This window comes from Ambystoma mexicanum, chromosome 13 (assembly GCF_040938575.1).
Source record: "Ambystoma mexicanum isolate Mex_15411 chromosome 13, UKY_AmexF1_1, whole genome shotgun sequence".
In the NCBI taxonomy this organism is placed as follows: Eukaryota; Metazoa; Chordata; class Amphibia; order Caudata; family Ambystomatidae; genus Ambystoma; species Ambystoma mexicanum.
In genome coordinates, this window is record NC_090938.1 from 595,005,255 (window position 1) to 595,149,433 (window position 144,179).

Below are 144,179 nucleotides of genomic sequence, written 5' to 3' on the forward strand. Positions count from 1 at the left end.
TTTTCAACCCCAGAAACGTCAATGAAGGTTTTACAAATTGCACCTATTGTGGCAGTGTCATACTGGTGATACCATGACTCCACTACAATACTTACCGGACCTTTTACTCTGCTACTACTTTAATCAATAAGTATTATTTCAACGTTATTCTTTCCTTCTTTTCACAAATACTTCATATACCACAACAATCAATTGGGGCAAGCAACATCAATTGCCGCCCATTTCTCAAAAACAATTCTCCAAAAACCTTTCCAAACCTACACAATAATATTCTCTTTGCTTCTTTGTTACAGTTCTATCAATTCACACCATCCTGTTGTTTTATTATTTACAATCTAAGAATCTTATTTTACTGTATTTTTTCCCTCAACTGTTATCCTATGATTGGCGCCAATTTCTTGTTTTTAGGGTCTGATAAACAGTCAAATTATTACTATCATTCTGTAGTTCCAGTGTACAACCTAAATTATCACAACTAATAAAACACGTCACTTTTTAAAACAAATCAAATTCTTACACTAACATACTCATAATGCCAAACAAAATGTGCCCAACAATTTCTAAAATTGTCTTTTTTACTCTCTCTAGTAAAAGTTTGTCATCTCCATTTTACTCCATTTTGGAGTGTAAATCACATCCTTCATTGGCCTTGCCACAGGAATCTCATATCTTAATACTCTGTTCCGGAGTGTGATGTGTTTTCTTCTATCTCCTTGAGAATAGGTATTGAGGTGTCTCTTCTTGAATCAATCCCATTTAGTTTCTCCACTATATATTTATATATATATTTACACATGCAATAGAGTCCCTCCTCTTTTATTTGCCACTGTAGATGTTCTCCTTACGTCTGTTGCTCAGTTGGAGCCCTTCAGTATTGACTCTTCCCTAATCGACCACTTTGCCTTCAGTCCACGGGGTAACTGCGGGGACCGGACAGGAATTTCTTCAAAGAGGCACCTTCCGACCATCTCAGTTTACACGTGTGATTCTTCCACTCTCCACTGAGGGTGGAAGACGTAAAAATTGGAGACTCTGGATCTGAACCATCTGCATCAAAACCAAGATGTGCAATAGAACCTGGAGCGTTCCAAGTGCCGAATGGGATTACCACAATAGATGATCTCAGGGCCAAAATCCCAGACAGACTCAAGGAATATGGAACAATTCTTCTTTATTATCAGTTCAATAAGTTGGGAAACCTGGCAAACAAACAGATTGCAGTTCAGACACTCTCAATGCATTTCAGTTACACATAAGATTTTAGACCTCAGCATATGTCAGCTATGACATCATCCTAGGTAGCTAACAGTAAAAACCTTCTAGGTGGACGGATTGGTTACGGGACGTGAATACATATAGTTTCCATGCATGTTAGTATCACCATTGGATGCCCCTTATCTGCTAGGCACGTCTTGAACTACCTCTAACTATGTAAAACACATATAATAATGTAATAACAGCAGCAGATAGGCCTGTGCAACAATGTATGGTCCACCATTACATAGGCCCACATGATTGGTTGGCACTCTCTTTCCAATCTTGGACATTCGGCTCATTAGCAGCACGTAAACAACAAAACCCAGGTGCATGGAAACAATTTCAGACAACTGCCTTTCTCTGCTATTTAGCCTACTATCTCTCATCTGTTAGGCCCTAAGCCAAGACTTCTTCTTAGTAGTTTAACTTGCTTCATATTGTCTTCCACTGAACGTTAAAGGGAGTGAAGGTACATTGCTATCTTCATCTGGAACTTTATGAATCAGCCTTGTCTTCTGTTCCTGCAGCACGTGTGAAGAGACCAGTTTTTCTGTCCTTCTATTTAGTGCTATTTGATGCAATTATATTGGGTGCTATTACTCTTCTTGGCCTATGGAGACATGGTTGCTCCATCCTGCATTTGCTTTACGCATCTTTAATTGTACAATACTTTGCACTCACAATTATTCGCTCCTTTACTTAATCGAAGAGAAATATGTCCTATGTACATGGCTTATCCTCTTTGACTAATTTCGAGCCATATAGTCGCTCTTGCTGCAGCATCTTTTATTCTGAGTTAAACAACTATCCTTTGTTCTGCACACATTTGGATTTCAGCGCCTACTAGCACTGCAGCCTTGTTTTACCTTCTCAAGGCTTCTTGCTATTATAAAATGCTGATGTCCATTTTCTCAACATGGCTGCTTTACTCGCGTTATATTTTCTACTTTAGCAAGCTTCTATGTTGTCTTATCTATCTTGCGTTTCTGCATATGTACATTTATTACATCTCTTTTCACTTATCTTCTCAGTGTACATGGTTTCCTTTTCATTCTCATGTATGTTTACTTTGGTGCTTCAATTACATTCATTCTTTAGATATCCATACATCAGGTTTAGTGTGTCCATGTATCTTCTCTCTTTAGTGGCATCACTTTCATCTGTCGGATCTTACTTATAATTCTTCTATACCCAGTGGTATCTACAGGCTTATGTCTACCGCATCAGTTCAAGGGTACATACGATACGGTTGCCTTAATGCATAATGCCTCTCATATCTTCGATGTGCTATTGGGATGATACCAGGTGTCATGCAGTGTTCTCTTGTTGTTCTTCCAGTATGTCGGAGGAGAGTGGGTGCACTCTATAAATGATGAGTACATCTGCCTCTCTACAGATTGGTCTCAGTGATAGAACAGGATCCATTTTGGGAGCTAGGGATCTACACACCAACTCCAACCAGGTTGTGAATTTTGGTTTTCGAAGTTTCATCCTTTTCCTGTTAGGGTAACCTGCATGCTGTCCGGCATGACCTTCACCATGGTTGCAGGATTTGCTTTGCCCCGCCGGTCAACAAACACCTCCATTTCAACAGTTCTCATCTCACCCTTCTCTGTGGTAGGGCAGGGTTGTTGTTTGTGTATACGTTTCTCGAGTTTAGATTGCTTTTTCATGTTGGATGCAATCATTTACCAAGAGATGAATTGGTCTACTGAGTGTGGGAGAAGTGATCAGGAACCTATCCCACTATTTTCGGCAAGGCCGTGGCCACCATGCAGTTGCACCACAGATTAAAGTGGGTAAACGACATCAGACAGTTTGGAGGTAGAAAAAATGCATTGCTGCACATCAAGCCATCAGATATGTGGTGTACGCACCACATGTGCCTCCCTCGCTGCACAACTAAATAAATCAGTAGTGCAATTAGACTGTGTATTTTATTAGACTGTGCCCCCCAAGAATTACCTAATTTCACTGGTGAGGAACTCCCGAACAGCAGTTGCAGATTCACATAGGATGTGTGCACATCGGCGGACGCCAGAAATGTGCCAAACCTCTCTACACACAGTCGCCTACCGACTGGATCCCTGTATCAAGCGGACTTTGCAGAGGTGTCCAACAAGTGTATCACCTTGTCACTTCAATAGACAGTTCCTGGTGTGATCAGGGACTTGCCTGGTTCAAACACCATCACAGTGCTTAAATCACAGCCTGTGCAAGAATCCACCTCGAGGCCTAAGGGTCACGCCACTCCTTTTGATTAGAATGCAGGGTAGGCAGTGCCTGGGCCCTCCCTTAGGTTCAGTGGGCTGCTGATTACTTTATTATATGGTGCTTCCTAGGGTCTGGCATTAGATCTCTATGCCCCAATGGGAATGATGCAAGGAAGTATTCCCAGTGTCCTTCTATCCGTGTATCACGGTTCACACTATCATAGTCAGCAGCATCGCCACCTTGCTCCCCACACCAGGGCTCATATAGACAGCAACAGGAAACGCACAGTGCCAGACCCAAACCCCAGGAGCATATGGGTCACAGTAAAATTACTGCTGAAGGCAACGTTTAGAACACTGCTAGCTATTTGTAATAATCATGGATCTTGACATAGAGTCGGTGAAAGGCATGAGCAAGGATGTCCTGCGTGTCCTATGTCAAGAGTGGGGACTTCCCCACATCACCAGGGTTAATAAACCTGAGTTGCTGACCAGCCTCCAAGCTTGGGTAGAAGTGAGGGCAGCTGGGGAGAATAACCAAGGGGATGGGCTAGGCCCTGTGTACCCGAATGAAGAAGACCTTCCGGGAGGGGTAGTGGAAGATGACGAGGAAGACAGCATGAGCAGTGTTTCTCGCCAGCCATCCCTGCCGGTGGGCAAGCGTGGTTTGTCAACACTCTAGAGTGTCTGTGAGGTCAGGGACTAGTGTGCCACCCCGCAGGTCCCAGGCCTCGGCACAGCCTGTATTTGTTCTGTATGTTAACGAGGTAGCAGCTAGAAAGCTCCTGCTGAAAGAGAGGAAACTAGGGCTGGAGGAACAAAAAACATCTTGCAAAGGCTGCCAACAGGTTTGTGAGGACTCGAGTCCAGAAAAAGGCTTAGGCGACCACACCCAAACTGGAAGAGAAATCTTCAGACAAAAAAGTTAACACAAATGGGAAGGGCAAAGGTCCAACCCAATCCTCTTCGTAGTCAGGTCCCCAAAAGAATTAAGGGAAATCCCAAAACTTTAGTTCAGTCGAAAACCCCCGAAAAGAAGAGCGCAGGCACCCCTAACACTGGGACACCTGCGTTCTCACCACCCAAAGGTTGTTTTGTGTGTAAGGAGCTGAGCGATAGGAAAGGGGATCCTGCTTGCAAGGGCTTACCCAACCAAGCCATAGTGAATGTTGGACCCATAGAGGAGGCCGTCATTAGTATGGGCCTCCTAGAAGAGGACTTCCTATTAGGCGAGGGAGTGGCCGAATGTGGATTGATTACACTGAGTGGGAACGGTACCAAGTCTCCAGAAGAGATCCCAGTTTCCAATAATATTCAACTCTGTTTAGAGCATGTGTATATCAATGGACATTAAACTCCTGCGGTCCGAGACACCGCGGCTAGCCTCACTGCAGTGGGTACAGCCAGGCCAGTATATTGATGGCCCTGATTGTAGCAATAGTGGGTTTGACGAAAAGAGTAAGTGCCCCTTGGTGATTGTAGAGTTCAGCTGGTGAGGTGAAATGACCAGGAGCCGTGTAGCATTGAGAGACTCCATCCCTGTCCCATGTCTGTTAGTTAATGATCTTCCTGATCCTGAGATAGTCGCAGCGGCTACCCGATTGAGGGCCAAAAAGGTCGTCAGATTGAACACTCTCAGAGCCTTAGGGCCTGGAGTGCTTCCAGAGGGATTCTTAGAGGGACCAGCGTAGCCAGTAGCTCCTAGTCCAGTTCCACAGACTGCTGAGTTGCCTACTCCTGTGGGGGAGGGGCCAGTAGCAACTGAGGATCCTACTTTGATAGCAAGGGCCTCAGTGACTTTAGAGTTGCGTGGAGCAGGGCAGGAACCTGAGGTGGAGGACCAGGTGAGTTCAAATCTGAAGGGTCTGCCCAAGCTGGATGAGTTTGCATCAGCTTGGGCCCGGATCAGACTGACTTCTGTAAAGTCCAGAAAGAGTGTCCCACTCTGGCGTGTCTGCGGAAGCAGGTGGAGAAGCAGGCTAAGGGCAGGGCCCCTGGACTGTTCAAAGTGTACTGGGAGGATGGACTCCTGTACAATGAGCCAAAAGACTTTGAGGGTGAGGGCACCAGAAGGTTAGTGATTCCCCAATGCCACAGAAAGTTCCTTTTGAATTTTGCTTACCAAATTCCTTTAGCGGGTCACTTGGGAGTGACTAAGACATCAGACCAGTTGTCTGCACACTTTTAATGGCCGCAGTTCGGCATAAACGGATAGGAATTTGACTGGTCATGCCCGACTTATCAGGCTTCTGGCAAGTCAGGTGGTGCCACATGCCCCCTTAATTCCAGTTTACATGGTTGGGCGGCCTTTTGAGAGAATAGGCATTGCCATTGTGGGTTCTTTGAATCCCCAAACCGGCTCAGGGAACAGATACATCTTGGTGGTGGTGATAGACCACACCTCTAGGAACCCTAAGGCTGTCCATCTGAGGAGCATCAAAGTCCCTGTGGTTGTGAAGGCTCTGATTGGGATATTCTTCCATGTTGGTTTCAGCAAGGATGCCGTTTCTGACAGGGGAACAAACTTCATATCAGCGCATATGAAGGCTACGCGGTACTCCACAACCTTCCATCCACAAATGAACGTGCTCGTTGAGCGGTTCAACAAGACCCTGAAAGGCATGATAGGTGGTTTGGAAGAGCACCTGAGGAGAAAATTGTATATTCTCCTGCCATTCCTACTGTTTGCCTACACGGAGGTGCCACAGATGGGAGTAGGGTTTAGCCTCTTTGAGCTGCTGCTTGGAAACCCTGTATGAGGTCCCCTCAGTCTTGTGAGAGAGGGATGGGAGGGCAACCCCTCATCTCCAACACGAGATGTGGTGGACTGTGTACTTGGCCTTCAGTCTAGAATGAGAATGTGCATCGAACAGTCAACCAAAAATCTAAAGCCCAGCCAGTAGCTGATGAAGCACTGGCACGACAAGAAGGCCACTGCGACAGTCTACTATCCAGGCCAGTGGGGGGTGCATTGTGGTGCCTGTCAAACCCAGTGACCTTCAGGGCAAGTTGACTGTGCCTTATTATGTGCTAGAAAAAGTCAGTGAGGTAAATTATCTCATTGACGTGGAAGGGCCTAAATAGATGTGCTGAGTCTTGCACATCAACCGGCTAAAACCCCATTATAGCCAGGATAACTTGGTCATGGCGTTAGCGAGAAACTGAGGAGGAGACCAGTCCCATCCCTGACCTCCCGCACACTGAAGCCGCAGATGGGTCAGGTGTCAACCTAGCAACGGACCTGTCAGAACAATATCTAACAGACTGTCACTGTTTAATTGGACAGTTTGTCAGACTGTTTTCGCTGATTCCAGGTCACGCATATTGCTGCACCCATGATGTGGACACTGGAGACAGTAAATCGATGAAGAGCAGGATTCACCGGATGTCCGCTAAGGTCAGGGACACCATCAAGGAGGACATCTTTGAGATATTGCCCTGGAAGTGATAGCCCCATCCCTATAAAGACCAGTGGTGGAAAGACTGAAGTACACTTTTGTGTGGACTACAGGGGGATCAATTCTGTCACGAAGACAGATGCTCACTCCATTCCTCGGGCAGATGAGCTCATTCACAAGCTTGACAGTGCCAAGTACAAGAGTGCCTTTGACTTCACGGCAGGGTACTGGCAGGTCGGCTTGACAGATGGAAAGAGAGATAGGTCAGCATTCTCAAACCCAGAAGGACATTATCAGTTCACTGTGATGCACTTTGGAATGAAGAATGCCCCTGCCACTTTTCAGCTGATTGTTACCCAGGTTTTGTCTGAACTGGGAAACGTCAGTGTTACATATTTAGAGGACATTGCTGTGTTCAGTCACACCTGGGAGGATCACTTATCCCACCTGAAACAAGTGCTTCAGGTGCTGCAGAACCAGGTCTGACTATCAAGGCTACAAAGTGCCAGATAGCGCAGGGCACAGTGGAGGTAAGAAACAACCTCTCAAAGTGAAGGTACAGGCTGTGAAGGATTGCGACAACCCCACCACAAAGACATTGGTGAGAGCCTTTCTAGGTCTCACTGGGTACTACTGGTCATTCATCAAGGGGTATGGGACCATTGACATGCCCCTGAATGAAGCAACATCCAAGAAAATGCCAAAGAAATTAACTTGGACCCCTGCCTGTCAAACCTCCTTTCAGGATTTAAAGGACGGATTGTGTAGGGCCCTAGTTATGAATGTGCAAGACTATGGTGAGGAGTTAATTATCCAGAGAGACGTCCTTGATTTTTGGATTGGAGCAGTGTTAGCACAGCTGAACACTCAAGGGGTAGAGAAACCTGTCGCCTACATTAGCAGATGATTCACAAAAATAGAAAGGAACTGGGCCATCTTTGAAAAAAAGGCTTTCACAGTCGTGTGGGCAATAAAGAAGTTCAAAACCTACATCTTTGGGTCGCACTTTACTATCCAAACCAACCACTGACTTCTGCGATGGTTAATGGCCATGCAAGCGGAGAACCCTAAGGTTTTGCATTGGGCCATATCCCTACAGGGATTAGATATGTATATCCAGCACAAGCCAAGCTCCAAACATGGAAATGCAGATGACCTTAGCTGGTACTTTCGCCTAGATGACGAACCAGATCCTCAGTAGGGTGGTGGTTCACATGTTGAGGCTAGGGGGACATGTGAGGAATTCGACCATCCACACGTTGGGTGTGCGCTCACCTGGGTTTATTTGAAGTTTTTAATTAAATGGAAGGATGGTACACTAACCTCAGGAAAATGTGTGGGGCTAATCCACACACTTTTTCCTATGTTCGCATCATGACAAACGCATAGACTTGTGTACTCTGGGTGGACACAGCCTGCAGGCACAGTCTACCCAGTCATATTTAGTTGGGATATGACAGCCAGGAGTACACCATGTCATCTCCAGAAAGGAGGAGGACCAAGCTTCCCCCTGCTATGGCCAGCCTGATTAACTAACAAAGGCTGTATGGATCTGCCCTTCTCTTTTGTTGGGTCCTGCAGCTGGTGGCAGCGATTATCATACGTATAGAGTGTACTTCACAGACCCACCTGGGGCCTGGCTGCAGAGGTTAAAAAAGGAGACAGGAAACCCCAGCAACCATTCATATGTAACTGTGTCAACCTGAAACCAGCTCCCGCCCTCAGTATCATTGACAGTGAACTGTCATGTCTGGGACTGTGTGTTTACAGTAGTCCACCTCGCAGGGGAACCCCATTCATAAGGTTCGAGAATGTGGTTTGCAGGAGACAGAGTCTGGTCTCGCCGCAACTTCAAGGAAGACCTGACGCTTTAATGAGGAACCACAGAGAGATCCATTAACCAGAGAGACTCTTTGATCGACAACCGACAGAAGGATGGGTGGGGTTTAGTATTACAAGTTTTCACCACTTTACCTTCCTGGTGCAAAGTACTCTGGTTAGGACCTCATGCATACAGGAGATTGTTGGTGGGTACCCCAGGATTGGTTCATTAAGGTAGGCTTAGCCTACACCAATCACTGTGGCCCATTTGGCTTTAAAAGAGGTCTGAGCCCCTCTTTTGGCAGATGCTATGAAGACTTTGCAACTAGTAGCAAGAAGCACTCATCATTGGACCCTGGCTGAAGGTACAGTCTGCATTACATCTTCCGCCAATGACAGAAGGACAGGACCTCCAAAGAGGGAAGCAAGATCCCTCCCCTAAACAAATCCCAAGGAAAAAAGGGAGATAACCGAATCCAGAGGACCCTCTAGTCGCTTCAGAACCGGTACCCAGCCAGCACACAGCGTTCCCTGCTACGCTCTGCAGCAAGCGTCCTAGGTGGGAAGTGCCAGAAGGTCTCTAAACCCGAAACCAAGGGTAGGGCAGCTGCCTGCAACACACTCCGCAGCTTTGAGCCATGCCCCTTATAGGACGATACAAGCCCATTGAAGAAGCTGGGAGAAGTGCCTCGACAAGCATCTACCGATGTCTGCCTTAAAGGACATTTTTGAGCCAGTTGAGTTCCTCGAGCTGCAACCGACTGCAGCGCTGACCGTTGTCAAGCCACAGTCGCTTATAGACATCCGAGATGTCTCGACCAGTGCTTCAGAACCGCCGATAAGCGCTGAGAAGCCGATTCTTGACCCTGAGCCGCTATGTAGGCCAGCCTGTTCGTCCAGCTTTGCTCGCCGAACCGTCTTGCCGCCTCATATCTGCAGCTGACTCCCATCTTGAACTCTGTCAAAGAAGCCTGCAAAGCGCCTTGAAGCCATTTCGACCCTGTTGAGCACCAGGAAAACTTACAGCACTAGATACATTGTGGTCCTGTCCCCCAGGTCCCTCCCAGAAGGACCCTAGAGACATTTTAAGACCAATTGCTCCTTTGGTGCTGAAGCCAAGTAACATTAAATTGTTGTGGTTATTAACCATACTGACTACCCTCCTGTCAGTATCCAGAGTGCATCCCTTTTCCTTCTTTGAAACTGTCTGTCCTCTGCATTCCTTTACAGGGTGGGTTGTATTGTGTAGTGTTGCTAAAACTGTCTGTTGTGATATTAAAGAAGTAGATATTTTTGATACAACCTTGACTGGACAGTCCCTTTTATCATCGGGTAGTAATTATATTTACACTGTGTTGCAACTAACCAATGAACCATGACCTTTCGGAAATAAGTCTGCTGTTCTGTCCAAGTTATCAAAATTGGACAAGGAGGTTTATAATGTGCTAGTACTCCATTCTGTTCGGATCACTTCTGGTGTACTAGAGGTCTGGGGCTGATTGATGGTTTAGAAACCGATGTTCACCCTTGGACCAGGTCCCTACTAGCTACTCATATCGAGCTGGCAAGTGGATGGGTGCTTTGAAGTTGACCGTACTCTGAGAATGAACTATGAATGAAGTAGGCAGGGGTGTCTATGAGTTTTTAGATTAATATCTCCGGAGTTTCAAATGGTTGTATTGTAAATTAATAAGAGATCTATCTGTGTTTTATAATAAATGTAGTACTTCATTTGTTTTTTAAGGATTTGTCCATTGCTTTTGTGTTTTTATGGTAATGTTCTTATGTGCTGATGTTCTATAACTTTATGGTTACATCCCGAAATAAAGTAATATGAACGAGCTATGAGTTGGTTAAGCACAGTTTATTTAATGTATACCTAGGTATGTGTTATTCATACAATGGACTCTGCCTTGAGGGGGCAGCCTATGGAATGTTGGGATAATGGACATCAGTACCCGGCGAGGGGGGTGTGGTGGCCTCCCAGCCAATGAGGAGGCTCAGAACAGGGTCTTTACCACACAGGGGAAGACCCTGCTCCAAGCCTGGCAAGGGTGAAGCGCCACAAGACTCTGATAGCCCGAAGTGCACTTCAGCGGCGCTACCCTGCTGACGACCAAAGCCCTAGGCCTCCACAGCAGTGCAGCCTAGGTGAAGCCTAGTGCCAGGAGGCTTCATGAGGAGAACCCAGGGCTGACATTGAAGAGGAGGTGCACATCCACAGCAGCCGGGACAGAAAGCAGCCCATGGTTTCAGGGTGACTCCAGGCATCCGCAGCATTGTGGGAGGGGACAGGACTGTTTGCCTGGGCGCTGCACAGGTGCATTTTAATGCAGCGAGTAGGCTCCCTCCAGGAGCAAATGAAGTACGCAGCTAGGCCCTCCTTCGGGGAGGGCAGAGGAGGCAGGCCGCATGAGGATTGTGCACAACCACAGATGAAACTTTGACGTCATCAAACATAACCGCATTCATCAGCGGTGCTGGAACCTGACAGACCCTCTGACATCCATCCACGGTAGAGTTGGTGCAGGACTAATCCTTAAGAGTAACACTGATGATTACAGGAAGAAATATCAGCACTGTAACACATCTAAGTATTCAATGTATTTGTGTAGCACAATTTCTGTAATAAATGTAGACCATGATGGGCTAATAGTTGATTTGGTAGGGCTTTCAGGCTAAAATCTAAGACTAGGATCAACAGGTGCCCCAGCCGACGCAGGGGGTGCCAGAGGGGCAGCTGGCATAGCAGGCTGCCCCTCTGGCACCCTTGCATCAGGCTCATCTTCCCTCACCTGAGGGCGGTGGAAGGGGCGTGCCCTCCAGGGCGCGGCCCGAAACCGCCTGGCCCTGGGAGATGCATAAAGAGCCTGGGCTGAGAGAGCTAATCCTCTTTCCAGTTCGGGCACCAGCAGGATAGGAGCAGCAGTTCCAGAAGCAGTTTTGGCGCTTTCCAGCATTGCAGAGTGCAAGTTTGTCGCAGTAAGGATAAGGTAAGAGTGGTGTCGATGGGTGGGGCCCGCTGATGACGCCCACTCTTGCCAGAGAACCTCCTGGCTCTAAGGCATTTCACCCATGGGGCGGATTTCAGGTTTGGTGACCACCATGGTTGGGCTGGATAAACGTATTACGGGGGCAGTCATTATGGTGGCCTTACGGTCGCATTGTGCTGGGGATGGTGGATTAGAAACAGATGCAAAGTAGGAGCTAACAATGGTTGGGAAGAGCAGATTGGTGAGTTCACAAGCCTACACGCGCAAAAGGAGAGCACAGGAAATCAAGTTGTAAGTGCACATACTGGGATATGTGTGGATATTCTCATGCATGGGTGCTGTGATATCACGATGTTCCTTTGTACCCGCAGAGCGATCGCACCAGTGGATGGGGTCGCCGGTCAGTGTCCTACACACCGGGTGCAACAGGCTTATGTGCCGTGGCTTTGTATTGGGGCTTGGGGGCAGAGAACAGCACTATGGGTGAAAGTAGTGAAATGTGTGTTTTTATTCAAAGAAATGATGTGTGTGACGAAATTTGTGTTTTTGTTGAAAGAAACGATTTAGCCTACGTGTCTCGTGTTGTACGAAGCTCTGCAGCTAAATTTGTCCATATATTTACATGATACTTTCACGTTACGCATTTAGGATGGGTGGGTCGGGGGTCACTGTTCAGGTCAAGCGCGCATTCAGTTGTACATGCGTACTATGGGAAACAAAGAAAGGATTTGGCCTGCGTGTCCCGTGTTATAGTCAGGTCAGCACAGGGATTAGCTGAGTTGCGATGGCCACGCGTAAGTGTTTTAAGTTCCGCGTGCTGTCTTTCGTGCATTGAAGGCATTTTATGTGTTTTGCCACAAACAGCTTGTAAAAGCAAAAGGAAATATCAAGGCTGAGTACCACAAAAGGAAATACACCTAACATGGGTTTATAAAGATTCACAGATCTTTATTCTACTGCGCAGTTACAAAGAAACACAGATCTGATACAGATAGCTATCTGGCCCTCACTACATCACAATGAGTACCAGCCCTTCAGAGTGAGGAGTGAGAGGTACTGGACATCTGGACATTTGCACTTTTATAAAATTCAGTAATAATGTCCAGCCCCTCTGCAAGTTAATAATCTGTGGTCTAGAGTTCGTGCCAAGTTCACTTATGGCTCATACAATATGCACATGGATTACTTCGGTCTACATTTCAAACAAGTTACAATGGCAAAAGTGTATTCCAGGATTTAGCAGTAAGCCTTAGCACATATCCCTTCACAATGCAGTTCAGCCAGTGTCCACGCTCGACATTTGCATTACATTTTCCTCGATGTATATTCGTGGATGAGTCTTATTGGTGCAGACAATCCTAAAACCACAAGTCATGTATGGGACAAGGTCTCATTACCCAGTCTAAACATTCGACCCTCGGACAGTCTAACCATTAACTAGGGACAAAGGTCTGGAAGGCTCGGGTACAAGTTGGAAACACAGTCCACCATTTTAGAACACAGAATTACAGAGGAACAGAAATCAAAATGGTGGATGATCCTAAAATGGTGGCAAATTCGATATAAAATCGGAACTTTGTAACACAGTTTTCTTCGTAGAGCGACTGGGTTTAGGCCAATATACATTAGAAAGGAGGCACAATATGATTTCCCGTTTAACAAACCCTCCTTTTGGCCTAAGCCAAGTGCTAAACTATTTCTAGTCACTTTACGAATAACTCCACGTCTCAATTTCCATACACCCTGAATCACAGTCATCAGAGATACCGATCGCCATAAGGTCAGTAACAGAAACTTCTTTCAACACAAATTCATTTGTCATTCCTTCCGGGCGCGTACCTTTTGTACTAATGTTCCCATTGTCTGTGCACAACATCCTCCTAACACCGAACATAAGACAGGAAGACATTGTATACAGCAACAGCAGAACAACAGAATACCCAGAATAATCAATAAGACTGAGAGTAGCTTCCATCCCCAAGATCGTAAGAAGTCCCAGAACCAAGCGCTAAGATCCCAATTTCCCTCGGGAACATGCACTTCTGAACTAAGGACATGCAGATTTTGTATAGCCTTAAAGATGATTGGGGAGGAATCTGGCACAAAAACGCAACAAGCGGACCCCACTAATTTACATACTCCACCACGCTCAGCCAGGATGACGTCTAATGACATCCGGTTCTGTAGGGCCACTAACCTTATCGCTTTCTGTTCTAAAGTCATGTTATAGAGTATGTCAGTGGTCTGGTTGATGGTCCTCGCCAGTACTCTCGCTAGTCTTCTGATATCCTCAGTGTTCAATATTTGCCCCCAAAAAGGTACAAAGCATTTCGCTACGTCGCCCAGAACTTGCGATGAAGTATCGCCATTCTCATCCCGCCTTGGACGAGTTTTAGAGATTTCTATGGTGTTTGCTATGACTACCCGGGTAACAGAATTCCTAAATAACAGGTTCCCTGCCAATCCCTAGGTAGCCATGGGAAAGCTTCATTACCGCAAATGAAATAGACAGGTTCACCTACATACAAAGGTCTGTCCTCACTGGTCAAGTTCACAACGTTGGTGTAGCCCTTGAAATCACCCATTGACTGAGTACCATTCCTCTGTATGCAGAAAGAAACTGAATCGGGGCAGTGGTTAACAGTGTAGGAAGGTGGCGTGGCATCCCTATGGCCTATAGGAGCCATCTTGAAAGAGATCAGAGATTGAAAAGGACGAGACAGTCTATCAGAAGGCCTAATAGAAGCAACATTAAGCTTGCTCCTATTTGCGAAAAGTGAGCATCTCAGGGGTGTTAGAACTCGTTTCTCAAAATCATTCAAATTCGTTCCATCGAAGTTCCCTGAGAAGCTATCGTTCCATCGGCCAAAGAATAGTGCCCTTAAAGAAGCATAACATGCAGTAGTCAAAGGTAAAGGGTGAATATAGCAGCCCAACCCCTTATCTCCATGTTGCGCTAAATGAGAGCAGACCCAACAATTAGACCTATTAAAAATGGCATGTGTGACATTCATTATGAGTAGTAGTGTGTTATTGTGGTAACTCTGTCTGTGTGGAGAGTCTCTAGGAGATAGAGTGTGCAGGTGCCCGAAAGGTGTAGAAACAGTGGGTACATTTTCAGTAGGCAAAAGAGTTTCGAGCGGATGTACTTCTTTCAAATCCCAAAATCCCAAAGCAATTACTATTGTGAAGCCGGTTAACATAATTACAAGACAACTAAATGTTTTAAGAGACCATACATTCAATTGTCCATTGTTTCAGTTGGTCACACAGTCACTTATTTGTTCCGTACAAGTGAGAGCGATTGCAGGCATTGCTTCTTCAAACAAAATACTCCAGAGTTTATTTCCGGGCGATCTCCTGATTGCGCGTTTTCTTAGTCCTTCCCTATCCCTAGCTAACAGATTTCCTTATGTGCAAAAGACAGGGCCAAAAGACAAGCCCTATGATGCTTTTCCCATTGGCACAGCCGAACCGTGCAGTAAGTGTAGCTCCATGGACGCAGATCGTACCTTGTGACTCCTGGTAGATCGTGATCTGCGAACAACGTGTCGTTGCTTCCTGATGGAAGTGGTGGATTTGTAACAGAACCTAACAATGGTGAAAGAGGATCTGTAGGAGAGTGTGGAGAGAAAGCGGCTGTTTCCCCAGGCCGCACAGGCTCAGGGAGAGTCTCCGAAGCACTCTCGATGCTGCTCAATACTGAGTGATTGTTGGGAGCAGAACAGGTGAGGTTTTTCCGTATCTTCTGTATCATGTGGCAAAGGGAAGGGAATCCTCTTGACATGCGATGCGTGGATCCAGTGCTTTTGTCCGGTCACTCGTACAGCAGTCTGTGTGGCCATTAGGCCCTGATGTGGGCCCCTCCAACGCGGTGCAAGACAGGATGCTCTTTGAATGCTTTTATAAGCACCCAGCTACCAGGCCGAATGCTGTGACCTGGACCGTCGTATTTAACTGGGAGGGCTTCTCGCACCTGTTGATAAATCAAATACAGACTTTTATTTAACCGGTCACAGTAGTTGGAAAGAAGTACCTGTTCAATGTCCCTCAAGGCCTTTGGCTTGGGTAGATTCCAAATGTTAGCTGGCCTACCCATAACCACCTCAAAAGAGGAGAGCCCAGTCCTAATCTGTGGGGTTGTTCTCATTGATAGTAACATGATCAGTAAGGCGTCCGGCCATTTTAATTTGGTGCCGGCACACGTCTTAGTGAGCTTGTTCTTTATGTGTCCGTTGTGTCTCTCTACCAATCCAGCACTTTGAGCTTGTCTAGCCAAATGGAACCGTTTATCGATCTGTAATCCGCACATATCTGCAGAATTACAGCAGCGATAAAATGTGGACCATTGTTCGACCAGATGACCCTTGGCAAACCAAACCTAGGAAAAAATATTCCTTAAGCATGGTTTTCGCCGTTGTCATTGCATGTTGCATCTTTAAGAGGAAAGGCTTCAACACATTTACTAGAGGCGCAAATAACAACTAAGACATACTTGAGGTTATTGCAACGCTCCATTTCAATGAAATCAAAGTGAATGACCTCAAAGGGGACAGAAGGTGGATAAAAACTACCCCTAGGTGTCAATGTGCCCTTTTCCATATTATTCTGTAGACAGATCATACAACTCTGAACAAAACGTTCAGCTGTTTTCGAGATTTTATCATTTACCCAGACATTTTTGTAACATTTTGGAAACTTTCCGTACACAGATGTGGGTGGGCCCATGAGCCATTGCGACCATCATTGTAATGTACGCATCTGGCAGCAACCATTTTCCTTCTAACTTGTCCACCCAACACCCGTCATCATCCATCCTTGCAAAACCCTCAGCCCATTGCTTAGATTCCTCTAATGTGGCATCAGCTTCAATATTCTTTACAGATTCGATACCTTCATCTATAGTACAAACATTGGTGGCTTCCCTTGCAGTATACATTTCTGAATAGAGATCAGTGGCAGTTTGTTTGGCTATCTGGTCAGCTAAAGCGTTCCCTTTTCCTACATCATATATGATTTTCTGATGCGCTGCACATTTCATGATCGCTAACTGAGTGGCGAGTGCAAGCGCTGAAAGTAACCGTACTATCAAGGAGCCATATTGGATTTTTGTTCCATGTGAGGTCAAGAAACATTGTTCTGCCAAAGTCTACCGAAGTTGTGTACCATCCCAAAGGCATACTGACTATCAGTATATATGTTTACTCTAAGCCCTTCGGAAAGTTCACAAGCTCGAGTTAATGCAATAATTTCTGCGGCCTGTGCAGAATTATGCGTGATCCTCTTGGTTTCCACAATCGTGCTTAATGTGGTGATGGCATAAGCAGCCGTGGATGTACCATCCGGAGGTTTGAAACAGGAGCCATCATAAAACAGCTCCCTTGTGGGTTATTCAAAGGAGTATCTTTCAGGTCGATCCTGCCTTTAGTTTCTTGCTCTGTGGTGTAGAGGCAGTCATGTGACGCTTTGTCACTGCAAGCAGTATCTTGCGGGAAAGGTAAAAGTTCAGCCGGATTCAATACACAACACCTCTGAATTTTGATGTGCGGTGCAAACAAGATCAATTCGTATCTCGTTAATCGTGCAGAGGTGAAGTGTTTCGTTTTTGTCCTGTTTAATAGAACATCTACAGAGTGAGGTACCATCAGAGTTAAAGCATGGCCTAGGACCATACCCTCGCTGTGTTTTACAGACGCAGCAGCAGCGACAGCTCTCAAACATCTTGGCAAAGCGCATGCAACAGGATCAAGGGCGGAAGAAAAGTAGCCGCACGGCCTATTCTTCCCTCCATGTTCCTGCGTTAATACAGCCAAAGCACATCCTTCACGTTCATGCACATACAACACGAAGGCCTTTTCATAATTTGGTGTGCCCAAAACTGATGCTGAACACAGTGCAGTCTTGAGCAGATCAAACGCTTTCTGGTGTTCCAAGTTCCACGGCAATGGCAAAGAAATGCCCTTCTTTGTCAAAGCCAACATTGGTATAATCGTTAATGAGAAGTTTGGGATCCACTGACTACAGTAAGAAGCCATTCCTATCAAGGCTCTGACTTCCTTCTGTGTATTTGGGACAGACATGCTAGAAATTATTTTAATCTGTTCAGGCGTCGACCTTCTTCCCTCCTTTGGCAGGAGATAGCCTCAATAGGCGACCTCCTGTCGACAATATTGAAACTTTTTAAGTGAAGCCTTATGTCCATGTTTTGCTAGATGAATAAGCGACAACATGGTTAGTATTGTCGTCACATCACGCACAATAGGAAATTGTGGAGCAACAATCTTATTGATAGCACGTAAGTCGATGATAAAACAAAAAGGAATTGCATTATCGCCTTTCTTATACACAGGCAAAATCGGACTACTGCACAAACAACCTATTTCCTCAATTACCCCGCGATGTACAAAATCGGAAACTATGCACTTCAAAGCTTGCTCACCGTCAACTGAAATCTTATACTGAGAATTATGTGGCAACTTCACTCCATGTTTTAAAATGATCTTAACAGGCTCAATTTGTAGAACACCGACATCATTGTCATCAATTGCCCATAAACACTCCGGAACATCACTAAATTCCGGCGGCAAAGGTCTAGTCAAGAACTGAGAGACAGAAAGTTGCTGTGGTAAAATCGTCAAACGCACTCCATCCACAGAACAATGAATTACCGCATTAAATTCCTTCAACAGATTCAACCCCAACAAATTCTCTCCACAATTCATTGTTAAAAGAAACGGACAGTGGTCCGTGAATGGACCCAATGTAATCGGTACCAGCGAAGAAACTGTACAAACTACTGGTGTACCAGAAAACCCTCCAGAAACATTGGTTTGCCCTGACAGTGGAATGTTTGGAACCCGTGAATGGTCAATGGAACACTTCTGTGCTCCTGTATTTATCAAGAATAGATCTTTCCTATTTCCCACTATCATTTCAACGTAGGGACCTTTCTAATTAACGGGAATAGGCGTGGGTTCCAAACCTTGCTTCGGGCAATCCTAGCGAAACAAAATGTCATCAAAGGTAGGTCTTCAGAGAGATATGCAGTAGAAGGATGATCAAAAATGTTTATATTTACTCGTAGACTGATCATCCTATGAAAAAGGTTGGGAATTTTGAGAAATCTGACTTCTACCAGGACCCCAAGCCCCAGGGCGGCCTCTGGATCGTCTACCCATGTTACCAAATGTGTTACTCGACCTCTGCTGGAGGATCGGGCATTGTGCTCGCCAATGACCCTCTTGTCTGCAATAAGCACATTGGTTCGCGTGTATAGGACCCAACGGCACATTACTCTGTGGAGCATTACCCCCTCTAGGGCCTCTAACAATCAGCTGCAATAGAACTTTAGCTTTCAAGTCTCCCTTTCTCTTTTCAATTCTCTCTTTTTCATTATTGACTCGGTTTTCATAGTACTGAGCCATATGCAATACTTCAGACTGAGACTTAGCTTGCCAAGCACTCTCAAAAGTCATAATTTGCGATGTCAGGCAACAACCAACGCACAAATGTGTCTACAAATAGTCATTTTCCAGACTCTGTGCTCAAATCTTGTCCACTGAAATCTGAAAACACTTGTTCAAACCGATTAAAGAATTCGGTAGCACCTTTAGACTTCCCTTGAACACAAGCAGTAAGTTTGTCCCAAATAATCCTTCTCTCAGGAATTATGACTTTTATTTTCATGACTATTCTGGCAGGCAATGTCAGTATTACCTGTGGTGGTCTCTCGCCAGCAGGCCTTTCTCTATCTAATCTAACCATATTATCCCATGTGTCCCCTAACCCTGGTACATCGTCTACAGTCCTAATCTGTTTCCACAAATCAATGGGTAGGAGCACAGGAAATAACAAATCTATATCACTGATGACTGCAAGACAGATTCTATCTCTTTATAGAACCCCGTCGGATTCTTCCTAATGTCAGGAATGGATTGTTTAATGGTGTTCACTTCCTGTCTTGAGAATGGGACGTGAACAAACTGCGACACATAATGTGCAGGAATGTCATAGGCAGCTGCACCTTTTCCGGCATCAGCTGGAACCTCGACTTTTGGGACAAATGTTGGCGAAACCTCTCTCATAGGCAACTGAGAGATAGGAAACTCCGAACGCTTACTGAGCAAAGGAGCTAAATCGAGCGCTAGAGCAGCTGAAGGAGTGTCGGATGAAAAAGCACTCTTATAAATATTCAATAATTCTGCGGGACAACAAATCTTTCTTTTTATGCGCTCACCCTGCAGGTATTCTATCATTACCTGTATCACTTTCCTCTGCATTTCTGGCGTATACTGACTATACGTGTCATATACTTCTACGGGAGATATCCAAATGTCTGAAATCCATCTAATCGCATCCTTTGTGCAAATTCGTGTTTCCTCACTTATCGATTTACAAAGAGGAAGGAACCGTTTCTGCACAAAAATAGCACTCAAACTATCACCATCAATTTCTTCATTCCGTAACCTTTCTAACTCCCTTCTATACTCACAAACCCTCTCGACGTGCTCATATACTTTCTCCGCAGTATCTCTTGAATATGCCAAAACATTCAAATCCCTCAACCCTTGTGGGAGACCTATATCATCTAATCTGTTCCACATTACACATAAATGAATTCCCAACCCTTGGATAAAAAACATTTTTCTCAGGAAAACTGTCTAGATTAGAGAGTGTGGCAAAAACATCAGCTTGTTCACCCCTCTCCATGCACTGTTTGACCCATGCAGTCAAATCGCGCTTTCTCTCTTTAGACACAGTATTACGGGTTACAATCTTTGATTCCGCTCCCTTATCAACTGCAAGCGGAACAGAACCACTCGGAAGAGGAAGAGTAGACAAATCTTGTACAATCGGTAACAAAGGTACTATCACTGGTGCAGAAGGCAAATCCACCAGACCCGTAACAGTAGGCAAAGGTGGAGGTGCAGGTGGAGGAGCAACGATAGGAGGCGGAACAATAGCCGGAGGAAGAGGAACATTTGGAGGAATGATAGGAGGAGCAGGAATTACTTTGGGAGGAAGAACAACAGGAGGAAGAGGTAAAACAGCAGGAATAGGTACATACGGAGGTGGCGCAGTGGCACCAGGCCTTCGTTCATTTAGAAGTTTGTCAATTAATTCATCAGACACATGGAAATCTTTAGACGGATACATTTTCTGAATACCAAGTTGAAAAGCCCTATCCATATTTCTAACTGACTCAGAGTGTTTATTTTGATCATACAACAATGCTTTTTCGGCATTGGACATGTGACGGCGCGCATGTTTCTCTCTACTTTTAAGTTGCTGCATTGCTTCTTTCTTACAATTTTGTAATACGTCAAATGCTGCAGGTCTAGCCTTTTTCTTTAATAATATAGACTCTAAATATTCTATACGAGGTATTTCAAAACTACCATTGGTTGGCCACTGAAGTTCGGAAGCATGTCTAGTTTGTCTGTGCCAAATATCATTAAACACTATACTACCAATGCCGTGTTTACAGTACATAGTACACTCCGGAGACCCCCTGCTGTGGCGCCGGTCGGCCAAATTCCAAAGATTGTCTGTCCTTGAAGAATAATACCCTGAAGCAGGCAGACAATTTCTCAGGCATATCAGATTCCTGGTGTTACCTGGTCAATAATTGTACTTGCAAGAACAATGCGCCAAAAGAAATTATCAGGATACTTAAGATTCGGGTCACGACTCACCTGATCAAAGGACAAAGGAGGTCCGATCGGATTACAAAGGACACACGTGGTTGGTGATTTCGGCAAAACTGGCTGCCTTGATATATGGACCCTCGTCAAGATGCCGTCTCGGACTGCGGGCTCACTGTCCAGGGATCGGGTCGTGCAGTATGGTTGAGGTATCGCTTCTCATCCAAGAAAAGGGCCCCCTTTTTCACCGTCCGATCCCGGTCCGATGGCCCGTCAACCTTCAACGATATGGCATCAATCTTGAGGGTCCCTATTCGGGCGCCATCTGTAAAAGCAAAAGGAAATATCGAGGCTGAGTACCACAAAAGGAAATACACCAAACACAGGCTTATAAAGATTCACAGATCTTTATTCTACTGCGCAGTTACAAAGAAACACAGATCTGAAACAAATAGCTATCTGGCCCTCAGTACATCACAATGAGTACCAGCCCCTCAGAGTGAGGAGCGAGAGGTACTGGACATCTGGACATTCGAACTTTTATACAATTCAGTAATAATGTCCAGCCCCTCTGCAAGTTAATAATCTGTGGTCTAGAGTTCGTGCCGAGTTCACTTATGGCTCATCCAACAATATGCACATGGATTACTTCGGTCTACATTTCAAACAAGTTACAATGGAAACAGTGTATTCAAGGATTTAGCAGTAAGCCTTAGCACATATCCCTTCACAATGCAGTTCAGCCAGTGTCCACGCTCAACATTTGCATTACATTGTCCTCGATGTATATTCGTGGATAAGGCTTATTGGTGCAGACAATCCTAAAACCACAAGTCATGTATGGGACAAGGTCTCATTACCCAGTCTAAACATTTGGCCTCGGACAATCTAACCATTAACTAGGGACAAAGGACGGGAAGGCTCGGTTACAAGTTGGAAACACAGTCCACCATTTTAGAACACAGAATTACAGATGAACAGAAATCAAAATGGCGGATGATCCTAAAATGGCGGCGAAGTCGATCTAAAATCAGAACTTTGCAACGCGGTTTTCTTCATAGAGCGACTGGGCTTAGGCCAATATACATTAGAAAGGAGGCACAATATGATTTCCCTTTAACAAGCTGCCATGTGGGGGTCTGTGCCCTCAGGGAAACAGAACCCAACCAACCAATTGCGGGTCAGTAGCAATGGATCGCGAAGAGCTTCACTACTGACAAGGGTTTTTAAGGTGGGGAGTGCAAAGGCGCATCGCCAACAGCATCAACAGTGCAGCAGTTAATGGGGTGGTCGGCATTTAGCCTAGCAGGGATGTGTTCATGTGTGTTCGGCACACAGCTCAAAAGGAAAGAGTTATTGATATATGAGATTTATAATGCGCATGTGCACCAGAGTTTTTTCATACAAGTTGTGCAAGGAGTTTGCGGAGTGTGAGAAACCTGAGGGTATTTTCCCAAGTAGACCTCGGGAGTCCCTTATTCAGGTGGCCAGGGAAGGCCTGGCGCCCTGAGATCCCAACCCTGGGGGTGGACGAGCGAGGGAGGATCACCTGGGTAGGGAAGCCCGGGGTTGTGCTTGGGGAAATAACCAAGAGGTGACAATACTATACCAGGCGAGAAGGTGAGGAGGGTGAAGTCTATGAAGCTTTTGTAGGCTGCTCCAGATCTACCCCCCCTCCCTCCCAAAGAATCTCCTCTAGGCAAAGCCAACAAACCATCCATTTATAGTAAACCCTTTAAGAACCCAAAATCCAACCACCCCATTACACTAAAAAACCACAGCTCCTAGAATCCTTGTTTTTCTGTTACCTCCCCGAATAATCCTGGTCATTCTTTTTCACATCCCTCTGATTGTTCTCTCCCGAAACACCAATATACCACATTAACGACACACTACCATTCCCACAATTCCCCCTGTTCAGGTCACAATAGAAATTCTGGTCATCTTCGTTCATTCCACAACCCCTACCAATCTCAACCTTCCGAACTCACTCAAACTCCTAGCGCGAGAACTATAATCCCGTACAACACCTTTTCTCCATCCTACCCCATAGGATACCTTAATTTCTAACACCACCCTTTTCAGACCCGAACACTTTTCCACACCATGATAAACAACGACTAATTTCAGAGCTCTTCACCTGAAATGTCCCAACCTAAGGGTCAGGCAAAGTCAGGCAATTGACTCGAACCACACACACCTGACGGCCCTTTCCCTTCCCCACAGGGATAAAAGGTGGAGCACAAGAGCACAAGACGAGCAAGTCAGACTGCACGACGTGACAGCTAATTCAGCACGGCAGTTCAAGAGCAGGAGAAAGAAGGCGCAGACCGAGAGGATGACAAGGAGAGCATCGACCTTGCCCTTTCTGACCAAGGCCTGTTAAATCTCCACAGAAAGAATATTAAGTCTGCGAACAATAGCCAGCGTGTGTTGCAGCAGATGTCACAGCAGATGTCACAGGTACATGAGACCCTCCTCCGCTGATAACCAAGCCAGGGAGAGATGCTGGTCACCGTGGTGCCAATCTTGACTCGGAGGAGAAGAAAGCCAAGCCGTTCATCCTGGCCAGTGAGTCGAAGGGTGTCATGATGCCTGCCTCCAAGGAGCCAGGTCTGACCCAGCAACCCCAGAGGCAGGCATCATTCCCCCCCCAGGGAAGTGCCACCGGGCCCAAGCTGGGGCCCTTTGGACACAGTCCTGGCGCCTTAGGTGCCAGGCTCATGTTGGACCCCTGTCCTGGCGCCTTAGGTGCCAGGCTCATAAAGCTAGACATGTGTTCAAGTGTTTTAATGTGCACTTACCTGATGCAGACCATGCTGCTACATCCAGGCCCTCTTGAGGCCTGAATGGAACTACTTTACCTGTGGGACTACTTTCCACCTGGGTGTGGTTGGGGAAGGATACACCTGATCGGTGGAAGGATACAAACCTGGAACTTCTTCCAAAGCTATTTAAACCACGCCCGATCAGCAACTCAAGCTTCGCGTTGTTCTGCTCCTCGCAGCTGGACCCTTACCGTGTCAGCTCCTGCATCTGGACTTCAGCCACGCCTGTCAGCATCCTGGGTCACCTAAAAAGGGAGATAAGAGAGAATTGGGGAGAAAGAAGACCTTACCTGCTAAAGCTGCATCACTGAGACATCACACCGACGATCCTGAAAGGGAAGACATCATTTTTAAAAGCATTTCGCTTCGATCGCTGCAGCGCTGCATTTCACTCACCTTTCCTGGGCACCTCCACCTTCAGCAGCGATCATCCGGATCCGCAGCCACTTCCCAGAGCCTAGAGAGAAAAAGACAAGAACACAAGGTGAGAGAAGGAAGGGAATAGAAAAAGCTCAGTTTCCTTCTAAGACTTACCTGTTGGTAACGCGAATTTCATTTCGGGTCCTGCCGCTTCCTGGCATTCTGGACCCCGGCCCCTATGGGGAAAAAAGACAAAGACATTGAATGAGCGAATGCAAAGACATTACCCGAACGCTCATCCAGAACTTACCTGTCATTTACTGGAACTGCACATTTCACTTCGAGTCGGCGCCATATCTCCGGCATTCCGAACCCCGGCCCCTAAGGGGAAAAAGACTTAAGCATTAGCGCTTGCGGCAATAAGACAATGAACATTATTATTAAGCTTGAACTTTTGAACTTGCTACAGAACTCTTACAGCGCCTTACCTGAATAGTCAAGCTTATTTGAACTCCCATCAAACCTCAATCCAGTGAAGTAACTGGGTTTCAACGCGCCCCTGCATCAGAAGCAGGATGGAGAACTCATCCTTCCAGACCCTAAGGTGAGACTTCACGGGGAATCGTGGAAGGGTATCGTGGAGGGTTGGAAGGGAGTGGGAGGCTTGAGCATTATTCTGTCAGTAGGTAATACTCCCTTTTCACGCACAGGGGAATATTCCTGCGAGCCAGAGAGCCAAAGAAGAGGGGCCCTACTGCGCTTCACCATTGAAGAAGCATCAGCACTCGAAGCCAGACCTGCGCCTCCGTGGGAATCAGGTGAGCGTGACAGAACGCGAAGCCTACCCACAATTTCCCACCCGGGCGCTATGGAGGCTTCCGAGACAGATCAGCTGGCCCAGCTTTTGGGGGAATTACGGGCAGACGTGCACTCAGCCCGCCAGGAGACTAACGCTCTCAAAAGAGAACTGATTCTATCCAAGGAAAGAACAGATGACCTGGCCAAAAGGTTATTGCAGGCCCAGGCAGGGCACACTCCTTTACCTAATTCCGGAGGTACTTCCACATCAATGGGTTTGAATAACCCGGTACAAATCAATCTACCTGGACACATGCCTTTGGCCCCGCCTGAACGTTTTGCGGGGGATCCCAAGAAATATGCCGTCTTTATGAACCAATGTCGTTTACACTTTCTATGCAGACCCGGGGCCTTCCCTAACGACCAGACCAAGGTAGCCTTTATACTATCTTACCTCAGTGGCAGTGCTGCCGATTGGTCTATTCCATTGGTAAATCAGGATGACCCCATTCTCCAGAATTTTCAGGGTTTCCAGGCCAGCATGGAAAGATTGTTTGCTCGACACTCTCAAGGACAGGCCCTTGATAACGAACTGCTATCCTTACGACAAGGTAATCAGGATCTCCTGTCCTACGTTGCCACCTTTAATAGACTGGTTGTGGAAACTGGATGGCCAGAAAACAAAAGGATCACATTGTTTCATCGAAGCCTGCGCGGAGAGCTTAAGGATGTTCTAGCTCAGATAGTAGATTCACCTCAGGTCTGCGCAGACTACATAGACTTGGTGGTTCAACTTGATCACAGACTTCAAAATAGAAAAGCAGATTGGTTCAATTACGAAACCCGAGTACCGATCAAAACCCATGCTAACTCCAAGAGTACCGACGTATCCGAACCTATGCAAATCGGCGGTGTTAAAGGACCATTAACGCAGAAGGAACGAGAGAGAAGGCGGCAAATGCAACTTTGTCTGTATTGCGGGACTTCCGGTCACTTTCTTCGAAATTGTCCGGTTAAACCACCTAAGAAGGTGGTTGTAGCCACTGATAACGATTTATTGACACCTGATTGGGGAAACGACCTAGCCCAACAAGCGTAGGGGTCCGCTTGCCGAGCTTGAAAGCAAACTCTTTGACCTCGCATTTTGTCATGCCAATGGTGCTTGTGGACCCAAAATAGCCTCAGCAGTTGCATGCTATAAAAGCATACATCGACAGTGGAGCTTTTGGAAATTACATAGACCGTGAATTGGCTTCCAGGATTAAGCTCCCTCTCCGCCCGAAAGTAATCCAAGATGTCATTACTACAGTAGATGGAACCGAAATAGCCTCAGGGCCTGTAACGCATTCCACTGTTGAAATGACACTGGTGGGTCAGGATGGACATCGGGAAGCAATCGTGTTTGATGTGAACAAGGCCCCACAATTTCAAGTAATTCTTGGAATTCCTTGGTTAGAAACACATAATCCCAGAATTGACTGGCGAGCAAAGAAGATACGTTTTCCTGATTGTGAACCAACTTGTTATCCAAGAAATCCAGTTATGGGTCTAGCCTCAGCAACTTCCACCCCTGTACAGCTACCGTCAGAATACCAAGGATTCCAAGACGTTTTTCAGAAGGAACAGGCTAACACGTTACCTCCCCATCGGTCTTATGATTGCCAAATCGATCCGGTACCCAATGCTCAACTACCTTGTAGTAGGATTTATGCTCTTACGGAACCTGAGAACCTGCATTTGCGTCAGTATTTAGATCAGTATCTAGCCAATGGTTTTATTCGCCCGTCCAAGTCTCCTGTCTCCTCAGCTCTGTTCTTCATGCCAAAAAAAGAGGGCGAGCTTAGAACATGTATAAACTATCGCACCCTAAATCAAATAACGATTAAGAATCGTTATCCTCTGCCCCTGATCCCTGAGCTTATCGACCAGGTGAAAGACGCATGTGTGTACACCAAGTTAGATCTCCGTGGAGCTTATCACCTGGTGCGTTTAAAAGAAGGCGACGAATGGAAGACTGCATTCTGCACCAAATTTGGGCTCTTCGAATATCAGGTGATGCCCTTCGGTTTATGCAATGCACCTGCCGCCTTTCAGTACTTTATGAATGATGTTCTTCGGGAACTTATCGATGTCTGTGTCATTGTTTATATTGACGACATCCTGGTGTACTCTTCTTCAGAATCCGATCACAGAAAACATGTTAGGGCAGTTCTTGAGAAATTGCGCCAGCACAGACTATTTGCAAAGCTCGAAAAATGCATTTTTCATACCACAGAAGTTGAGTTTCTCGGATTCATCCTGACACCTCAAGGAGTCCGAATGGACTCGCGAAAGGTGGACGCCATCCTCAAATGGCCATCTCCTAGCTCGGTGAAGGGAGTTCAGAGCATGCTCGGCTTTGCCAATTTCCATCGAAGATTCATCCCGGAATTTTCCCGAACAGTCCAACCCATCACAGCTCTCCTAAAGAAAAGCAAACGCTTTGAATGGACTCTTGAGGCCGAACAAGCCTTTCAGGACCTGAAAACCAAATTCACCTCTGCACCTGTATTGAAGCACCCGCACCCAGATCTCCCTTACATTGTGGAAACCGACGCATCCAGTTCGGCCATGGGAGCTGTCCTGTCGCAAAGAGACCCAGAAACTAACCAACTACACCCTGTGGCCTTTTGGTCCAGGAAATTTTCTCCTCCTGAAATCAACTACGCAATTACCGACAAAGAGTTACTGGCTATTAAACCTGCTTTCAAGGCTTGGCGTCACTACCTACTCGGGGCAAGACACACCATCACCGTAATTACGGACCACAGAAATTTACAGTATTTAAAGACGGCCAAAGCTCAATCTTCACGACAACTCCGATGGGCTCTATTCTTTGCGGAATTTGATTTTGTAATTACCTATCGCCCTGGTTGCAAGAATGGTAAAGCGGACGCCTTATCCCGGATTGGCATGGAAGAACCCAATTCGAGTTTAGAACCTGTGCCAATCATACCTGAACAAAGAATCTTAGGCCTAACTTCTTTGCAAACTATTGAGGACATCCAAACGCAAGTAAAACAACTTCTAGACTCTTCAGCCTTACTGGAATGGAGTCAAAAGGGTCCTCATTACACCGTTAAGGATGATTTACCCTACTTCCAGGAGCGGTTGTTTCTGCCAAGTAAAGAATTGCAAGAGCTTGTTATTGCCCATCATCATGAATCATTAATGGAAGGACACCCTGGTATCGCTAAAACGGAGGAAAAAATCAAACGCCACTTCTGGTGGGCTTCTTGGAGAAAAGACATAAAGTCTTTTGTATTGTCTTGCAGAATTTGCGCCCAAAACAAGGGTCAAAAGAAAAGGCCAGCCGGCCTACTTCAACCCTTGGTTATTCCCCCGGCACCATGGCACACCTTGTCAATGGACTTTATAACTGACCTGCCTCCTTGTGCTGGTTACAACACTATCCTTGTAATTGTGGATCTATTCTCCAAAATGGCCCACTTTATCCCTTTAAAAGTTTTGCCTTCAGCTTCCACCTTGGCCAAGGAATTTCTGGAGAATATAGTTCACATACATGGTTTCCCTTCCATACTAGTCTCGGATCGTGGAAGTCAATTTATCTCCCATTTTTGGAAGAAGTGTTGCCAACTAGCACAAATAGATGTGCGGTTATCCACCAGCCACCACCCCCAGACCGACGGACAAACCGAGAGAACCAATCAGACTCTCAAGCAATATCTTCGGTGCATGTTACACCAATCCAAGTTAAATTGGAAAGACATCCTTTGGATCGCAGAATATGCATACAACAATTCAGTGCATTCTGGAACCGGACAAACTCCTTTTTATACTTTGTATGGTCACCATCCTCGGACCTCTGACCTAGATCCACCTCTGACCCTGGAAATGCCCGCAGTAAATCATCTGCATTACACAATAACCCGAGCCTTCAAAGAAGCTGCAACTCATTTACAGCAAGCCAAGAAAAAGTATAAAGAAAACGCAGATTTGCACCGAAGTAAAACTCCTCCTTACCAAGTAGGAGACCAGGTATGGCTAGCAACGAAACATTTACCCCTCAAGGGCCCGCGAACCTTCAATCCCAGATTCATAGGACCTTATCCCATCAAGGCTATAATCAATCCCGTGGCCTTTAAACTGGATTTACCGTCTAACATGCGTATTCATCCAGTTTTTCATGCATCACTTTTGAAGCCAGTACAACCAGGGACCCGACTGTCCAAGCCTCCAGACCCAGTTCAAATTGAAGGGGAATTAGAATTCGAAGTTAAAGACATTTTAGACTCCAAGGTGTTAAAGTCAAAACTCTTCTACCTTGTTGACTGGAAGGGATATGGACCTCAGGAGATATTGTGGGAGCCTAGTAACCATGTTCACGCACCTCGATTAATACAAAGGTTCCACCGGAGATTTCCGAACAAGCCATAACCCCCGGAGGGAACAACCTTGGGAGGGGCCTTGAGGGGGGTTACTGTCATGATGCCTGCCTCCAAGGAGCCAGGTCCGACCCATCAACCCCAGAGGCAGGCATCATTCCCCCCAGGGAAGTGCCAGCGGGCCCAAGCTGGGGCCCTTTGGACACAGTCCTGGCGCCTTAGGCGCCAGGTTCATGTTGGACCCCTGTCCTGGCGCCTTAGGCGCCAGGCTCATAAAGCTAGACATGTGTTCAAGTGTTTTAATGTGCACTTACCTGATGCAGACCATGCTGCTACATCCAGGCCCTCTTGAGGCCTGAATGGAACTACTTTACCTGTGGGACTACTTTCCACCTGGGTGTGGTCGGGGAAGGATACACCTGATCGGTGGAAGGATACAAACCTGGAACTTCTTCCAAAGCTATTTAAACCACGCCGATCAGCAACTCACGCTTCGCGTTGTTCTGCGCCTCGCAGCTGGACGCTCACCGTGTCAGCTCCTGCATCTGGACTTCAGCCACGCCTGTCAGCATCCTGGGTCACCTGCAAAGGGAGATAAGAGAGAATTGGAGAGAGAGAGAAGCCCTTACCTGCTAAAGCTGCATCACTGAGACATCACACCGACGATCCTGAAAGGGAAGACATCATTTTTAAAAGCATTTCGCTTCGATCGCTGCAGCGCTGCATTTCACTCACCTTTCCTGGGCACCTCCACCTTCAGCAGAGATCATCCGGATCCGCAGCCACTTCCCAGAGCCTAGAGAGAAAAAGACAAGAACACAAGGTGAGAGAAAGAAGGGAATAGGAAAAGCTCAGTTTCCTTCTAAGACTTACCTGTTGGGTCATTCCCATTTCATTTCGGGTCCTGCCGCTTCCTGGCATTCCGGACCCCGGCCCCTATGAGGAAAAAAGACAAAGCCATTGAATGAGCGAATGCAAAGACATTACCCGAACGCTCATCCAGAACTTACCTGTCATTTACTGGAACTGCACATTTCACTTCGAGTCGGCGCCATATTGTCATGCATGCTGGACGCTACGCTCGTAGAACAGCTAGACCGTTCTACTCTAAATGGAGGCTATTCGATACGTTACCGGGAAAACGACGTTTACACTTTTCACGTCGCTAACTTCACGTGACTTGCTTCGTCACGTGAACTACGGTATCACGTATTTAAGCAGCGTAGAAACTTCACTCGCTGCTTCTGATCGTCTCTATTGGCGTCGTGTAGCTGAACCTCTGATCTACAACCTGGTATTTTCCTACAGCTACTTTTGGGCCTTCGATAGCGTGTGTTCCGCCACACGCTGATTCCTGGAGCTATCCCTTCGCGTGCTATTCCACACGCGCTCTTCGTCTGCAAGTGCGGCCGGCCCAGGCTGCGTGAATCCTGCCCGCGTGTAAAATCCACACGCGCTCTTTGTCTTCATACGCGGCTGGCCAAGGCTGCGTAAATCCTGCCCGCGTGTAACATCCACACGCGCTCTTCGTCTTCAAGTGCGGCCGGCCCAGGCTGCGTGAATCCTGCCCGCGTGTAAAGTCCACACGCGCTCTTTGTCTTCATACGCGGCTGGCCAAGGCTGCGTAAATCCTGCCCGCGTGTAACTTCCACACGCGCTCTTCGTCTTCAAGTGCGGCCGGCCCAGGCTGCGTGAATCCTGCCCGCGTGTAAAGTCCACACGCGCTCTTTGTCTTCATACGCGGCTGGCCAAGGCTGCGTAAATCCTGCCCGCGTGTAACATCCACACGCGCTCTTCGTCTTCAAGTGCGGCCGGCCCAGGCTGCGTGAATCCTGCCCGCGTGTAAAGTCCACACGCGCTCTTTGTCTTCATACGCGGCTGGCCAAAGCTGCGTAAATCCTGTCCGCGTGTAACATCCACACGCGCTCTTCGTCTTCAAGTGCGGCTGGCCAAGGCTGCGCGAACCTTGCCCGCGTGTAAATCCACACGCGCACGTTGTCTTCACACGCGGCTGGCCCAGGCTGCGCGATTCCTGCCCGCGTGTAAATCCACACGCTCACGTTGTCTTCAAACACTGTTTTCTTCTACCTCCTGCATCTGTGGAATTAACAGAAGGATTGATCCCTAAGTGGGAAGGAAGCCTTTCAAGGATTATTGGAAGTGACTTTGAACTGAACTTTGAACGCTATCCTGTGGTGAATTCAACCCGTATCTAGCGTGAGCCTCGTTCCGTCCGGGATAAGTCTCCCTTACTAATTTTCCCTTCCCTGTCGTTTTGTTCTTCATTTCGAATCCATCAAGAGACTTCTGGATTGTTCTACCCAGAGATACAGGTCAGTGTGATCATTCCTGTCATTATCTAACTCATCATACTCAGGTTGGAGCAGTTATTCATGATACTTTAATTTGTCCTAGGCTGGATTACTATACCTTACCCACGCCCTTTCCAGTGATCCATCGCTCTGCCTGTTTTATCAGCCAGAGGGTTGTATCATTTGGAAGGTCTTTGTTGACTTCACTACTATCAAGTCGGGTGAACAAGGATCCGGAAGACCCTACCTCCTGTATCCTTTTGAATATTGTATCCTTTTCGGTTGATACTTTGGTGCATTCTGACAGAATCAGAAGCCATGGAGGGTACGGATCCTTTAACTGTTTTGACACAGTTGATCCACGATTTAAGAAACGAAATGGTTACTGCACAGGACATGTTACGGCACCGTATGGACGTTATGCAAGACGCCCTACATGGTAGTCCTCAGGGAACACAAGCGCCGATGGCTACCGCATCCGGATCTGGGACCACGGCACCCCCACAGGAGACTATTAACGTGGTTATGCCCACTCAGTTTCCCTTGGCCCCTCCAGAAAGGTTCACGGGTGATCCCAAAACCTACAGAACCTTTGTAAACCAGTGCCGACTCCATTTCCTTTGCCGTCCTACATCTTTTCCTGACCTAACCACAAAAGCAGCCTTCGTGCTTTCCCATTTAGGGGGCACGGCTGCTGCTTGGGCTAACCCTTTGTTGGAAACTAATAGCCCTTTGTTGTACGATTGTGACGATCTCTTGACTGCTATGAGTAAAGTTTTTGACATGCGTTACTCTACTCAAGCCACAGATTTGGAGTTGCTTAACCTACAACAAGGCAGCCAACCCCTTATGTCTTACGTCGCCCGGTTCAATCAACTGACGGCGGAAACCCAATGGCCTGACAGCAAGAAAACGGCTGTTTTTTACAAGGGTCTTTCTGAAGAACTGAAAGACGCCTTATCTACTGTTCCTGTGGTTCCTACGGGTTTCCCAGAGCTGCTTGATTTGGTTCTACAAATCGACGCCCGAAGGAATGCTCGAAAGGGAGAGAAAAAGCCCTTCATGCCAGTCTCGGGGCGGTCAGAGACACCAGCAGTCATCTCTAACGACCCTGAACCCATGCAAATAGGCGCCGTGAGAGGCCGCTTGTCCAATACAGAACGGGAGAACCGAAGAAAAAACCACTTATGTATGTATTGTGGTTCTTCCGAGCATTTATTGGCAACATGTCCTAAAAAACCCGTCAAGCGTGCGGGAAACGCCAAAACTCGACATTAGCAGGAGTCCCTATGTCGAGTGTTTCATCGGACTCCAGTACCATTCCTAAACATGCACCTGTAATAGTTCAGGTGACGTTACGTTGTGATGAGCGAGAAGTGGTTTCCAAGGCCATGGTTGATTCTGGCGCCACCAGCAATTATATAGACATCACCTATGCCAAGAACCGCTCCTTACCCCTAGTAAACAAAAAAAAACCCGAAACGGTGAATACCGTGGACGGATCTGTGTTAACTTCTGGTATGGTAACCCAGGAGACGGTACCTGTTCGGATGACGTTATCAAATAACCATTCAGAGGAAATCGTCTTCGATGTTATTGCTGCTCCGCAGTACGAGATCATACTTGGTCTTGCATGGTTAACCCTTCACAATCCTACTGTTGACTGGGTTTCGGGATCGCTCCAATATCCTTCGACTCATTGCAACGAACATTGCTTTACCAGTCAGGAGGTGTCAAATAAACAACACTTATTGGCCTCTGTGGTGGAGGATTCCGCTATCAGCGTTGTACATCAATGCGACAATATCATACCATGCGAATACGCTGATTACGCTGATGTCTTTGATAAAGGCCAGGCAGAACAATTACCTCCTCATCGACAGTACGACTGTCCTATCGAACTGATTCCGGGTGCCAAAATTCCTACAGGCCGTGTTTATTCTTTAACACCTAAAGAAGATGTCGTGTTAAAGGAATACATTGACAAGGCGCTAGCCATGGGCTTTATACGACCTTCGCAATCTCCTGCTGCATCTCCTCTATTCTTTGTTCCTAAGAAAGAGGGAGACCTCAGACCCTGCATTGATTACAGGGCACTCAATGATATCACCATCAAAAACCAATACCCCTTACCGCTAATAAACGTGCTGTTGGATCAGTTAGGCACTTCCAGCTACTTCACCAAACTGGACTTGCGAGGTGCATACAATTTGGTTCGCATTCGTGAAGGCGACGAATGGAAGACCGCTTTTAAGACACGGTATGGTCTTTACGAATATTCAGTGATGCCTTTTGGTCTGTGCAATGCTCCCGCCACATTTCAATTCTTCATGAATGATATATTCAGAGACATCATGGACCGATTTGTGGTTGTCTATCTGGACGACATTTTGATTTACTCCTCATCTCTATCGGAACACGTCAGACATGTTTCTACAGTCCTACAAAGACTTAGGGAGAACCACCTCTATGTGAAAGCCGAAAAATGTGTCTTCCATTCGCAGGAAGTGGAATTCCTTGGTTACGACATTACCAATCTAGGTGCTCGAATGAGTCGTTCCAAGGTAAAGGCCGTCCTGAATTGGCCAATTCCACATAACGTCAAATCGCTACAGTCTTTCTTGGGCTTTGCGAATTTCTATCGCAGATTCATCCATTCCTTCTCCAAAACAGTAGCTCCTTTGACGGCTTTAACTAGCTCCAAAGTGCCTTTCTGTTGGAACCAACATGCCCAAGCAGCATTTGAAAAACTGAAGGAAGCATTTACCACTGCACCCGTGCTTCAACATCCGGATCCTGATCGCCAGTTTGTCGTTGAAGCGGATGCATCCAGTGTCGCTATTGGCGCCGTGCTCTCACAAGTCTGCACAGAAACCAAGGAGGAACACCCAGTGGCTTTCTTCTCTCGTAAACTCACCTCATATGAACGGAACTACACCGTTACTGAACGGGAACTACTGGCTATCAAAGATGCCTTCCGAGAATGGCGTCATCATCTTCTTGGGGCCAAACAACGGGTGTTGGTGTACTCCGACCATAGAAATCTCCAAGCATTCAAATCCATGAAATGCCTTACGGCCCGTCAGGCCAGATGGCATGTCTTTTTTGCCCAATACGATTTCCAGGTCACTTATCGTCCTGCCCGAGAACATGTTAAGTCGGACGCTTTGTCCCGTATGAGTAAAGAGGCGCAGGAAGAAAAACAAGTACAGATCCAGCTGTTGGCAGATCATGTGATTTGTGGGTGTTCGGTTCAACCATCCTTAAAAACCGAAATACAAGAGTGGGTAAAAAATAACCCACAAGTAGTCCGGGATATGAATCTAGACGTGCATAACGGTTTACCATTCACACAGGGGGTGCTTTATCTATCAACTCCTTCAATGCGGGATAAAGCCCTCAAATGGAATCATGATTCCTTGATTGCAGCCCATCCTGGACAGAAGAAAACACTGGACCTGCTCAAAAGGTGGTGCTGGTGGCCATCCATGGCAAAAGACGTTATAAACTACGTGTCTTCTTGCTCTGTATGTATCCAATGTAAAAATACTCCTGGTAAACCAGTGGGCTTACTCCAATCCCTGCCTGTCCCTACCAAACCATGGGACATGATATCTATGGACTTTGTGGTGGAACTCCCCCCAAATCAAGGATATGATACCCTATGGGTCGTAGTGGATTATTTCACTAAATTGGCCCTATTTATACCTTGTATTGGTTTACCAACTGCTACTGTTCTGGCTGATCTATTCATCCAACATATATTCCGTTTCTTTGGTCTACCATCAGTAATCATTACTGACAGGGGCTCGCAGTTTGCGTCACGCTTTTGGAGAGCCTTAACATCTGCATTACTAATTGATGATAGAATGTCCAGCGCTTATCATCCTCAAACCGACGGACAGACCGAAAGGGTCAATTGTACTATGGAACAATATCTGCGGTGTCTGTGTTTGCAATACCAATCGGATTGGCTCACGGTACTGCCGGCGGCTGAATTCGCCTATAACAATTCTCATCATAGTGCCATAGGCACTTCACCGTTCTATGCTCTCTATGGACAACACCCCCGATCAATACCTCTAGATTCCGGTCTATCCCTGGACACGCCTGCCGCAGGCCGTACGCTTCGTGATCTGAAGAGATTACAAAGAAGGGTGAAGCAGCATTTGGAGCAAGCCAAACGACGTGACAAGTTCTATGCCGATGCTCATAGGGTGTCCGCACCTGTCTATAAGGCTGGGATGAAAGTCTGGCTATCCACTAAGAACTTAAGAATTCCGGGCAAGAAGAAGTTGTTGCCTAGATTCATCGGTCCGTATGTTGTGCTCCATGTTCTTAATCCTGCTGCTGTACGTCTGGCTTTGCCACAACGATGGCGGGTGCATCCTGTATTCCACGTCTCGCTCATCAAGCCTTTCTCTGACACTACTAGACTGCCGGTACGGCCTGTGGCTATTTCTGTGCGGGGGTCTGATGAATACGAGGTACAAGACATACTGGATATGAAACTCCGTTCTGGTAGACCATTTTATCTGGTGGACTGGAAGGGCTATGGACCCGAAGATAGGTCTTGGGAACCTCTTTCCAACATTCATGCTCCTGCTTTATTGAAGCGCTTCCACACAAGAAGGGGAGAGGTTGTCCCTTTGGGGGATGGCACTGTCATGCATGCTGGACGCTACGCTCGTAGAACAGCTAGACCGTTCTACTCTAAATGGAGGCTATTCGATACGTTACCGGGAAAACGACGTTTACACTTTTCACGTCGCTAACTTCACGTGACTTGCTTCGTCACGTGAACTACGGTATCACGTATTTAAGCAGCGTAGAAACTTCACTCGCTGCTTCTGATCGTCTCTATTGGCGTCGTGTAGCTGAACCTCTGATCTACAACCTGGTATTTTCCTACAGCTACTTTTGGGCCTTCGATAGCGTGTGTTCCGCCACACGCTGATTCCTGGAGCTATCCCTTCGCGTGCTATTCCACACGCGCTCTTCGTCTGCAAGTGCGGCCGGCCCAGGCTGCGTGAATCCTGCCCGCGTGTAAAATCCACACGCGCTCTTTGTCTTCATACGCGGCTGGCCAAGGCTGCGTAAATCCTGCCCGCGTGTAACATCCACACGCGCTCTTCGTCTTCAAGTGCGGCCGGCCCAGGCTGCGTGAATCCTGCCCGCGTGTAAAGTCCACACGCGCTCTTTGTCTTCATACGCGGCTGGCCAAGGCTGCGTAAATCCTGCCCGCGTGTAACTTCCACACGCGCTCTTCGTCTTCAAGTGCGGCCGGCCCAGGCTGCGTGAATCCTGCCCGCGTGTAAAGTCCACACGCGCTCTTTGTCTTCATACGCGGCTGGCCAAGGCTGCGTAAATCCTGCCCGCGTGTAACATCCACACGCGCTCTTCGTCTTCAAGTGCGGCCGGCCCAGGCTGCGTGAATCCTGCCCGCGTGTAAAGTCCACACGCGCTCTTTGTCTTCATACGCGGCTGGCCAAAGCTGCGTAAATCCTGTCCGCGTGTAACATCCACACGCGCTCTTCGTCTTCAAGTGCGGCTGGCCAAGGCTGCGCGAACCTTGCCCGCGTGTAAATCCACACGCGCACGTTGTCTTCACACGCGGCTGGCCCAGGCTGCGCGATTCCTGCCCGCGTGTAAATCCACACGCTCACGTTGTCTTCAAACACTGTTTTCTTCTACCTCCTGCATCTGTGGAATTAACAGAAGGATTGATCCCTAAGTGGGAAGGAAGCCTTTCAAGGATTATTGGAAGTGACTTTGAACTGAACTTTGAACGCTATCCTGTGGTGAATTCAACCCGTATCTAGCGTGAGCCTCGTTCCGTCCGGGATAAGTCTCCCTTACTAATTTTCCCTTCCCTGTCGTTTTGTTCTTCATTTCGAATCCATCAAGAGACTTCTGGATTGTTCTACCCAGAGATACAGGTCAGTGTGATCATTCCTGTCATTATCTAACTCATCATACTCAGGTTGGAGCAGTTATTCATGATACTTTAATTTGTCCTAGGCTGGATTACTATACCTTACCCACGCCCTTTCCAGTGATCCATCGCTCTGCCTGTTTTATCAGCCAGAGGGTTGTATCATTTGGAAGGTCTTTGTTGACTTCACTACTATCAAGTCGGGTGAACAAGGATCCGGAAGACCCTACCTCCTGTATCCTTTTGAATATTGTATCCTTTTCGGTTGATACTTTGGTGCATTCTGACACATATCTCCGGCATTCCGAACCCCGGCCCCTAAGGGGAAAAAGACTTAAGCATTAGCGCTTGCGGCAATAAGACAATGAACATTATTATTAAGCTTGAACTTTTGAACTTGCTACAGAACTCTTACAGCGCCTTACCTGAATAGTCAAGCTTATTTGAACTCCCATCAAACCTCAATCCAGTGAAGTAACTGGGTTTCAACGCGCCCCTGCATCAGAAGCAGGATGGAGAACTCATCCTTCCAGACCCTAAGGTGAGACTTCACGGGGAATCGTGGAAGGGTATCGTGGAGGGTTGGAAGGGAGTGGGAGGCTTGAGCATTATTCCGTCAGTAGGTAATACTCCCTTTTCACGCACAGGGGAATATTCCTACGAGCCAGAGAGCCAAAGTAGAGGGGCCCTACTGCGCTTCACCATTGAAGAAGCATCAGCACTCAAAGCCAGACCTGCGCCTCTGTGGGAATCAGGTGAGCGTGACAAAGGGATTGTCGATAAGAAACCGAACTGTGTTGAACGAAAAATAGCCAATGGCTTATTTGAACTTTGAAAGGCACAAATATACTATTAAAGCAAGAGGGGAGCAGGGGGTCAGCAACAGAAAAGCCTGGCACCACGTGGGTGCTCACTTAGGAAACACTGGCGATTACCCAATTGGTGAAACTACGATAACCAGAAGGCCTAGGAAGAAGACGAAAAGGGGGTGAAAGTGGTCATTCAGAGGTCTGTCAAAATCCTTTGTACCGGCGAAAGTCTTTGACCGACAGATGGTTGAGAAACTAAGAGAAATGAATCCTACTTGGTGAAATGAGCATATGAACAGTGTGTTACAAAGGTTGGCAGGAATGAACCCGGCAGAGGGATGCTAACGGGAAGGGGCAAAGTCTAAAGTCCCGTAGTGAACTGTTTCGTAAATATTGGCAAGAGTGAACCCGGCAGAGAGATTCTAACAAAAAGGGGTAAGGCCTGAGGTCCCTGTGAACGATGTGTTGACAGGAGTGAACCGTAGCGAGGGATACCCACAGTGATACCCACAGTGATCTGTTGTGCAAAATGTGGCCAGAGTGAACCCGGAAGAGGGAGGCCAACAAATAAGGGTAATGAGGAGCTATTTAAAAAGACATTAGGATTTTGAAAACAAAAGGTATTGCAAGACAAGGAGAATTGAATTGTGCCCCTTGTAATTTGGGGTCCGAGCCCGGCCGCGGGAGATCTAGTCATCACTCAAAGTTCATTAAAGAAAAGGAACTGTTTAGTTGATTTGTTGAATACGACTCGTGAGAGGTCTACGCCCAGAAGAGTGAGACCCATGGGTGAAGCCATCACCCAAAGTATACGTCGAACAGAACTTTGTGTTTGTTTGTTGAAAGCATCAGGCCCTTGAAGGCAAGCGACTTTTGTGAAAAGAGACTTCACCATCAAAGAACCTGATAGCTGGAACAGAACTGTCAGGCTGGGAAAGCTCGAGTGTGTGCTGTGCTCGGGAGATCCGCCTTGTCCCGTGCCCAAAATGTGGGGAAGGGAGAACCCTAGCAATCACATCCTGACTTATTATTTGTGAACACTTCTTTCTTTATTGAAACCCTATCCCACACTCTTCCTGTAATTAGTTGTAAGAAATTGGCGATAGTTTTTTTTTAGTATAGGCCTTTTTGTTTTGACACAACGCCAAAAGGACTGTATTATTCTTCATTTGATGGTCGAAGCTTGCTCCCATCTTAGATTAAGGTTTAGCTTATGCGTTTTTCCACCCTGAATTTACAGTTTAATAAACACTCTTGAACTGTGATCACTTGTGTACGTCTTTACTGTTGCCACCATAAATTCCTTACAGGAGAAGCAAAAAACCTTCCAGAGGGGACTGGGATAGCTATTGATTTATGGGCCTCTTTACAACACACCTATGCAGCAGAGGTTTTCAATTTGGATCCAGTTGCAAACTTCACGCTGCCACGGTACAATGGTTTGCAGGAAAGGGAGTAGCATCGAGTAAAGGGAACAAGGAAACCGCAATAATACCTATGTACTGGAGGGAGAAGCTGCAGCATTTTAGTAGTCCCATCAAGTTATCGAGGGGTGATACTTTGAGGTCGCATTGAAAAGTGAATAACACTGTGTTCACCCATGTACTATCACAGGCTCATCTACTACACCACAGTGATGGATTGATCGTGGCAGGTTTGTCCAAGGATTAAAGAGAGAAATACAAAAAGTGGTAAGAACTGCATAACCAGTAGATGGGCAAGTAGGGACTCATGCAAGCATGAAAAGGTTACAGCCTCAAAGGATAAGTGGAGTGACAAAAGCAGCGTTTAAAAGGGCAAGGGCAGAAAGTGAATGGTTTGTAATTCTTTGGAAACAATAGTAATCAGTGGTTACTTTGCCGGTGGATGGGCCAAAAGGCCAGTTGCTGTTTTAAATACTTTTATCTATATTAACATATAGGTGATAATGTCCAGCCAGGGGTCTCCGAGCTTGTTCGACAGCACAGAGGGCACCTCTGACAGAATTTCCCAGTAGAGCACGGAAGCGGGGTAATTTATGGCCCTGTTCCAGGAGAAAGTGTGCAATTTGTGGACAGGATGGGCAGAGAGATTGCTGGGGCAAACGGAAGAGGTACATCTCCAGGACACCCCTCCAGCCACAGCTGTAACCTCCCCACCCAATGCCAGAGCTAGCCGCAGCCCTACCTGTGAAAAGGAAAAGGACTCAGAGACAAGCAAAGGGTAAGCTTGTTCCGGGTTGAGATGAACATACAGCATGAGGTCATTGCGCCTGTGTCGTCCGTAGGGCCGTTTATGCATGTGGTTCCAGGGATGCAGTCCGAGGCCGTGGCGCAAGAATTGCCAGCAGGGCCATTTATAAATGTTGTACCAGTAGCTCTGCCTGAGACCATTGCACCTTTGTCACCCCCAGGGCCGTTGAGGAAAGAGATGCAATGGGGCATGAAGGGACAAAACAAAGCGCTGGCGCAGAATGAGCTAAAATGGAAATGGCCAGGTTCATGGAACAAATGCTGAAACCGTTGAGGGGTTGTCAGGAAGAACAATGGGGAGCAAGTGCATCAAGCCATGGGGATATTTGGGAAAGACCTGTTGGGCCGGCTGCTTTTGCAGGGGCACAGGGTGGGTCTTTTGGGATGGGGCCTCAAGAAAGGGGGTTGACACCAATGAATAGAGAAGTTGCACCTCTGTGTTCCTCACTTTCTGGGCCAGCTGGGGACAGGGGCCTTGCAGGCACTGAGTCAGGGCCGGCACAGACATCTTCAGTGGGAGAAGGGCAATTGGTGACAATTGCCCCACTATTATCAGGGAGGTCATCGCTGGCATGGCACATCCCTAGACAAATGCAGAAGTGCATTTGAGTGAGGGAATATTTTGATTTGTTTTCACTATTATCGCTAAAGACAGCGGGTTGAGATATTACAATAACTAAGGAAAATTACAAGAAAGACAGAAGCGATGTAGAGCAGAGGATACTATTTGAAACTGGACCAAGGCGTTCTCCTTGTTTGCAGCAGTTATAATGGAAAGTTCCCTGAGCAGAGGGCCTGCATTATGGAAGTACAAGAACACCATTTTAGAAGAGCAGAAGCGCTGTGGGTCCACAGGTTGGATCGACTATGACAGGGACTTTAGGTTAAAAATGGTGCAAATAACCAACATGACCTGGGATCAAAAGGGCATGGAGGGTTGAGTAGCATACATGGGGGAGAGAGAAAGAACCAGCCAGCCAATCAGCGATGAGGGGAAAACTCCATGTCATTCAGGACAGGGTAAATATGGCAAAGGAAGGAGGGAGAATTGTCAGCCCTTTCGGCAGGGCAGGCAGAATCCCAGAGGTAGGGAAAGGGCTCACAAGAATAGGGCACATGGTGCAGATAGAGGCTACATGGGAGGGGGCAGAGGCACCTGCAGGGGGTTTAACAGGGGACACTGACGCTTTGGACAGGATTACATGTTTGCCCCAATATGCGCGAAATGTAAAGGGTCACACCCGGCCACAACATGCTACAGGGCCCTTGGGATGCAGCGAAGTAGAGGGCAGAACAGAGGGGCACAATAAAGGGTGCTGGTTTAAAGGGCCCTCACCAATAAACAGGACAGAATTGCATGGCTGTTTGAATGAGTACCCCAGGGTGAAAGAAAGGGACTTGTTGTATAGGGGGTTTAGGGATGGGTTCCAAATTCCTTATGAGGGACCGCTCATGACAAGCCTGGCATGGATCCTTCCCTCAGCTGACAAATTACCCCAGGTCATTACTGAGAAGTTAGAGGACGAAAGAGGACTGGGGATAATAATGGGCCCATTCTCATTACCACTCCTGCCTAACTTTACAATGTCCCCACTGGGGGTGGTCCCAAAAAATAAAAAGGTGAATACAGACTTGTCCACCATTTGTCTTAGTCAGTCAAGTCAATGATTGGTTGGGAGGGAGAGTCAGTCAATGATTGGTTGGATCCTGACTACTGCTTCGTGAACTATTCTTCCTTCAACCTGGCTATGGACCTTGTCACGAAGGTGTGAAAGGGGGCTCTTTTTGCGAAAGTGGACATTGAATTTACCTTCAGACTTCTGCCGGTCCACCCCGACAGCTTCCACTTACTGGGGTTTCAGTGGCAAGAGCATTTCTATTTTGACAGGTGTATGCCAATGGGGTGCGCAGTATCATGTGCCTTCTTTGAACATTTCAACTCATTCCTGAAATGGGCCGCGGGCATGAGGGAGCAGAAGGGGGCCATCAGGCACTATCAAGCACTATCAGGACTATCTGGACTATTTCCTGTTTGTAAGAAAGGAAGGGTCTGAGGACTGTGGGGCTGCACTGGCATCCTTCCAGAAACTGATGGGAGAATTGAACATCCCACTAGTGCAAGAAATAACGCAGTCCCAGGTGCAGGTTCTGACATTTCTGGGGATTGAAACTGACACAGGGAAGGGCAAGGTTGTTGTCAATGTCCTCAATGAGCCCGCCCACTTTGTCTTTAGGTAACCTACAGTGGCCCAGGGCAACTACTAGGTTACCTAAAGACAAAGTGGACAGATTCATTGAGGACATTGACAACAACCTGACAAAGGATAGTACAGCGCTCAGTCAAGCGCAACAACTTTTAGGGAAGTTCATCTTCCCAGAAAGGGTAGTACCAGTGGGCAGGGTGTTTGCCAGGATGTTGGCAAGAGCCACAGTTGGAGTGACATGTATGCATCACCACATCAGGTTCAGTGCGCCCATAAAAGAGGATCTGTGCATGTGGTGCAAATTCCTACAGGGTTTCAACGGGATTAGCCTGTGGCAGACACAGTGGGTTACCAACGAAGATTTACAGTTGTAATCGGACGCCTCTCGGAAGGAAGCCTTTGGGGTTATCCTAGGCGCACAGTGGTGTGCCCAGAAATGGCCTACTCAGTGGCAGAAGAAGGCGAGGTTGGGCAATATAATGGTGCTGCAACTATTCCCCATCATAGTATCCCTCCTGCTGTGGCCAGGTCAGTTGTGCAAAAGGAGGGTTTGTTTATGTTCCGATAACAAGTCGGTTGTCCAGGCCATTAACCTAAAAACTGCCTCATTCCTGGTGGTTCTGGGATTGTTAAGAAAGTTGGTGGAGGTGTGTATGTACCAGAACATTGAATTTAGGGCACGTCATGTACCAGGAACTGTTAATATTGTGGCTTGCGCTCTCTCTCTGGTTTTCATTGGGAGAGGTTCCGGAAGGTCCACCCAAGGGCACAGCAGCCGGGCAGGGAGTTCAGGATGAAATGGTAACACCTGGTCTCATGGACCCGACACTCTGGCAACATGGGGAGCACTCGCTCAAAGCAGGAGTGCGGACAAGATACTAGAGAGGCTACGGTAAGTTTGTGAGCGTAATATAGGAATTGGGGTGCACAGAAAGGCCGCTGGAGGAACAGGTGGCAAATTTCATTGAATGGGCTCACAAGGATGGGGGGGTCAGGAGATGGGTGTCGGGGCACATGGCAGCAATAGCATTTTACACCAAGCTGAAGGGAGCAGGGGACCCCACTAAGGGCTTCTTGGTGCGGGCCGCTATGAAAGGTTGGGAAAAATTGGAAGGACCCTGGAAGGATAGTCGCAAGCCCATTGATTTCAAGGTACTGGTGAAACTATTGGGTGCATTACAAGGAGTCTGCTCAAACGGATTTGAAGTCATACTCTTCAGGGCGGCATTTGCAGTGGCGTTTTTTGGGGCACGATGGGTGAGTGAACTGGTTGCAGCTGGGAAACAGGATAATTCAGGAAGGGCACTGGCAATGGGAGATGTTACCTTCACAAAGATGGGTGTAAGTATAAGGGTAAGTGCTATGCCGGGCAGCGGATCAGGAGAGTTGCCCCACTTGCTTGCTCTATCAGTTTACATTGGCCAGGCCATTGGGGGGACTACCTGCTGCTGGATGAGGACAGTTCCCCTTTAACCATGTTTCAGTTTCGCAGTGTGTTGGTGGCAGCATTGAAGAAAGTGTGATGTCATAGAGACGGTTGGTCTTCACACGGGTTCAGGATAGGGTCAGCAACCAGGGGATTTCCTGGCTGGAATGCTGGGGTCATCCATAAAAAAAGGTTGGTAGATGCGAATCAGAGCATTACAGGTGTAATATCAGATACAAAGGGCAAAACACCAATTTGCCACCTCTGAAGTGAGGTGTGCAGGGAGCCGGGCCTGGAGGGGTGGCCCATGCCAGGTTATGGGGGGGTTGTGAGAACAGGTTAGGAGAATACCGTTTGGTTGTGTTTTGTTTTTAACCAGCAGGTCGCACAGTATGGCTCATTGGCCATTCCTTCATCAGGCGGGAGGAAAAGAGAGCCCGGGTGGGGCAAAAGTGAGAGGTGCAGTTAGGATTTCAAAACATCGAGATGGTTTAGTTGGGCACACCAGGAATGCGATGGCACGCATTGCATCCCGAGGTGCGCAGACAACTGGCAAGGTTGGGAGCACCCAGGATGCTCATAGTGTACCTTGGAGGGAACGACCTCGCGGACTTAGGTAGAGGTCAGTTATTGAGGGAAATGCAGCGTGGCATCAGAATATTATGGCACATGGCATGGTCCCTAGAACTGATACAGGTCTGAGTTGCTCCCGAGGAGCGTGTGACGAGGAGCAGGGTCGAACTCGGCCATGGAAAAATCCAGGACACGCATAAATAAAAACATGGAAAAATGTATGAAGCAGGAGGGATTGGGTTTAATCAGGCACTGGATGTTGTGAGAAAGGGACCCAGTGAACTTTGCGAAAGACGGAGTTTACCTGTTGGACGCTGGTACAGATACTTTTAAACTAGGCCTGCGTGGAGCGCTGACGAAAGCAGTATGCTTGTAAAGTGTGATGGTGAGTATTGTGAGGGAATGTAGGAAAGTGCTTGTTGGGGCATTGTGGGTCGCGGGGGGGGCCTCCCTGAAAGCGTGTCTCCGTTACAAGGACGTTCCTAGAGAAAGAGGCACGCTGCAGTCTTGCCGTGAGCTATAACAGCAGCTGCTTCAGCCAGGATGGGGTGAGACTGGCACTGATACCACTAGGGACGGTTGGGACTCCTCAACAACTGATGCAGTGGCCTTGTTTGCCCCATTGACACAATATGGGAGTGACTGAACTGGCTGTCGTATACCAGGGCGGGCCATTCTCACAAAAGAGCGGAAACCGAAGTGAAGGGCGCTCACTGGTTTTAAAAGTGTAACTATGTAACAGGCAGAGCCACCTGGAAAAGCATTTTTTTAGGCCAGGCATACTTGTGTCCTGAGCAGGGCTAGGACTGCCCGTTAGGATGACTCCAAAAAAGTGACCCAATGTTTTCCAATAAAATGACAATCTATTTTTTCACTCAGAAAGGTGTCTGTCTACTTATTTGGGAAAACTATGTGGATGATGTATTCCTGTGTCTGGGGGGCTGCAGTACGGGTTAGCCCCGCTATGCACAATGGTGAGTTTAGAGTGTGGAAAGGTGGCTTGCTTTAAGACACGCTTGTCAATTGGTCTCAATCTCAAGGGTTGTGGAGAAGGAAGTGGGCGTTGCTCTGGCCTCTCACCTCAGGAAGTCCTTTTGGTGGCTTCCTTGACAGTGGGGAGGGTCTAAAGCGTGGCAGAGAAAATGTACATATGGATCAATGTATGTATAGGATGCAGACATGTATCTGTTTTACTGGTTCCATGTGTTAATATCCCCGCAAAAATATCTCCATACAAAAATATCGCCATATTTTAGTGGCAAAATTAAGCCATGGTACCTGCGGGGGACACCCAAGCAAGCCCCATATTTTTTCAAAGGGAGCAGGGGACACCTCTGCAAACCCTGGTCCCATTTACCCCATAAATTATCCCCCACCAATAATATCGCCTATGGCCTTACCCCAGAACCATGTATATGGCGATATTATTGGTGGGGGATAATATTACCTGATACCGTTTTACTGTTATAAAATAGAGTTCCCCTGAGCGAACCCATAGTTTCGTGTTTTTTTGCTCGCAGACTTTAATGGTAGCCAATCTGCTGGTATGCTTTTAGGTTGCCTAACTAACCCTTCCCTTTCCAGCTGGACCGTTGGGACCCTTGGGGGGCTGTTATCATGTTCCCTCCTTGTTCTGGGTTCAGGCGCACTGAGTCTGCCAGGCCAGGGGCAAAAAACACCTGGTCTAAACTACATTGGTCTTATTATTTTCAGGCCGGACATTTTGCATTATAAAGCCAGGACTACGAGTCCCAGAATTCAAAGAAAAACAATTGTGTGTGTGTGTGTTAAATTGTTTATTTCGGCAATAGTCATAAAACGTCCAAAACACATATCTAACAGCAACTAAAATCCCCAAAGGCACAAAATGCATCCAAATTCTCCGATAGAATAAAAAACAAATACATGATATAATTTAAAAAATATCTCACAATAAATAAAAAAACAGTCCTGGGCTGGTATCGGCCGAATATAATGTTGAATGTTGGCATGTATGTATTATTGGCCATTTACCATAGATTCGTCTCAGATCTGGCGTTGGACTTGGAGCACGCACAACATGACCTTTCAGCCCTGTGGGGTCAGAGGAAGTGGGCTCTGCTGAACTAGATAATAGTAACAGCTGTTACCTGGAGCACTAACAGGCAGTGCAGTGTGCGCTTTATAAATGGCTGACCTTGTTTTCCCCGCTGAACGGTGCAGCAGGTGGTCCTTTCCGGGTTCACTAACACAGGCGCTCCTGGGATTGTATTTTGAGGCTCGGTCTCACCAGACCCCAATCTGAATCCGGCTGTGAGACAGGTGCCGTTAGCAGGTCACACCTGTGCCTTGTTTGCAGACAGCTGCGCAGCCCTCTATCGCTTCCGGGTCTTCCCTCCAAACTTTGTTTGCACAAGCCAGCTTTGTTTGCACGGCCATATAGAATTTCAGAGTTTTCTGAGCAGGACTGACCAGAGGTTATGTCAATGTTTTTTTTCAAAATAATACTGTTATTTTCTGGCCTCTCAAGTTGCCCCCCTCAACTCATCCAGTGATTTTTTTTCTATTTCTTAGCATTCGTGGATTCGCAGTCACACTTTTTTTCAGATGAAAAAAAGCACACCTGCAAGCATTAGAATGCAAAGAGAAAAACAGCACGGGATAATGTTCTGCTAGACTAGTATTTCTTCAACCATATAACACTACCCACCACAAAGTCATTTGCCTCTTGCTTACTGTTGCCAACTTTTGTATGCCACTTAGTCATTCACAGCATGGAGTGTCGTGGGGAGGAATTTGGGGGCAGGGTTGTTGGTGAGCGTGGGAGATTTGTCTAAGCCCCCCCTCCCAACCCCCTCATAAATAAAGATTTCCATTTCAGGAGACCAATTAATTATTCATTTATTTATTTATTTAAATTTTTGGTTAGCGCTGGCCCTACCAAGAGGGTCTGGAGCGCCTTAACGAGTTCAAAGTTTGAAAAGGTGGGAGTTGAAAAAGAAGTTAGAAAATGTTTTCAGGAAAGTATAGACAAGTCATACCAGTGGAGGAGGCCAGGGATATGTGTTTTGAGGTGCTTTCTGAAAGTGGTGATGCAGAATGCAGTGCGTATATGAAGAGTTTGTGTGTGCATGTGAGTTTGCAGAGTGGAATGTGTAGATGGTGTTGGCTGACTCGCGTGATGTTTGTGTGGGTGAGGGGTTTCAGTTTGTCATGAAGGCAAGATGGAGTTTTAAGGTGGATGGCTTGAATACAATGCAGAGTCCTTTGAAGGCAATTCTCTGGGGCATGGGGGGCCAGTGGAGTTGGGCAAGAGCGGTGATGTATGAATGTTTGGGTGGGTGGAGAATGAGCCTGGCTTCTGCGTTTTGTATGGCTTGCAGGGGGGCAAGGGTGCTGTTGGGGAGTCCAGTGAAGAGAGCATGTGCATAGTCCAGCTTAGAGAGAACCAGTGCGTGGGCTGTGCTGCTGCAGTCGTCGGGAGGAAGAATATGTCGGATGTTGCATAGGAGGTGTAGTTGTAGATTGCATGGTTTGGTTACAGCGGCTATACGGTGTGTGAAGGAAAGGTGGGGGTCGATGGTGAAGCCAAGGGATTTGACAGGTGGAGAGGGATATCTGTGGGTTATCCGTGGTGAGGTCTTGGATCCAGGGGGGGAGGTGAGGCTGGGTTTGTGCTTTGAGGGGCAGATGAGGAGGTATTCTGTTTTGGAAGGGTTGAGTTTGTGGAAGTGCGTGGCTATCCAGTTGGTGATGGTAGAGAAACAGGTTTTGAGGGTGCAGATTTGTGAAGGGGATGGAATTTGGAAGTATATTTGTGTGTCATCTGCATATTGGTTGAAATGGGCGTTGCATTTGCTAAGCGCCTGTCACAGAGATTCAACACACAGGTTGAAGAGTGAATAGGGAGGAGGCTTCTGGGACCCCATACTTGACAGGGTTGGGGTCTGATCAATAAGGGGGAATGCAGACAAAGTGTGTCCTGTCAGTGAGAAAGGAGATGAACTCGTCGAGTGTGGTGCCAGAGAGATTCATCCTGTGCCCTAGGATGTATGGTATAATGACTAATCCCCCACACTAACGTGAGATGGGGGTTTAGATTCTATTAAAGACAAGGAGGCGATTATTATGCATTACAATCTTTACTCTGAAACCACAGCAGCAAAGAAAAAACTTTTACAAACAAAAAAGTTTCAACAACAGAACTAGATAAAGTTCAATGTCAATGCATGGGGAACTTCCCAAACCATCATGGAGGATAGGTCATACCCTGCAGGGGACCAATGAGCAGGGACCCTCCTTTATATATGTCCATTACTCTAACGCCAACCCCTCTTTCTGCAGCTGACTTGCACCAGACGCCCAATGGAACGGTTGAACTGCGTAGCGCAGAGAAAAAGGATCCAGCGAAACCGGAGATCTCAACCTTTCCGCAGCCTGAAGCAATGAAGAAGTTCTTCTGGATAGGACTTCTCACCCGAAATCACGCACTCCAGAACTTGTAACTGCGATCCACACTCCTGAGCAGAACTTCAACTCGTACCTGTAAGAACAACAAGCAAGAAGGGTGGGTGGTTGGGAAGAACAACAAACCAAAGAATGTTCTCACTTGAACCACCTGTGTACATGCGTATCACAATTGTCATATCATATCATATCATATCCAGGGTGGGTGGGAGGGATAATAATCGCCTCCTTGTCTTTAATAGAATCTAAACCCCCATCTCACGTTAGTGTGGGGGATTAGTCATTCTATGACAAGACAGGAGGCTCATATTATGCAAGTTCAAAGCCCTTGCATCTCATTAGTACGTACAAAATGATCCAATATAATAGATAATATAATAAAATAATAGGAAAGGAAACATTTTTTAAATGCTTTCATTAAATCAATCTGTTGACCAATCAGAGAATTGCCCAAGACTAGGTTGCCCGAAAAGCTGTCTTATAAGGCAAAGTCAAATCCACTGCAAGAAAAACAGGAATGTGCCAAATCCAGCGTTCCTTACAGGCCACCAAAACCAACTGGTTAAAAGAGGGGAAAACATTGAACAAAGTTTTCCTATACTAATAGGTTAGGACAAAACCATCTGAAATAAACACCTATGTTGTTCAATCAAATATTCAAAACACTTAAATTCGTACCATTTTTGGGGACCTAGAAAGCAAACCAATGAAAACAAACACCTAGCTCTCCTGGAGATAAAGAAAAGTACCCCATAGGGGTGAAAGTCTTATAGGTTCCATCCCATGCATTAAAGGAAGATATCGCATTAGAAACAGGGCATGTCACAGAACTACACTGGGGAACCAAGAGGGAAAGACAAATCTTCAAAAGGGTAAAATGGGAGTAAAAAATCATTTTTATAAATTTTGTAATAGGACAATCCATCCTGAGCGGAGCTGAAAAGCAATAGAATTAATCTACAATTGTCTTCAGACATATGTGTATACTAAGGAGGGAAGTCTTCTGGAGGCAGAAGCAGAATGGAAGAGAGGGCCCCACCTGAGAAGCTAAACCCGTCAAACCGCCAACACGGAGACCCTCAGACCTCCCGAACTCTTGAAGAAGGACTCTGCTACCATGACAAAAGGCAGATATTATAAACCTGATCCTTAAGAGGCCAAACTTGGCAAGAAGAAAAAATGTATCCGACATCCAATCACTACCATTATAGTGATATCTAAACTCCTTTGTAGGTATGCCCGGTGCTTGAACCTTGATCCCTCCTCCCTGGTGATAAATCCCCTAGCGGATCAAAAGTAACCGAAGGAGGACACCAAATTTCCAAAATCTTAGCAAGACTCTAAACTGCAAAGAACTGATCACTAAATGGTTAAACTGAAGGTGTACACCAGAAGAGGTCCAACCTATATTTCAGCCAATTTGCAGATCTTTGAAGCTCACAGCACCCTGAGCTGGCACCTTACTGCAAACAAACTCTTGTGAAAACCCCAAAGGTCCACCTGCCATGCAGGTGACTATGATAATCAAGTCATCAACCAAATATATATCCCAGCACTCTGGTAATCGTAGCGGCAGACACCGTCTGAAAGTTAATGTATAGACTCTGGAACGCATCGTGATAGAGGGTCATAACGTGGATGGGGGATAGTATCACTCCCAGACCCCTCTATCCCACCAAGGGATATTGAGCCTTCCCAAAAGAGGAGAAACCTCCCCCACTTATCCAAAGGAAAAACCTTGCAATCCAGAAAGAAAACTACCCTGAGGACCACATTAAAGCCCCGCTTTACACCGTTAAGAGAAATAAATACCCACTAGCGCCTCTAACCAATCCCCTGACTGGACAGACTCCAGTTAACTTATTGAAATACCAGAGATTAGCACAAAGGAAAGTAACAGACGGGAGGGAAATGCTCAGTGCGAGTCTGCACTGGTCACCCGCCAGAACTCCTGTAAAAAGGAAAAAACTGAAACCATTGGATACTCCCAGAGGTGTAATATTATGATGCAATCTCCCCCAAGGATGGCAGGAAGGGGAATGAGGGGGAAAGAACTCTGGATAATTACCAATGCCCTGTAAATGCAAGGTTGAGAAGAAATCTGGGACCACTGTCCCCTCAAACCCTGAGGTCTGAGTCACTGTATTCATGTGAGGCTGACTGGCCACTAAGGGAATCAGGGGAAGGAAAAACTAAGCACATTGTCCATAGCAAAACAGTACTTATACAGTACTACGAACCCTCAGGTATATGAGTGGTGCTTAACACTACTACGAGCGTTGTGTGGTGTGAGGTGTTCACTTATCGATCTCAGCAGGATAAAAGACTGATGTAGACCTTTCCAAAATTAGGAACCTGTATCAGAACGGTCAGCACGGATATGAAAACAGCACTCTAAAGAGGTTAAGCAACGCTCATGAGGGTACAGAAGCCTGCGTGTACTCCTCGAGCAGAGGAGAAGTTGCAACACACTGTTAGACGGTTAGCTGAACCATAGGCCAAGCTTTGGGAGGAAAAACATGAGGCAGGCGCCAGCAAGTTATTATTTGGCAACTCGTCTAACTGATACCATCAAGTGTTTCCAAACACTCCATCCAAGTAAAACATGGTTGCTCAACTTGTCATGTAAAAAACTGAACGGTTACCCTCGAGCTGACCCTGTCTCCACCAGAAACCAAAAGAATAAGGAATGTCCAATGGGACAAAAGTAGGGGAGAACAAACGTCCCCACTAAAGAGAGCCTTAAGCCCTACAGACCTCAATAGAGGCATAACGCATCATCTTTATTCTTCCTCATGTTGAGAGAAAATACTGTAGCTTAATCAGCACTGGTATTGGGTGGAGCAATTGAGGTCGGGAATCAAAACCTAAGGAAAGGACTGAGTTGTCCTGAAACTAACTAAGGTAAAGGGTGACAGAATTTTTAACTAAAAGATGAATGATAACACCAGAGAGATGGTTAGAGAGGAAGGTACAACCCCATATGGGTCTGTTTACAACCACTTCCACACTCTTTTCTTTAAAGCACTTAATAAATAAAGAATATATAATATATGAAATATATATAAAATATCCAAAGAAGAGGGGTTACGCCCTCACAGGGGACCGAATCCCCGGCCCTTATATAAGCTGATACTCACTGAGCTTTCTGGGCCACTGACAATTCTGAAAAAACGCAAATGTGTTCCAGTCAACACTTAAACATATTGTTTATCAAAGCGTACACTGAGCAAGTGCACCTCAACTGCTCACCCCAGCAGGGTGAGGCAACCAATAGTACACGAGGGAGCACCTCGCAGTAGGAACAAGGCGAAGCCTGAAACCGAGCAGGTTACTGCACGCCTACAAGACCAAACAATGGCGTCAGCCATATGCAGCACCTAAACAAAGCTGCCGACCTTAAGGAAGGAATACACTGAGCAAGTGCACCTCCAACTGCTCGCCCGAGCAGGGCGTGATAATCAGCAGTACACGAGGGGGTAACCTCGCATTAGAACTCAGGCAGAGCCTGAAACCGAGCAGGTTATGGTGCATGCCAGTTAAGGTAATTACCCAAGTTGCCGACTTTAAGGGAGGAAACACTGAGCAAGTGTACCTCAACTGCTCACCCTAGCAGGGTGTGGACACAGCCGTATACAAGGGGACCACTCGCAGAAACCCCAGGCAACCTTGCCACCGAGCAGGTGACTGCACCTTTCCAGGGAAGATAACCCAAACAAAAGAAAACTGTCAAGTTGAAGGTAGGATACACTGAGCAAGTGCACCTCCAACTGCTCGCCCGAGCAGGGTGTGATAATCAGCAGTACACGAGGGGGTAACCTCGCAATAGAATCAGGCTGAACCTGAAACCGAACTTATGGCACCTACAGTGAAGGCAAAGCACATAACTTAAGAAATAAGTAAATGAATAAATAAACAAAGAAAATAAAATAAAACTGCAGACTGGCAGTGCATCGGGCTCTTGCGCTGGATGGTCAGACTTTGACCTAACAAACCCACAGTCTATCAGTAAACATTCTTTCTTTCCAGCACTAAAGGTAAGGAAATGTGTTGTGTCACCAGGGATACGAAATTACAAACATTTAACAAAACCACATTTTTACTATTAAAATGTTTGTGCTATAATCTTTCTGAAGAAGTCATGAACCAACCAAATGCCCATTAGGAAATCCCTGCTCAACTGAGCAAAAAAGGTGACAATCAAATACCTCCACTGTAAAATACAATTATTTAAAATATAACAATTAAAATATCTAATCTTAAAATATACAAATAAACATGCGCTGGAGACCTGCAGCTCTATATTTGAGCTAACTTGGCTCAGTACTGAAACAGAGGCTTTTGTTACAAACATAAGCCACAGGGGCAGGCCGAACCCAAAGCCTGCAGCACCTGGAATCCCCAGGTGACCATAAATCTGTCAAGGGGCACGAATTCAAACAGGCGAAATGAAGAGGGAACAGTGTAAACAACACTGCTCTCGCGCACGCCGGGAGCGAGTTGATTAATGCACTAGAAACACCTGAGTTTACAAGCGCGAGAAATTTTTAAAGAAGAAATAAATTAGAGAGCTCCCTCGAACTCACAACCTCATGGACTGTAGTCCGAAATTCAACCATTGCACCACTGCTTCAGCTGAAACAGGATGTATGAGCATAATACATATTTTCTTTTTGAAAGACACCAAAATGAAACCAACGGCCGCACGCGGCTATCCAGATACATTGTATCAAATACACAAATTCCTTTATAATAAAAGGTAATTAACACATATTTACCATATATGCCATCTTCAAACTAATAAAGCCTACTACTGACAAACAATGTAAGACACAACTGAAAGGGGTGACTTAGCTCTGTGGTGTCAGCAGCAAAGAAAGAGGGGTTGGCGTTAGAGTAATGGACATATATAAAGGAGGGTCCCTGCTCATTGGTCCCCTGCAGGGTATGACCTATCCTCCATGATGGTTTGGGGAGTTCCCCATGCATTGACATTGAACTTTATCTAGTTCTGTTGTTGAAACTTTTTTGTTTGTAAAAGTTTTTTCTTTGCTGCTGTGGTTTCAGAGTAAAGATTGTAATGCATAATATGAGCCTCCTGTCTTGTCATAGAATCGTGTGGTTGATTGTTTTGAAGGCTGGAGAGAGGTTGAGGAGTACACGGAGTGTGTGTGTCCTTTATGGTGCTGTGGAGGTCATTGAGGATGTGAAGGGTAGTGGTCCCAGTGCTGTGTTCAGGTCAAAAGCCTGATTGGAAGGTGAGGTTGTTTGTGGTGATATGTTGTTTCAGTTAGATAGTGACAAACCGTTCCATGATTCTGGCGAGGTATGGTAGGATAGAAATGGGACAGTAGTTTTCAGGGAGCGTGGGGTCTAGAGATGTTTTGTATGAGTAGGGGTGAGATTTGTCCAGTTTTGAGTACACTGGGGATAGTACCATGTGATAGACAGTAGTTGATGTTCAGCCAGTGGAGAACTAGGGTGGTGATGCAATTGGATGCAGCTTGAGTTGGCCATGCATCATCCAGGAAGCACACAGGTTTTGTTTTGGCATTGAGGGCGTCAGTGTCGGTGTTGAAAGTGTGGAAGGTGGGGGGTGTGAGTGAGAGAGTGAGAGAGCTGAGTGGACGGCTGTCCTGATGGTGTGTCTTTTGGAGCTGAAGTACTTCATTAACATCACGAAAATAACCCAAGAGCGGAGACGTGTTTTCTATAATGTTGCAAGCAAAGTATAAAAGGTTGACCTTTTAAACCTACAATGATTGCTTACATATGTTTGGCAGAGTACAATCTTAACAAGCACATTCACATGTATTCTGGCCAGATGCTCAAGCGATCTAGTGGGTAAGTCTCTCCACCTTCCTCCTGAGGATGTGTGTTCGAGTCCCGGTGCAATTGGATTACCTAGATCCGAGATCTGGGGAAAGATTTTTTCCAGGATCCCGGATATGGTAAAATCCGTTCCAATGACCAACTCCGGTCTTTGATTTGTGGCGTGGGGGTGGGGAAGAAACAGGCATGGTGCTCACTGCTCTGGGAGCAGGTGTGGTGAGTGACACTCATTTTTGCAGCGCATGTCTGATGTGGGATGTGGGATGGAGAAGGGGGTGTATTAAAATGGGGATGAGGCTGCGGGGGGCATCAACTGTGTTTTTTTGGGTGATGGCATGGGACGGGAGCTGGGGTTGAGAATATGGGATGGGGCAGAAAGCCAGAATCAGATGCTTGGCATGGCGCAAGGGGTGGGGCATGGATCACTGCGGCCTGCAGAACTCTCCTTTGTGCAGCAACATAACCACACCAAGCCAGCTAATTAAACACCAACACAACCAGAAAGTAATCCAGTCTCCTAGTCCTGCCCCAGCTACTCATTGAGTTGTACCATTGGTAGAGTGGCAGCACAGGAAGTACATGCGGTCGCCATGCTGGGCAATTTAAAAAAAGAAAAACTTTACGCCAAGTGCTTTCACTGCAGGTGGGCAGTTCGGCCACAACCCTCTTTTCAGGGCAGGTGGGGCTTGTTGCTGGCTCCTGATTTTTAGGCAGATGCTGATGCAAACCAAGGTTGGGCTGGAGTTCCTTTTTAGCCCCGGACCAGCCAAAGTATTGGGACATGGGACAACTTCAACTCTTTGTATTTTGTTTAAATATTATTTATAGGCAAAACAAGTGTGCTTCACATACGTTTCTACAGGAGACCTTTTAGCAGTAACAAAAACTTTAGCACGTCCATTATTTTCAGTGCCAGGTAAGTAGAGCTCACAAGTGTTTGTCCATGTCAGGTGCTAGTAGGGCATAGGTCATGTTTCTTTCTTTGCATTCTGGGACTTGCAGTTCAGAATTTAAATTACAATTCCCAGAAAGCAAATGATATAAACAGGACTTCATTATCTACTCATACATGGCATGGGGAAACCTGAGAACTCCAGGTGTATTGTCATTAAAAATAGAGAAGGGGAAAAGGGTGGTACATTTCAAAGACTTACCTACACTCCTGAGCTGGCTGTCCAGGTGGCTTTGTGACACAGTACCACCTCTTAAGCGGTTCTGGGTTTTTCTTTTCCAAATCATTAGTGTCATGTGCACACATTCCAACATGCTCCATATCATTTGCGAGATGCTCAATCAGTCCTGCACTTTTCTTTGCATTCTGGGATGTGTAGTACCAGATTCATAGTGGGAAACACATACCTACAAGTCCCAAACTGCAAAACAGAAAATGGACTGCACACACATCTTCTAAATGGCATGGGGCAGGTTAGCAGGTATGCAGGTGGCTGGGTTGATTGGTTCAATTAAAGGTAATCAAGGGAGTAGTAGTTCTGGAAAGAGAGTGAGACTTATAGATTCTCGAACAAGTGCAAACATATTTTCAAAAATGAAAGAAATTCAAGCAACATCTGACGAAGCTGACTCGATATTTAACACACCTGAATGATTGGACGATTGGGATTGCAGAGTGGTTGTAGCAGAACTTTCATGTGCATCCATGTCTTGCTTGTGTATGTCTCCCAAACACATTGTTTTCATTTCTGTTCTGGGACTTTTCGTTTTGTTTTACAGTTGTTTAAATTTAGGGCCACGAGCAAAATAAAATGATGGAAGAGGACACAAAGGCCTTCTCGGGGGTGGCATGGGACAATCCGAGAGCTCCATTGAAGTGAGAAATGTCAATCAGGAAGAAGCGCTGTATCATGCTTGGAGAAGCGCCATAAAACGAGCAGGTCGAAACACGCATGGCAGCATGCTCTAGGGCCTCATTACACGTTGTGCAGTAAAAATCTCAAATTACCGGCATGGCGCTCTTAACGTGTCCGCCCTCGCAAGAGGGCGCTAATAGCGTACCATTACGAGTACGCAGACACGAGCATAGCGCCATGCTGGTAATGACCCTACCGTCATGCCGCTAAAGACCCCAAAAAGTCACTTACCGCCCTCGACGAAAGTGCAGATAGCACCTCCGCCCTCACGCTGCATGCAAATAGCGGCCATCTTTAAAAACACAATCCATTGCCATCCACTGCCCCCTAGACCTGTTTGGAGTAGGTTGCTGTTGCAAATCATCCGGGACACCTTCAACATGCCCAAGGCATTTAAAAAAAGCACTGACAGGCAGCGCAAAGAAAAATTCACCTCGGAGGTTGACCCAGACCCTGGCTGACAATGCTGAGGTTGTCTTTGCCAACGACATGCGGCCGCCGACACTACTGAAAAAAAAGGCCATCTGGGAAGAAGTTGCGGTTAAAGTAAGTGCAGTGGGCACCAGCACCCGCACAGTGCGTGAGTGCAGGAAAAGGTGGGACGACCTCAGACTGCGGGTGAGGGGCATCCTTTCTGAAAACCACCAAATAGCCACTGCAGGTGGAGCCGGTTCACCCATCAGACTAAAGGAATGGCAGGAGACCTGTGCAAACCTAATCGCAGTGGAATCCATTGAGGGAGTAGGCACTATGGAGCTAGGCGTGGGAACCACTTTGGATGGAGGTGAGTGTACACATGACAGGATGCTATGTGAATGTACTGTTCCCCCCAAATGTGAGCCCAGAATCCTCTCATGCATGGACACACATCCACACATGCATCCATCCCTGCCCATGGCAGTGTCAGACCCAAACACACACACGCATCACCACAGACAAGTGCCAAACACAACCATGCATGGATGAGGCACTGAACTGACACATCACCTGCATCCACAACTATTAAGTCCCAATGGCCACAACTGCATTAATGATGTATTCTGCATGAAGTACATAGAAACGTAACCAATGCCATCCCCCTTCTTGTCCCTGACAGGCTCACCCACAGATGGTGAGGATGCCGTAAATGTATCCCAGGCACTGCCTACAAGTAAGAGACCAAGGGCACAGCACTCTGAGAACACCCCCACGACATCTAGGGGCAAGGAGGGAAGGTGCCACATGATGAGTGTGAAGCTTCGGAGGAGTGCCACTGCCAGGATTGAAGTAGCCACACCACCAACTAGAGCCCCACCACCGCAGGTGAACCCACAACCACCAATACCAGCCACCGAGGGCCCACCATCAGCTGCGCCAAGCTCCGCAGGAGAGGCAGCCACCACTGCCCCCCTATCTGACCTTGAGGACACAACAGTTGGCACAATGCAGATGCACATCCCAAGCCCCCCTACAACTCCTGAGCCAGCACCATTCCAGACACCTGGGTCTGATGTCACTGGTGAGGACAACATTACAGCCATAATGTCCCCCATGGTGGCTTCACCTGCTGCCATGGATGCATCTGAGGGCACAGCAGCCACTACACCATCACCCAGCACTGCCCTCGAGCTGGCCACCATCCGGCAGCGTCAACAGGAACTTACTGTGTGGTTGGCCAGCATGTTGAGGAGGCTGCCCATCTCAGGGAGGATATTGTGGAGACGGCAAGGCACTCTAGTGAGAGGATGGAGGCCTGTACTGACAGGCTTTGTGAGGAGATAGCTAGGCTAAGGGAGGTCCTCATTCGAATAGCTGACACAATGGACCACCACTTCACACCACCAGGACAGTCTGCCATGTCGTCATCCGCTGGTTCAACGCAGACAAGCCCCCTCGACCGGCAACACGCACCACCAGGCGCATGTCTGCCCATCCTCCAAATGCTGCTGCAGATAATTGCCAATAGGGGGTTTATGGTGATTCTTATGCGTGCATGGGCCAATGCAAACATGGCAGACACATGAGGAACTGTTGTGGGGGGGGTGGAAGGGTGTTATGGGTCTGTTGTGGGGGGGTGGGTGGAAGGGTGTTATGGGTCTGTTGTGGGGGGTGGGTGGAAGGGTGTTATGGGTCTGTTGTGGGGGGTGGATGGAAGGGTGTTATGGGTCTGTTGTGGGGGGTGGTTGGAAGGGTGGTGGGATGTTTGGGGACATGCACTTTGTCATCTTTCCGTTACTTAATACACTGGTGTCTGATCAAAACACAGGTTTGGACATCTTCATTGTGTATGGGTACTTTATTGGCGACAGAGTCCATTGCGTGCTTCTAAACATACACCAGTGCATTACTACACATATCCATGTGACAGTACCAAAACATGTTCCTCAGAATATTTGGTTGATCAGATGCTGTCTCACAGCACGTGCCTCCTGCCCATCCCCTCTTGCAAGACCTGCATCCCCTTCACCTCCGTCCTCATCACCATCATCATCCTCATCAGGTGCTTCTATTTCAACGTCAGGGGGCAGTGGCACATTCCGTCTGATACACATATTGTGCAGCATGACACATGTCATGGTAATCTTGGCCACCTTCTCATGGCCATACAGGAGAGCGTCACCAGACCTGCTAATGCACCTAAACCGTGACTTCAAAAGGCCAAAAGTCTGCTCGATCACGATGCGGGTACGGGTATGTGCTCGATTGTATTCCTCTTCGTGCCTGTTCTGTGGGTTCCGTACAGGTGTGAGGTGCCTGCTCTTCAGGGGATAGCCTGCATCACCTGTATGGCGGAACGAATGGGGTCCTGTTACTGTTCACCTCAAGAGCGGCCTCTTCATATCACACAAATTGACATTGCATTGTGATTCAAGTACACAGTCAACGGCATACATGCAGATGGACTGTGTGACAGCAATGTGCAAGTGTGAGCTCCACCCTGCAAGTAGACATGCCCCATTGATGCCTTCAACAGTAATTGACATGTCCTGGGTGAGGCGAGGTCGTAGGTGTCCCTGGGCCCAGGCAGATTTGGTTCCTCACTGCTGTTGTACTGCCATTCCAACATAGATGTTGCCATGCAGTGAGGCATCACTTCAGTGGTGGTAAAGGTGTGTGGTGAAATGCTATGTCTATGGCTAGGGCTGATCCCTTTGAATGCATCATAGGGCACATTGCATTATAGATGTTGTGCTGGACTGATTCCGGATGACTATCCTGATGGCACGTATGAAATCTGTGTATTTTGTGGCATGGAATGTTGTGCAATGTGTATGTGGATGGGTGTTTGATGTTACTAGACCTGAAATGTCATCTGTGTTGTGTGGCTCATACTTGCATGTCAGATCAACTCAAGTAGGTTGCGGCCTCCCAGATGGACGTTGGCGTACATCTGTATGTGCATTTTGCAGACAGACAACACCCAGTTGGAGCATGTCTCCCCCACGCGATCACACCCAGTTGGAGCATGTCTCCCCCCCATCACACCCAGTTGGAACATGTCTCTCCCCCCATCACACCCAGTTGGAGCATGTCTTCCCCCCATCACACCCAGTTGGAGCATGTCTCTCCCCCATCACACCCAGTTGGTGCCTGTCTCCCCCCCCATCACACCCAGTTGGAGCATGTCTCTCCCCCCCATCACACCCAGTTGGAGCATGTATCTCTCCCCCCCCAAACACACTGCCATGTGCTTGCCCTGCTACTCACCAATTAGCCACGAACGTTGTGTGGTTTGTCGCTCCATGTAGAATGGGATAGTTGAGTTCCGCAGGACCATGGAATCATGGGTTGATCCGGGAAATCGGGCACAGCAATGTGTGATTATCTTGTTGGCATCACATACCATTTGGACATTGATGGAATGGAATTGCTTCCTGTTTCGGTAGACCACTTCATTGCGATGTTGGACCACCAATTCCACATGTGTACAGTCGATGGCCCCAATGCAACTTGGGATGCCTGCCAGTGAATAGAAGCCAACCTTGGTGTTTGCAATCTCCTGGGCAGTCCGTGGCATGTATATGTGTTCAGGTGCATGCTTTAGGAGGGCATCGAGTACCTGGTTCTGCGTGCGTGAAAATACTGGTTGGGAGATGCCATGCATCTGGCCCAATGTATGCTGGTAGGTGCCTGTGGCCAGGAAGTGGAGCACAGTCACCACCTTGAGTAGAGGGGGGATGGCAGTTCTGATGTCTATGAGGCTCACAATATCGTTGTGTATCATATCCACGATGCTGGTGATGGTATCCCGGTCCAGACGGTACAGGGTGTGTATCTGCTCAGGGGTTAGGTTAAATGGACTTGCTTTGATCCTGGGGATTGGTGGGTGCCTCTGTGATATGATTAGGTGCTGTGGTGGTGCTTGCTGTGCCTGTCCTGCCCTCCTCCTCCTCCCGCTGCGTCTCCTTTGGGCTGCCTGTTGTTGTTGCAGCTGCGCTGCAATCATGTCCTCAAGCCCATGTAATGCTGCTAGTATTGGAACCATCTTGGTGTGGGAAGGGGTGTGTAAAGGGGTGTGGTGTGCTCCTCTTGAGCTGCCGCAGTCTCCATTGCCTCCACCTGTTCTGATTGTGTCCACCTGTGGCAGGTGGGAACACTGCTCAGTTCTCTCAACGTGTGGTTCGCGATGCCGGTATTTGCGCCATGGCGGTAAGGGGTTTTGGGTGCTTTACCATGACGCTATTGGCATGTCCGCTCGCCTTGTGATGCTGTGCTAATAGCGGCATGGCGTAATTTACGGGATGGTGGGTCGCGTGCACGCAGACTGCCCGCTATTAGTGGCACCGTACTTAGCGGTGCTGCTAATAGCGGTGAACCGGGTCGTAATTCGCATGGGGATTTAACATTGCCGGTATTCCATTACCGGTAACATTAAATCCATACCGCCTACCGTGTAATGAGGCCCATAGTCTTTTTAGAGAAATATTTATCCACTGCTGGTGTTTCTTTGCATTCTAGGACCTTTAATTTTGCTTTTCCATTTATAAGCCTGTACCTTGCTAAAACTGGTAATTCAATGCACTCTTAGATAGACATTAGCCCAATGTATGCTATAGTCAATGCAACCACCTCCTGTAACTTATGCAACTTTCGCCCATGTAAGCAATGTCTGTAACCAAATACCGTTGCAAGCAAATAATGTAACGTCTGAAACCGTTCACCACTGCAAGCAACTACCGTAACCAACTTTCCTAAGAAAAAAGTGCCTAGATGCCTCTGGGCCCTATACAAATGCTAAATAAATAAACCCTGGGCTAAAAGTCCTAGAACGTAAAGAAAAAAACGGTATCAGCATCTCCCTACTTACATGGGACATGTCAGCATGTATGTAGCTGGGTCCAGAAAGCACATGCCAGTGGATATGCTAGGCCTCTCTAGACCTGAATGTGACATATTGGCACTATACTGAGAGAGGCACAGCTACACCCTACTGATGAGGTTCAACCAGACCGAAATACGTGTCTGGGATTGCTGTTGGTACTCTTGTTTAGAGGAGTATTGCCTTACATTTCGGTGCTGGACTGCCCCAGGGCAGGACAAAGATTGATATTTTTGGGATATTTCTTCTTTGTGAAAGATAGTGAGCTAATGACTCTGGGTAAGGCTCTTGCAACCAGGACTCAAGTCTGGCAGAGAGTCTCCCAGGACCCCCCTTGTTATCTGCATATTGGCAACTGGTAACAGTGTAAAAGCCTGGTTCTATGTTCTTAGATAAGTAGGTTTTTTTTTCCTGCAGAATATTTTCAGCCAAAAAAACTCTTCGAATGTTTTCTTTTTTTATTTGGGTGGGGTTCTGCCCAAACCCTGCTTACCTATTATCTAGTCCCTATTCCCCACCCCACCCCTTTTATTCCCTTAACCCCTACCCCCTATATTTTTCAATTAGTTTTTCGGGGCAAAAATTATCAGGGAAAAAAAACTCCACAAAAGAAGCCTGGCAATGTAACAACGGTGTACCAAAAGTCCTAGCTATTTTGTTGTTTTATTAATAATAAAATGATGAGGGTAATCCATCTCAGAAAGGGTGGTCTGCTAACTAAACACCCACTTCATGAAACTCTGTGCTAAAAGCATAGTGTACATCTGTGCCCTGCTGCATCCGTATTCTGGTCTGCAGCCCCTGCTCTCCATTGGCACAGGGCAGGTTCATTTTGACAGCGGCTGTGACAGCCATGTCACTGCAGTACAGAGATTGCGTTTAAACCTACACCACTGTTCTCAAACCAACATAATTAAGATAAATAACCCACCCTGTGGCAGTATAATCTGGAAATATAAAATGTACCTATTTTGGTATGGTGGTTGGTAGTTCACATACTTATTAAAGCCACATCAGATTTGTAGCATACCAGTATCATCCCTGTGACTTCAGAGAGATATGGGGGGAGGATATGTGGATTTCCGGCACCTGCCTGGATGCATTCCAGTGGATGAGACAAAAGGGCAGGATGCATGCCTTGATTGACTCTCTAGGAGGAAATATAACTCTTCCCTTGCCAGACCTATGATCTCCCACCTGAAGATGTCCTGTGAGCCTGGCGTCGAAGAGACATGTCTATAACAAAGGTCTGTTTCACACTAGGGGCTGCTCACCAAATGGCCTTTAAAGCCATTCCTGTCCCCTCCACTTCCTGTGGAAAAAAGGCATTCTGGGTATGACATCAGAAGGCAATGGGCACTTGTCACAAGGACAGGGATTGAACCCTTTACACTAGTCTTTATTTCTTCCAATCTCATGTGGCATTTTACCTATGAATGAGGGGGTCTTCCTCCCTTTTCTGTCACTTTTGGACCCAGAAGGTCTTAAGAAAGAATTCATTTGGACCTCTTTTGGGAGAGCTGATCTTTCCAAATCCCTCAGCCATTGTGGTAAAGAAGGAGGGCACCAAAGCAGAGGCAGGCTCTGCTCCCTACGCACTCCCAGGGCCAGTGCCTTAAGTGGCACTACAAATCGAGCCGGGGCCCATTGAGGGGGCGTGGCCTAACAACGGGGTCTTGATGGGCCGTTAGGCCACGCCCCCTTGACGAGCCCCGGCTCAATGGGCTACTGGCACCCCTGCCAGGCAGCCTTTTGTAGAGATTAGCACCCTCTCCCCTATGGGGGAGAGGGTGCTGATCTCGGCATTTATTTTGTATAGGCTTACCTGGCAGGGGACAGCGCCTCGCCTATTCAGCCTTAATGGTGTTGCTGCCCCTCGCTAGCTGGGGAAGGGCAACGTCACCATTAAGGCTGACAGGGTGAGGCCACTGGAAGCAGAGGCCTTTTTCCTAAAGACTGAAACTCCCGTGAATCCGCGGGAGCTTCAGTATTTAGAAAGCAAGGCCTCTGCTTCCAGCGGCCTCACGTTTCTCCATAATGGTGGCGCCGGCTCACGTGCATCCCTTGATTAAAGGGGTGCATCCCTTGATTAAAGGGATGCCTCGCAGGTGCGGCGCCACCATTATAGCTGAAAGGCATTTTTTTCTGAAGCCTGAAGCTCTCGCACACGAGCGAGAGCTTCAGGCTGTAGAAAAAATGCCTTTTCGTGTAGTGGCCGGGGCTGCCCGGGGAGATTAGTGGGCCCTGGCAGGGCCCCGCCTCAAAACGAAATTTCGGAGCCTGCCGGGGCCCAGCCCCGGCAGGCCCCGGCCCACTTAAAGCCCTGCCCAGGGCCATTGTAGGCGACTCTTGCCAAGGACTAAGGCCCTCCACTCTGCTCGTAAACCTCCCTAGGCTGGTAGACCAGAGTCTGAAAAGGACTCACCTAGTCCTGGCTCCCTATAGTGGGTCTCAGAGCATCCTGAGAACCAGAACAACCTGGATCCATGTTTTCATCACTTCAAACCAAGCGATCTGCATTTAAACTGTTTTCTCCACACGCGAAGCAGCAGACATGCCTGTGCTGCCTTTGGCACTCACTCAAACTTCAAACCAGCAGAGCCTCATCACATGTACGACTCGAGCACCAGTGCACCGTGCAGATGAATTCAAACCGCTGCATTGAACCAAGCATCAAAGCTCGCTCCAACTGATAGACCATCGTCATCGTTTCAAACCATACTCGATCGTCAAACTGCTCCTAGGGATCCATTCAACCTGCCACCTCAAACCGCAAAGAGAACAAGCTCAAATCCAACTCGATGCCTGTGACCAATGCAACCAAATGCCTTCCAACCCGTTCGACCCGGAAGCACAACAGTTTGAAGCCTTATTCGACACTGATGAACTGCATAACATTCGAATTGGGTTCTTCCAAATGTCCCTGTCTCAATGGTCCACATTTTGTGGCACTAGAGACTGGTTAAGTCATATTTGCATTTATTTACATTGACATATACTTTTGAACATCAATGTTGCATTTCTTGACAGTTTGCCTCCCTAACAAAGTAACGAGAGAGATGTTACATTACTTTTCTACATATTCTGTCTTCTTTAACATGGGTAAGTTTTTGATAGTGTTTTTAATAGTTAGTTGCATAATTGATTTATTTAATTAAAGTGTACATATTTATTATAGAATCTTGATTTGACATGATTTTAGTTTGGACCAGTTGTACTATTGCTATTTGGGTGATATTCACAATCCCTCTGAGAGTATAGCCTTCCCTCGGCCCATGTGACCAAAAAAGGTGAAGGAGGTGTGTCTCTTAGCTGTGGCTGTTTTACCTTTAGGGATCAATGTTGGTTTGTAGAAGTGTGGGGGCTGAGTAGGCGATTTAGCCATCACTCACCCTAGTACTCGTGCCGAACAGAAGTCACAACACTGAATGCTTTGATTATAGCTGCATCAGGTAGTTCGAAATATGCAGGCCTTGAGTCACCTGGCATAGTTACACTCAAGAGGGTTGTGGTTACCTTTGCAATACTGTGCTGTCAGGAAGTGGTGAGCAATCTGTGCTGATGCAATGATATGCAATGCCTTTATGCAATGCTTCTAGTCAATGCTAAAGTTCTCTCTCTCTCCCTCTCTCGCTCTCTTCTCTCTCTCTCTCTACTTGCTTTGTCATCACTCTGCGGTTTGCTGTATAATTGCTAATTGTTATGCAGTGTCAAATTAGTCTGTGAAAATCCAGAACCGCCCAGCACTGCATAGCCAGACATAATGCAACCTGCCTGTAACAATATATTAGGACTACAAGTGATTGTAATATTCTCAATATCTCAATATGAGATATAGATTTAGTCATGTCTTTTAAACATTTTGCATTTGTTTACAAATAAGAATAAAGACTCATTATCTTTATATATCTGTTTAATGGTAAAACAGTGTATCATTGTATGATTCATTGAAATAGACAAAACCTATGTTTCTCGGTAGACAAGGGCAGGAACTTGAAAGGAAAGGTATAAAACCTGCCTTAAAAAAGAAAATAGTGATCGGTTTTAAGATATGTTTTTTTTTTTTTAAGGTCTTGCAGAAGTTATCCCAGGCTATTGTATTAAGAGAAAGCATTGACGTAGCCAATAGGTCTGTGTTTAGTAAATGCCATTTGCGCCCACATATATGCAGCTAAATCTATAATATGCGGAGGGACAGACTTGAAAATCCAGATATTGCCATGACATGCCAGATGAGCATCAGCTGTTCAGGTACTACAATTGTATGGTAGGTATATATACTATTTGACTATAACAATTGTTTGCATTGCTTTCCTTTGACGTTCTCTGTGTCTGAAGGTTACAATTCAACATACTGGCGATAGATTGTTCCCATGATCTATTGAGCATGTGGCTATTATCCAACTACTACTGAAGTATATGCATAGGATGCCCTGGAAGGTAATCAAAAGTGTTTAATACAACTGTGGATATTAGGAATGAATTGTCTGCTAATTTATTATCTAAGTGCTGCTGCTATAAAAGCGCCATGCACCTTAAACAGCTAGCACTAGGCACTTTAAAAGAAAAACCTATCTGATTGATCTATGGTAGTCACTATGGATGCATGGAGCATCCAGATATTAGATATCATGCAGTCTCGGATGTATTTCATATGCAGTGAAGTATGCCAATCCGTGTATGACCTATGCATTTTAATGACTGCTAGCACTATGCATTTTAGATGACCTATGTGGTTTTCCAATGGCTGCTATCATGAAAGCACTTTAATGATTAGCACTTGGAACTTTAGATAGGTTAAACTTAGGTTTTTTCCTAAGATCATCATCATCGATGCATTGAGTACTTAGACAGTAGATATTTATTATAATATCCGGTCTTCTTCATAAGAAGCAATGAAAGTGTATTCATCACATGCCACTGTTTGAGACTCTCAGACTCTATTGCTCAATTGTTGCTGCTATGGATGCATTATGCACTTTACTAATAGCACTTTCTACCTATAGATACATGTACTGAACAGCTGTTTGTTAACTAGCCACAAGTATGCCATGTTGATACTTGTGAAGCTCATACCACTACTGTCGCATATGCACCATGCATCTTAGACCCTAGCACCTATGCACTGTATTAATGCAACTTATACTAGCGATTGCCTACTCTCAAAAGTACATTTCCTAGTGAAATATAAGGATTTTGTGGCATTCCAGACAAGTGTCGCAAGCTGTGTAGTAGGTTAATTGGCTTAATAACCACTAAAATCCTTCGCCTTTGTTTGACCTCTAGCCTCTCTTGCCTTTTGATTATTATAGTTTTTTGCAAAAGGCAGATTTTCACTTATGTTGGAAAGGCGTCTTGCTTTTTGAATCACTTATTTTGAATCACTTATTTTTTTACTTTTGTGCACATATTCACAGTTCGGCTGCATTAATGTTTACTTAATTGTTTATCAATCACAGGAAGAGTTAATTATGTCTTCTTTATTTTCAGTGAATATGTAGGTGTTTTAACTCATAAGTACCAGAAGGACGTGGTCCCTGTTCTCAAGAGAGTTATATCTAGAGTCATGGCAACGGGTACACTTTGAGCACTGTGCTCAAAAGTATATGGTCACAGTACCAGAATAAATAAAAATAAAAGCCCACAATAATTATGAAAAATGGTTTAGACTGTGCTCAGAAATTAAATCATTACGTTTCAAACAAGCAACAAACGATGATTACAAATTAATTTTGAAAATTCATGTGTAATTTGGCACGTATGTTTATATTATTTGCCTTTCTATAGATAGATGAAAGATTAAATACCCAATGCTCTAACTTTTTCAGGCATACCAAGAAATGGCCGCCGCCTTTCTTGGTTTACTTTAGCCATAGAATTTGGCTGTGGACTCATGAAAGCGAAAAAAGACCACGTCCTGCGTAACGATAGAGTTGTTTTCATGGTGATGCCTGGTGAAAGACTGAAGACGACTCACAATGCCAGCAAGCCATGCGTGAGCAAGCAACCAGTGAGTTTGCGAAACACGTCGTTTTCTACTTTTCTTTCCTGTTTTTTTAAACCAAAAAAATTAATTGCTAATAACTTTTTACTCTTATGGCAAATTTGACTGACATATTGCAGACAAAATTGTACTCAACCCATCCCCCTCTAACCCCCCAGCTGGGAATTCTGGAAAGGATTTGTTAAAAAATAAAAAGTTATTACGAAAACAAAAGCACTTTCGGCCTATTCCCCCTAGACAAAAAAGGTCAATTTGTCCCAGACTGCACAGTGAAAACCACTGGGTGAATTTGGACCAGGTCCGAAACAACTTGGCCACAAAGCATTGATTCGCAATACTTTTGTGGTTTGGGGTTATTGAGTCCAGTACTCTTTAAAATATTTGACGGAGAAGGAGGTGGCCCCTTCTCCTGAAAAAATAGATACATCTCCCAGGTTACATTGCAGGCTGAGGCTTTTCAGAAATGGAAAAGCTGCCATATTCTTTTCCCGGTTGCGAGAGATAACCGTGGCTATACCTGAGGGTGTATGAAAAATGAAAAGCACACAAATGTCATTTAGACTTGGGAAAACAGTAAAAAGGCATCAGGCTATAGGTGAGGGTGGGGCCAGAGGGCCGCATGTGAAATTTGGGAGTTGGAGGTGGGCTTGGGTCGATTTTATAGCAAAAATGTTTTCCAGTAGCTGGAGGTATGAGGTCAGATACCCTTGGCTACCTAAAAAGACGAGATTGGGAAATTAAAACTGGACAGTGAGTGTTTGAGGGGGTATGGGAGTGGGCTGGGGCGACAAATGGGTGTTGGGGGGGGGTGGGGGACCTTGTCATGAGCAGAGGGGCACTGGGTGAGTGAGGGGGATGCAGGGGAACATTTCTGATTTTCACTGTTTCTGCTGATAATCATGGCTATATGTATTTCGCCTCAATAATGGCCATGAGCATGAGAAAGAAAGTTATTTTAAAAAAGAGAGATTTTGATACAGGTCGGGGTTGAGAAATCACTGGCCAAGGCCATGACCAGTGACTTGGTGGCATTTTAAATGGGTGAAGGCCTGGTAGTATTGTAAAATATAAAGTGGGCACGGTCGAAGGCCAGGGCCAGTGGCATATTAGTGTTAACAAAAATAGAGAGTGGGCACGGCCGAAGGCCATGGTTAGTGGCCATTTAGTGATTTACATAAACAGATGGCAAGGCCGCCAGAGGCGCTGAAAAATATACAGTGGGCATGAAGGCCATGTTTAGAGGCCAGTTAGTGATCTAAAATATACAATTGGCATGGCCACCAGTGGCTCTGAAAAATATACAGTGGCACAGCCGAAGGCCAGTGGTGCAGAAAAAAACGATGGTATAACAAAACCCTTGAAATTCAAGGAAAAAACTTTCGTTGAAGTGCAGCTAAGGTGAATAAACTTAATGCAACAAAAGCCTTGAAATTCAGCGCATTGGGAAACCCAGGACCAGTTTAACTCGCCACGTTCCAGTTGCAAAGCCCAAGAGCAAATGTATATTGTAAAAAGAAGGGATTCACAATGCCATACAAAATGGCATTATGGGGGATATGGCATTATGCGGGAGATCAATGGGAACAACCCAAGTTGAGCTGGTTCTGAGTTTCCCAATGCGCTGAATTTCAAGGGTTTTGTTGGATTAAGTTTACTCACCTTAACTGCACTTCAACTAAAGTTTTTTCCTCTGATATATACTTATATATATATATATATATATATATATACATATATGAACTGAGTTTAATACATGTGAACAGGAATGTGCATGTTATTACTTATTTTAAAGCACAAAATAAAACCTTTTTTAAAAGAATTTTGATAAACTGCTACAACTATTTTCTGCATTGCATTAGCAGCTGCATATTAACATTTTTAAATTCAAACCTATTCTGAATTGATTATATCGCTCAGAAAATGGAAGATCTCTTTTATTTGATCAAGCAAGAGGCCTGGTATTAAAGGTGATGACAGTATGTGAACATCTATTATGTGGCAGAAAAAAGACCACTCACTAGTCCAGTGGATTGGTGAACAGTTAATTAGTGAAACCAATAACAAAAACAGACCAACGGCAGCAGGAGAATTCGGCACAAGTGAGAACCCCCTCCTTCTGTGCACCGTTCTCTTATACCCAAAGGAACACATGCATTTCAATCCATGAAGGATAGCACAGGTGCAATGCTCTGGTGTAGAGGAGGTCACAAATAAAGCCTGCACTCCCATTGCCCATTTTGAAGTACCAGGAACATTAGCACCAAATTATGTGACGTATGATGAGCAAATAAACCAACAGAGAGCCGCAGTAGGACTCTGCCCAGTGCCTATCAGGAGAACAACACTGGTTGAAATACTGATACCTAGAAAACCATGGACAGTAAGGTATCCATTGAGAAAACCCTACCAACAAATAAGACGAGACGAAGATAGCCTAAACACTGTCCCGGAAGAAACTCAAAAGGCCTTAATGGAAGACGAATGGTGACATCACGAAGGCCCTAATGGACCCGCAAGTAGAAGATATGATGACACAAGAATGACAAGAAGGGAAGTGAGTGGGCACCACTTGATAGTAAATCCACGTATCTCAAGTGTTCAAAATTCTAAACAAAAAGAGGATTTATTCAAACAATTTATATCCAAATATTCAAAAAGGAGCTGGCTGTGACGAATTTGGAGACACCCAAACTCAAAATATATGTGAAGCAGGAGACCAAGTGGAATACTAGGTCACACAGCCGCTCTCTATAGAACCCAGTCTGGGTATATGGTTAGTAAAGATTACTCAGAGTTCAATTTTGAAGTAAAAAAGAGATGTCTTTGGTTGAAAAACGACAAAAACATTGAGGTTTGGTTGTTTTTTCAAAACAATTTTATCAAAAATAATGGTCTCAAGAATGAGAAGTCACTAATATTCTCTTAGTGAGGAAGAATTTGCCACAATTGATTTATCAATCAGACCAAAAATGCCAATGCATTTCGGAACTAGATTTCCTTCATCAGGGCCAGTCTAAAGATAATACATACAAGTTCACAAAATAGAGAAAACAGTTCAAATTTGTATAAAGCAGCATATCAGTGTCATACATTATTGTAGCAAAGTTAAGAACATACCATTCAGTTGTAGTTTCAGAAGTGGATGAATAAGGTGAGAGCATGGGAAAAAAGAGAGAAATAATAACCATCATAAGACCCTGTTTACTGTAGGTATCAGATAGTAAAGCCAAATGAGGGAAACGTTTACCTGAGATTGGTTGGTTGCATGCAGAGTGTGTGGCGAGGTTTGCTCATGGAGGGCATGTGTGGTCAAAAGCTGCCTGACAGAAATCAGCTCAGAACAACAGCCAGCAAAGAATTGGCTGAAACCAGAAGAAATCCATAGTTGTAAAGGGTTGAAATCCGTGTTTGAAATAAAAAATAGAGATGTGAAACAAGCTTACCGTGCATGACACAGGAGTAGCAGAGTTCTCCTGTTGCCGGCTCGATTGAGACTGCGGCTATCGCATCGAAGCGTTGGTAGGGCAACGCTTCCTTTAAATGACACGTGACTGCATAGCAGCCCGAAAGGGCATGCGCGAAATTGGAGACTGTAATCAAGCCAATGGGCTCGATTTGGATGAATGTAAGTATTTATCTGGTCTCATGTGTACTAATGGGGAATTGTAATGTGATAAAAATGAAAAACGAAAAAAATTAAAATTAAATGGAAATAGAAAAAATACTAAAATGAAAAAACTCAACAGAGAGTAGTAACCTGTGAGAATAAATACAGTAACAGATGAATGGTGAAAAACTATGCATAGAAATAAAGCACAGTGTAAAAGTTGTAACTCTGCTGCCGTTGGTGATGTCATGGGGCGGCCCCATTGTTCCTAGACACAAGGTCCAGGATGTGCAGCAATAACATTGAACATTCATAAAAGTAGTCTCAGTGAGAGTAAATATTTGTGTCTATCTTGCACATTAATATACACCCCTGCTGTGAGTGGTGTCGTCAACAGACGGCACCTTGGGTCCCAGACAACGTGTCCAGGGAATACAGCAGGGTGGTCAGTAGGTCCACAATCTTTTGGTACAAAGAATACCGTGCAGTGATGTCATTCTGCACAGTGTTAACAATGTTAGCAAGGAACATAACAATCAAAGCAGTAGAAATACAAGATCATAAGAAACAATGATAATTAATTTCTTCGTTGATTTCATTGGGAGTTAAGCTACCAAGCTTGTCGATCCAAAAAGTCTCTCTGCGGTTGAGCCGCTGGCTCAAATCCTCATGTGGATTGTTTTTTGTAAGTACTTCCAAAATCACGAATCTCATCTGTGTCAGGTTATGTCCATTTCCGACCCAGTGCCGTGCTACAGCCGAGTTAATCTTTGCATTCCTAATGCAAGACCGGTGTTCATTCCACCTTGTTTTGGCCATTCTTGTGGATTGTCCCACGTAGAATTTCCCACACGGGCATTTGATGCATAAATAGTGTTGATACTGTCGCAGGTTCCGTAGGTTTTAAGGAGAATCTTTTTCCCTGTCCTGGGGTGGTTGATGACATTACTCTTAATTATTGAATTACAGTTAATACAATGAAGACAAGGGTACTTTCCAGATCGTTGAGTTGTAGGCTCTTTGGGGGGCGGTCTTGTGTGTACCAATTCATCTCTGAGATTCCTACTGCGTTGGTAGGCAAACACTGGTGGCTCGCTAAATAAACCTTGTACCCTGATGTCATTTTTAAAGATCCCCCAGTGTTTTTTGGTGGTTTTCTTAATCTTGTTGCTTTGAATAGAGAATTTGGATACATACACAGGTGACTTAAGTTCCCTCTTGTTTTTAGGATTTTGAGAGGACATTAGAGTCTCACTTGCCAGGGTGCTAACCCTAACAGACGCTGTGTCGAGTTCTTCTTGTTTGTAACCTCGTGCTAGGAATTTTTCTTTCATCGCAAGTTGTTGAGCTATACATTCCTCTGGATCACTGACAATTTTTTTAACCCGTAACAATTGGCTATATGGGAGATTTCTGAGCAGACTCGGCTGGTGGAAGCTTAGGTGATGTAGAAGGTTATTACGGTCAGTTGGCTTGCAAAACAGAGAAGTGCTGTAGCCAGTCGCTTTCTTTTTGATGAGAACGTCAAGAAAAGTGATTGTGTCATGCGAGATCTCTCTCGTGAACTGAATGCGTTGATCAATGTTATTCAGGTATTCAAAGAAAGCATCAAAAGCTCCCCTAGTGCCTCGCCACACGCCAAAAATGCCATCAATGTAGCACATCCATAAATGAATGTCCTTGTTCCTTATTTATTAAGTACATTGTCCATTTCAAACTTGTACATAAAGCAGTTGGCATATGTGGTGCCATAGTGGCCCCATTGATGTCCCTGAGGTCTGTAAGTAAAACTGGTTGCAGTATTGGAAGTAAGAATTTTCTGCAATGAACTGTAGAAGGGCCAGTATAAATTCTTTCTGTGCACGGATTTCAGATGTTTGTAGTAGTAGCCATTCCACTAATTCAATCCCAAAGTCGTGTGGTATAGAAGTGTATAAGCTTCTAACATCAATGGTAAACATCAGCTCATCCTGTTGAAGAGTTGTAGAGTTGAGTTCTTGCAGGAAATGAGTGGTGTCACAGGTGTATGTAGGTTTTTTTTTAATGAGAGACTGCAGGAAGAATTTGATGTAGATACTTAGCGGTTGGTTAATGCTTTCCATGCCTGCAACTATCGGTCTTCCGGGTGGTTTGATGGTATCTTTATGGATCGTTGGTAATGTGTAGAAGTTCGGAATCCTGGGGTGGCTGTTGAACAAGAACTTCTGTGTGTGTTCATTGATCCATTCTAGCTCAAGAGCTTTATCCAATAAAGTCTTCAGGTTCTGTTTAATTGCAATAGTTGGGTCATGGTCCAGAGTGGCATATATTGTTCTGTCTTGAAGTTGTCTTGTACATTCTGTGTCATAATGAACCATGTTCTGGATAACTAACGCACCCCCTTTGTCGGCTGGGCGGATAGTTATATTCTTGTCACTGTATAGGTCCTTAATTAGTCTCATTTCGTGGGGTTCCAGATTCCTGTGTGGAGGAGTTTTGTAGCTGATTTGTTCTAAGTCGCGGGTAAATAGCTTCTGAAAGATATCTATAGACGGGACTGTAATGGGTGGTACAAACCCACTCTTTGCTCTGAATTCCTGGTAATCGGGACTCTTGGTTGGATTGTCTTGAACTTCTAGTTCTTCAAAGAAGACCTTAAGCTTGAGTTTTCTAACAAACTTATACAGTTCAATCTTTGTGTCGAACAGAGTGGTTCCATAGGTAGGTACGAAACTGAGACCTTTCTGTAGCGTGTCCTCCTCTGACTTGCTCAGTGTCCGATTAGATATGTTGATAACTAAGTTTTCCTTAGCTGAAGTCTCGTTTGAGGTTTGTTCTTTTGGTTTCCTCCTGCCCCTGTGGGTTCTTTTGGGCAGGTGCCTAAAAAAAGTGAAGAGGAAGGTGCTTGTGCTAAGGGACCTGTTGTTTGGTTTGAATTATCCGTTGTCTGTTCTGTTGGTGTTTCAGAGTCTCTCTGAACCTCTGAGTCAGAGCTGCTGGTACTGTCAGATGTATATTTGAAGAGCTTTTTGGGTGCTACTGGACCATACCTCTCCATGCATGTGTAGACTTCATCATTAATGTAATCATAAGTATCGCGTTTAAACTTTTTAACCTTCTTCTGTTCAAGCTCTGTTTTATAGTCTTCATGTTTTGCATTAATGTCTGTCAGAATGACGTTGTATTCCTCTTTTCCTAATGAGCCAACCAGCTCTTTCTCTATGTCCTGAATTTCTACTTTAAGAGTTGTCAAGTTTTTTGAGAGTTCTTGGATAGTTAGCAAAATGAGGTCTAGGGAACATGTGTTCAAGATCGCCTCCCACTTTCGAACAAACTCCTTGTTCTCCTTGCAGAGGGTTGGTCAGAGTTGTATACGTAGATCTCTAGGGATCCGTTGATTTTTGTAATAGCGACCAAGGGTTATCGCATGTAATTTTTTGTTGATCTCCTTGCGTATAAGGTATTCTAACTGCTTGATCCGTTTAGCTGGATCCTTGAGCGTAGTTCCATGTGCACCAATGGACATTTCACTAATGAGTTTGAGAATGGAAGTTGCTTCCTCAGTTGAAAACCCTACGGTTTCCGCACATTTGGTTGATAATCCTTCAATATCCTCAAACGACAGATTAGTCCATGTGTTTTCAGATGCTTCAAAAATGTGTGCCTCCACTGCGGTGTGTCTCACCAAAAATGGGGGAGAAAAAGAGCAAGAAGGGAAGTGAGCGGGCACCCATTTATAGTAAATCCACGTATCTCAAGTGTTCAAAATTCTTTACAAAAAGAAGATTTATTCAAACAATTTATATCCAAATATTCAAAAAGGAGCAGGCTGTGACGAATTTGGAGTCGCCCAAACTCAAAATATATGTGAAGCAGGAGACCAAGTGGAATACTACGTCACACAGCCGCTCTCTATAGAACCCTGGCACGTGAGACTCTAATGTCTTCTCAAAATCCTAAAAACAAGAGGTAACTTAAGTCACCTGTGTATGTATCCAAATTCTCTATTCAAAGCAACAAGATTAAGAAAAACATCAAAAAACACTGGGGGATCTTTAAAAATGACATCGGGGTACAAGGTTTATTTAGCGAGCCACCAGTGTTTGTCTACCAACGCAGTAGGAATCTCAGAGATGAATTGGTACACACAAGACCGCCCCTCAAAGAGCCTACAACTCAACAAACTGGAACGTACCCTTGTCTTCATTGTATTAACTGTAATTCAATAATTAAGGGTAATGTCATCAACCACCCCAGGATAGGGAAAAAGATTCTCCTTAAAACCTACGGAACCTGCGACAGTATCAACACTATTTATGCATCAAATGCCCGTGTGGAAAATTCTATGTGGGACAATCCACAAGAACGGCCAAAACAAGGTGGAATGAACACCGGTCTTGCATTAGGAATGCAAACATTAACTCGGCTGTAGCACGCCACTGGGTCGAAAATGGACATAACCTGACACAGATAAGATTTGTGATTTTGGAAGTACTTACAAAAAACAATCCACATGAGGATTTGAGCCAGCGGCTCAACCGCAGAGAGACTTTTTGGATCTACAAGCTTGGTAGCTTAACTCCCAATGGAATCAACGAAGAAATTAATTATCATTGTTTCTTATGATCTTGTATTTCTACTGCTTTGATTGTTATGTTCCTTGCTAACATTGTTAACACTGAACAGAATGACATCACTGCATGGTATTCTTCGTACCAAAAGATTGTGGACCTACTGACCACCCTGCTGTATTCCCTGGACACGTTGTCTGGGACCCAAGGTGCCGTCTGTTGACGACACCACTCACAGCAGGGGTGTATATTAATGTGCAAGATAGACACAAATATTTACTCTCACTGAGACTACTTTTATGAATGTTCAATGTCATTGCTGCACATCCTGGACCTTGTGTCTAGGAACAATGGTCCCGCCCCATGACATCACCAACGGCAGCAGAGTTACAACATTAACACTGTGCTTTATTTCTATGCATAGTTTTTCACCATTCATCTGTTACTGTATTTATTCTCACAGGTTACTACTCTCTGTTGAGTTTTTTCATTTTAGCATTTTTTGCTATTTCCATTTAATTAAAAAAAATTCATTTTTCATTTTTATCACATTACAATTCCCCATTAGTACACATGAGACCAGATAAATACTTAAATTCATCCAAATCAAGCCCATTGGCTTGATTACGGTCTCCAATTTCGACCGCGCGCCCATGCGGTCACGTGTCATTTAAAGGAAGCATTGCCCTAGCAACGCTTCGATGCGATAGCCGCAGTCTCAATCAAGCCGGCAACAGGAGAACTCCGCTACTCCCATGTCACCCACGGTAAGCTTGTTTCACATCTCTATTTTTTAATTCAAACACGGATTTCAACCCTTTACAACTATGGATTTCTTCTGGTTTCAGCCAATTCTTTGCTGGCTATTGTTCTGTGCTGATTTCTATCAGGCAGCTTTTGACCACATATGGCCTCCATGAGCAAACCTCGCCACACACTCTGCATGCAACCAACCAATCTCAGGTAAACGTTTCCCTAATTTGGCTTTACTATCTGATACCTACAGTAGAGAGGGTCTTATGATGGTTATTATTTCTCTCTTTTTTCCCATGCTCTCACCTTATTCAGCCATTTCTGAAACTACAACTGAATGGTATGTTCCTAACTTTGCTACAATAATGTATTACACTGGTATGCTGCTTTATACAAATTTGAACTGTTTTCTCTATTTTGTGAACTTGTATGTATTATCTTTAGACTGGCCCTGACGAAGGAAACCTATTTCCGAAATGCATTGGAAATTTTGGTCTGATTGATAAATCAATTGTGGCAAATTCTTCCTCACTAAGAGAATATTAGTGACTTCTCATTCTTGAGACCATTATTTTTGATAAAATTGTTTTGAAAAAACAACCGAACCTCAATGTTTTTGTCGTTTTTCAACCAAAGACATCTCTTTTTTACTTCAAAATTGAACTCTGAGGAATCTTTACTAACCATATACCCAGACTGGGTCCTATAGAGAGCGGCTGTGTGACCTAGTATTCCACTTGGTCTCCTGCTTCACAGACACAAGAATGACACACAGAGATGAAATGCCATGAATAAGGATATTGTGAACCTAGAGGGAGAGACGATGTTGAAATACAAAGAAACTTAAGCTGTAAAGCAGGATGAAGTCATTCAGCCAGCTAATGCTTGTACATATGCTTGAAACCGCAAGAAAGCTAAGAAAACAGTGCAGCTTGCTATGCTTAGTAGAAGATAGACCGCGGCAAGCGCCACCTATACATATCTACCTCAACGCAACACATTATATAAGTGGGAGTCCACTTTACACAAAGGCAGAATCAACTCATGTTACTAGAGGTCAAACAGGACAGGATTCGTATTCCAGCTAAATACAAGAAGAGATGGCTGAATCGAAACTCAACAGACGCAACGTGCTCCAGGAAAGAGTCATGGTCAGACCAATAGAAGGAGAGAACAGTAGTTTGCGTAATCGAAACTTAAGAACAGAATAGCCTATCTCAGGAAGGCCGAGATAAGGAGGCGTAGGCAGGTGGCAAGCCGAATAAGAACTAAATGCACAAATTGAGGGAAACTAGGCAGATTCACAGTGTGAGCAACACGTGACCATTCGACCAAGAAGAAGCATGGGTTCACACCAACGCTTGGCAGCTGCCCAGACAGAGATATCATAACTTTTCCTGACAAGAAGACACAGTTTCGGGGCCGACCACAGCCAACTAATTGACACATACCCACTAAAGTAATGATGGATTGAGGGAAGGCCGGGCGAATCGTGGGGCTCCCTGCACCTGGCTGACCATTCTGCGTGCTGCTAAGTAAACTGGAGATTTATGCATGGGGTTGAAGCCAACCCAATCACAAAGGACCAAATAATCTAGGGTCCTATAGATAGCAGAACCAATGGGACATCGTACTCTTAATGACGTCCACAATATTAATGTTAGAAGGAAGGGCTTAGACGCCCACCTGATAGTGTTTATCCAATCCTCTCACTTCTTTACCATATACAGGTATAGTACCTATAGTAAAGTTACCTTTTCCTAACCAATAGAACTGCATGTTAACTTTTGAGTGTTACACATTGATGATGACGATTTTTGAGTATAAATGTTACTGTTTGTATGAAGTTCGCGGGAGTTGAAGTGAGACGGACTGTCGCATCACTGTTGATTTCTTTGTTTTCCCGTTTTTTGTACTTGTCATTAAACGGACTCCCCTTTGCCAAACCATTGAGTTGTCCTTATTGAGTGGTGTTGGAGTAATATACCTGCACCCCCATCCATCTCAAAGGTGCAGCTATCTCGTCTTAAAGTACTGCGGAGCAAACCCCGACTTTATGGGCCGTCCGTGGGTCTCCCCAGTACACTTGGTAGCAGAGATTTGATGGTTATCGACTATTGATTATTTGACTAAAGTAAGACACCTATTGACCGTCGACATAAAGTAACTCTAGGTCTTCGGCAATATCGCAAGTCCTTTGCCATTCGGCTGAGTAGACCGTGAAGCTTCCAGTAGACAATGGTAGCTTAAGCAAGAGTCTGCAGAAGGGCCTGAAGAGACCCGTTTTCCCACACATTCCTACGGGCAGCTGAGCGAGCGTAAAGCTGAAGGAACCGGTTACAAAGGCGGTGATCCCGAGGGTCCAGAGACGAACCATGCAAACGGTGAGTGAAGCAAAAAATGTAATGCTTTGGCAACTAGTGCATGCCTTAGAACAAGTAAAGGGAAAAGGGAACGGAGGGAGGAGGGAAAACAAAATATAGTTAGAAGAAGAGAAGACTGCATATATATAAGGGGATAATGACTCGAGAGTAATAAAAGGTAAAAGATAGAGGTTACCGGGGTAGACACCCGAGAAGAGAGAGGTTACCGTGGTAGACAACCAAGAAGAGAGAGGATTCGCCTTATTCCTGTGCTTTAATATAGCAGCTAGAAGAAACATGTACCCAGAGTCCCACATAATGGGAAATGACTAGGCTACCACAACATTTAAAGACATCGTGAAAGGAGTACATTTACACTCCATGAAGGGGTAATGATTAGAGGCAGAGATATTTGTGTCCAGCTGGTGTCCGTCTAGTCTGTTAAGTGTCTGTTTTACATGTTTCTCTGTTGTGACATCACACATGTATTGAACATTTTTGATAAAACTGATTTAAAAATTTCATGCAATTTGATAGCTGAGACAGAATCGCACATGAATTGATGTTTTTTTAACAAATCGGTAATATAAAATTTTGTGGAAAATTTGGGTTGGAGCTTGCAATATTTGGTGCTCGCTCATATTGTTAGAAGTTGTTTAAACCACACGAAAGCATTGACAAGTGTTATATAAGAGGAAAGGGAACAGATTTAAGCATGGAAGACATAACTCCACTGGTACACTTATGTAAGCAATTGCCAAAACACGCACCTCAGCTAAAGAAATATAGTAGCAAGTGGGTTAAAGGTACCGCCCACAAGATGTTTATGCCATGGCCACAAAATGGGTCTTTATCTAAAGCCGTCTTACAACATGCGAAGACATATTTGCACGCCAAATATACAGGCAAGAAGTTAGAAAAGCGCCTTGCTGTTCTCGAGTTATGGAAAATGTACGAACAGGGAAAGGAGGAAGAGCCACCAACAGATTGGATACTTAATGTATGTACAGAGGGGGGTGTGACGCCTACCGCGCCACCTGCCACACCCGAAGCAAAAGTCGAAGAAAGTAAGGATGGGGGATTATACCCGTTGAGGGAACTTAAAGCAACCACAGGGTACAGCAACCCCGCATATGAGTCACCTATGCATAGTAATGATAAAAATCAAGGTAAGGATAAAGATAAGGCTATCACCTCCACAGTCCCAATGGACAGGGAGAGACGTGATGATGAAAAAAGGGACCAGACACAGACAATTGCATCTCTCGACAAGGAGAGAGAAGGAAAGAGATAGAAGGGAAGCAAAGGCAGAACTGATGAGATAGCATTCGCGAAAGATGAATGGATGGGAGGTCACATTTTATTGAAATTCAATGGCAAAGGCATCAATGACGCGAGGCAAAAGGAGAGGTTAGATGAGACACAGAGGATGGGGAAAGAAAAGGAGTTAAGAGACGAAAGGATAAGAAGGAAAGACAGACAAAGGCGAGAACAGCTATATCACGAAGAGCAAAAAAAACAGCTTGATCGCAACCCAAGAGCAGCCAACGATCAAGACAGAGAGAAACAGCAAAGGTTAGAAGAAGAGCAAATGATACTTGAGAAAAGAATAAGGAGACAAAGAGATGAGGAAATTCGAAGGGCAGATGAACGAAGAAATGAAAAAAGAAAGGAAGAAGATAGGGTCAGAGAAGAGGCGAGGAAACACAAAGAATTTGATGACGACGTAGAACGTAAGCGAAGACAGAGAGCACGCAATCTTGAATATCTGGGGAGAGAGGTTAAAAAACCCGCTCCAGTAGTAGATTGGGAAGACATTGAAGAATTGTTTCCTGCGTACAATTCAGTACCAGGCACATCTAGGGCAAATATTGATGATGACTTCGACACCAGAAGCATAGGAGAAACGATTGATAGAATATACGATGAAATGGGGCTAGAACAAATACCCCAAGGGGAGGGGGAAGATGAGCGCCTGGAAAGCACTCAACTGTATGACACTGAGGAGCTCACTCGAAGTAGTGGGAATAGAGAGCTATCCCTGGATAGATTAGAAATAAGCAGAAACAAGGAGAATACGAGAAGTTGCGTGAATTGGGGACAGACAATGTCTGACTCCGAAAGGGAAGAGCACGAAGAAAATGAAGAAGGGAGGTGAAGTGAAAGGCGAATCCCAAGGGAAAAGGAAATAAGATGGTCAGACGCTAGTGAGTCTGCACCAAGAGTGTCAGAGTCCGCCACGCAGCCTGACTGATATGAAGAAGTATCTCATGGTCAGAGGGGGTGTCTTCGCCACCCTATGTAGATAGACTAAGGGCATTGCCAGGTAGACGGTGATGCGGGAATATTACCCCGGCAATAGATAGAACAATGAGAGAAGAGAGAGAGGGTTACACATTCCAATTTCCGTTGCTCGAGAAGGGGAGAATAAGGCCGCAATATATTCCATGGCCACACATGGATCGCGAAAATTTGAAAAACAAGCTTCCAATGCTGACATCGGGAGCTGGAGAATGGATACATGGGTTCGAAAAAATGACAGGAGGCAACACGCTAGCTATAGGGGACATAAAAGGTCTCCTGATCGCCATACTTGGTGAGAGAGCAGATGATGTGTGGGCACGAGCATGCTACCCTGGTGTAACCACAATTAATACCTTGCATGACAGAGCTCCATTTAACAATTGTAGAGCCGCATATGGAAACGCTATGAGTACTTTACCCAGATACTTCTGATATGGGAGCTATAATGACTTGAAAAATGAAGGCGTCGGAAGATCCATTGATTTATATACATAATTTCCAAGGCGCATGGGTGCTCGAAATGCATGAATCTTGGACGAAATCTATACCTGTGCTTTACCATATACTGTGCCAAGGGCTGCGAGAGCCGGTGCAAAAATAACTCAAGAAATTGGTGGGAATCAAAGCCAAACCTTGGGCAGAAATACTGTTGACCATCGCACATTATTGTAGACTGTTGCAAGAAAAGAATAGCAAAAAGGAAGCGACTCGTAAGAGTGAAGGACCGAAATTGGTGCAAAAGAAATTGTCAAAATATGCTCTTGAGGGAGCATTGATAACTAGCACAGCTGAATCAGGCATGCAGCAGGTGGCTAACCCACAGCAGAATAATCAGGGCAATAAGGGATTTTATCCCAGGGAAAGAGGATTTAGGGGAAGAGGATGGCAGAGCAATCAGGGAGGTTTCCAAAATAATCAAGGAGGCTTTCAAAATATGCAAAATGGTAACCAAGATATGTAAAATGGGCAAATGATCCGACCACCGCCAGTTTGTTGGCTGTGTGGAATGACAGGGCATTTGGCACGCACATGCAGAAACCAAGGCATGATGCAGAACGGCCAAGGAACAGGAGCAGGCATGATAAATCCACCTGCAGTTTTACAGCAGGGTGGTGCACAGAATCACACGGTGCAACAACAGGCACAAGGAGCGCAGCAAGGAGTGCAACCACAAAGCATGGGGAATTGTCCACAAGGACAATCCCAACAGGCACCGCTGCAACTATCACAGACCATGAACCCTGGAATGGGAGGTAACAATGGGAATGAGGGAAATCCACCAGCACACAGTGGGCTGAATTTATATATGAGCTAGGACAGCTCACTGCGAACCCTGATGTGTTCTATCCTATCAGTGACACCAGATGCTCACAGGGAACCCAGGGTGGATGTCGTTATAAGGGATAAAGAATATTGCTTCCTAGTTGACACGGGTGCTACACGCTCGTGCATACATGAAGGAAAATTTTCCTTGTCCCACAATGCCATAGATACTCAGAGTTTTACAGGAACGACCAGTCAAGTTCCCTTTACAAATACTCTACCAGTCACCATAGTTGAGTGCAAAATGAATGTATCTTTACTATATTCTCGGCAGACCCCAGTAAATATTTTGGGTCGAGACTTAATGACAAAATTGAACAAGACAATTTCGTTCACGGAGGAGGGCATAGTATGTTCCACTCCAGGAATGCATACTCAAATATATGCGAAATGGTTAGAGCATAGTCAGGACACATAGCCATGAGGGCCATACCATTAGAGCCAGAAATCTTCGCATATGGCATGCGTGTGCTTATGGCAGGATTGCCAGGTCTTGCAGACAAAACCATGAGAACCCCTGATGAGTTCCTATTCAGACCAAGAATACCGATGCACGAGGAGAAGGGACAAGTATTTCCCTTGATGATACACATGGCTGTAATACGAGGGAAAGTGGTCTTGGTTGACGGTTATGATGACGAGGGCAGGCAATGGTGCGCGATAATTGCCATTGAAGAAGGATATCGAGTGACGGATGTCACCGATGACGATCTGTTTGAAGAACAAGCAGAAATGGGAGAGACAATGGTGGAAGTGGGTCTCACCTTTTGGGTAAAAATGATTAAAATAGAAGTACTGCAGAGAATGATGCTGGCACTAAAACACCCTGAATATTTTGATGACGACATAGCCAAGGTGCCTGTCTCAGTGTGGACTACAGGACCCTATGATGTGGGTCTCTTGAAGGGGGTTGGAGAAGTAAGGATTAAGCTGAAACCAGTAGCGATTCTACCAAAAGCCCGACAATATCCCATGTCCAGAGAGGCAGATGAAGGGATTTTTAAGACAATTTCTGCCATGATGGACCAGGGCATCTTAGTGATGTCAGAGTCACCATGTAATACCTCAGTGTACCCTGTGAAAAAAAGTAAAGGGGGATCTTGGAGACTAGTACAGGACCTAAGGCCAATAAACGATATTGTTGAGGCCGAGTTCCCTCTAGTCCCTAACCCGTCTACAATCCTATGCAATATACCCGTTGAGGCAGAATATTTCACTGTGATTGACTTGAAAAATGCATTTTTCTCAATCCCGCCGCACCGTGACTCACAAGATCTGACGTCATTCACGTTCAGACAAATGCATCTGAAAAGCACAAGGTCCTGTTGGGCACTAGTTAATTCTAAAAATCCCGCATGTGATTAATGTTGTTTGTTAGTCGTAGGAATTGCTTAATTCCGATGTGGACCCGTTTCCAAAATGAAGGATTGTGGGTAATGTAGTGTCCCCCCCAAAAAATATAATAAAAGTTGATATTTTTACTTTTAGTCGTTTTGTCAGTAGTTCGGCTCATGCCTAGTAGCTAAACCTCCCTTACAGTCAGGGGGTACCCTCGTAAAGCAATCGCAATCGCTAGGAGAAAAGCTCAAAATATGACAAGGCAATCAACATTGCTACAAAGAAATAAGGAAGGACAATCAGACAAAATGATCCAATTTACCACTACGTACTGTGCAAACAACAAGGAGATTAAGAGAGTTGTTAAACGAAATTGGTACCTATTAAAACTGGATCCACATGTAAACCAGTATATTCAAGAATACCCGACCATAGTTTATAGAAAAGCCAAAACTTTGAAAATGATGTTGAGCCCATCACTACTACCAGGAAAAGAAGAGATGAGACCACAGACATGGTTACAACAACCAGGGCCGGGTTACAGAAAGTGTGGCTTCTGCACAATGTGCCAGTATGCGATACCAGACATAGATGTGTTCTCAAACCAAGACAGGATTAAAACTCGAATTAATGAGCAAATAAATTGGAGATCCAAATATGTCATCTATGCGATAATATGTGTCTGTAATCTAATATACATTGGGAGTACCATTCGAGAGCTAAGAACGAGAATCGGAGAACACTTATCTGCAATTGGAAGCCAAGACAAAAATCTTCCATTGTCCCACCATTGGCAAAATAATCATCAACTACAAAACAAAAAAGACATCAGATTCGTGGGCCTGAAGAAAATAAAAATGGGCGAACGTGGAGGTGATCAAGAATTATGTTTGCGGCTGGAAGAAGCCAGACTCATTTGCCGCTTCAAAGCGGTAGAACAAGGGTTAAACTCAGACAATGAGATGGTTCATTTTCTTTGAGAAGACAATAATAAGAGACAACTTTTTCAATTATGAACATGTACCATGACAATGAATGGATGAATGCACAATATGTAATATGACATTGCGCCAGGGTTTGGTGTTTCGAATTTACATTTGCTCTATCAGTAATGCGAATTGTTGTATTTCCTATAATGCACAAAACCAACGTGTTGGGAATAGAATCAAATGGCCATTTACCATAGAATAGAACAAGTTAAAGGAAAAAGCATGGTTTATGTAGAGCAGAGGTCTTCAAACTGTGGGGCGCCAGAGCCCAGTATGAAATGTAAAAAATAAATAAATAAAAATATATATATATTTTTTTTTTAGATTGGAGGAAATGGGGGGGGGGCAGCTCACATGGTCAGACTGGACGATAAAACGGTCTTGGGCACCAATGAAAAAATGGCCAGCAGTTGCAAATGCATATTCAGTCCGTTTGAATAGTACCCAAGGGGTTGTTTTTTGTTGAAATGTAAACAAATTGTGATATTTAAAGAATATTAATTCAGCAACAATGGTCAAAACTACTAGCTGCATAGTGAAGTAACTCCTCAAACTGGCCCACATTGTCCAAAAAAGTGGCCCATTTTGACTGGCCTACACTAGCATTTTAAATTTTTGGCACGGTCATCGCCCTATTGCCCTATAGACCAGTCCAAGCCTGCCGGCTCATCCATATTGGGTGAGGGGGCGTCCACCCACTGGCCCCCTCACCCATTATGGAGGGGCCGAGGAGCCAGCCCAGTGAAACAATGAGCTTGGCTGCTTTTTCCAGCTGAGGGAGTGCTCCTAGGCTTGCTGAATTCTCAAAGGGAAACACTGGGACTCATTACGAGTTTGGAGGTAACCATGCCGCTATTTGCAGCATGGCTGCCTCCAAGCTCGTTCCAACTCTGCCCTGGTGAATGGAGCGATTACTGGTCCATTCCGAGGTCGGAGGGACCGGTAATTCCCCATTCACCAGGGCCATTCCCCATTCCCATTTGAGCCCCCATGAACTCAATGGGAAGGGGGAATTGCGGTACCTTTATTGACCCAGGTATCCCTTTGCGGGTCCCGTCCTTAACGCCTGCAAAAACAAGGCGTTAAGGAAGGACCCGCAAAGGGAACTCGTAGTAGGGCGGTAAGGGATTACCGGCACCGGTGCCCTTACCGATGCTGGTAATCCCTTACCGCCCACCTCGTAATGAGGCCCACTGTTTGCCTTTGACAGTTCAGTTCCCCAGCCGCACATGATCACTGAGCCATGCAACGCTGGGGAGTTTTGCTTCGCCAGTTTTGCATAGCTCATTGGAAATGCTGACTGGGGCACTGCATCTATGTATGTGCAAGGGGGTGCTCCTGCGCCTCCTCGCACGTACGGGCAGAGCAAACTGGAGCGGGGCATTTTAGCAACTACACGCAGGCCCCTGCAGAAGGTACGTTTATGGTGATTTATTTTTTATTTAAATGTGTATGGATGTGTGTATGCTTGTGTTTTGGGACTGTGGTGGGAGCAGGATGGGCTGCAGCACTGGGATAGTAGTGGGAGTAGGGTGGGGAGAGCCCAGGATCTGTACTGGGAATAGGGTGCGGTGACGGCACGCAAAAGTTCATAGTGATTTCTACATACTGTCCATCTGGCACTTTTGGGGGGGCCCGGCCTGGCCAAACTTTGCTCGGTGGGGCCCAGGCCAAAAATGTTTGAAGACCACTGATGTAGAGGGAGGTTTGCCTACTAGGTATGAGCCGAACTACTGACAAAATGACTAAAAGTAAAAATATCAACTTTTATAATTTTTTTGGGGGGAAACTACATTACCCACAATCCTTCATTTTGGAAACGGGTCCACATCGGAATTAAGTAATTCCTACCACTAACAAACAACATTAATCACATGCGGGATTTTTAGAATTAACTAGTGCCCAACAGGACCAATATTAGAGCAATATTCCTCGGCAAGGCTACATGTTAATTACCAAGCTAAACACGGTAAGGCATTCCAAATTGTGGCCGCCGTTATTACTGAAATATAATTACTAGGAGCACAATACAGTAAGAAAGAGTTCATGGTAACCCGTTACCAAGCAAAACATGGGAAGGTATCCCAAAATATGGCCGCCAATTTGGTGGCGAGGAAAGAGAGGAGGGACTTAGGGATAATGTTCTTTTAACATACAGTGATCATCAGGAGAGAAGGAACCCGACGCTTGGAGCAGAAGAAAATGAATTTGTAGGTAAGACCTGAGATTAGGCGGGAAGCCCACCCACGGCTGCAGGCATGTTTTAGAATCATGCTAGGAGATTGTATTTGCCGTCTTTTTTACAAAGACAGCAAGGAAATGGGCGCTTTTTTTTCGGATTACGCGTGGCATGAGAGGTACACAGCGATCAGGAGCCGGCAGCTCGATCAAAACAGGCTTTTGTGTAGAGGCATTGGCACAATGCACGTAAGATTTGTATATGCATATAGTCATTTTGTACATGCTCATTAACACTAGTGGTGGCAACAGCCTGATCATATATTTTTTTCAAAGAGCACACAAACTTGGAGCCAAGCCAAGTTATAACACTGATTTTTGAATAATGACAGATTTAATCCTAATGTTAATATATGGTTGTAAACAAACATCTATGCCTTTTTGTGTAGGTGGGATTGAACCCAGGACGTAAAAGTCGATAATAGAACGGCAAAATATCATTACATTGGGTGAACTGCAACCTTACTAAAAAGGGTAAGAACTGTGATTGTACAGTACTATGAGTGTCAGGTAACAAGATGTTAGCAGTTCTGGTATTTTACAAAGAGTGAGACATAGATAGAATATCGTTAAATAGTATACAGGTCAACAATATAATAACGATAAAAAGAACTTTATTTCCACCCTCGCCCCTTCCTTGGCCCTGCAACACTGACACACGCACACAATATAGTTTTTACCTAGAAAGCACGAGGTGTCATGTATTGTTACAAGCATGGTTTCTAGAGATTCATGGTGTGGGGTTAAAACACAAGAAAGTCACATTTTTTAGTATGTGTGAAATAATTGAGTTGCAAGTTACATATGTATTTCATTTTTCTGTTTTTTTCATTTGTATCAATATGAATAGCCCAGATTTGAGAAAGGCGTAGTCGCCGAAACACGTGTCATCCAAGAAGGGCTTTACCTTTATCAAAGCAAAAAATAAACAAAGAATTATTTACATCAGAAACAACGGTTCTTTGGAATTCTTTATTTATCTACTTTGGCGCAAAGAAGTGTAGGCACTGTTGTGCTTTTTCTCAATATTTACAGACGGAGTAGAGGAACTCAGTGTCTCCGTGGCCTACACTCATGCGACAAGTCTTAAAACAATAGACAAAGTTATACAAAAGGAATACAATATACATGGCAAGAACCAAAACTACTAGGAACAAACAATAACAGGTCACGAAGGTACAAGCATATGATATCTGTTCCAAAAAGTTCCTCAATGTCAAAAAAGTCCTCGATAAAAATAGTCTGATGTAAAATAGTAAACCCAGACATGTTAATAGCAGAGCCAGTCACTGAGGGAGAGCCGATAAATGACTGTGCAAATTACGAAGAATTCTTTGATGAAATACCCAGGGTGAAAGAAAATGCCCTGGCAGGAGGCGAGATCGTCTTTATAGACGGGTCTTCAAGGATCGATCAAAATGACGGACAAAGATATACAGGCGTCGCAGTGATGAAACACATAGCAAATGGAGAATTTCAAGTACTTTTCAGGGCGCAAATACCATCTCATTACTCAGCACAGGCTGCAGAATTATTGGCGTTGATACTCGCCATTGAGAATCACACAGACCAGGAAGTAACGGTGTACAGTGACTCCGCATATGTGACGTCAACAGTGCACGCAGGCTTAGTGCGCTGGAAAAGGAGGGGCTACCTCTGAGCAGATGGCACACCAGTGCAGCACGCACCCTTATTGGACAGGCTGATTAAGGCACTACAGCTCCCAGTGGGCATAGCGGTCGTGAAATGCGGCGCCCACACAAGAGGGACATATTTTGTCTCACACAGAAACTAAGCAGCAGACACGGAAGCCAAGCGTATTGCATCCAAGAGTGAGGCGATTATGGAAGTGGAAGTCGTCCGTACAAATGCGAGAATGTTGGTTGCACGAACAACACCTAAAAGCGTATAACAGTCTTGGGCAAACGCAGCTAATGGAACTCCAAGGGGAGGCACCACAGGAAGAGAAGAACTTGTGGAAACGTCGGGGGTGTTCTTTAACCCCCTCTGACAGCTTGTGGCGACAAGACAGCACTGGTAAACCAGTAATGCTTGTAGCCCTACTAAAAATAGTGCTGGAGCAGTTACATTACCTGGTGCATATGACAAAAGAGAATCTAGCAACAACACTCGCGGAAGACTGGTTCATACCGAATTTAGCAGAGCATGTTGCATTTTCTATGGTGAACTGCATAATCTGCCAGCCATTCACAGCTGGGCACACATTAAAAGTTATGAGAGGAGTCATCCCCAGGCCAAATGGGCCTTGCACTTGCATGTTGATTACGTCGACATGATTCAAGTATGCAACGGGTACAGATACTTAATTGTTGTGGTGTGTCCATTCTCTATTATAGTGAGGGACGTGTTCCCAAGGTGGGGGGTATGCGAAGTCATGAGATCAGATACTGGCCCTCACTTTGTTAATGCAGTATTTGAACAGATTAACTTGCTGCTTGGTAAAAGCACAAGTTCTCGTCGGCTTATTATCCACAAGGTAATAGGATCTGTGAGAAGCGCAATGGCTTGTTGAAGGAGAGACTAGCCAAGTTGAAGATTACTCTAAGGAGGGGATGGTTGCACTGCCTTCCACTGGCACTGTATGCACTTCGGGACCAACCAGGCTCCGACCATCATCTTACTCCACATGAGATAGCCACAGGAAGAAGAATGAGAACTCCCCTAACACCCTGAGATAGAGCTAGATGTGATGCCCAGTCAACAGGAGAGGTTTTAGGGTCTGAAATGCAAAACTATCTGAACTGCATGACATCTTGCCTTACTGTAATTTCAGACCAGCTGCAACAATGACGAAAAGGGTGCAGCGCAGCACAAAACACAGAAGGAGACACTACAACAGACCCAGTTCAAGGTCTATGTGTTCCACTCGTCTTCCCTGGAGATGCCGTCCTCGTGAAAAATGATACAAGGAAAAGGTGGGACGAGGCAAGATTAAATGGCCCTTTTATCGTAGAGGACTGCACTCCGTCCACAGTGAAGCTGCAAGGCAGGAGAGCATGGATTTTTCTCAGTGATATCAAACCCTACATCGGAGAAGGCCCCCTGCCTGCACCCCAACAAGAGGAATCGATGAGCCACGGGGAAGAACCACAGCACGTGCAGACGAGATCCATGATGAGGAAGAAGGACACATGACCAGCAAAGTAAAGACAAAGAACGTTTTACAAAGTTGTGGTTCAATTTGGACACTTCCTCTAAGCAAAAAAGGGGATAAGGACATAAAAACAGACACTCTGTGCTTCCTAGTTGCAGGGTGAAGAAGAAAATTGTGCATATAAACCACAACATAATCTGTTGATTTGAACTTTGGACTGAGGAACACTTAAGCCTTCATGAGAAAAAGACTATGCCAAATTTTGGCCGAGGATATTTACATTGGAAACAAACACAGTATCCCGATTCATTCAGTACCGAGACCTTATTCGGAATCACTTATGGTGTCCCACAGTAGAGACATCACAAAGGACCTATTCACCTATTTCAACTTAGTACTCTGGTCATACCCGTCACTGGTAGGGAGGCTCACCAGTGTCCAAGATCCTGAAAACGAAAAAATAATAAGACAACTGCTTACCGTCATTGCTGAACAATTTATCCTACTTCCTGAGTACAGTAAAGAAGAATCAAATGTTCCCAACACAGGCGGAAATATATGAGCTCATCAACGCACTGTTCTTTAACATAATGGTAGACTGTCCAACTATTGTAGAGAGAACAACAGATACACTAACATTTCTTCGAGACCCAGAGAACACTGAACATTTAAGCCATCTTTTAAATAAGATTGTCATTCTAGTCGCACTCCACGCGACCGGACAGTGCAGACATTGTTTACATCAAGGAAAAAACATATAATCCTGAAACCAGCAAGACAGGACAGATGTACCTGTCACCAGAAGACAGCAGATTGGCACACCATGTCCTCTTTCGCCTAGTCACTGACTTTCCAGAGCTAGTGGGGAGACCTATCGATGTTGACGTCCTCACGTTCATCAGAGATCCAGCTAATGTCGCACAGATGGGAATGCTCCTGCATGGAATCATTCTCCAAGTGGAACTTTCCAACCATCAGAGAGACTATCTGAGGAGATTCTAAGAAAGCCTTCCGCGAGGGACAGATCGAGGGAGCAGAGTCAAGAACTTCATTTTTTATATTTGTTGTCATTCTTTCCCTATTTCTTCATACTGATCAGTGTCCAATATGTCCTCAGGACTGAAGCAGATTCGAGCGGTGGACTGGGAGCTTACTTACTTTGAATATGCACACTAAAGAAACTCACTGAAGCGTTATTATATTTTATTTTTCTTCTCATAGTCTAGCAAAGGAACTGTATCCTGCACCAAAAGACAATTTGTCACTCACAAGACGGGGGACACTTGTGAAGCAACTAACACTTTTGACACAGAACTCGAAGAACGATATTGGGTGAGGGAATAATAAAGGTGACATTGTTGAACGATCGAGATGGGGGTCCAGAGCAGCAACCTGGTCCTCCCACAAGCAGAGAGGCACCCCCGCTTCTCTGGAAGAAAATGTTGCCGCTTGACCTATAAGGGCATAATGTACTTATGTATTATATTCATCATTATTTTACTGTCATTAACAATCAGAACTGCATTCTTTATCGGTGCACGAAGCGTTCCAATTTCAGTTCACCCACCTTATGAGACACGCATGAAACCCACAAAAGCATCCAGACCTTATATAATCATTCCAGTCCCTAGAAAATCTGATTGTAGAGTAAATGAACTTGAAATGAATGTGATTAATAGTGGTATACACACACATATGGTAACAAATGATCAGGATAGCCGGAGACAGTGTCGGCATGAAATGAATGAAGAAAAAACACTGACAACTACACGCACACACACACTGAATGCACACAAAACAGTCCTACTATCAATGACCGCAGAACCACAAACGAAAGCAGCAGAGAAGATGAGACTGCCTGCCATAAAAACCTTCACAGAAGATAGTGTGAGAAAACAAGAAGAATTAAGAGAAAGACCAACAGAAGCAGTCATATCAGAAACTCTTAAGAAAACAGGAGCCGCCTCAGAGAAACTCTCTGCACGGACACAACTGATAGTAGACTCATTATTCCCATACATAGCCAGAGCGAGGAAACTACAAGAGGAAATGAAGAACAAAACAGCAGAGACTGTATTGCCAAGCACACATGTTCTAACACAAGGGACAAGTACCAGGTCTACAATACAGCCATATACCGGACCAGTGTCAGGCTGGTTGGCATGGGCATTTGCACGCAGCAAAGAAAAGATGCATGAGGACCAGGAAAGAGCTGCCAGACTCCTGTCCACTCAAATGACACAGATGAAGAGACCTGCACCATGGACCAGGATACCTGAGGATCCTCCAGCAAGAAAAAGCCATGTAGAGGCATTCAGAGATGTAGTTATAGCAAACTACAGGAAAACCTTAAGACTCAAGGGAAGCATGCATGAAGATGACAATGAACTAAACGACTACCTGGACAGCACAGCACATCTGGGAAACACAATTGGGTACCAGAACATGAAAGAAGTTGGAAGACGAAGTTCATAAGGAGAATGCTTTGTTTGTGCACTCCTACCATACAGCATGGGGAAGTTCAAGATCTTCGTAGCTGTAGAAATTGATGTCCCAACAGCACATTGTCTCTCACACATAGCAATGTGCAAGACCAAAGGTCAGTTCATGTGAAGGGATGCCTCATTGATATGGGCAACTGAAATGGCCTATCCCGATGAAGATGATTATGTCCAGGACATTAAAACAAGAAACAGAGCTCACACTAGGAATCATATGATTAGATACGAGAAACCTAGAGTTAAACGAGCAGGATTTAGATGGGAAGTGAACCCGAGATTAAATGTCCAAGGAAAAACTCCAGAAGAAGCTCAAATTTGGAAAAACAGAGGCCAAATGCAGATTTGGGGAACGGTGCTTTCACCAAACGGATGGGAAGAAGGAGTAGTTATCTGCCGATCATGGATGGTCCTCGGAGCCTGCAAGGAAACCATCGAAAACTCACAAAGACTGTGCAAGCCAGTATGGCCAAAACTTTCAAAACTACTGACATGGGTCGAGGACAGAGGAGGACCCTTGCAGATAGTGCCAATAGAAAGCCCAGGATTGTGCTTCAGGAACAATGGAACAAGAAAGATGGGAGAGAATCAGAACTGTGGACACATTTTTGATGCTCCAGGAATGGATCACGGAACCGCAGTAATTATGGATCATTATTGGGCATGCGGACCCAAAGCATACATCAGATTGCCGAAAAACTGGGGAGGCATATGCACAATAGTGAATGTCCACATTCCAGCATTAGTAATCCCGAAAAGCGACCTGAACATTGACAGTTTACCGAAACCAGATGCTCACCTGAGAAAGAGGAGATCTGTGGAACTGATAACTCCAATGAAGAGAGAAAACTACTTCTCTGCTAAATCAGAAGAAGCATTTCATGCAATCCCATTTGAACACAGGCTGTTCAGCCTCACCTCAATGGTGTTCACAACGATCTTCATGCCAAGAATTCAAGTTGGAGTGAATACTAAATGGTTGCAGATAACTAGATGGAAATTGCTACAGACATTCAACACAGCCATAAAAAGATTCAATGCGATTAAGGAAGAGTTAAGAGCAATCGGACTGATGACTCTCCAAAACAGATACGTCCTTGACATAATCACAGCTATGGATGGAGGAGTTTGTGCAAAAATTGGAGAATCATGTTGCACATTTATACCTTTTCACAACGAAGAAAATGGAACTCTAACAGAAGCTATAGGAATGCTGACGAAGCAACAGAATCAGATGATCGACAAAACCGACGAAGTTGATGATGACAGCTGGTTTGGATCACTGTTTTCATGGGTTCCACAATGGATGGAAAACATATTCAAGTTCCTAGGAGCCCTGCTAGTGATGATATTACTAGGATTTTGTGTTATCAAGATAATAATCTCGCAATGCCAAAAAACTGTGCAGAAAGCCATAGGGATGAAGATCATGATTGATGTCAAGCCAGGATGGAGGCCTAGAGATGTAACTGATGATGAAATAAGAGACTTTGTGAAGGCCAGCGAGCATGCGCCAGAAGGTACAAAGTTTCTTTATCCCAGAAAACGCAGAAATTATGAAGGAAAATGGATTTACTGCAGCCAAAATGGACAATGCCAATTAATGACATGGAATAAAGATGAACATGTAAGAACGGCAGGAAGCCTGAAAGGAGTACCAAAATATGGACTCCAAAGAGACACTTCTTCAAACCATCATGTACAAACCCAGAAGATGAAGAAGGAATGAACCCAGAAGATGAAGTGAAGATGAATACAGAAGAACCAAGTAAGATGAATCCAAAAGAGGAAGCGGAAGTGGTCGATGAATCGACCAGAGGGGAGAGTGTAGAGGAGGTCCCAAATAAAACCTGCACTCCCATCGCCCATTTTGAAGTACCAGGAACATTTGCACCAAAATATGTGACGTATGATGAGTAAATAAACCAGCAGAGAGCTGCAGTAGGGCTCTGCCCAGTGCCTATCAGGAGAACAACACCGGTTGAAATACCGATACCTAGAAAACCATGGACAGTAAGGTATCCATTGAGAAAACCCTACCAACAAATAAGACGAGATAAAGTAGCCTAAACACTGTCCTGGAAGAAACTCAAAAGGCCTTAATGGAAGACGAATGGTGACGTCACCAAGGCCCGAACGGACTCGCAAGTAGAAGATATAACGACCCAAGAATGACACACAAAGACGAAACGCCATGAATAAGGATATTGTGAACCTAGAGGGAGAGACGATGTTGAAATACAAAGAAACTTAAGCTGTAAAGCAGGATGAAGTCATTCAACCAGCTAACACCTGTACATATGCTTGAAACCGCAAGAAAGCTAAGAAAACAGTGTGGCTTGCTATGCTTAGTAGAAGATAGACCGCTGCAAGCACCACCTATACATATCTACCTCAACGAAGCACATTATATAAGTGCAAGTCCACTTTACACAAAAGCAGAATCAACTCAGGTTACTAGAGGTCACACAGGACAGGATTCGTATTCCAGCTAAAAACGAGAAGATGGCTTCATCGAACCTCAACAGAGGCAACATGCTCCAGGAAAGAGCCAAGGTCAGACCAATTGAAGGAGAGAACACTAGTTTAGCGGAATTGAAACTTAAGAACAGAATAGCCTATCTCAGGAAGGCCGAGATAAGGAGGCGTAGGCAGGTGGCAAGCCAAATAAGAACTAAATGCACAAATTGAGGGAAACTAGGCAGATATACGGTGTGAGCAGCACGTGACCATCTGACCAAGAAGAAGCACAGGTTCACATCTACGCTTGGCAGCCGCTCAGACAGAGATATCATAACTTTTCCTGACAAGAAAACACAGTTTCGAGGCCGACCAAAGCCAACTAATTGGCACATAGCCACTAAAGTAATGATGGGTTGAGGGAAGGCCAGGTGAATTGTGGGGCACCCTGCACCTGGCTGACCATTCTGCGTGCTGCTAAGTAAAGTGGAGATTTATGCATGTGGTTGAAGCCAACCCAATCACAATGGATCAAATAATCGAGGGCCCTAGAGATAGCAGAACCAATGGGACACCGTACTCTTAATGACGTCCACAATAATAATGTTAGAAGGAAGGGCTTAGACGCCCACCTGATAGTGTTTATCCAATCCTCTCACTCCGTTACCATAAACAGATATAGTACCTACATGTCATGATCTCTGCTTCCAAAAGGTCAGGGTTTTCCCAACTCCCTAGGAAGCAGATCCATAACCCAGGTTCCGAGTGCCAACCAGTCCCAATTGGGACCTTTTGGACCCAGTCCTGGCGCCAGTGGCACCAGGCTCATAAATATGCCCAGTCCCAGATCTGGAAGCGCCGGGCTCATAATGCTTGGGTGGACTTACCTGCAGCAGACCATGCTGCTTACTTGCCTGCCAGTTATGCCTCTGATCCTCTTCTGTTTGGAACTACTTTTCCTGTTGGGTGGGGCTGGAGCCACTCCCTAGATTTAGAACACTGGAACTCTTCTGGAAGGCAGGAACTCTTTTCTTACCAGGAACTCTTTTCTTACTTAGGCGTGGCTGTGGAAGGAGACACCTAAGCACTACAGGAGGCTATTTAAACCACACCCGGTGGATGAATCTTGCTTTGCGTTATTCTGCACCCTCTGCAGCAGGACGCTCATCGTGTCTTCTGCATCCAGTCCTGGGCCTAAGGAAAAAGGCTTACCATCCTGAATCCAGTCTTCAGCAACACCTATAAAGACAAGAAAGAACAGGTTAGCATTCCGGCATCTGAAAGGCAAAGGCTTACCATCCTGAATCCAGTCTTCAGCAACACCTATAAAGACAAGAAAGAACAGGTTAGCATTCCGGCATCTGAAAGGCAAAAGCTTACCTACTCTTCGCACGCTCCGGAGGTCTTCGGCGCTGCATCCGCATCTGAAAGACAAAACAAGGTGCGTTTAAAGACATTGGGGAACTTTAATACTCATGTGCCATTACTCCTTTCCACATCTAATCCAGTGGGTATTCCGGCACCCTGCAGCCGCTCCGAACTCGTACCTGCAAAATAAAAAGACAGTTAGAGCGCATCGTGAAGCAGGCAACAAGCGCTTACTCACGTGCTTCCAGGCGCTTCTATTCATCACACGGGCTCCATCTTCAACTCACTTCAGCCCGTCATCCGCCATCGCCGGAACCCTGCAAAACAAGAGACATCATTACTAAAGACTTTAAAAAGACATTTGAATGTCTCGAAACTTACCGTTCGTGCAGTAAACGACGGACAGCAGTCCTCTGAAGTCAAGAGGCCTGCGCTACCTATCCAGTGAAGAAACTGGTCACAGCACCCTGCCCCGAGGCAGATGGAGAGCTCGGCATTCACTTACCTAAGGTGAGAGCGTTAACCTTTGGGGTCTACAGGAGAGGAGAAGAGGAAAGAGATAGGGACACCCCAATAACCCCAGTTCATTAACCCCATATTTTCTATCTGCAGACATCTTACTCTACACGTCAGGCATACAGTGCACAGAGGTCCAGCCCAAAGAGCCAACCGGGTGCTACACATCACCTTTGAAGATACGGTAGTCGCCCAGTCAAGACCGGCGCCTCTGCGAGAATCAGGTGAGCGTTACAGAACGCAAAGCCTACCGCAAAACTCTCGCCCAGGCGCTATGGAAACCTCGGATACTGACCCCCTAGCCCGGTTACTTGGGGAACTAAGGGCAGAAGTGCATGCAACTCGTCAGGAAACGAATGCTCTAAGAAGGGAACTAATTATTTCCAAGGAGAGAACAGACAATCTTGCTAGACAAGTGCTACAGTCACAAGCCGGACAGACCCCGTTACCCGCATCAGGGGCAAATCTTCCTTCAACATCCTCTATGAATCCAGTGCAGATCAACCTACCTGGGAATGTACCTCTGGCTCCGCCCGAGCGATTTTCTGGTGACCCAAAGAGGTTTGCAGTATTTATCAATCAGTGCCGGTTGCACTTCTTATGCCGGCCAGCAGCCTTTCCAACTGATCAAGCTAAAGTAGCTTTTGTACTTTCGTACCTTAGTGGCAATGCGGCAGACTGGTCGATCCCTCTAGTTCATCAAGATGATCCGGTTTTCCATGATTTTCAAGCCTTTCAGCTTAGTATGGAAAAACTGTTCGCAAGACATTCACAGGGACAGGCCTTGGACAATGAGCTTCTTTCGTTGCGACAGGGTAATCAAGACCTTTTGGCTTATATTGCATCTTTCAATAGACTAATAGTGGAAACTCAATGGCCTGAGGACAAAAGGATTACGCTGTTTTATAGAGGTCTACGTGGAGAGCTCAAAGACGTTTTAGCCCAAGTAGTGAATCCCCCACAAGACTGTTCGGATTACATAGACTTGGTCGTTCAAATAGATCACAGGCTGCAGAACAGGAAGGCCGATCGTTCCAAGTTTGATGCTCGAGTATTTTCCAAACCGCCAACTCCTTCCAAAGGAGTAGACTCCGGGGAATCCATGCAAATAGGGGGTCTGAAAGGTCCTCTAACACAACGGGAGCGGGAAAGGAGGAAACAGTTGCAATTATGCCTATATTGCGGAAACTCAGGGCACTTTCTTCGAGACTGTCCGGTGAAACCTGCCAAGAAGGCAGTAGGAGCTGCAGTTACCAAAGTTACAAACTCTGAGCAGGGAAACGACCTCGCCCGACAAGAATAGAGGTCCTCTTGCCGAGCGTAAAAACCAGTTCCGTGACCTCGCATTTCGTGATACCTATGGTCCTCATTAGCCCTGATAATCCGGATCGATTACATGCAATTGAAGCTTACGTCGACAGCGGTGCCATCGGCAATTATGTGGATCATGAAATGGTTTTGAGGATGAATCTAACTCTTTGTCCCAAGGCTGTAAAGGACGTCATTACTACGGTGGATGGTACGGAGATAGCCTCCGGGCCAGTAACGCATACCACTCAAGAAGTGACGCTAGTAAGTCAAGATGGACACCATGAGAAGATCGTGTTCGATGTGATCAAGGCCCCTCAGTTTCAGATTATTCTAGGAATACCTTGGTTAGAGAAACACAATCCTCTGATCGATTGGCGAGCAAGAACGGTCCAGTTTCCAGAATGTGTCTCTACTTGTCACCCTCCACCTGGTGTTGCACTGGCCGCAATTTCTTCAGAGACTCCCCAGTTACCTCCCGAATACCTAGAATACCAAGATGTTTTCCGGAAGGATCAGGCTAACTCTCTACCTCCTCATAGGTCTTATGACTGCCAGATAGACCTGATACCTGGATCTACTCCTCCTTGTAGTAGAATTTATGCCCTCACCGAGCCTGAGAACCTTCACCTTCGACAATACCTGGATCAATACCTGGCAAATGGGTTTATTCGTCCTTCCAAGTCCCCTGCTTCTTCAGCTTTGTTCTTCGTTCCAAAAAAGGAAGGAGACCTTAGAACTTGTATCGATTATCGCTCCCTGAACCAGATCACCGTTAAGAATAGATATCCGTTACCTTTGATCCCTGAACTCCTGGACCAAGTCAGAAAAGCATGCATATATACAAAGCTAGATCTTAGAGGAGCTTACCACTTGGTACGAGTAAAAGAGGGCGATGAATGGAAGACGGCCTTCCGCACCAAGTATGGGCTATTTGAATATCAGGTCATGCCCTTCGGACTTTGCAATGCCCCGGCCGCCTTTCAATATTTTATGAACGATGTCCTCAGATAGCTCATAGATGTATGTGTTGTTGTTTACATTGACGACATCCTCGTTTATTCTTCATCGGAATCTGAACATCGGAAACACGTGAAAATGGTCCTCGAAAGATTGCGTCAACACAAACTTTTCGCTAAGTTGGAAAAATGTGTTTTCAACGTGACTGAAGTTGAATTCTTGGGATTCATATTATCACCTGGCGGGGTGCGTATGGATTCAAAGAAGGTCGATGCAGTTCTCAAATGGCCATCACCATCCTCCGTAAAAGGTGTGCAAAGCATGTTAGGCTTCGCTAACTTTTACCGCAGGTTTATCCCCGAGTTCTCTCGAATAGTCCAGCCCATCACTGCCTTGTTAAAGAAAAACAAACGTTTTGAATGGTCTACCGAGGCGGAACAAGCTTTCCAGGATTTGAAGACTAAATTTATCTCTGCACCAATCTTAAAAACACCCTCGGCCCGAACTCCCCTCCATCGTGAAAACTGATGCTTCAAGCCTTGCCATGGGGGCAGTTCTATCACAAAAGGACCCGGTAACCAATCAGTTGCATCCCGTGGCATTTTGGTCCCGCAAATTCTCGCCTCCTGAAGTCAATTACACGATTACTGACAAGGAACTTCTGGCTATCAAGTCTGCCTTTAAGGCTTGGCGGCATTATCTGCTGGGGGCCCGACACACCGTTACTGTGATTACGGATCACCGAAACCTGCAATATTTGAAAACCGCAAAAGCCCAATCCTCTAGACAACTCCGTTGGGCATTATTCTTTGCCGAGTTTGACTTCATAATTACCTATCGACCAGGTACAAAGAACGGTAAAGCCGATGCCCTTTCTCGGATGGGAGTGGAAGAACACTTGATCAACCCTAAACCTGTACCAATCATTCCCGAACAAAGAATTCTGGGTGTAATCGCCACAGAATCCATAGAGGAAGTTAAGGATAAAGCCAGGCAACTTGTAACTCCAGCAGATATACAGAATTGGCATCTGCAGGGAAAGGACTTTGCAGTAAAGGACAACTTATTGTATTTCCAAGAACGATTATACCTACCCAGCACAGATTTACAGAAAAAAGTAATCTCTTGTTATCACGACTCTTTAATGGAAGGTCATCCCGGTATAGCCAAGACCTCAGAAAAGATCAAGCGCTACTTCTGGTGGCCGTCTTGGAAAAAAGATATCAGAGACTTTATAATGTCCTGTGGAGTATGCGCCCAAAACAAGAGTCAAAAGGAAAGACCAGCAGGCCTCTTACGCCCTATTGACATCCCACCTCGCCCTTGGCATACGCTTTCTATGGACTTCATCACCGATCTACCTCCATGCTCCGGATACAATACGATTCTAGTAATCGTGGACTTATTCTCCAAGATGGCGCATTTCATTCCGCTCAAAGGCTTGCCAACAGCAGCAACTCTGGCCCGAGAATTTCTCGAAAACATCGTCCGACTGCACGGTTTTCCTTCGATTCTAATTTCGGATCGAGGTAGTCAATTTATTTCTCATTTTTGGCGAAGTTGCTGTCGGTCGGCTCAAATTGATGTGAGACTATCGACCAGTCACCACCCTCAGACCGACGGACAAACCGAGAGGACCAATCAAACTCTGGAACAGAATTTACGCTGCATGCTGCAACAAACTGAAAAAACTTGGAAAGATATCCTTTGGATAGCCGAGTATGCCTACAATAACTCTGTCCACTCGGGAACTGGGAAAACCCCGTTTTTTCTTTTGTACGGCAGTCACCCTCGAACCTCGGAGTTGGATCCCCTCCAAGATCTTGAAACACCAGCAGTAGACTACCTGCATTCTACAATCACCCAAGCCTTTAAGGAAGCTGTTTCTCACCTTCAAAGGGCTAAAGAACAATACAAGAAAGGAGCAGATCAACATCGGAAGGAAGCCCCTCACTATCAAGTAGGGGATCAAGTCTGGTTATCCACCAAATATCTATCTCTAAAAGGGCCACGCACATTCAACCCAAGATACCTTGGTCCCTATTCCATCACTACCATAGTAAACCCAGTAGCGGTCAAGTTGGACTTGCCCCCGCACATGAAGATACATCCGGTCTTCCACGTCTCTCTATTAAAACCCGTGCAACCTCAAACCCGACTAACCAAATCTCCAAAACCTATCCTAGTGGATGGAGAACTCGAGTTTGAAGTCAAAAGCATTCTGGACTCCAAGATCTCCAAATCTAAACTATTCTACCTAATTGACTGGAAAGGCTACGGCCCCCAAGAGAGATCCTGGGAACCTGCTGAATATGTCCACGCTCCTCGCCTAATCAAAAGATTTCACCGAACATTTCCTGACAAGCCAAAACCCCCGGAGAAGCCCGGTTTGGGAGGGGCCTTGAGGGGGGGTACTGTCATGATCTCTGCTTCCAAAAGGTCAGGGTTTTCCCAACTCCCTAGGAAGCAGATCCATAACCCAGGTTCCGAGTGCCAACCAGTCCCAATTGGGACCTTTTGGACCCAGTCCTGGCGCCAGTGGCACCAGGCTCATAAATATGCCCAGTCCCAGCGCTGGAAGCGCCGGGCTCATAATGCTTGGGTGGACTTACCTGCAGCAGACCATGCTGCTTACTTGCCTGCCAGTTGAGCCTCTGATCCTCTTCTGTTTGGAACTACTTTTCCTGTTGGGTGGGGCTGGAGCCACTCCCTAGATTTAGAACACTGGAACTCTTCTGGAAGGCAGGAACTCTTTTCTTACCAGGAACTCTTTTCTTACTTAGGCGTGGCTGTGGAAGGAGACACCTAAGCACTACAGGAGGCTATTTAAACCACACCCGGTGGATGAATCTTGCTTTGCGTTATTCTGCACCCTCTGCAGCAGGACGCTCATCGTGTCTTCTGCATCCAGTCCTGGGCCTAAGGAAAAAGGCTTACCATCCTGAATCCAGTCTTCAGCAACACCTATAAAGACAAGAAAGAACAGGTTAGCATTCCGGCATCTGAAAGGCAAAGGCTTACCATCCTGAATCCAGTCTTCAGCAACACCTATAAAGACAAGAAAGAACAGGTTAGCATTCCGGCATCTGAAAGGCAAAGGCTTACCATCCTGAATCCAGTCTTCAGCAACACCTATAAAGACAAGAAAGAACAGGTTAGCATTCCGGCATCTGAAAGGCAAAAGCTTACCTACTCTTCGCACGCTCCGGAGGCCTTCGGCGCTGCATCCGCATCTGAAAGACAAAACAAGGTGCGTTTAAAGACATTGGGGAACTTTAATACTCACGTGCCATTACTCCTTTCCACATCTAATCCAGTGGGTATTCCGGCACCCTGCAGCCGCTCCGAACTCGTACCTGCAAAATAAAAAGACAGTTAGAGCGCATCGTGAAGCAGGCAACAAGCGCTTACTCACGTGCTTCCAGGCGCTTCTATTCATCACACGGGCTCCATCTTCAACTCACTTCAGCCCGTCATCCGCCATCGCCGGAACCCTGCAAAACAAGAGACATCATTACTAAAGACTTTAAAAAGACATTTGAATGTCTCGAAACTTACCGTTCGTGCAGTAAACGACGGACAGCAGTCCTCTGAAGTCAAGAGGCCTGCGCTACCTATCCAGTGAAGAAACTGGTCACAGCACACTGCCCCGAGGCAGATGGAGAGCTCGGCATTCACTTACCTAAGGTGAGAGCGTTAACCTTTGGGGTCTACAGGAGAGGAGAAGAGGAAAGAGATAGGGACACCCCAATAACCCCAGTTCATTAACCCCATATTTTCTATCTGCAGACATCTTACTCTACACGTCAGGCAAACAGTGCACAGAGGTCCAGCCCAAAGAGCCAACCGGGTGCTACACATCACCTTTGAAGATACGGTAGTCGCCCAGTCAAGACCGGCGCCTCTGCGAGAATCAGGTGAGCGTTACACTACAGTAAAGTTACCATTTCCTAACCAATAGAACTGCATGTTAACTTTTGAGTGTTACACGTCGATGATGACGATTTTTGAGCATAAATGTTACTGTCTGTATGAAGTTCACGGGAGTTGAAGCGAGACAGACTGTCGCATCACTGTTGATTTCTATGTTTCCCCATTTTTTGTACTTGTCATTAAACAAACTCCCCTTTGCCAAACCATTGACTTGTCCTTATGGAGTGGTGTTGGAGTAATATACTTGCACCCCCATCCATCTCTCTCGTTCTATACAATCAAAGGAGGAGGTGTTAAAGATTAACAATATTTCAGACTCGAGATGCTACAGAAACTGATGAAGATATTAAGTCATTTTACAATCGTACTGTCGCAGCAACACAAGTAGACAAGTATTCTTTAAGGCTGGCTATATACAGAATAGATTGCGGCAATGCCTCAACGTATAAGTATAGGAATAAATGGACTACAGATATTCCATAATGCATTCTAGCAGAGCTGGACACCGCAAGCAGAAGTTTTTTTTTCAGTGTGTCGCAGTTAGAAATCGAAAAATTTAACCATGGAGGTAAATCAAGGAAAAGCTTGGCTGGCCTAACACCAAGAAATCAAGGCCACCACAAGTCAAGATGTTCTTACAGAAGCTGCAATTAGAAATGTGAAAAGAACACACTCCTACTAAGGTGAGGTGGAGATGCACTGAAGACGTCAGAGGTTCTTCATTTAATATGGTTAAATACCATATTTACCAAGACGCCACGACCCTTCACAACATCTATGCCACTATCCAAGCTTGGGTGGCAATCAATGGCCTGTGTCTTAACGGGGAGAAGACTGAAATCCTCATCCTTGGCCTTACAAACACAATAACGAAGCTAAGCCCCCAATACGCCAACTTCAACATAGACAACACTACCATCTCTGTATCATCCACTGTCAAGACTCTAGGTGTTCACAATAATGCAAATCTATCGATGAACAAACAAGTCAGTGCCATAGCCTCTGCATCTGCATTCAGCACCAAACTCATCAATGCCATTAAACCATACCGATCCACCCCCAACCGCCTGGCCATAACTAGAGCAACTATAGGTGCCAAACTCGACTACTGCAATGCCCTCCTAGCTGGCACCTCCGCCAAAAACATTCAAAGACTGGAAACCACACAAAACAATGCACTCAGAGCTGTGATGAGAATTCCTTGAAGAGACCATATATCCCACGCCAGACGTGAAGCACGTTGGCTCCAGGTCAAAGACCGTATCACTCTGAAAATCCTCACCATCACACACAGATGTATCTACAAAACCGCCCCAATATACCTATCTGAAGCAGTATCCAGGACCACATCCACACGCCCCACCAGAGCTCAGTACACCAACCAGCTACACTTACCACACATAAAGAGAGCAACAGCTGGAGGTCTAGGCTTCTCCTACATTGCACCAAAACTTTGAAACTCTCTCCCGGCCACCCTTAGAGCTGAAACTTCCATCTCTGTCTTCCGCAACAACCTCAAGGCCACTTTCCTCAAGTAACCTTGCCCTGGCATCCTTGATTGTGATATAATACAAATGTATATCTATATTGTAACCTGTACATATATTACCAATGACTATATAACTATTTTGTACATTGTATATATATTGCTAATGACTATGTAACTAAGCTTTGTACTGTAACAAGTGCCACAATGTCCTCGGACTGTTGTGCGCTATATAAATACGAATAAAACAAACAAAACAAACAGCAAAAAGGCTTAAAATCATGGTCTGCAGTCACGTGGATGGATGAAAATAGACACTGAACTGAGCTAAATCGAAACTGGGAGGCAAGGGATGTCTCCACTCCCTCATATACTTGGACACAGAGAACAAACTCAAGGCCAATCTTCAAAGAGCTAATTGACTGGCAGACTGCAGTGTTGATGGATAGTGGGCTAATTGGTGGGAAGCTATGGTTATGACCAACCCACCAAGCACCTGGGTGCCAGCCTGCGTGCTGCTTACGCATGTGGAATATTACAGGGGGGTACAAGGGTGCCAACCAATCATAGAGGGACACGTAACAGAGAGCCCTATAGTTTGTGTAACCAGTGGGACGTTGTGTATTTGATGATGTTCATGATGACCTGTACTAGAGGAGGGCTTAGTTGCTGACCTGACATTAAATACCCAACCACCTTCCCTGACCAGTATGGAACGTATACCTAGAGGTTCCTTGTAAGCCTATCACTCTCCCGAATAGGTTTTTATAGTTTGCCATGCAGCTAGACGTCAATGATGATGAGTTTTTACTATATAAGTGTGTTTGTTCATGAAATGCTTTGAGAAATTGCTATGCGACATCGGATGATGTCGTTGTGCTTCCTGTTTTAGATAATTGACATTAAAACAGTTATACTTTGCCAACTTCCTGAGTCATTTTTGATCATTGATGTTTGAGCATATTCTGCATTGCCATCCATCTCTTAGTATTGCTACCTCACCTTAAAGGGCTGGGCTGGTTGTCCCAGTTCAAGAGTTTCTTGGCCACTGTAACAGCGTCTGCTTTCCTACAGTGATATGCCTCTACCACCCAGAAAGCACATCCACAAAGACTAACACTAATGCGTGGGGGCTGTATGATGTCTGTCTGCATGTGTAAAAACTGACCTTCAGGTTCAGGACACCACAACAGCTTTGGTGGGCACTAATCTCCAAACATTACATGTTAGGCATATAATACAATTTTCACAGTAACTCTGAGCCATAGAGGCTAAACCAAGGGCCATCCAATCTCAACGCAATAAAGCAATCATAGCATTTCTACCTGAATGAAGCACACCGTGTGCTTCATGGACCAGGTGGGGGAGAAGTACATTGGGTGCCACCAGGCAGCCATCTGGGGAACCCCACAGAGAGATTACTCTCGGTCTACATTCATGTTGAGCCCAGGACACTTTATCAGCTTCTGGGGCTTGATCTTGGAGGATTGCCAGACTGAAAAGGGATGTCATAGTTGACATTGGAACTGGAACACAAACAAGAGATTCATTAGGAGCCAGAGGCACTTTCAAGGTCACTGAGCCAGCTACACCATCTGCTAAAGCATTTCCTTGGGCAGTAAAGAACTGTGAGAGTCATGTCCCCTACATTTCTCTATGGCTACTGCTGTAGGGAGCAACCATGCATTCAATAAAGCTGATACCTATTTTCCATTCAGTTTTGGGGTGCCGTGGAAGTTAGCTATCCACACTGCTTCCAGAGGATTCTGAAGTTCTGGACCACACAGTGGTCATACCGGTAGTCGGTATTGATCTGGCTGATCTACCATGAGCCAGAGCACCTGCACAGGTGAGGGCCACCAGCTCGTCAATCTGTGCTGATTTTGTCATAAGTAATCTATTTGCTTCTAGAACAGCATGGGGGTACATACAGAATACCCAGAAACCAATTCCCCAGTTTTAGGGACACAGATACAAGATCCTTCAATGACAAGAATCAGGTCAGGATCCATCAAAGGTACATCAGATAAATCCACATAGGGTGACAAGAGTATCTCCACGACAACCTGACAGTCATGTGGCTCCCCATCCTCAGGGGTTGTTAATAAGGAAGCAGGATTCAGGACTGAACATCAATTCAACATTACATTGGCAGTGGAAATAAGCAACTTTTCATGTCGAGTAAAGCGGAAATTTGGCACATGCTGTGCCGTACCGTTAATGACAATACTGCATGGGGAACCGCAATTGTGACAGGATGTCGCTGGACCAGGGAAGCAGTATTTTCTACTAGCAGGGTAGCAGCAGCAATGGCTCGCAGACAAGATGGGAATCCTGCAGCTACTGGATCTAAAGCTACACTGTGGTATGATAGGGGCCGATGCTCAGAACCCTGTAACTGGATCAACATACCTTGAGCAAGCCCATTGCGTGCATCGCAGAACAGCACAAAGGGATTATTGTAATCCGGGAAACCTACAGCCGGAGCCATTGCGAGTGCTTGCTTAATGGTGACAAAGGGATCTTCTGCTTCCTAAAACCATCACAGGGGTTTAGCTATGGATACATATCCCAGGACCCACCGTGTACAGAAACATACCATCCCAAAGAACCCCCTCATCTGCTTCTTGGTTTGGGCTTTAGGAACTTTCTGGATAACTGCAATCCGATCCTGGGACAAATGTCTTTCCCCTGCAGAAGTCTCATGGCCCAGGTACGGCACACAGGGCAGACACAACTGTAATTTGTCTTTGGATGCATTGTTACCCTTTTAACAGAATTAGTGAGTCTTCCTCACATGCTTCCAAGGAGAGGGGGCAGGGGGCTAGGAGCATATCATCTACATACGACACCAGTGTAGACCCTCCTGAAAACTGCACTGAATCAAGATATTTTTTTTTAATTGGGAAAACAAAGTGGGGATTTCTACATACCCCACTGGAAGCCTAGTAAACGTATATTACATTGATTTATGGGTAAATGCGAACAGGTCTTGACTGTCAGGATGTATGGGTATAGAGAAAAAGGCTGAACATAATCTACTACAGTAAAATACTTGGCTGTGTAGGAAATACATGACAAAATTGTAGTTGGATTGGGGACAACTGGAAAAGCTTGCAAAACACCTGCATGCAAATCCTGAATAAAACGATAAACCTCTTTACCTGGCTCCTTTGTAGGCAAAATAGGACTATTGCAAGGACTGCGGGTTGGTACAATAATGCCTTGTTGATGAAGAGATTCTATTACAGGACTATTACAGGGCGTATATCTTCTTCAGCCTATCGAGAGATGGGATACTGAGGTACACATGGCTGAGGTACACATGGCAAAGGCTTGGCAGGATTTAAAGTCATTTTGACTGGCACAGCATTAATCATATAACCAGTGTCATTTCCATGGGTTGACCATAATTTGACTGGGAATCGGTCCAACAGTACCTGTCGCAAACAGGGAGTGTTGGTCCGGTCACCAGGGTTCCAATGGGCAATTTCCTGTAACACTGACAGTACCTCATGCTCTCTGTGAGCATAGATATCAATGTAGACTCCATCAGGGGAACAATAAATCAAACCACTTAGTTTGCACAATAAATCTAATCCAAACAAATTCACAGGAGAACAGGGGCTCAACAAGAATGCATGTTAGTCAGAAATTGGACCTATCATGACCATAAGAGTAGACACAGAATTAGTTATTGGAGTACGCCCTATTCCTACAGCATTTACAACATCATCAGAATGCAGTTTGTGGAGCGTGATACTCCCGTGTCAACCAAACATGACATATTTTTACCAGCAGCAACACAATCCACATACAGGGCAGCAGGATCAATCAATATAAGTGGTGCAACATGTTCAGGGGCCCATTGGCAATCCTAACCTCAGACTGAAGTGGTGGTGATGGTGGCTGGGACCATGTCATTCCGTTTGGTGGAGTTGTCTGTCCGCCTCAACTGTCATACTGAGTGATCACTATACGCCTTCATGTAATACTGCTCAGCCATTTGGCCAGGCTCAAAGACTCCTCTTCCTATTCCCCATGCTCGCCCATACCCACGCAGTGCGGGGCAAAACCCTCCCCTTCCCTGTAGAGGTTGCAAACTCTGTATCTGCAAAGTCATGCATTTGGCTTGAGTAGTTTTTTTCTCTTTCTACCTTTTCATGAAAGTGCTGTGCAAACAATAAAACTTCTACCAACCCCTTTCCTTTTCATCTTATTAATACTGCCTTAATTCATTCTGATACCTTAGGTTGCAGACCCATAACAAATTGGGCCCCCACGGCTTGCGGCGCTATAAGCACTGCATCATCAATCCCAGAAAATTGTTCAAAGAATCGTTTCAAACGCTCCAGATATTTGCAGGATTTTCACCTGCTTGCAAGCATTTTCCGTAGACCAATCCATCTTTCGGGTGCACATTTCAATAATAGTTTGTACCAGTCTATAAGTAAACATTTTCAAAGCCCTAGCTGTAGCAGGTTCATCAGCTGGCCAATTAGCATGCACTTTAAGCCAGATAAAAGTATCTGTAGGCAGCACTGCTTGCAACAACTGATTCAAATCGACACATGTGGAATGATAACAATCTATATGATGACTTGAAGTTCCTCCTGGCACTTAAGAGGATCTTCTCGTATCTTTGGAAATCTCTGGTCAATGTTAAACAAATCAGTTGCGTTCCAGGGGCATGTACAGTAACTAAAGTATCGCCTCCTCCTCCTCTGAGTTGCCTAAGTGGCAATGCACCAATGCTAGTACTGAGCGTTGTATTCGGGAACCCTTCGAATGGTGGCTGAGGAACGCGAAAAGATTTTAGAAATCTGAGTTTGTATTTCAGGAGCAAACAAACCAACCTTAGGATTTATTGGGGTGGACTGATGATAAGTCGGTGGTTGGGAAGAGTCTGGACTAGCCGGTTTTTGTTTGGGTTTATAGCTGGATTGTAAGTGTCCAAAATATCTTCGGGACTTTCCTTTAACAGGGCTCCCCTTGAATTATAGGAAATAATTGTTTCTACCTGCCTTTATGAGCCGCTACCTGCAGGTAAGAGGTTTTCAGGGATTTAACTTGCTCCTGGAGCTTCTCTTGAGTGTCTTTCAATGTCTGAGTCTTGGAGTCAGTCTGTCTCTTAGTAGCTTCGGTATATCAATCTAATTAGCTGTCCCACTGGCCTAGGTGTACACATGTGTCTTTCTTTTCTAAAACCTTGTGTAAATTCATTATTTTGTCTCAATCGAATGTGCCTTTCTGAGGAAAATGTTTAGGTGACTTACTCTGTGTACATCCGTGCCATTTATCCAGGTACTTACATGCTTTGGGCGAAAAGTGAGTAAACATGAAGTGTGCTGGACTTCCTTTAGGCCGAAGTGGCACTTGTCTAGCCTGCCCTGATCCCATTCTCATGGGCATAGATAAGGTATGACTTATTACTCCGTCTGCATCAGGATGCTATTGTGTCCCATTGCTGGCGAAATTGGTACGGTTCATAACTGACCGCTCTGCTACGTCTATCCGGAGGCTCAGGTATCCGCACTCAGCCTCCGGAACTCCCCCCATTACAAGACATTTCAGAAACACCTGCAGGTGTTGGTCAGATTCAGATGACTGCTGGCTCACAGCCTACATCCGACATTACACTACCCACAATGCAGAAAGCTGTTCAGCGTTTTTCAGAGATATGTGTAGGTAAGGGTCAAAGACAAGGCACATAATTGGCAAAACAAAGCCTGTTACAGCTCCAGTACTAGGATTTAGAAGAGTGTGAAATGTAAAGCAGGGTCGCAACTGAGTTGCACATTTAGGGGATCAAGTATCAAGATACGGGTTAAGACGAGACAATCATGGGGCTCTCCTCCAAACTGTTTTCTTCGCACACATACAGAACACATTCAAATCCCTAATCAATGCTGCACTACTCTGACCGATATAGCGGTCTCATGTTCTCTCAAATCAGTAGGGAGCATGGAGGCCCTGCTTTTAAATTGCGGTGGCCAACTGCTTTTACTTTTTATCATTCAAATAGAAATTTCAATAGGCAGGGTATTTTCCCTCCTGTATTCTTGGGTAATCAGACCAATTTCAGACTTCAGATTTCAGAAAAAAATATTTACCCCAACCCATTTCAAACAATACAATACAAGACATAACAGTACAATGACACAATAACCTGTGTTCACCAATCGACCATTTTCTATCAGCACTATCCTCCACACCTGCTCTGCCCTCCCTCCTTGAGTCTCCGGGCGCTGTGGCCAGCTCTCCCCTCTGACAAAATCGTCTCTCCTGAGCCCACGGGGATCATTGGGAAGTGCACCCAGCAACCCTTGATCCTGGTCGCAGAACTGCAGGAATCTGACTTCTAAGGCATCAATCTTGCTGTGGAAAAAATACCACTCACTATTCAAGTGGATTGGTGAACGGTTTATTAATTAAAGCACATAGTAAAATGACAGACCAACGGCGGCACAAGGCCCCTCCCTCTGTGCACTGTTCTCTTATACCGAAAAGAACACATGCATTTCAGTGGAAGAGGTGGTCCAAAAAGGGCAAGGAATCATACTGAAACAACGTTGCTGGCACAGAACAAAGCCTCATTATACAGCGGTTGATACCACCTAAACTCTTTCATGTTAGCTAGTGTTATCATGGAGGACGGCATATCGTAATACATTTAGTCATGGTGAATATACTCTTCAAAGATTCACACACGCTCTGAAGCAAGCGAGAACGCTTGCAATATGATGTCTTCCATCTGCTAATGTCACTTTTCCTAAGAACTCACAAACCTCAGGGAGACTAGAGGGAATATTTATCTGTACCACTTTAAACAGCCCTCAAAACAAAAACAAAAATCCAAAATTGTTTGAAGGGTCCCTTGCTTCTCCAGTACCTTATTCCTCTGGCTCAGTCATATATGTTGTTGTCCATTAAATTCCAACATACTCTTACAAATTTTATATCAGAAATATCAGTTTATTTTCATTTTGCAAAAAACATTTCAATAAAATACATTTACCATCTTTTCTAAGATCAATTCTAAAAATTGATATAGATTTGGACAATGTTGTTCCAAATACAATTACACAACACTCTGCTACCTAGTACATCGGTTTTCTGTTATTCAATTCATCAGTAGAACATGTTTTCATTGAGAATCTATTGTGAACAGTTGTCTACACTAACAGGGGAATCCAATGTTCCCAAAACGTTCTGTCCATCCGTACTTCTGTCACCCATTCACTCAGTCATTCAACACTCATAACTACCCAACATGTTTCTTTCCTTTGTTGTTTGTCACAATTATCCAGGAAATTCTTCAGGGATATTGGTACTATAACAGTTTATCATGCATTAGCCATTCTGGTCTCCTTGGTGAGTGATCCTATGTTCCACTCACATCCATCTTGTGTCTGGGCCAGACCACCAACAAGATATCTGTGAGAAGCAAGTATATACAGAATGTTTTATTATTCAACCAACTTGGCTGTAGTTTGATTGCTACAACAGAGGTATATAGATTACCATGGAAGAGTACCTCTTGTTTAGCCTTCTTCCTATCATTTGTCATTGACATGCCTCACTCGGAAGAGGAAGCAAGTTCACGCACTAACACATCTCTTAGAGGGGTGTATCTTTTATATGACCACCTTCTCTATCGACACTTGACATTAGGTCCACTGGTCTTAGTGTGGGCCCAAATATACCTCTTATTTATCTTTTATCAGATGCAATGTATAGAGTGGTTCAAATACACATCTTTTTTGTCTTTACAGATGCAATGTAAATAGAGGTACGCTGTTTACCTTCTAGCTCTGATATGCAAGTTTATCTGTCGTCTCCAACCTTCATCCTATGTGTTCATTTCTAAATCTGCGTTTGTCAGTGGCCTTTTTTGCGCTCTTCCTGTACTGCCTATTTCAAAAGACAATACACACATAAAGCTATCTGTTAAACTTGTATTCTACTTATCCTCTTTATAAACTCACATTATCTATCACTATGTCCTTGTATATTGTACCTTTCCTGTGTGGTTCTAATCACACGGATCCCAAGGAAGTGGTTCTTGTCTGGGTTTTAAATTTCAAATCGACTACTAGTCTTTGACAGCACCCAGATCTTCCTAGGCTCCCCAAGGGCTCCTTTCCTTGAGTAAGCTCCTTCTCCTTCCAAATGATCTATACTATCTGAAAAAAGGAACAAAAAAGTGCGTATTGGCTTATTGTCCTCATTCTAAATTACGTTAGTCCTTTCCCACTCTAAACAATTTACTTACATTGGGATAGTGAGCCGAAAAAAAGGGATGTTCCCAATATTCCTCGAGTCCCCAAATGGCATTCATCAACTGTAAAGCGATCTCTAGAGGGCACGCCTAGTTGGACAGACGAAATGAACAATGCTTTTGTCAGGATCTTAATACTTTTCCTTCATCATGTTCTAATTTCTTTTTTTTGGCGGGGCATATTTCCTTACCTTGAGCCTGCGGAACACGGCTGCTTCGTATCGCGGGTCGCTTCTGACGTTCTCTCGCCTCTGGGAACGTAATATCTCGTACTGCCCAGAAGTCTCCACACGCCTGTAGGCTCGTACCTACTTCAGGCTCAGTACGCTTCCCGAGTCCTTTTTAAAGTCATGTTTACCTTTTCGTCATACATCCGCGGGTCCTGAATTTAAGGTCCTTTTTTCTAATCCACTCGTTATTCCGCGTTATCCCAAACAAGTTCCACAATCAACACTAGAGGTACTATAACTCATGATTAATGGTTCAACGTGTGATTTATAACATTCTAGTGCCCCCTAAGTTACCTCTTCATGATTACTTTCTGCGAGGAGTGAGAAAAGGATGGCTGCGTTGGTTTGGCATATTACCTCGATGGTGTGGTTCTCTCCTATCTCAGTTGTTAGATGAGTAAAGTTTGAATTGCTTGTACTTGTTTCCCATTCATGAGGGATACCATGGCGCATCATTCATGGTTCCATGGTCTAATATGCAATATTATAGTAACTGCAAGGTACTTCTTCATAAATGGTTGCAGCGAGTAGTCAAAAATAGAGGCTGCCTTACTTGATTTGGCATTTTAACAAGTTAGAGAACAGAGTGGTTACTTTAATTTTTCATATTCACAGGGAAGTCTGGTTCTCTCTTTTCTCTGTTTTTAAATGAATAGGGTTCAAATTGCTTGTACCTATTACCCCTTCATCAGAGATAGATTACGTGTTCTGTTTTAAAGATATTTAAACATCAAGATCCATGTTCCGTCTTTACTAATACAATGATCTCGTATTTTCTTGCCATGTTTCAAGTACTCTGAGTTTAAAGAACAACGGGAAGTTGTCTGGTCTCCTCATTCTGCTCTATCATTCAAACTTGAGTCCAGGCCTTTTGTTAAGAAAATGAGTTCTCTTTCTTTCAACAGGAGTTTCTTCCTGTCAATATTGATGTCATTACTCATTTTCACCTGATAGACTACAGACCACCTATGTTTGTCTGCCTTATGTATTCTTTCAATAAAGTGCCCCACCAGAGGTGCAGAGTGAATTCTATTCTTTATACAACTTTTGTGTTCCGTGTCTTTATTTTTCTTTCAGTCTTCCCTATATAGATTTTTCTACAGGGGCACCAGACCACATACACTACACATTTCCAGTTGCAATTGGTTAGCACCCTTTGTTTCCACTCACTTCTCAGTCCCAGATCTATTTCTGTCGATTTTTTTGTTTGTGGGCAGCTTGAACAGCTGCCGCAAGGGTAATGTCCCTCCGGTGCCCGCATACCCCAAGTTTCTGTCAATGTGGGCTGGAATTTCTTTTGTTTCGTGATGCCGTTGCGCATGATTTGATCCTTTACAGTCATACTCCTTCAGAATGCAAACAATGGTTTTTCTATGGGGCTCTTTCCTAAGAAAGCAGGAGCCTAAAACACGCTTACATATACCAAAAGGGAACCATGTCAGAAGCGAGAGATATGAAGGCGAGCGGCCCTACACATTAAGTGAAATGCATTTATCACAAAGGCATGTGCGGTTATTTACAAAGGGAGTACATACAATTTTCAATTACCAAACTTTCCTCCACAATTACAAGGAATAAAATACCCCCACCATATGTACATATTTCAAGTGGCCTCAGAGTTCTGTGACCTCATAAAGGAACTCAGCCTTAGCCTTTGGCCATGTTCTTCTATTTGGTCTCAGAAATCCTTGTTGGCTTGTCCTTATATGTCATTGCACATTTGATGCGACTTAATACAGTGCCAGGGAATCATCTTTTTGTAGAAGAACCTGAGAAAGGGGGATGGTGTTAAAACCTTACAGTGATACATAATCTCACTGCACAAATGGGGGCAGAAGGCATGTAACATAGGCTTTGGACCAGGTCCAGACATGTATGTATTGGCATATCCATCATCATTTGTTAGATACAACCTCACATTTAGGATTTGCTAATTGGACAGTATGAAGAACAATTCGTCACATCAAAGAACATTATCTCTAGAGGCGGGATAATAGTGAAGGACGCATGAGGTACAGAAGGGACGAAAGAGGGGGCAAAGCTATGGGGGTGGAGGAAGTCGATTGGGGTATTATAACTGGGAAACAGAATTGAGACAAGACAAGTATGTTTTTCAATTACACTGGAATTGGGGTGGGTGCGTTCCATAGGACTGCAGCTTGCACTGCAAATCTGACTTTTGGGGTCTTTTTGAAACCTTAGTATGACTCGGTTTAGGAATCTGGTAGATTGCAGAGTTCTTGGGGGCTAAAAACTCTCAAATGCATCCTGAATGTAGGCAGAGCCTCAGAGGACAAGGATCTCTCACCCAATGCAAGGTTGTATGGTCCTTCACTCACTACAGACACCTAAAAGGACTACATTTCCCAGGAAGACCTCAGCCTCCTTAATTATAACTCTCCATAGCACATTATGCATAGCTTAGTGCGGTGGCTTGAGGGGGCTGCAAATTCTATAATTCACTGTGCCATTTCTTATAATGCATTCTTCCTCACTAATTGCCGAGTCACAACAGAACTACATGTACAGAAATGCACTTTAAAGGACATGCAATCTCCTCAGTATGATATTGTCACAGGACAACATGTCCCATATGCACTGGTCTCACAGGGGGACACTTAACCACAGCTAATGTTTCAGCTCATCAGTCGATTAAGCCCTGCTTATAAGCCAAGGGTTTGCAACATTTAGCTCTCCAGATGTTTAGGACTACAAATCCCATCAACACTAGCCAGCATAGTCAATGGGAGGGATCATGGGAGCATAAGTTCAAAACATCTGGAGAGCCGCAGGGTACAGACCCCTGTATCCACTACTTGCTCCTCTGCGCCAAAAACACCCCCACCCCCTGGGATTTCCTTTGGCCAGCTCTCTCAAGCAGTAACATACAATGTTGGCTTGCCAGTGTTATTGTCAAACAATCTGCATGAGACTTAGGCCCTGATTCACAGAATGCTTTCCTGTGGGATTGTGCCATTATAAAACACTTCCATGAATCAGTCCCTTAATGGTTTAATTGCAGTTGTAAATGTGCTACTGGTGTAATAAAAATATATTAACCAAGCGTGCCTTCAGGTCACTTGATTATATCTGTTCCTTACACTGTAGTCATGTTAAAAACAAACATTGACTTCATTGTATGGGTATGAAATAGATAATTGGGTAATCACATCATTTTCCAGGTGTTGCCACCTTATGCCCAGGTCGTACCATTATGACAGTGCCTGGCAAATGCCTATCCCATACCCCTACACAAAAGCCCAAACTGTTTGCTTTGTCATTGCATGTTAATGCAGGATGGCAAGTCAGAAAATGCACAGGAAATCGCTTGGACAGTTTTGTTTGGAAACCAGGATGCTCTAAGATGTGTTAAAGAGGTTGGGTTGTCAACTGTGTACCCTGGAAACACATGACCTACCTCTAACATTTCCCACTAGACCTAATTACCATCTCCTTGTGTCTGCCAGAAATGTATAAGGAAATATCGGGACCCAAAACCATAATTAAGCACTATAGTTAAAGTAAACAGGTACACTTGCTCTACTTCTTTGGTAGTCTCTGAAAGTCAATATGCGCAAATGTGTTCCTCAGATAGCCATAGACAGAAGTCTATTCGTTTTGCAGGGGTCACACACTCCCAAAACATTGTCCTTACATTCTGGGATAGCTCTCTTCTAGACCCATGCTAGGTTTCTGGGTTCTTCCCGTTCTGGGACTTGTAGTCCTGCATTTATGATGGAAAAAGCAAAACTACAACTAACAGAACTCAAAGGATAAAAACAAAACTGGATGGGCTATACTCACCAGAGATGGAACTAGTTGGGAGCTCTAACTCTTAGTAAATTTGAAACGGTAAAAACTTTAGAAAAAGCTGGACTGGAGGAGCTACTCACAATTGTCATATGGCACTCTAAATCAAGGTCCTAAATGTGTCCCGTACCGATTAGGAGATAATCAGCAGTGCCTTTGTTTTAAGGGAAGATCCCATTGCTGTCAGAAGCTCCCTTCTTTCTCACCTTTTTATCCTTGTTGGTGTTCTTCTGGGATGTGGCTTCTTTCTTTTTCACCGACCGTGACTTGTTTAAGCTGGAACGCAAGTCCTCGGGTTTCAGCGTGGAAGCCGGCTTCCAAGCCGGTAGCGTTCGAATATCCAGGACAAATGGCGATTAATCCAGGAAGGAGGATAACGAAAGGTAAGGAATAGAAAGGTGGGGGGGTTCCAGAAGTGAAGGGAGATAAAATGCACGCTACACATGGAGCAAACTCGAACACGTCTAGTAACTCGTAGGGGTAGAGTTGAGATGGGCAGAGCCGCGGGGGTGTGCCGGTTTTCTAGGAAGCTGGCGAGTGCACGCAAAGGCTAGACCGCCACAGTTCTGTGTCGGTGGCCATTTTGGATGGGTTGCAGAGTTAATGCTGCGGTGCATCAAGGATCATGAAGTCCAGAAGGGTCGAACCTGGCCATTAATGGAAGCTTGCCTCCTCCTGAGCCAGGACCCGCCTGGTTTACCTGGGTGCATTCGATGAAAACTTAGCAGTAGACGAGGAGCATTCATGTTAGAAACTGGTTCCCATGTACGCTCACTAGGGGAATATCCTTTTCACTCCACCAAGTATTGTAATTGACCTCGTCTATACCTGGAATCACATATCTTGGAGACCTCAAATTCGACCTGATTGTTGATGAGCACAGGATTAGGTTTGGGAACAGTCTGATTGGATTGTACATATGGCTTCAATAAGGAGGTGTGAAAGACCGGATTAAATTATTTTCCAGGAGTCTGGGACCTGAAGTCGATATGCCACTGGGTTAATGATTTCTTTGATGGTGAAGGGTCCGTAATACTTGGGAGCCAGTTTGTTAGGCCGTAGATGTCGAGGAAGGAGTCTGGAGGATAGCCAAACTTCGTCCCCTATTGAATAAGAAGGTCTAGGTCTTCGCTTAGCATCTGCATATCGTTTAACAGCTATTCTGGCCTTTTCCAAATGTTCTTTAGCATCCTTGTGAACGTTCAACAACTTTCAATCCAGGAATCTACTGCAGGTACCAGGGTAGGATGTGGTAAAATTGATGGTAAAACTGAAGGATGGAATCCTTGACTGCAGAAAAAAGGGCTTGTCTTGATGGCCGAATGGTCTGAATTGTTGTAAGCAAATTCAGCTACCGGAATCAATAGTGACCCATCATCCTGGACCTTGCTAGTAAAACAGCGGAGATATTGCTCTAAAGTCTGGTTGGTTCTTTCTGTGATCCCGTTGGTTTGAGGATGATATCCTGAAGTCGATGCTCGCTGAATACCTAGTATTTGACAGAGGTGTTTCCAGAACTGGGATATTTACTGGGGACCTCCGTCAGAGATGATCTTGGATGGTAATCCACGAAGTCTGAATATGTGTTCAATAAATATCCCGGCAAGTTCAAGTGAAGAGGGCAATTTGAACAGTGGTGTGAAATGAGCTGTATGGGTAAACAAGTCAATTGTAACCATTATGGTTGTATATCCCCGGGATGGTGGTAATTCCACAATAAAATCTGTAGCGATGAACTCCCAAGGACGTGTTGGTAATGTAGGTTGATGCAGAAGACCGGCAGGATTTCTATTATCGTGTTTGTTTTGATTGCACACTGCACAGGATTGAATGTAGTCCTTTATGTCAGTGGTCATTCTTGGCCACCAAAATTGTCTCTGTATGAGCTGAAGGGTAGTAGTGATGCCTCGATGTCCTGAATGAAAGGTATCATGACAGAATTTCATGACTTTATTTCTCAGTCCTTGTGTAGGGATGACCAGTTGTGGATCCTTGAAGAGATAACCATCCTTTGTATTCAAGTTCCAATGATTATTCTAGGTGTATTCCTTCCAGAGATCTGAGGAAGGAGTATGGGCATGGATGTCTTCCAGGAGGCAATCAGCTTGTGCCACAAACACAGTTTTTGGAAACATCTTGGGGAATGCCCTGACCTCCACAGATTCATAGTCAGGACGCCTAGACAGGGCGTCAGCAATGATGTTATTGATTCCGGGAAGGTGGTTGCTCTGAAACTGGTACTGCGCAAAAAAGAAGGCCCAATGGGCCTGGCGACTGTTTCTGCACTCCAGGGATTGTAATACTTGTAAATTCCGATGATCTGTTCGTACTTGCACTGGATATTTAGCTCCCAGGAGTAAATGACGCCAATCAGTGAATGCTTGTCGAATGGCCAAGAGCTCCTTCTCCAGGACCGAGTAATGGCATTCACTTGGGGTCAAGGTACGGGATACGTAGGCAATTGGATGTTCCATCTTGTCCTCAAATTCTTGTTTTAGGACTGCCCCAATAGCATAGTCAGAAGCATCGGTTTCCACCAGGAAGATTCGATCTATGTCGGGTTGGGCTAGGATAGGACCTTCAGTGAACTTCCTTTTTAGATGTTGGAAGGCCTTCTTTTGTTCTGTAGACCAAACAAACGGTACATCCTTCTTTAAAAGAGCCACGATGGGTTGCACAATTGCAGAAAATGTAGAAATGAATTTTCTGTAAAAGTTTGCAAGACCCAAGAAAGATTGTATTTGCTTAACAGTGGTAGGTGCCGCCACGAAAGTATGTAATCTATCTTGCCAGGGTCCATTCCAATTCCTTTAGGATTGAGTACAAAACCCAGGTAGTGAACGGTTTGAGTATGAAATAAACATTTTTCAGATTTGGCCAGGAGTTTGTTTTCTCGTAATCACTGTAGAACTGCCTTAACATGCTCTTCATGAATCTGAGGGTCTTTAGAATTAATCAATATGTCATCCAGGTATACGATAACAAAAAGGAACAATATATCCGAGAACTCTCTGTCCATGAATCGTTGGAATCCTGCAGGAGCATTGGCAAGACTGAAAGGCATGACCAAATACTCGAAGTGGCCAAAAGGAGTTCTAAAGGCCGTCTTCCATTCATCACCCTCCTTAATTCTAATGAGATGGTAAGCACCCCTAAGGTCGAGTTTGGTGAATATAACAGCTCCTCGAACAGCCTCCAGAATATCTGAAATGAGTGGTAATGGATAACGGTCCTTGAGGGTACATTGATTAAGACCACGGTAATCCAAACAAGGTTGTAACTCCCTTGTGTTTTTCTTGGGAACAAGGACGCACCTGCGGGAGACTTTGAAGTCCGAATGGTTCCATTTGCTAAATTGGTATCCAGGTATCACGTAAGGCCTTCTTTTCAGGCTCGGATAATATGAACATTCTCCCAAATGGAATCACAATGGAAGAGTCCGTTTCAATGGCGCAATTCTCAGGTCTGTGGGGTGGAAGAGCTTGAACAATGTCTGTTGAAAACACATCAGAAAATGCCTGGTAAATTTCAAGTATTTGGATAATGTTGGACACGCTTAAGGAGGATGGTTCATGGTTCTGAGAGTTTACTAGAGGGATCCAGGATGTGTCCTGACATAAACAGTGTGACATACAATACTCAGAGCCAAGGAACAAGGTACCTGCTGTCCAATTGATGTAAGGGTTGTGCTTCTGTAACCAGGGCATGCCTAGTACCATAGGATAGTGGGCAGCCTTTATGATGTCAAACCGTAATCTTTCCTGGTGGTTGTTTATTGATAATTGTAGTTCCTTTGTTTGGTGAGTAATAGGACCTGAAGACAAAGGTCTTCCGTCGATTCCCTCCACAGGTTGAATCACTTCTTTGAGTTCTCTCGGAATCCCATGTGCGCTGGCTCATTCATGATCAATAAAAATCCCCATGGCACCGCAGTCCATGAGAGCCAGGATGGGAAAGGATTCATTCTCTGTAGATGTCAGTACAGTTTGTAGAGGTACTAAGGTGTTTTGTCCAGGAGTATTCAAGGAAGGAATGGATGTGGAACAGGCATCTCTCTCCCGAAGCTGTGCTCCGTTTAGGATCGGTAGCTGGCGTTTCCCGAATGCCGGGTGGTGCTATAGGACATTCTCTGACCAAATGGCAAAGTACATGCAGAGACCAGTATTGATTCTGCAGAGCCTTTCTTGTGGAGAAATTGGCCCTCTAAAGGCACCTAGTTGCATGGGTTACGGATCAGGGGTTCGTTGTGCAACGGTCTCTTTGGTAGTTAAGTATTCCGTAGTTGTCTTTGGGGAGGTTTTCACCTTTCTTTTTTCAGCCTTTCTCTCCTGGATCCTGAAATCTATCTGCAAGGAAAGATCCATAAGGGCCTGAAAGGTTGCTGGACGAGCCACTCTGGCTAGTTCATCCTTAACCTCATCGTTTAAATCTCTTCTGAAGAGAGTGAAACTGGCTTCTTGAGACCAATCTGCTTCTTTGGCTAGCTGCTTGAAGCGAGTGACATAAGAGAGCATGTCCTGACTCCCTTGTTTAAATTCAAGAAGTCTTTCTTGTGCGCTGTAGACGAGCTCAGGTCGATCGAACATGGCTTTTAGGGCATCCTTCGTAGTCATCCAAAAGCTGATCTCGGGAATTAACCAAGGGAGTAGCCCAGGTTAATGCATTACCCGTTAAGTGGGATATCATGAATCCAACCTTTGCTTGTGGTGTTGAAAAATAGTAGGGTTTGAAAGTGAAGTGCACTAAGCATGAATCAAGGAAGGAACGTAGGGACCTAGAAGATCCGTCATACTTATCCACAACTCCACCAAGCAGAATGCTTTCCTTGACTGCGGAATGCCGGGATAGGACCAGCTGTTTTAAAGCTGCATTTTCGGCCTTAGGATTTTGAACCTCTGTAGTTAATTCTTGCATACCTCTCATGAGATCTTGGACTGCCGCTTCCATATCAGTTTCCGTATCAGGTTCTGGGTGTCTCAATCTGTCAGAAGCTCCCTTCTTTCTCACCTTTTTATCCTTGTTGGCGTTCTTCCAGGACGTGGCTTCTTTCTTTTTTACCGACTGTGACTTGTATAAGCTGGAACGTGAGTCCTCGGGTTCCAGCGTGGAAGCCGGCTGCCAAGCCGGTAGCGTTTGAATATCCAGGAACAATGGCGATTAATCCAGGAAGGAGGATAACGAAAGGTAAGGAATAGAAAGGGGGCGGGTTCCAGGAGTGAAGGAAGATAGAATGCATGATACACAGGGAGCGAACTCGAACACGTCTAGTAACTCGTAGGGGTAGAGTTGAGACACGCGGAGCCGCGGGGGCGTGCCTGTTTTCTAGGAAGCTGGCGAGTGCACGCAAAGGCTAGACCGCCAAAGTTCTGTGTTGGCGGCCATTTTGGATGGGTTGCAGAGTTAATGCTGCGGTGCATCAAGGACCATGAAGTCCAGAAGGGTCGAACCCGGCCATTCATGACAATTGCATCCCAGAACTTGAAGACTTACAACCAGGCAGAGGCAATGCCCCTCTCCCATAAAACTCACAGACGCACCAGGTCTCAATGCCCCTTTCTGTAGCACCCAGCAGAGACACTGGTGGACACCCTTGCTTACACCCTTGCTTGTGAAGCACCCAACCTGCTTGGGGCATTGTCCTGTGACTTTGGAAAGTAGAGATTGTTGGCTTTCTGTTTTTTGGTGATGTTACTTTTATTTATTCTGATCTCTATATTTGTAATCACTGTTGTAGGGAATGAGGAAATACGGGTTTACCTTTTTTTAAATGTCTTTTTTAATGTAGGTAATGGTAGACATTGGTCGGAGAGACATCTTTAAAATGTGGATGGACGGGGATTCATGGAGCCATTGGCTGGGCCAATTCATCCGAAGACTGAAATAGAGATGCATTTGGATGTTTTGTTGTGTGGACAGCATGGTAGCAAATGGTCGGACATGTTGAATATCTTTTACAATATGGATGCAGACATTCCCAGACGTCTCATTATATTAATTTACATATTGGAGGAAATGATTTGGAACTCAGGAAAGGTGAAGCGTTGATGGGACTGATCAAGTCAGATCTCGAACAGCGTCGGATCCGTTTTCCTCAATGCCACTTAATATTTTCCATGATAGCATCTAGACAAAGTTGGATGTGGACTATTGTTCTGATTGAGAATGTTGCGTGCGTGGGTGCTTTCACATGGAACCATAGTATGTCTGTGATTGAACACTATGACATTTGGATGTATGATCTACATGTTTTAGGAGCAATGTTGTCCACTGTCTGAATAACCATAGGATCCAGTTATTTTTTTATTTTATTTTTTATATTCACATATTTCCGCACAAGGCAGGGCTGTCCTCTCTCGCCTCTGCTCTTCGTGCTGGTGATGGAACCACTGGCTGTGTAGATTTGCTCTAAAGATGAGATATAGGATCCAGTTATTTAAGAGACATTCTGTGGGTGTCACCGGTTTGTTTTTAACATTCAAACTGAATATCAGCCATGTGAAGTGTTTTCATTCACTTTTAACGGTAACATTGTTGCATGTGTGTTTTTGGCTCAGCCTGTATACGTGTGTGCCTGTGCATGAGTCATCCATGTCGTGCCTGTTTTTTCTTTCTTTTTCTGTACTACCACTGGTGTGGCGTTTAGATGGACCAGACCATAGAGGACATGTAGGGTTTCCACCAAATTACACCAAGCTCTCACTTGTAGACTTGATGGAGGAGTAAGAAATCAACACTTAGGCGGGGCATATACTGGTACATGGTACATGGTACAGACAGGTGTGGACTGGGAATCAAAAGTGGCCCTGGAAATAATGTTCAAAGTGGCCCCATATTACACATTTGGAGCAATGCCCCACCCCTTTCCCAAAATAAAATGAGCAAATAAAATAGATAAACACACAAAAGAGGCCCATGAAGTGGAGGCCTAGCGGGAAATCTCCAGAGCTTCCTGTAGGCCAGTCCACCCCTGGTCCCATGTCCCCTCAGCTTTCACAACAGCAACTTGAGGATCCGAGACTGTGAAGGGTCCACGTGCCTTTCATCTGCACCTTTACTTTGCAGCCCGCCGAAGGCTGCTTTGCCACTGAGCTTGTGCTGCCTGCCCAGTTGAACTCGTTCAGCTTCCTGCTTCCGGATGCCAATTTTTAAGGAACTGCATTTAGAACCAGCTGTGTTTATTTAGAGAAGAAAATTGAAATTTATTACTGCAGTTCATTCATTTAAGAGCCAGGAAATCGTCTGAAAAATAAAGGGACTACAGTCCCTCCAAACCAATGGGCAGTCCTGTTTTGCAGTTCGTTTGCAGTTCACTTAAAGAGCAACTTTGCGCGCCCATATTTCCGAGCCATTGGGCTTGCCTTCATCCTTGCAGCTATTTTAAGCATCCGCCCTTGGGCCAAAACCTTTCAGCGTGTCTTTTAGGGCTTGCGTTTGTCTACAAAAAACAGTTCTACTTGCATCCTAATCCACTGAAGCCGCGTTACATTAACACCCGTGTTCCATCGACCACGGGCGGAGCACCCAGAGTACTGAAGCCCAGCCTTGGAACATCGCCATCACAGGTGTCGACCACAGCGGAGCACCCAGCGTACTGGAGCCCAGCCTTTGAACATCGCCATCACAGGTGTCAGATTTACGGCCTGAGGCCTTGCCGTCACCGCTGGCTGGTGGGCAGGACTACGAGCCCAATTTGGCACAGCCCCCTGTACTATAGCATGCTAGCGCGGCCCAACATTTAGTGGGAGCAGGAAGTTCAATTTTTTATCTAGAACTGTGACTCCATGAGTTTTCACCTGTTGCTTTCTCGTATACTCATTGGCCTATGTAAACATTCTTTGTTTTTGTGCCTTAACCTCTATTTGCTGTAAACATCCACTATTGTGATTTGCTTACAGTGTGGGCATCCATTTTGGCCCCAAACTGGTATCTGTGTTATTTTGTTTTATTGTGAATTGGTTTATCACAGTAAACCTTACACATTATAAACTTACAAATCAGTGAAATAAAATCATGTAAATTCAATAAAATACATAATATTACCTAGCAATTCCTAATATTCCCTCGTGTCAACATCTCCTTTTCCCTTTAAATGCGTTTCATTTATCAAGCATCAAATATTTCATAATCACAAAGATATAAGCATAGAAATACAAAGTTACAATTTCCGTAATCTGTGTAATGTGTAGTTGCACCCGGTAGCCAGGAGTGTTTGTTTTTCCTTCGCGTGTGCCCTTCTCCTGACGGGCATCCATGTTAAGTAGTACCCCTGACACAGGTCTGTCAGCGCTGGCAGGTTTGACACTTAAATCAGATAGGAATCCCCGTCCGAAAAGGACTCCTTATTCCTGCCCTTCTTCTTCTTCTTTATGGACCTTCTCTTCTCGAAGAAGTACGACCTGCCTCGAAGGGAAGCCACTATGTCTGCCTGGGCAACTGGCACACTAGTGGCCCCTTCTCTGAAACAGCCAAGCAGGGGAAAAGCCTGTGTAGGTGGAAAAACCCCTGGGAGTTCTTGGCGTTTGGAGAAGTCAATTGGAGATCTCTGGGAGGATCGGAGATGTCTGGAGATTCAATGGCCATTCTCGGTAGAGATGGGATCAAATGAGTAAAGCTGGAAGAGCTGAAGAATAAGCAACAGCGAACCACGAAACACAGAAAGAATGGCCGATGCCCTAGAGCCAGAGAAGTCAGCAACACCAAGAGGGGGGAGCCAAGTGAAGGGGGAGGCCAAAGACTCCGTGCACCGGCAGAGAGCCGGTGTGTAAGCAGAGAAAGCAGGAGAGAAAGCTCCACCCTCTGACTAGTGAGGGAAGCAAAGGGGGAGCGAGCGAAAGCAAGCGAGAAAGCAGGCAAGCTCAACGGAGCAAAGGAGAGGCAACAAAGGACCTAAACACAGCATCTCACCCGTAAGGAGTACTGAAGGGGTTGCAACGCACCACCGCCTGCGATCGGATTGTTCTTATCCGATACAGCAGTGGCCATGTTGGAAAACATCTAGACCTGCACATCACATTTCGGAGAACGTGATGGGCAATTCAATGGTGGAGAGACCATTGATCCCATAAGTGCCACGGCTTACCGCGTGTGATAGTATGCCCCCTTCGAGGCTGGGTTGTTCCTGGTTTCCCTGGGTGCAGTCGATGAAATATTTGCAGTAATTGAGGAGCACAGATATAAGAGCTGGGTTCCCATGAGGTACAGAGCTTGGGTAGCCCTTCCAGTGCACCAGATGCTCGAGTCTTCCTCTTCTGTATCTTGAGTCGCAGATTTGTGATACCTCATATTCCTTGGGTTGGACTGAATTTGGTACTTGATGTTTAGTTTGCAGCCATACATACGGATCAGATATCCAAGGACGTAAAAAGGAGGCATGAAACACAGGGTGTAAACGACTGAGGGCTTTTGGTGACTTGAGCTTGAAGGCTACAGGGTTGATTTTTGCTGAGATCTCATAGGGTCCAATATAGGTGGGGGAAAGCTTAGACGGGCAAACCCATCTAGGCAGAAATCTGGTAGACAACCAAACATTGGACCCTGTTTCCCAGTTAGGAACCGCTCTTCGATGGCGATCCGACTGGTTCTGGTTTCTCTTCTTACTTTCTTCTAGGCTCTGGCGTGCTATTTTGTGGGCTTCTGTAATCTCAGATAGTATGGAGTCTATGGAAGGTATATTGGAAGAGGGAGACACTCAGGTAGAGAGACAGCGGGGATGTAGTCCGTAGGTGCAATAGAAGGGGCTAAGTCTTGTGGCTGAATTGATGGTGTTATTGTACAAGAACTCCTCTGTTGGCAATCGGTCCACCCAGTTGTCCTGTTGCGAGTTGATAAAGCACTGTAAGTATTGTTTCATAGTGCTGTTCAATCGTTCTGTCTGCCTGTTGGTTTGTGGATGGTAACCAGAAGATAAGGCTCCTTGGATGCCTAGGATTTTGCATAAGGCACTCCGAAAACTGGAATTATAGTATGTACCGCGATACTATACAATGCATTCAGGTAGACCGTGCAGCCGAAAAACCTCCTTAAGGAACACCTTGGCCATTTCTGAGGCTGTTGTTAAACCCTAGAGTGAGGTGAAGTGAGCCAATTTTGAAAAGGAGTCAATGGTTACCATGATGGCGGTGCATCCCTGGGAGAGGGGAAGGACGACTATGATGTCTTTTGAGACATGACTCCAGGGCCTTGAGGGTACTGGGCTCTGTTTCAACAGTACGATAGGTTTTTGTGTGTTGTATTTGCCTTGAGCACACGTCAGACAAGATTGAGTGTAAGTGTTACGCTCACCTGGTATCCACAGGGACGCCACCCAGCCGGGTTACTCGCTGGTATGCTTCTCAGCTTTGCCCTGATGTGGCCGGCAGGGAAGGTTCTGCCTGAAAATACAGGAGGACTGTGTCAAGACTGACCGACTGGGGTACGTATCCTCCCTCCACCCCCGTATGATTTCAGTCCCTCTGGCGCCCTCTCCTCACCTTGTGGTAGAATTAGGCGTGCTCTCCGTCCTGCCTTCTTTGCAGGGGCGCGTTGCCTTTCATGGGCGAATGCGGTCCAGTTACTTCACTGACGCCGGGCCGTTTCAAATTGCTCAGGTAGGTCTTATTGCTGTTCTTTAGGTTTGTTGCTATCCTGCATGCCTTTCTTTGTTTAAAATGTCTCTTTTTCTCCCTTAGGTATGCAGAGCTTCAGCGCGGCGAACTGGCTTGGTTGAGCACCGCTGGTAAATGATGGCGCATTAAGAGCGCTATGATGCGGTAAGTAAGCGCTATGCGCAGCGCTGCGAAATCTTGCCTTTGCTTACCTGTGTTTTCGTTCCTTGTAGGTCGCAGTGTTCTTCAGCGCGAGTGGAATGTCTGGAGTAGTGCCAGCCGAGAGGCGGCCAGAAAGGTAAGCCTTTTGAGCAGTTCGTAATTTGTAAATGTCTCTACTGCTTTCTTGAATGTTGCCTCTAGCTTCCTCTTTCAGGTCGTTCTGTCCGGGAGGTGTGCATATTCGAGGAAGCCTTTTCTCAGTAGCTGCAAGTGTTTAAAGATGAAGACTGCAGGTAAGATGCTGCTGCTAATGATGTTCCTTTTGTGTCCTTGCAGGTTCTGCTTCTCTGAGGTTCAAGGGAATAGCTGGCACGGTGAGCGTCACGTTGCAAGCTGCAAAGTAACGCGAAGCGTGTTGTCTGGCTCTGGTGTGGTTTAAATAGCCCCCGACAAAATAGTCAGGTAAAGTAGTCCCTAGGCTACCACACCCAAAACACTAGACCGCATAGCTTGGTTCTTAGGAACCAAGCTATGTGGATGCCTCCATGTTGGCTGACAATACAATAAAGTAGTTCCCAAGCACATTGTTTTTCATGGTGTATGAGCTTGGCGCCATAGGCGCAGGGACTGGCCCCATGAGGGCTTTTGAAGAGGATGCCAGGCTCTAGAGGCCCAAGTCCTGACTCCACCTGGCTAATGGGTTTGCCAGAGGGGGCTTTGGGCGTGGGTCGTGACAGCACTCCCCCCTAAGGCTCCTCCCATGGTGTTCCTTCTGTCTGGCCAGGTTTGGTTGGGAAGTTCTGATGGAATTTCCTGATTAGACGTGGTGCATGGATATTCTCACTGGGCTCCCAGGATCTATCTTGTGGTCCAAATCCTTTCCAATCGATGAGATAATATAGCTTGGTCCTAGAGTATTTAGCGTCCAAGATATCTTTGACTTCGAATTCTGGTTCTCCGTCAACAAGTATGGGCTTAGGTGGTGTCCCAATCCGTGTGCCGGGTTGCATTGGTTTCAGGAGGGACACATGGAATACAGAGTGGATGTGTAGATTAGGTGGTAAATCCAGTTTCACGGCTGCTGGGTTGATAATTGCCTTAATGGTATAAGGTCCTAAGAATCTGGGATGAAAGGTCTGGGTTCCCTTCATGGGTACGAATTTAGCGGCTAACCAAACTTTGTCTCCTACTTGATAATCAGGGGCCTTTTTCCGGTGTTGGTTGGCGAATCTCTTTTGTTTTTCTTTGGCATGAATAAGATGTTCCTTTGCCCTTTTGAAAGCCTGAGTAATGGTTGTGTGTAGAGTCTTTACTGCTGGCATTTCCAAGCTGGCTGGAAGGTCTAGTTCAGAGGTACGTGGATGTCTGCCATAAAGGGTATAGAAGGGCGTTTGTCCCGTGCTTGAATGCAAAGAATTGTTATATGCATATTCGGCTATCCATAGTAGGTCTTTCCAATTCCTTTGTTCGTGGTGCAGCATGCACCGTAAATATTGCTCGAGTGTCTGGTTGGTTCTCTGGTTTGGCCGTCCGTTTGGGGATGGTGACTGGTAGATAGCCGAATGTCGATCTGCGCCATTGCACAACATTTTTTCCAGAAGTTTGAAACAAACTGGCTGCCTCAATCAGAGACCAGAACCGAAGGGAAGCCATGTAGCTTAACCACGCCCTCCAGGAACACTTTTGCTAAAGTTGCTGCGTCGTGGAGGCCTTTGAGAGGAATAAAATTGGCCATCTTCGAGAATAAGTCCACAACTACAAGGATGGTGTTGAGCCCTTGGCTTGGAGGTAGATCTGTGATGAAGTCAAGGGAAAGAGTGTGCCATGGAACTGGAGGAATGTCCAATGGTTGCAGGAGACCAGATGGCTTTTGTTTCTGTGATTTATTTTGTGCGCAGACACCGCAGGACTGAATATACTGAATGATGTCCTTAGGCCAGGTAGGCCACCTAAAGTTCTCTTTAACCTTAGCTAGGGTTTTGGCAATCCCAGGATGCCCTTCGATCAGTGAATCATAATAGTTTGAAATAACATGCTGTTGTAATTCCTTCCTGGGTACATATAGGCGATCCCTAAAAAAGGGTAGATGGTCCTTGATGGTATATTGTTCTCCTTGAGTTTGCCATGCGAGGTAGGCATCAGGAGTCATTGTCCGTTGGATTTCTTTTCGTAGTTCTGCTTGTGTTAAGGCTGTCGTGATACCCAAGAGTTTGTCTTCAGGTATAATAAGTAATGGGTCTGGAGTTGTATATACTATTTCATCTATGCCCATGCGAGATAAAGCATCCGCCTTTCCATTTCTGACTCCTGGTCGAAAAGTGATTACATAATCATATTCGGCGAAGACAAGGGCCCACCGTAATTGGCGCGAGGACTGGGCCTTGTCTGTTTTGAGATATTGCAGGTTTCGGTGGTCTGTGATGATTGTAATGGTGTGTCTGGCCCCCAGAAGGTAGTGCCTCCAGGCTTTAAAGGCGGATTTGATAGCCAGGAGTTCCTTGTCCGTGATGGCATAAGTAATATCTGGAGGTGAGAACTTTTTCAACCAGAAGGCCACAGGATGTAGCTGGCCGGTTTCCGGGTCTCTCTGTGAAAGGACAGCCCCCATTGCGAGAACGGACGCATCAGTTTCAACGACATAAGGGAGGTTTTGATGAGGATGTCGCAGGATTGGAGTGGAGGTAAACCTTCGTTTAAGTTCCTGGAAGGCTTCTTCTGCTTCTTCGGTCCAAGCAAACTTTTTATTGTTTTTTCGTAATAGTACCTTGATTGGGTGCACAACCTGAGAAAAATCTGGGATGAACCTGCGGTAGAAGTTCGCAAAGCCCAGCATGCTTTGGACCCCTTTCAGAGACGTTGGTGGAGGCCATTTCAGAATGGCATCTACATTGTGCACGTCCATTCTGATGCCTCCTGGAGTAAGGATAAAACCAAGAAATCTACTTCGGTGACGTGAAAAAAGCATTTTTCAAGCTTTGCAAACAAGCGATGCTGAAGGAGCTTGGTGAGGACTGAACGAACGTGCCTGACATAATCTTGTTCCGAGGCTGAGCATTCTAAGATGTCGTCTATGTACACTAAGGCACACACATCAATGAACTCCCTTAAGACGTCATTCCTGAAATATTGGAATGCCGCAGAAGCGTTGCATAACCCGAAGGGCATAACTTGATATTCAAACAAGACGTACTTAGTACGGAAGGCGGTTTTCCATTCATCTCCTTTTCTGACTCGGACCACGTGGTACGCTCCTCGAAGGTCCAATTTGGCATAAATCTGGGCATCTTTAACTTGGTCTAGCATCTCAGGGATAAGTGGCAAGGGTAGCAGTTCTTCACAGTGATCTGGTTCAATGCGCGATAGTCAATACAGGTTCTCAAGTCTCCTTCCTTTTTCGGTACGAAGAACAAAGGACTGGCTGCAGGGGACTTCAAAGGACGGATAAATCTGTTTGCAAGGTACTGGTCTAAATAGGATTTCAAATTAAGGTTTTCTGGTTCTGTGAGAGCATAGATCCTGCCACAAGGGATTTGTGCACCAGGAACAAGGTCGATCTGACAGTCATAGGGCCTGTGCGGCGGCAATGTATTGGCTTGGTCCTTTCGAAAACATCCTGGAAATCATGGTATTCACTTGGCAAGGTATTAGTTGCTCCCAGGGTTGATACTGTCGCTCCAGGAGTCATGGGGATATAGACGTCGGATTTCTCCTCTTGGTAATAGCAGGCAGGGGAGCAGTCACCATGGAAGGTTAATTTTCATGCCCGCCAGTCTATCAAAGGGTTGTGAGCAACCAACCAGGGCATCCCTAGTATTAGCCTGAACTGAGGTGCCTTGATGAGATCGAATGAAATAGACTCCCGATGTCCGTCCTGGCACAGCAAGGTTACGCTGGCTGTGCACTGGGTTACTGGTCCGGAAGCGATTTCTGTCCCATCCACGATGGTTACCTTGTCCATAGTTGGCTTAGAACACAAAGGAAGCCCCATCTCTGCTGCCAGTTCTTGATCAATATAATTTCCAACTGTTCCGCTATCAATGTATGCTTCAACGGCATGCATTCTTGACGACTGTTGGTGGTTAATTAAGATCACTGGTATTGCAAAGTGCGAGGTCAGCAACTCTTTCTTCTCACTCGACAAACTGACCTCTACGTTTGTCGAGCTTGGTAGTTTTCCGATCCCTTAGCTTCATCCTTCTCTGTGGCCCCGACTGTTCTTCTTGGGGATTTTACTGGACAGTCCTTCAGGAAATGTCCTGGTTTCCCACAATACAAACAAAGCTGTTGTTGTCTTCTTTTCTGCCGCTCTTGTTTTGTTAATGGAGGCCATATCCCTCCAATCTTCATGGGTTCTACAGCATGTTCAGGTACACAGGGTGTGTTTTCACTTGGTCGAACATACACGTTCCGAGGATCTGTTTTAGACCGGTCTGCCTTTCGGTCCTGCAACCGGTGGTCTAGCTGCACAACCAGATTCATGAATTCTGCACAATCTCTGGGTGGATCAACCACCTTGGCTAAGAAGTCCTTTAAATCGCCTCGTAAGCCTCGATGGAATAATGTGGTTCTTTTGTTTTCTGGCCACCTAGCTTCGGCAACCAGTCTGTTGAAGGTAGCAATGTACGTTAACGAGTCCTGATTCCCCTGTCGGAGGGACAAGAGTTCATTGTCTACTGCTTGTTCCTGGGTATGGCGAGCAAAATGTTTTTCCATTTCTCTCTGGAACTCCCCAAAGTCATGTAATAGAGGATCGTCATGGGTTACCAACGGCACCGACCAATCTGCTGCACTACCACTCAGGTATGATAAGACAAAAGCTACCCAAGCTTGGTCATTTGGAAATGCTCCAGGCCTACAAAGAAAATGAAGGCGGCACTGATTGATGAATGCCTCATACTTCCGTGGGTCGCCTGAGAACTTTTCTGGTGGTGCTAGGGGCACTGTTCCAGGTAACGTGATCTGTACCGGAGTGGGTGGCATGGCAGGGTTTTGCATCATTGGATTGCTTCCAGGTAGAGGCGTCTGTCCTGTCTGTGATTGCAAGTGTTGCCTGCTAATCTCTTCAGTGCGTTCTTTGGTCGCTATTAGGTCTCTCCGGACTGCATTAGTCTCTTGTCGGGCAGAATGAACCTCAGCACGAAGCTCTCCTAGTAATTGGGCCTATTGGTCCATTCTGATGTCTCCATGGCGACCAGGTGGATTTGTTATTGTAGTCTTTCACGTTCTGTTAAGCTCACCTGGTATCCACAGGAATGCCACCCAGCCGGGTTACTCGATGGTATGCTTCTCAGCTTTGCCCTGATGTGGTCTGCAGGGAAGGTTCAGCCTGAAAATACAGGAGGACTGTGTTCAAGACTGACTGACTGGGGTAAGTATCCTCCCTCCACCCCCGTATGATTTCAGTCCCTCTGGTGCCCTCTCCTCACCTTGTGGTAGAATTAGGCGTGCTCTCCATCCTGCCTTCTTTGCAGGGGTGTGTTGTCTTTCATGGGCGAGTGCGGTCCAGTTACTTCACTGTCGCCGGCCCGTTTGACATTGTTCAGGTAGGTCTTATTGCTGTTCTTTAGTTTTGTTGCTATCCTGCATGCCTTTCTTTGTTTAAAATGCCTCTTTTTTTCTCCCTTAGGTATGCGGAGCTTCAGCGCGGCGAACTGGCTTGGTTGAGCCCCACTGGTAAATGATGGCGCATTAAGAGCGCTATGATGCGGTAAGTTAGCGCTATGTGCAGCGCTGCAAAGTCTTGCCTTTGCTAACCTGTGTTTTCCTTCCTAGTAGGTCGCGGTGTTCTTCAGCGCGAGTGGAATTTCCGGAGTGGTGCCAGCCGAGAGGTGACCAGCCAGGTAAGCCTTTTGAGCAGTTCGTAATTTGTAAATGTCTCTACTGCTTTTTTAATGTTGCCCCTATCTTCCTCTTTCAGGTCGTTTTGTCCGGGAGGCGTGCAGATTCGAGGAAGCTGTTCTCAGTAGCTGCGAGTGTTTAAAGATGAAGACTGCAGGTAAGATGCTGCTGCTAATGATGTTCCTTTTGTCTCCTAGCAGGTTCTGCTTCTCCGAGGTTCGAGGGAATAGCTGGACACAGTGAGCGTCACGTTGCAAGCTGCAAAGTAACATGAAGCGTGTTGTCTTGCTCGGGTGTGGTTTAAATAGCCCCAACAAAATAGTCCAGGTAAGGTAGTCCCTAGGCTACCACACCCAAAACACTAGACGGCATAGCTTGGTTCTTATGAACCAAGCTGTGTGGATGCCTCCATGTTGGCTGACAATAAAGTAGTTCCCAAGCACATTGTTTTTCATGGTGTATGAGCCTGGCGCCATAGGTGCCAGGACTGGTCCCATGAGGGCTTTTGAAGTGGATGCCAGGCTTTAGAGGCCCAGAGGCTCTAGAGGCCCGAGTCCTGACTCCACCTGGCCAATGGGTTTGCCAGAGGGGGTTTTGGGTGAGGGTCGTGACAGTAAGCAGCCCAGGCCACCAGAAGCTTCATCGGATGAGCTCTAATGTGTTGGCAAAATACCTATAACCTGCTAGTTTGCCATCATGGCACCACAACAAAACCAGTTGACGCATAGATTCCTCTGGAACATACAAATGGTTGTCGATGAAGATCAAACCATCTTTCCTCTCAACCTTGTGCTTCTCGTTGTGGTTGAGTTAGTGAGGCACGTGATGGACGCTTCCTTCACCTCTTGAAGAAAAGAGGACACCAGATTGACAAACTTGTTTCTTGGAAACATATATACTCCGCTAGGTGGTCTGAAGAAAGGTCTGAGGTGTGGCGTCAAGATAAGGCATCTGCTAGAGTGTTCTGACGTCCCTAAATGTAGGAGACGGTAAAGTCGTACTGGGCAAAAACATATGCCCACCTAGCTTGACAAGAATTGAGACACTCCATCTGCTGCAAGACCTTCAGGTTCCTGTGGTCGGTGCGGATAACAAATGGATGTGGCCCTCCTTGTAGTAGGTGGCGCCATTCTCCAAAGGCCAGTTTCATTGGCAGGAGTGCCTTCTCGTTAGCTGAATAATTAATCTGACTTGAAGTTAGGGTCTTGGACAAGTAGGCCACGGATGTTAGGTTCCTTTGATCTCTTGTAGTAGTGCTGCCCCCATTGCTGCTGCTGAAGCATCAGACTCGATGACAAAGGGGAGCGTTTGATCCGGTTGGTCTGACACTGGAGCTGAACAAAACAATGTTTTGAGGTGGTTAAAGGCAGCGGAGTTGTTCCAATGAAAGGTGGAATTCTTCTTTAGAAGGCAGGTGATATGGAGAACCACTCTCAGGAATTTGGGGATAAACTTTCGGTAAAAGTTGGTGAGTCCAAGGAACCGCTGAACATCTTTTATCGAAGCCGGGGTAGGCCAACCAAGTATAGCAGTGACCTTGTTGGGATCCATCTCGATTCCTTGACCTGACAGTAGATAACCCAGGTAAGGCGCAGTGGTCACTTGAAAAAGGCACTTTTCTGGTTTGACCAGTAGCTGATTGTTTCAGAGTCGCAACAGTACATCTCGAAGGTGTTTCTGGTGCTCCTTATGGAGGAAGAGAACACGCAAATGTCATCTAGTTAGACGATTACCAAATGGAACAATAAATCTGAAAAAAGCCTGTCCATAAACTGTTGAAAGACAGCCGGAGCATTGACCAGTCCAAAAGGCATCACACGATACTCAAAGTGGACGAAAGGTGTCCGGAAGGCCGTTTTCCATTCATTGTCGGTCTTGATGTGATGGAGATGACAGGCATGGCGTAAGTCCAGTTTAGAAAACACCACACCTCCCTTTACGGCCTTCGTGGATGTCTTTGATGAGGGGCATGGGGTGGCGGTCACGAATCGTGACCCTTTTGAGGCCCCGGTAGTTGATGCATGGCCTGAGATACTTTGTATTTCTTTTGGGTATGAAGAACAACGAAGCACCAGCTGGTGAATGGGAAGGTTGGATTAGTCCGTTGTGCAAGTTGGAATCTAGATATTCCTCAAGGGCCTTCTTCTCTGAGAAAGAGAGTACAGACATTCAAATGGAACCAGTGCCCCAGTGGTGAGCTCTATCACACAGTCCTCAGGGCGATGAGGTGGGACATCCTGGGGAACCTTGTCAAGGAAGACATCTCCGAATTCAGTAGGCTGTGAAGGTATGCAATTAATACTGGCAGTATCTATCTGCAATATTGTCATAGCTCTCACGGGCTCGTAGATGGTATTATGTACGCATTGTTTGCGACAGTAAGCAGAATTGAATTCCAGGAGGTTCTGGGCCCAGTTGATGGATGGGTTATGCTTCCTTAGCCATGAGATTCCCAATATGATCGGGAAGTGTGCTGCCCGAATGATGTTGAATTGAAGGCTCTCCTTATGTTGAAAAATAGGCACTTGGATCTCTTCAGTGGTATGGGTAATAAGGCCCAAACTGAGAGTCTTGCCATCCACTCCCTTAACTCTTTGATCTTCTGTTCTCTCAATTCTGGGAATCCCTTCTCTGTTGGCCCAGATGGTGTCGATAAAGTTTTCTGCGGCTCCGCAATCAGTAAGCGCCAAGGTGTCTATCATTCTCTGGTTGTCTGTTAACTGGATTGCAACCACCATCATCGGGTGTCAGTAGGTGAGGTTACCGAAAGGGTGGTAAAGGGACTAGATGAAGAACATCAGTAACCCGTTCCTCCTAGGACCGAGGTTGATCGTTTCACGACCGGCAAAGTGGAACTTCAGGACAATCCCTTAACAAGTGAGAATTTGACCCAGAATACATACACAGCCCTTTGTCTCTTCTGCGCTTTCTTTCAAACAGGTGTGAGAGGGGTAAGAGCAGCACCGGTCTGCATTGGTTCATTCTTGGGTGTTCTGGCCTAAGTAGGAGAAAATGGGATGGCTTCTGCAGTTTGCGGAAAAAGAACACTTCCCTTTCTTCTCTCTGTTCTTCTCTCTGTCAGACGGTAGTCTATCTGTAGTACAGTCAACAGTAGGTCAACAAACATGTTGCGTCAGGAAGTGCTTGACCTCCTCTCTCAGACCCCTCCGAAAGATGGTGTACTGTGCCGATTCCAGCCAACCTGCTACTTTAGCGGTGCGCTTGACCGTGATGATGTATGACAGGAGATCCGCGGACCCCTGCTTGATGTCCAGTAATTCCTCCCAAGTGTAAAGACGACATCAGGTCTCTCAAAGGTCTGTTTCTTGAGGTTCAGAAAAGTGCCGTAATCTTGCAGGATGGGATTAGCGGAAGTAACCAGAGGTGTCGCCCAAACTGGCACGTTTCCCACCATATTGGATATCATGAATCCAACCCGAACATGGTCCGATGCGTAGGTACCGGCCTGGAAGGTGAAATGGACTATGCATGCTTCAATAAACTCTTTACGTTTCTTAGATGAGTTGTCAAATTTCCCTGAGTCCAACCCCATTGCAGGAAGATCTGTTGGGTGATGTTCTCGGCAGTGACTGTTGTAGTACTGCGTTCTCTGTTTTGAGATTCTGGACCTCCAATGTGAGTCCCTGGACCGCAGCAACCAACTCCTGCACTTGCTCTGCGGTTGCCATATTCTCTTCTCTGCATTGCAAACTGTCAGCGCTGTCAGGTTCGTCACTTACATCAGATAGGAATCGCCGTTCCTCACCTGATTCTTCCTGACTCGATGAGGACTCATTCCTTCCCTTCTTCTTCTTCTTCTTCTTTGTGGACCTTCTCTTCTCAAAGAGGTACAGCCTGCCTCGAAGGGAAGCCACTATGTCTGCCTTCTCCGAGGCAGCGAGGCAGGGGAAAAGCCTGCATAGGCGGAAAAACCCCTGGGAGTTCTTGGTGTCGGGAGATGTCAATCAGAGATCTCTGGGAGGATCGGAGATGTGTGGAGATTCAATGGCAGTCCTCGGTAGGGATGGGATCCAATGAGTAAAGCTGGTAGGGCTGAAGAATAAGCGGGGAATAAGCGAACCATGAAACACATAAGGAATGGGGGATGCCCTAGAGTCAGAGAAACCCGCAGAAGTCAATGAGGGGAAAGCAAAGTGAAGTGGGAGGCCAAAGACCCGGTGCACCTGCAGAGAGTTTGTGAGTAAGCAGAGAAAGCAGGAGAGAACGCTCCGCCCTCCGACTAGCGAAGGAAGCAAAGAGGGAGCGAGCAAAAGCAAGCGAGAAAGCAGGCAAGCTCAACAGAGCAAAGGAGAGGCAACAAAGGACCTAAACACAGCGTCTCACCCATAAGGAGTACTGAAGGGGTTGCAACGCACCGCCGCTTGGGATCGGATTGTTCTTATCGGATACGACGGAAAACATCTAAACCTGCACATCACGTTTTGGAGAACGTGATGTGCAATTCAATGGCGGAGAGACTATTGATCCCAGAAGCGCCACGACTTGCCGCGCGTGACAAGGTCCAACAACACCATAAATTCGGTCGCCAAAGTAAAACAACGCTTAGGCAAATAAGCCAGCAAAAACACTTGGCTAAATGATTTGATTATACTGTCCAACGATGAGAAGGTAATGTACAAAAAAGGAATTGCTGTGATATGTATTAATGGCTTATATGGATAGCTCTGACAAGGTTGGTGGCCCTGCTGGCGTTGGGGTTTAGTTATGTGATCGTGCATATTTCTGTTTTACTTTTGGAACTACTTACACATTTGTAATCCTTTTATTGAAATTGAAGGTATTTACTGCTTTTCCTAACATTTTTCCTGTTATTTTAATGACTTAGTAGACTTGTTCTAGCTGCATTCTGTGTTACGATCTGTTCTGGTTTAAGGAGAAGTGCATTGTATTTTCTTTTATTTCCTGTTTGGTCCTACTGTACATTTGCAAAATTATAAATAAAGTTTAAAAATAAATAAAAAAACAGGATTGCAGGCGCACGTTCCGGGAGAGCCCCTCCCATATCCCATACTACACTGAGTACTAATTTGCAATCCTCCAAATCTGCCTTGGAGACACCATCCAGTGATCATAATACCTCACAATTCATTCCCTTCTCACTTCAGAGCTATGGATCACCGATGTGGACCAACAAGCATCTGTGCAGCACAGACCATGCTTGGTCTGCTGCAGCCCCCAGCCCTTGGTTTGTAACATCTATCTCCTGCTTCTGCGTCCCCTTATAATGTCCTGATTTACTCTTTCTTTCCTCCGGCAGAGTAAGGTCTGGGTTGCCCAGGCATGCTTACAATATGCCACTGTCAGACGAGCCTACGTGCTCTGAAACTACTACAGCGATGATTTGGCACAATATAGAAGCATAGTAACATGACATGTCATGTATGGTGTCACCATCCGCTGAAACACCATCTAGAGGTGCTTCTGCTGTTGGGAGCCAAGGCGCATTCAAAATGTCCCTATTTTATTTAGTCACGCCTTTCATGAAGGATCAAAGCAAACGTGGGAAAAAAGACATATACATGTACACAGTAAAGGTAAGCGTGAACAAACTAAAAGACCTAAAACGAAAAAAGTGACTATGCAATGGTTAGAAACAGTGATTGGGAGCCTCATACCCAAGGAAGCAAGCCCGCCATCTGCAAAGACCTGATGTTCTGGACTACAACTCCCATACGCCTTACATAGTGCAGGCAATGGTGAGGGATCATGGGAGTCGTATTCCAAAAGATCTGGAGAGCCATAGGTTGCAGACCCTTGCAGGCTTAGATGCTCCAGCTGACCAGCTGCAGGACTCTGTGCATTGCATGCCAAAGGGATAGAGAGATTGTTTCCTCTTTTCGATGAACATTTGAAAAGGATGTACGGCGTGGGTTTTGGTTAGGGTCTCTTTGAAACCTGATGAGTATGTGGTTTTGTGGGATTTTGTTAAACCACAATTTGGTTACCTATGACTGATGCATTGTCTTCAGTGCACAAGAACTGGAGCAGAAGTACCTCGCCTGTCTCCCCCCTGCTTTCGCACCCCAGCTCTGCTTGTTCAGGCAGGATGTGAAAAGGTCAGCTTCTTCTGTGTGCCCTGTGCATTTCTGAGAATTATGGACTTTCATCCTGGGAGACTGATTGCAAGACCTCAGCAGCAAGTGCCATTTGCAATGCGCTCTGACCGACACATTGAAGACGCTGCCTTTAGGAAATGACATTATTTTGAGATTTTGCTTAGATACCCAAGACTACAAATAATGATGATCCTTGGTGGACATTTGCATTTCTGCAACTTCCGCTTCTGCTTTAACCCTGGAGTGAGAAATCTTGATAAAGGCTGGCATGAGGGTGCGGGGGTGGAGGGAGTAGGGTTTGCAAGATCATGCGTCGTTGTTCTTTTCTTTTGCACATTAAAATGCAGTGGCGCCAATTTGCAAAGATCTGCGGGGCAATAGGTGGAGGGCAAGAAGCCCTTGCAGCACTGTGCAGCCATGTGTTGCCTCCCAGCTCGCCATTCCATCCACGCATATTCATGATACTTGAAAATGCATTGGCCCACAGACCCCATTTTCTGCCCCCCATCCACTCAAGGTCTGTGAGCACATGTTCATCGATGGACCTTAAAGGTGCACTCAGCATACATTTTTACATGTCCACCTCCTTAAGGAAAAGCATAAGCGCTTCTATTTTGGGCAGACCAGCCCTTCGCAACATTCCACTATCCCCTGCGCCTGGCCCGCAAAAGTGGAGACCATGTGAAGGAAAGCGGTGCAGATCTGACAAAGATCACATGTGCTTTATTATGTAGCGGACAAAACCCTGCATAGTCATTTTTCTGGACCACCCAAGGACATAAGGCTTTCATAAAAGACCTCTCCCCAAACTTTGAACATCACAAACACACACTCCCAGCTACAACCAAGGTACTCAGCCTCTGGCCCACACACCCACACTACGGGCACAAGGCTACCCCTCTGGACACAAATCATTCAATGTCTCCAGCACTTCTCATGCAGAAAGGCTTACAAGCACAAAGAGCACAGGGTAATTCTGATCTGCAACCTCAACAGAAAGGAGCAGCCATCTTGCATTACCCTCTCGTCCCTCCCAACTAATCAGAATCACCCACTCTCTGCTGATCTGCCAGAGCGCCTGGGGACCTTACACATGACAGGGGTGCATGGTACATGTCCTAAGAACAGGACATAATGGGGGTCTTTTAGCCACTTGTGTGCACACAGGATAAAGGAAGGTGAAGGAATTATTTTACATTCTGATTTTTCTACAGGCCAATGTCAGAGTCACCTTTATTCAACCCTGGCTTTTCAGCCAACAGCATTTTGCATGGCGGGGCACGTAGGTCCATTCACATTATACAGAAAGGGTGTCTGGAGAGTGTGGATGGACTGATTGTTCACCATGGTTCTTTCATAGAATCAATTGACGAGTGAGAATACAAACACTGCTGAATGGAAAACCCCCAAATTTGGTATCTGGTCAAAGCTTATTGAAAAGTGCATGCTTTCATTTGGCTGATAATTTTCAGTTAATTTGCAAAGATGCCATTAACTGGGCTCACAGGCCCAAATGTATATCTTTAGCTGTGGATCTGATTGTTTGGATGTTGTTGATGAAGATCCGCCATGCTGGAGTTGCAGATCCACTGCAGGATCAATGATTCCTGCTGTGTAAAATGGAGTGCGAATGATATCGCAGGCACAAGTTTGGCATACTTTAACATCAGCATTTGCCAGAGCATAACTGGGGTGTAGGGCATTCTATCTGAGGGCTCATTACAAGTTTGGCGGTAAGTGGTAAAAGTGGCGGTAATAGAATTACCACTTTTACCACAACGCTGAATTAGGGATGTGTTGCTAATTCCACTGGCGGAATTACCAACAAGATCGTGCGAAACTAAAGCCAGGGCTAATTTCCGGTTGTGGAATTACCGCCAGAACAACAAATGATATTTCCCTTGTATCAGCAGTAATTCAGCCAAAAACACATGCAGTTACCTCCAACAAATACATGGAGGTAAATGCACATAGGTGATGGAAATGAAGTCAGAAGTGCATCCAATTCACTCGAGAGGAGTATATAAGGCCCACACCTTCCCCAAAACACATCCAAGCAACATGCAGCCACAAGCAGATGTTGATTATGGCATCCACAACCTCGTACTGCAGCAGCATGCAAGACCCCAGCAGGGAAGGAGGCATGCACCAAAAAGGTGCACGACGCGCGCGCTGAGGAGGGCACCCATACCAAGTGTCTGCCCATCCCCTTGGACACTGACAGACATCCAATTAGTGACCCTCTATCATTTGGACTGTCCCACCATCACAGACCTACCCACCCTGATGCAGGCTGATCTCCAGAGTGCCATTGCAATCAGAACTGCTATCCCCCACCCCTCCTGAAGCTTGTGCCCATCCTCCACTTTTGTGCCACAGGCGGATCCCTGCACACTGTTGGGAAGCTGCATGGGATGTCCCAGTCAACTTTCTCAAAGGTGCTGGAACAAGTTCTGGATGCGCTCATGAGGCTTGCCCATCAGCACATCTCCATGCCCACCACCCAGGCACAGGTGCACCCATGTCTATGGTATTAGACGTTCTAAATCAAAAGGTTTGGTCCAGGTTGGGTGGAGCCGGACCTGAATTTGAAGACAAAAGGCAAGCTTACCATTGTGTCTAAATGACGCCATATGCAATTGAGCTTCAGGTGAAAAAGGATGTTACCATTCCTGTATTCACCAGACAATTTACAGTAGCATTAAAATACAGTAAGCGACAACAGATTAAAGTCTCTGATGCATTTGTGTGTCTTAATGAATCCATAAGGCAGCAAGGGTTAGAATGCAAATATACACCACTGATAGAGATTGGGGATGGACCCATTCAAATCCTGGTGGACAATAAAGGGTGTCAAGACATTCATTTGGAAGAGAATTCAGCAATAGGAATGGCATTACATAAATCTTACTACACTGCTGATTTCAGTAACCCAGTGATTGGGAATATTCCTGAAAGCTATGTGACTGCACAGGGTGAGTTATCAGAATCATTGGAGTCTAAGCCTAAAGGAAGCTTTAACGGTCAGTCTGTGAAGTCTTATGAGCCAAGTGAAATAGTGTGCTGTCATCAAGATGATTGCATCCTATTCGAATTAAGTGAATCTAAAAGGAAAAACAGCATATTGAAATGGAGGTCAATATTCCAAAATATTTGAGTATAGCGACCCTGCAAGGAGACACTGAAACACAATTAGAGGAAAGTGCAGAGGTTCCTCCTTTGGAGGACTTCCCAGAGTTTTCTAAAATGGTAGGGGAGCAAATTCAAGCTGCAGATGCTTGCACAAGTGAGGAAGAAAAAGATCAATTGAGAAAAATATTTATGGAGTTCAAAAAGATTTTTGCCAAAGATGCCTATGACTGCGGGCTGACTGATTTACATGTTACCACACTACCAGAAGGACTTGGTAGGAGCCAGTATTTGTGTGACAATATAGCTACCCCAGGCATGTTT